Here is a 144179-nt window from a genome sequence, read left to right as displayed (position 1 = left end):
AATGCAGTGCTAGGCATGCCTCATTGATTTCAATGGCCTAAAACATGCTTAGCTCGACAATGTGTTGGGTTGTAACTCTCCCGCTGAAAGCATATTAATGGAACTTCAAAACAGCAATACATTTCTTAAAAGTGGCAATAATCTAAAACTACATGAGATGAGGCATTAGATGTACCAGTACTTTCAGAGAATCAATCTCTGGAGAACATGGGCTTTAATTGCTTAACTTGAGCTTTAATTTCTTTGCAAACCAGCAAATTTTTGCAAAATGAGAATATTAAATCCTAATGGCGATCATTTTAATTGAACTGATAATTACAATTTCCTCCCCTTTGTAATCTGCTTAATTGGATTCCTAGTTAAGGAGCTGGGATACGGTGTGACTGTTGTTGTAGAATAGGGTTTTCTTACCCCTATATTTGCCATTGGTCGTGCTGAACTGGCATGAACCCCATTATCTTTTCCATCTTGTGTAGTTTTTAAGCAATGATTGGAAGAAGGGTGCTTTTTTCTTTAAATGGGCCATAATGAACCATAGCTCTGGGTCCATGTAACTTGGCTAATTGTAAAGGCTAATTGCCCATTAACCTTTACAATATAGCACTGACATTCTGCCATTTATTTTTTTTATTTTTTAGTAACTGGTCTCTCATAGTATACTAAAATGGAACTATACAGGAAAGGAGTAATCTACAAAGGCCAACAATGTTATTGTAGTGATTAGCATGTCAGAGTAAAGGTGAGTGGATCCAGATTCAAATCCCCGCTCAGTCCAAAATGTATTCAAAATGACCCTGAAGTCTCTCTCTTGACTTCCTAGGTCATGCTGAAGATGTTTCTGAGGTCATAGTTAATGCTTGTGGTCACTCTACATTTTTTCCTGGTTTCTAATCCACACAAAGGGTGGGGATAATTATTGGGCAGCTGAAGAAACGGATCCTGCAGCAGAAATCATGATGGGTCTTTGATCTCCCTGGAACCCTCCACCTCTGCCTGGCAGTAGCATCACTGCTGTGCTTTCTTTAGTACAGTAATACCTCTTTAGTTTGTTCCTGATGCTGCTAGTATTTTCATTTTTGCAATAGATTTCATTCCTCCCGCTCAGGTACCCATAAAAATGTCATAACCTGCAAGAGCTGACATCAGTTGGCACTAACACATTCTTTTAAACATTGCACTGATGACACTACAGTGTTTTTCATGACAGCTTAGGCAATAGACATTTTTCAGCAACTGTACACTGCCATGATTCAAATGTGAAATGAAAGTTGCACAATATGGTCTCCAGAAAGTAAAGTAACTCTTATCCAGTGTATGGTGCGTACTCCACATTGCCCTCCCCTTTACTGATAGTCCTGTTTGGGAAATCTTTCTACACATAATCCTTGTAGTGCTGCTCTTGCAGTAATGTTGAAGCTGGACCACAATGACTTCACCAATCATTGTTACATTGTGACCCTTTTGCCCGTTTCTGTAAGTCATCGCCTTTATTATTTATTCATTCATTTCTAAAGCACTCTTTAACCCAAGGGTTCCTAGGGAGGTATGCAATACAACTTATGAGCAAAAAGCATTAAATATCATAAAAACATTACCAATGACCATGGTTAAAAAAGAAACCAACAGAACTCACCAGCAACAGACCCACAGCTCTCGGCTTATCAGTCTCCAAAACCTGAAGAAAAGGGGACATCTTCAGTTTGTTTATTTTTATTCATTTGCAAAAATTCCTGCTGGTTGTTGAACTGGTCATAGCCTTTCAAATTTTCCTCAGTTCAGGAAAAATTCAGGAGTAATCAACATTAAGAGAAAAAAACTTATAAGACCCAAAACCTCATAACACTGTTGAATGACTAATCAGTTTAATCAAACGATCTGCTCGTATATTCTGTGTGGCATGTTTTGCTGGACAAATGGCAAATATCTCCATCACTCTCTTAGACATACTATAAACAAAACATTTAAGATATTTGCTTACAGGAAAAACTCATAAAAGAACACATGCTTGTGTGTGAATATCAAAATAAATGAGGACCTTTTCTGGATTCAAGCTATTCATATGAATCATTTTTGATGGATAACAACTCTTGGTTATAAATTCAATTCGGCTCTGTACTGAGGAAATATCAACTCTGCTTGATTATAGTGGCATGCACTTGTCCCCTTGGAACTACAATAACTAGTGGAAAGGGTGACATAGAATTCAAGAATTTATTACCAGCTTTGTATCCTAAATGGCTCTGTGGGCCAACTAAGAGCAAGGAGCTTACTGCTGATCTGAAATATAGATAACTGAAAAGTGTTTAGACTTGGTACACTTGCTCATGGATGAACCATAAAATGGATAGTCATAGAGGGGCAAGGATATTAAATCACTATGGATAAGACTCCCTAAAGTAGTAGATATCCCAGATTTATTTTTACAGTGCAGATTGAAGGATACCACGCCTGATCCTTTTTCACCCCAATCAGCAGTATCTTTTGGGATCTTCTCACTGCAATAACCTTTGAAATGTTAAAAAATATTCATGTTCAATGAATTTGCATAGGTACATGATAGGTTGCTGGTACTGCAACATTTGTGATCATATGTTCTAAACTAAAATGCAGTAACTATGAGTTTCTCATGAAAAAATGACTGGATTCTGAACAGCTTTTTTCAAAAACAGGCATCACCATTTGAAAACAGAAGCAGACAACACCGACTGATTGCATAATTTGTTTTTTTTAAATGAAACATCTTTGGGCCAGTTCTCACAGTGACATTTTGCTCTCTGAATGGACAGTCCCAGTGATCCTGAGCAGAAGCACCATTTTCTCAAGATAATTGAAGGGGCCAATACGACGTCCTGACATTGTACACGTGTGACGTTACGTGTAGCTGGGAGCAGAGCAGAATGCCTCTGAACATTGAGGGGGCCAGCCACCTCAAAAAAATACATTGGGTGGGGTGGGGTGAAACTGCCTCATCCTGCTTTAAAATTAGTACCAGCATAGAACTACCACCTTCCCAGTCCTCATTTCCTGATCACACCTTAGCCCGTTCCCCACCCTCAATTCTGCTGATGGTCCAAAACTAGCCAACTTCTCCTTTTTCATGTCTTAATATGACAGACCCACATCCTGTCTCCTTGTCCTATCTAAAACTGCAACCTTGAGTCATGTCCTGTCAGGTACCCAATTTCCCACTAGCCTTTACCTTTTTTCCCTGAGCATTGGTGATATCAGCTCTGTGATGCTGGTCAGATATCAGTAATTTTCCATTGTCAGCTTATGCCCTCATCCTGGCAACTGATCCACAGTGTCTGCCTTTCAGAAAACTTTTCTGTTTCTTCTGCTTCCCGTTTAATTCAGTTAAATCCATCAGCAATTCTATTTAAATGTAAAACATTTTAAGCAACCTTATAAGACAACCTAAACCTTTCAGCTCATAATACTATTCAGAAGTAGTAAATTTAAAAGCCTTACATTCTCCCTCGGTAACTGGCAGTGACTAACAGCTTGGGCAAAACACATCAGCTGAGCACTTCCACCCTCTCCACTCCGCCTGCTGCTACCAGCAACAGGTCCCTTATGTCTGCAGTAGATTTGTATATAACTCCTCTGGGCTCCGTTGACATTGTTAATATTGGATCAAAACTGAGATAGGATTTGTCTCATTCATGTATGATAACAGTCATTTTCTTACTTTTTGCATAATACATTTTGCTTATGCATTATGTAAAAGGAAACCTCCTGGGTGCCTCTTCGCCTTTACTACTTAAAGCCTTGAGTCTGAGAAATTTCTGACCAAAAACAACTGGATAGTAAAACTGGCAATTGAAAGGGAGCTTCCAGATCTGATTACTGGTATATTGGAACTTAAATCCCTGGCAGAATCTTATTAGCATCCAGGTCTGTCTCAGAGCTAATTACATACAATTAATACTTTCACTGTATATTTTTGGGTGCCAGGATAATTTGTGGAAATAGTCCCATGCTGGGAATTCATAACATGGAGTGCAGTCCTTAGCTATAATTTTTGAGTGTCTGTCTCACTTCAAGCTTTGACATACCACAACAGATGTCCTGTTTTGTCTTTGAAGGTGGCTTAAAATGTATTGCATGGATTCCATTTCAAATCTGAGAGTACTGTTGGAAAGATAGAGGAGAAGGGTAAATGTTATTAGGGGCATATTAATGCATTGGTAAAAGAGGCCTTTGTGTTACAAGAAAAGCTTTGTTGGGGTTATGAGTGAGAAGATGCTCTCAAAAGACATTACAAACCGGCTCCCAAAAGGCTTGTGAAACAATACATAAAGCTGGCTTTAACTCAGACTCTGGCTGCTACCCCAAAGATAGAAAGCTATCAAAATTTAAGTGGATGATATAATTCCACTTTCCACCCTGCCTTGATTTAATTCCCCCTGTTTAGCCTGGGATGCTGGCTGCAAACTTAACTTTTGCAAAAATCACAATAAAAGAAGGGCGAGCTCCTCCTTATTCCCTGTGGAGAGGTAAGCCTGCCTGTCAGTCATTGTGACATCTGCTGTGCTAATAGCAAGTACCTTCTCAGTTGATGCACTTGATAGTGAGCAGCCCAGGAAGAAGACAGCTACAGCAGGATGCTTGAAAAAGTGCAAGACACAAAATCCCTCAAGCTGGCAGCACTGTTGATATTCTGTGCTGGCAGACACAGAGGTTGCGGTGAGATAACCTTCTGTCATCGCTGTGGTTCTCAGCAATGATTTTAACTCTCACAGTGAATAAAGAACACTGAGAACTCAATGTATTCTAGAAAGAGGGTACAAAATATTTAGGGAAGAAACAAATGCTGCTGCACATTTTGAAAATCTAAATGAGCAAATAGTTAAATTCAGCTTCCCGAACTTTATTTTATCCCATAATGCATAACTTGATGCTCCACTTCAATATTATCTACATCTGTTAGATGTAGACCTCCAGAGGTCACACAATTTTTGCTGCATAAATTTCTGATATACTAGTAACACCTATTAGATCAGTTTCATTTGCACAATTTATCAACACATTCCCAACACCCTTACCTCTCAGTCACTAGGGAAAATATTGAATGAAATAATATTGGACCATGAAGGACTCTTCTGGTTACTTCTTTCCAAAATAGCCATCAGAATTTATCTACAGATTTAAAAATTCCTAATTATCTAGTTTGTGTCCAAAGTCGATCTCAAGCGTTAGGAAGTCTCCACTGTTCCATTTTTATTTCTGAATTTTGTTAAAAATTTGGTGCATTAACCATGTTCAGTTCCTGTGTGTCACCCATGTTCGGTTCCTTTGCTTCCTTTACACCTTTCCCCCACTCTGCATTTGTGATTTGCAGGTGCTAGGAGTGGGGAAAATATGACTCAGGTTGCATTTAAAGGTGCACGTATTCAATTCTCGCTTTTGGAAACATCCTTCAAAGCCATCCTTCAAAATTTGCACATTTTTGAATTTTTCAATGCAGCTCTCCAGCCAACTAGCATATAAACACACATATTACTAAAAATAGCAGGCTAAAGTGTACTGTATTAGGGGGAAATGCCACTATTTCCTTTACAACATTGGCAAAGGCTGAATTAGACTTGCCTTTTAGCAAAATGTCTTCGATCTAGCCAGTCTTGAACATCTTATAAAATACAATTTTCCAATCTGCATATTATTTTAAGAAGTACTGTATCAAATGTCATAGCATATATACTTTGTGTATCAAAGTACCATAGATCTACACATTTTCCTTGCCCAGAAAACCAATTATCTAATATTTATAGGTGAGCTGAATTTTGCAGTGTCAACCACACCTAAACATTTCTCTCTCCATCTATCACCTAACGTTTTCAATATCTTTCCCATCTTTAGCAGGCTGCAATGGGATTGCAAACTTTCCCTACTGAGATCCATAGGCCCTTTGAACTTCTGTGAATTTATATGCCATGATGTATAGCAGCCAATGGGGTTAGGCAAAGTGTGGAATACACTTTGATGGGGAAGCCTCAAGATAATTTTGACCATTAGCACTCCTGCCCATCCACAAGATATAGCAATTCTCTGCATGTAGGAGCTCCCAGGTGCAGTCCATACATTTCACCAGGTAGGGGTGGGAAGGACTCCTCTCTGAAACCCTCAAAAGCCACTGCCAGACAGTGTTGACACAACCCTGTGGCCTCCATATGTTTCCGGATTGTTACATCCACCAGCCACAGCCACTATGGCAAATGGTCAAGAATTATCAATAGCATCTAGAATGCACCAGGTTGGGATTATACTGAGATTAAAGATGGGCCAGTGGTCTGACCTGATATAAAGCAGCTTCCCATGTTCCATACTTTCAAGTCTATATAAATTCAGCAACATGGATCCCATGCAAAGAACTTTTAGTCCCAGCTTTAATTCCACTTTCTAGTTTTGTGATCCAACTTTTGGTAGTCAACTGCAGGATTTTTATCTCTCTGCATTATTCCAAATTCTCTTCCTCTGCCCCTGTGTGTGTGTGTGTGTGTGTGTGAGAGAGAGAGAGAGAGAGAGAGAGAGAGAGAGAGAGAGAGAGAGAGAATGAGAATGAACATTACATTTTCTTCCTTTTCCTCCAGCTGTCCACAGCATGGCTGCCATCATATCACTCTGTCATCCCACCATCTAGCTATGCTTCCCGAAGTGTTTCTGTGTCTGGATTTCACCCACAGCATATCTAAAATGACATTTACTTGCCAGTCTTTGCACAGATGTATGCTACTTCTCTAGGATTACTGCATTTCTTGGCCCTGCAGTGTAAGAAGGTTTCTTTCTTTCTTTCTATTTAATCACCCGAGGACAATATTTCAAATCCCTTCCAACAGCTGCTGCACTAATTTCAATGGGCAAACAGCCTCCCTCTCAAAATGTGATGAGTCATCCTTCCTCCTAAGGAAGCCATCCGAGCGAGGCAGGGGAATGTCTGGAGCTGCACCAGCATGGAGATGCACCTTTCCCCCACAAAATATTGATGGAAATAACCATGTCACAAAATAGTTATGGAAATAACCATGCTACCTTTGACTCACATATGCAAAAACAGAAAAGAGTAAAGCATGTTTCAAATACAGCAGGACCTGCTTCTGAATACAAAAGGTGGGATCAAACCTGACATAGAAATAGTCAAGGATTCTCCCCATTCTTTGATTACTGCATTTTATCTAGCATCTCAAGATATTTTTAAAAGATTCTGCTGGTCCTTAAAATTATTTCCTCTTCTCATTTTTTGCATTGCAAAATATACAGCTATTCGGGGAAAGATTGCAACATGGACATTCCAGTATTCACAATGCAGCATCAAAAGACATCTATTACGGAATGAATAATGTTTTGAATATAGAATTCACAGAGAATACCATTAAACTGGGATGTGTTTACTTTGTATAGTGCAATCTTAAGCATGTCTACCCAGAAGTAAGTCCTGTTGTTCAACTGAGCTTATTCTCCAAGTAATAAGTATGTCTGGTGTAAGTATGTAAATGATTGCCATCTACCGGTAATCATATGCACACCCTGACCAAGGAGTAAGCTCCACTGAACTCGGTGGAACTCCTGAGGAGACATGCAGCAGATGGCCTGTCTGTAGTCTCAGTTAGTATGCATGCTTGACAAGTTATGGAAGGCCAATTTGTATTATAAAGGAAGAAATTAGTTTTGCAAATGCACCTGCAATTCTCAGTGTAATGTTGCTGAGAGGAAATTGGATTATATCATTTTCTAGAAAACTCTGTAGAACTCCAGACATGGACACAAAAAAACTGTCATAAAAGCAGTATAAAGAAACTCCTTTCAAGTCCTGAGAGCCACATTGGTAGACCACAAGGGAGGAGACCTCGCCGCCAACCCCCCCCCCCGCCACTCCTGCACCTTTCACATGTGTGCCTGGCACACAGACACTATTTAGGTGATGCCTTTCCTGGTGAAAGTATAGGTGGTGGAGAAGCTCCACCTGATACAGTTATGTTCTCATGCAACATAAAAAAACTTCCACAAAAATGAAGTCAGTGAGAACAAGATAGAAGGCAAATACAGAGGAAAACCTCTAAATCAGGCATGAGAGTCACCTTCAATTTTGGAGAACCTTCTGGTTAGTGGTGGGCAAGCCCATGGGCAAAAGTGGGCCTGGCAACAAATATATATTTTTACAGTTGTATCAGCACACTAGCTTCTACACACACTCACACAACCCTCCCTATTTTCCATCCAGACACACAATGTTACTAGGCTCAAGAACACATTCCAGCCATGCAAAACGACTCAAGGAAGGACTGGAGGAGAACGCACACCGCACAACTGTCCCATTTTAAGGAGGACATCCCGGGTTTACAAAAGCCTCCCTGGCTACCGATCCCAATCCCAGGTATCCTGCTTTGGCTCCTTTGCTCTGGCCGTGCACCTAATTTCAATGTTTTTAATTTTGCTGCCAATGTTTGGATTTTGAAACTCTGTTCAAACCACACACATATATCCTCACCTACCTATTAAAACCCACCCCACACTTTTCACCCATAGTAGAAATTGTTGCTCCACTTTTCCAAGTCAGTGCAGTGCTTAACCAGGTTTGGGTCAAGGGAGGCATAGTGGCACGTTTGTATACTTCTTTTTATTTACAGATATACAAGTTGAGCATAGATGGGGGCAAAGCTTAAACCTTCCAAGAGGTAGCTGAAATCCGCTGCTTCTACATCAGATCTCTAGGGAGATGCTTACAAGACCCCCAACTCACTTCAGTGTCTCTCTCTCTGTCTCACTCAAACTGTAGCTGCTCTTCACCCAGACATCTAGACAATATGATCTTTAGCTGAGGAATTGCCCTTTTCAGGTATTTCCTAGCCATTTCAAGACTAGCTGTTGAGATCAATAGGCCACAAAAAGGGAAGGAGTTGGCAGCATTGCTAGAACTATTAAAGTGGTGTCCATAAACCCTCTTCTGTTCATATTCCCAATCATACAATTTTGTAAAATAAAAGCCAGGAAGATCTCCCCACCCCCAATAAATAAAATCCTTTCCAGTAACTGAAATGGGCTCTGTCTTATTCCCACTTGCATTGGATTCACAGGCTGTTCTTGATTGAGTCAACGTTTTGGACCTTCCCCGATTACAGCATCCCAGCAACATCATCTTATTTCAAAGAGCTGCTTTCCCTCCAGATTCCTAGCTACTTCTCACATGCAGCCAGATATATATATAATGAAGCAAATGGCCTTAATTGAAGCATAAGGGATCCTGAGCTGTGGGGAGAGGACACGGAGAAGAACTTGAGGCTGTAATCTTGATTTTCACAGAATCAGCTAAATAAATAAATAAATGGAAATCAAGTCATTTGTATCTTTTGGGCTGATATGAACTGCAGAATTTTTGGCATATCACAGCCTCATGATGGATGAAAACACAAACAAAAATCAATGCCTTAGCTGTTGAAAGAACACATTTTCCCCAATAGTGAAAAGATTTGCTATGGGCTGGCAGCTCAATTCTCATTAGTAAATGCATCCCAGTTAATAGGAAGTTTTCTCTGTACACAAGAGGTAATTTTGAAGGCAAAAGTGTGGAAAAAGCCCAACGGCCTTTCAGCCCTCCCTTTCAGGTTTCTTACTATTTGATTATCATTTTATTAAGTTCTATTTCAAGACAGAATAATGGTCACAGAATCATAGCAAGGAAATGAGAGGAACTCAGAGCTCTGTTTTTTTTTATTAAAAAAAAAAACCTAAACTGCTACAAGTTCTACGTATTCAGAGTTGTATATCCTCTTTGAAGGATAAGGCATCATTTGTTTCATTTTGCTTTGGCACAGTGAAGTCAAAACAGACTGTGCATATCAGTCAAGTTGCCCCCAAGGTTTTCTGTGTCTCGGTTGCCATGAGGTATCATCATAGTGTGCCGATCCTGATGAAAGGTTTGTTGCTGTAAAAGTAATTTCCTATACAGGCGGCTTGAAACCACGCCTCTCACAGTTCCCTGCAATGCATCCCCCTGAAGGGCATTTCAGTGACAACACAGATCGAGGCGAATTCTTGAAATGGGAAATACCACTAGAAATTAATGTTTTCCTTTGGGGGAAAGTACACGAACCCCAACAGTTGCAGGAGAGAAACAGCAGCTGGGGCAACTACAGAGCAGCTTTTGCCATCTCCCTACTCTGTTTTTGCTGTTGCTTTCCATGTGAGGAGAGGAGAGCCTCTGGACAATCTACACACCCCAAACACACACAGATGTGCAGCAGCTTAACTTAATGACTTCTGGGTGGGGAAATTTAAAACAAAACCAGGTTGACGTGAATTATTTTGGGGATAGGGAGGAGTGGTGTTGGTGTTGGTGTTGTTTTTTATATTTTTATCTCCTGTTTAGTCAGGGAGAGCTTTGTTTTGTTTATGTGTGCTGCCAACATTTTCTATTACTGTTATGGGATGGCTGGTTCACTGCCTCCTCCCCCACACCCCACTGTGTTGTATGAAATATTAATGTTTTATATTGTTTCCCCCTCCTTCTTTGATATAATGTATTTATGTATATTTTTCAGCATAAGTCATTTGGTGACCCTTTGTGTGAGAAGTGAGTGTCTAAGAAGATATATACATTATATAGTGTTATGAGATTGTGGGGGGGCAGGGGGTAGGCTGTATGCGATACCCTTCTAACTCTTAGATCCAGCAAGTGTTAAAATATAAGCCATGCTGGGTACAAATAATAAATATTATTATTATTATTATTATTATTATAATTATTATTATTAGCTTCCTATGTTGGGGTGATCTCCTGGGTGATGAGCCATTAATGGAAGGGAGCTCTGTGTGAGAGGGCAAATGGGTGGAGGCTCTCCCTCAAGTCATAGATAGTTAGAAGGGCAAAGCTTGAGTTTAGAGTTGAACTGCAGTGATGTGACCTAGAAGTGAAGCAGCAACCTAGAGAGAGAGAGCGCCAGAGCAATAATTGAATTCTGTTTGAATCCAAGGCTGTGACTATGGGAGAAACAAAACCCTTTTCTGGTGTTGATTCTATGAACCCCTCCATCATAAGCTCAGGTTGTATATATGTGTAAAGAAACCCATCTGTCCTAAAGACACCACAGTCTCCACTGTGCTTTGTTCTTGAAGACAACACAAGCCCTGGGTCAGTGACTGGAACCTCTAGAATCTCACACTGCTCAGACATTGGGATGGTATGCAGCAATATTGTAGGCAAATGTCCCTCCTTTAAGGAGTTTTCTTACCACTCCTATAGTTCAGCAGTGTACCACCCATAACCATTTCACTATTAAAAGTTCCCACTTTCAACATTTTCTTAGAGGAGAACATTTTAAAGTTGAGTATGGGTATGGAAAGTTACCGGTAGCTTTGTTCCACCCAGCATAAAAGCCTAAGAAGAGGGCTGCTGGATCAGGCCAATGGTCCATCTAGTTCATCATCCTGTTTTCACAGTGGCCAACCAGATGCCTATGGAAAACCCACAAGTAAGAATCAAGCACAAGAGCACACTCTCCTCCTGTGATATCTAGCAACTGGTACTCAATAGCATTTTGCCATTGAAACAAGCATTTCGGCTTCCTATATTTAGTGAATAATTTTCTAGCTGTTTTGAATATTGTGTTCCATTCTTTCCACAATGGCACTTCATTCTTTTGCTCACAGCCTGTAGTAGCCTTGACCCCAAGCCACCATGCATTCAATCAGAAGCACAGAAGCACACTTCAAAAGCTTGTTGACCTGTAATGCCCCATCATTGCATAGCATGGTATTGTCAAGAGGTGAAGTAGAACTGCAGGAAACAAGTGTCTTTCCCTACTGTAAAATGTGACACACACACACACATAAATTTTATGTGATCCATGTCACCATTCTGAACCAAAACAATGCTAGTTACTTATTGCTCTTGCAATCTGCTTTGGTTACATTTATGGCAAGCTACTCCCACAACTAGAAATTATATGAGGAGCTTCACTTCATTTCAGCAGGACCTCAACTCTTCCACCCTGTGACTTCAATTCCATTATGTGCTCTCTGATCCCAGAATAGCTGCCCACCGTTTTGCAACAGCTCAAAGTCTAGTGTGGGTCACTTAACAGAAAAACTAATGGAACTTTCTGCTACCAGCACACCTGCCAAAAAGCTGAAAACAGAAAGCTGGAAGTAAAAAGGGCAGGCACAAGTACAAACAACCCTTACAAATAAAATCCATCTTTGTGATCAGGATTCATTCTGATATGCCAATAACAGAACCTCAAGTGAACTTATTTAATACCCTTAGGTATACAAAAAGCCTATGAAATGTAGATTTAGCTGGACCATTCCGGTTTTGGCTGTGAACCCTTATTTCCTGTGTGTGGTTTTAGACTGCCAAACCACATTCATTAATAGAGCTTGTGCTTCTGTTGTGTGACTCCATGAGATCGTAAATTTTTAAGGCTTTCCTGCCATTCCAGCCAAGTATCTGACCTAAGCTGCATTGGTATTTTTGGAAATAATGACTGATGCTCTTCTATAAGGGACAGGTGGCCTGGCAACAGTGATCGGAAGCCATCCTGCAGCTCAATTCATATACTGAAAAGCAAAGAAGGTGGTTGAGCTTGCTATGTTTGACAAAAATAGGGTTGCCAACTGCTCCTTAATTCTGTGCCAAATGCTTCACAGTTATTTGTGTGAATGCTGGCTTATAAACGACATTGCTGTATTAATTAATAACTGTGAATCCTGTAGAGCAGGAAAAGGACAACAGTGCAACAACAACAAAGCTGGCCATTTTCTTCTTCTTCTTCTTCTTCTTCTTCTTCTTCTTCTTCTTCTTCTTCTTCTTCTTTTTTTAAAAAGAGAGAGTACATTAAAAATAGAAGGTTCTTCAGGATGCCAGACCCCATAAGATTCCTTTCAATACATCCACAGGAAACATTTGGAATAGTTCCCTGGAAATGTATCTCTATACAAATGTTACCTTCTGTTATCTACTCAACTTTTTGAAAGACATTCACTTAAGTTGAATCTAACTAGAATCCAAGAGTCACATAACAAAATTTGACTGCAAGAAGAATACAGCTCCAACTGAGCCATTTAAGAAATGTTTTCCTTCCTTCATTCAACAAAGGACAAGTAATAGAAGGTTCCAGAAGTGATGAAGATACACAGCAGTTATAAGTAGGGGTGAATCTCAAATCCTAAACTGAACTGGGATGCCTTGGATGTATGCTAGGCTTGTCATAAACGGAGTGAGATCACTATAAGGCGGCACAAGTCAAAAAGTCCCTTTCATGGCAGCATGGTAATCCAGACATCAAAATAATGCTGCAGACAAGCATTTGCTGAAAGTAAAAGCAATGCCTTTGATCCCACCATAGCACCAAGATGGACTGAGGAGGGAAGGGAGAGCAAACACCATAGTGGGCAAAGGGGGAAGAGGAAGAGCTCCATTGACATTGACAGGTCTAGCATGTAATCAGAGAAAAAGATTCTACCAGTGCTCTCCTATCCCAGTGTTTTGCAGCTGTGCAAGAGCAAAACTAGCAAGGTATTGCTTTTATAGGATATAGAGGCTGAATATGGTGAGGATCAAGTCAGAAGCATTGGGACAGATCTCTGTCTAATCACAGAGAAATAGTTGTGAATAACCACTGGCAGCCCCAGATACAGACACAATGCAAATTCCTTTGCATCTCACAAGACATAGCTATTCAAATGAGGCTTGGGCAAGTATGTCAAAGCAATTGGCAGTGTGCATCCAGATGTGCACCTACATCTGTAATTTGATACATGAACTATAAGTTGCTTCCATGCACAAATCTCTTATTGGTTCATCATAAATTATCTTAAACTGAGGTTATAGAGTTGTATCCAAAATTCACCAGTAATGTAATTCAGAGAGAATGCCATTGTCATGGAAGAAGGGAGATAGCCTGTGAAATCACAGTGTGTCAGGTGATGTTTTAATACAAGACAGTGTTTTTGTTTATTTGTTTGTTTGTTTGTTACCCAGGTTCAAGGTTATCTTATGTACAGCGAAAATTGTCATGAAAACTGAGCTCCTTTTATCTAACTTCGCAGCCATTAGGAGAACATATTAGTCATATCTCACTTACTCTGCTACCTGTCAGAAAAATACATCATTAGAGAATACTATTGTAAAATATTTCTATGAATTATTGCAATGGCTTACTACCTTCAGGGTTATATATATTCAGTGGTTGTATGTTGTCCAGATGAATGGAAAAGAAAATGGAAAAATAAGGACCCTTCTTGCTGTTTCTGAAAACCGAAGCCAAGATTTAGAGGTCAGGGGTGTCCATCTACCCCCAGAATTCTCTACACTTGGACTAGAATAGTTCTCTCATTTTCTGTTAATAAATTGAGCATGGAAGCAGGGCAGCAGGCAATGAATGTAGAGGGGGCCCTGTACATGTGAATGGCACTTCCAGCTCATGTGTAATTAGCTCTTTGTGCATACAATCGTATGTTCAGGAGCAATCTACATTATATATAATTTCCATTATTACCACTGCCAAATTCACATTCATGTTCAAATAAACATTTCCACTATTAATATCTTTCTTTTAATAAGAACATTCAATGACTTCTCTTCTTCCCTTTGATTTTCTCGCCATTCCTGCATATTCATATATATCCATTTAGATATCACTTTCTCCCCTTATTCTTCCATTATTATATAGTATAATAAACAGTCAAACCTTGGTTGTTGAACGTAATCTGTTCCAGAAGACAGTTCAACTACCAAAACATTTGACAACCAAGGAACAGCTTCCGATTGGTTGCAAGAGCTTCCAATTTTAATGTTTGGTGGAAGCCGCCCAGAGTGACTGGGGAGACCCAGCCAGATGGGCGGGGTACAAATAATAAATTATTATTAAATTATTATTACACTCTAGCAGGTTCTGAAAAATGTTAAAAAACCAGAGCATTTACTTCTGGGTTTTTGGCATTCGGGAGCTGAAACGGACAATAACGGAGGCATTCAGGAACCAAGGTCTGACTGTACTGTTGAAGGTCAGTGGTTTGAATCCATGCAACAGGATATGCTCCTGTTGCTCTGTCCCAGCTCCTGCTAACCTAGCAGTTCGAAAGCACACCAGTGCAAGTAAATAAATAGGTACCGCTGTGGCAGGTAAGGTAAACAGCATTTCCATGCACTCTGGTTTCTGTCATGGTATTCCGGTGTGCCAGAAGCGGTTTAGTCATGCTGGCTACATGACCTGGAAAGCTGTCTGTGGACAAACGCCAGCTCCCTTGGCCTGCAAGCAAGATGAGCGCCGCAACCCCATAGTCACATTTGACTGGACTTAATCGTCCAGGGGTCCTTTACCTTACCGCAATGCTGCTAGCATTTTCACTTCTAACAATCTACAGATTTTTAAAATAAATGTGCAAAGGTCACATTAGTGATTTTATTTTTATCTACAACTCCTGTCAACTCACATCACTGGCAGTGTTGGTTGGGGCTACTAAACAGGAGACCCTCAATAAGAAGACCGATAACACTTTCCAGAGTGGCTAAATTTGGGGGTTAGCCCTTCAACACAGAATCTGCTGTCTAATAGTCCAATCATCATCTCTTATACCAACTGCCAAAACATCAAAAGAAAAAGTCCAATAGTCTGGTTGTTTTCTCCTGATCTTTTCGTACCTCTGAAAAGCGCAACTAACAATGGCTACCTATTGGCACTTGAAGAAAGTTAGGCTCCATTTTCAAATTAAACTATGCCAAACTCAAATTCAAATATCATTTTCAAATCAATTTCCCAATAAATTAAGCTCTACCATTTATTGCCTCAACTGGTATCTTCTGTCATAAAACTGTGACAATGTACAACAGCATTAAAATTCTATCAAAATTAGGGCAGCAAATGCTGAAAAAAGAGTGGTAACATTTCGGGGGGGGGGAGTTAATGTGTTATTCAATATTATGCTGTGTTCTTTACATGCCCCTTTTACCGGTTATCTGTTCCATTGAATTAGATAAGAATTTCAGTGAATTTATAGAGTCTATTCTGAAGTTTAATACTGCCATTTTGTTTTCCTCCTTGGAGAACGAATGTGATGAAGGTCTCTTTCTATCTCTACTGAAATACATCTAAATTCCAGCTTTTCGGGATGTATAGCTGTCGTGATTCTGATTTGACTGCTATGGAGACTTTGAGGGTGAGTCGCAACCCCCCCCCCCTGGAAAGATTTTAAACCATAATCAGAATTATAAAGGGGGATAAATTCTATTCAGTTTACATTTAAAGGTGAATCTATCAAATTTGCTCTTTATGAAACATGAGAACCAAAACACAGCCATCCTTTGAAATGTGCACTTAACTGAACTTTGCGAACCAACATTTACAAAAATGCATATATTAGAGAAAGTATGCAGAGAAATGAATATTTGGTTAAAATAACTGTTAAAATTGCATTATAGTCAGGAAACTATATAAATTAGTCAAAATTGTTGCAGTTATGTGGAGAACTGGATTGAAGACTGGAAAAATGAGAAACGGAAAAGAATGAAAAAGAGAGATCCTTCCATCAATCCTCAAAACTGAGAACAGGTCCAAACAAAATGGTTTCCATATGAAGGCTGGCTTCATTGATCCCTGTGGCACTTGTCTCAGTACAGCATTTGTGTACAGCAGCTTAGCCAAAACAGAGTGGAAATCTGTGAAGAAAAATCCCTTATCCACATGGCTTGAAAGCAGCCTCTGTTTGTCAGCCATTTTACCTGCTTTCTGTTGCTTCTTGTTCTGTTTTTCCATGTCTGTAAAAATACCCAGAGAAAAAGAACAACTTTTGGTTTCCAAATGCAACCACCAAGCAGATAATATGACAGCCAGTTCCACAATATGAGCACAAAACCGAACTGTAGGCCTTATGAAAATTATGCTATGTAACTGTGTTACAGTGTTAGAAGCAGGCAAAATGAGAATAAATTTTCCTTCTTTGCTTTCATATTTTTTAGGCTGACAACAATAATCAGTTCTTAAAGGTCAAGCCATTCCTTCCCGAATTCAATTGTCACGATTCTTTTTTAGCCAGGCGAAAGTGCAACTGATCATATCAGGAAATAACACCTATGATAAATTGCTTTTTAACCTTCTGTTCCTTGTCAGCTGATCACAGAGCTCTTTCACAGGGGAGAGGCGATTGCAGGGGTGTGCTTACTTGCTGTCTTACAGGTAATGTTTACTTCTTACTCTGCCTCAGTGCCATACCGATTCACAAGACCATGCTATGGCACTGCAAATGAGTTGAACCAAATGATTACTCATGGATCATTTACACTTGCACCCTTCACCAAGCAGTCGCAGGGTAGATTACAAAAATGCCACCATGAAAACAAGTCAAAATGATGTCAAAATCATAAAATGAAACCACAAAAACTAACCAATGGCAAAGGGAACAAAACAGAAGCACCGAACGGCACTACTGAAGAAGGGAAAATATCGACTCAACCAAAAGGCCTGGGTAAAGGGATACATGTGCCCAGTGCCTTTTTCTGGGGGGGACACAGGGGTACGCATACCCCTAAACATTTCGTGAATCTAAGTTTGGCCTCATTAAGGGGCAGTATTTAAATATGAGTAGGAAAATGAGAGTACTCCTAAACATATTTTTTTTGGGGGGGGAGCACTGCATGTGCCTGTGACATGAAAGTGAGTCTTTGCTGAAAGTGAGGAAGCAATAATCTGAGGATAGGGAAGACAGTAACAGAGCAGAGCCACATTCATGACACCAGCGTCACTGCAATTTAATTGGATTGACTTGTGATACAGAGGACAGTGATGCTTGGGGTTGAGCAAGATGCACCAGCAGGGCTGCCAGAGTGGTGGGTGCGCACAGCCCTGCTCTCGCCTTCACCCTGCCCCAGACCCAACCAGGTATACTGCAGCAACGCTGGTGCCAGGAAGGCAGCTCCACCCAACCACCTTGGCTGCTGTTGATGGAAGGTGCTCCACACACACTTTGGGTTTGGCCACAGAATTTGTCGATCAAAAATGAGCATTCTCTTAATTTATAGGTAGATCTCTTTGTAAACAAAAACAAAACTCTTGCCTCAATTGCTGCATGGAATTTGTAGGAATGGTTGGTGCAAGCTTTTCACACTGGGAAAAATTGTTTTTGGAATCTTGGCCTGCCTCACACTTCTGTTACAGGACAGACAAGGACATTTGGAGCATTGGTTGCAGTCTAAAAACGATTCCCAGACAAAGTCAAAATATCACTGGCATAGCTACCTCAGGACAATATGTTTAGGAGCTATTTATGTAAGGCAGCCTTAATACAACAGATAATTTACTGAATGAGGTCCAGCTAATCCAACCCACAGCATTGCCCATAATGTTTAAAGCCTTTAGGACTCCAGGAGGGAAGTATTTTCAGCAATGTTTTCATTGGGTACGGTCCAGAGAATGTTAGGCACACTTAAACCCTATTGAAATGAACAGGACTTAAGAGCTTAGCTGTGCACTCAAACTCTGTTGAGTAAAACTCGGTTGAATAGAGCATAGTTGAAGCACTGCTTCAGTATGATTTAACCATTGCTGACTTTCTCTGTGGCTTGTGTCACCTGCATAAAGCACTCCACAACTACATTTTAAACTCCCTGAGTACCAACAACTGAAGGAGATCTGATATGAAAAACAACAAACCCATTTGCATTATCTCAAGGACTCCTTTACAGTATCTTACCCCCATCTGAAATGGGGATGGAAAATTTTGGCTTTCAAGTCTAATGTTCTATTTCCCTCATTACTGCATCAGTTGGTAATCCCACTGCACCCCCAAAAAAACACAAGTGATCACAAAAATTCATCAGCATTTTAGTATATATTTCTCCTAATATGAAGATCTTGGTGTGCTATTTCCCCTAATACACATACTTTTGCAAGCAACTTCCTCAAATTTAATGCATTTTACCAGTATATGCACTTTTATTAACACATTCCCCTAATATATGCAATTTCTGAGTTGGAGAACTGCACTGCAAAATTTAGAGATGTGCAAATTTTGAAGGATAACTGCATTTTGCTTCATGTGGAGCAGAGTTTCCCAACTTGTAGTCCAAAAACAGCTGAAGACTCCTACCCTCCCTAGCTAGGACCAGTGGTCAGGGATGATGGGAATTGTAGTCCAAAAACATCTGGAGACTCAAGTTTGAGAAACCCTGCTGTAGAGTTTGGTGAAGCACTAGTTATTATTGTTTTATTATTATTATTGAATTTATATAGTTAGGTAGATCTGCATCTGAAAGCTCCCTCAGTGTTATAGCATAGTATTGCCTTACAGACCTAAATAATAAAATGCCAAATTCTGCAGTGATGGAGGAAGGTGAGGGATCATGAAGAAATATTCTCATCGTTTTGGTGCTGGAGTAACAGACAAGGGGGATGAGAACAAGAACTTTATGAGAATTGGGACCAGGGGGGTTGCACAGGAGTTGTGCCTTACGTTCAGCAGAAGAATGAAACTGGTAGATCAATGTAGATTTTCCATCACCTTTGCTGTGTGGTGAGAGGAATGTAGTGGTGGCCTCAGGCACAACTGGAATGAGAAGGGTCACATAATTGTTGTCTTCAGTAGAAATTAGAATTTTCCTATCTGTTGTGGTGGGGTGAACAGTGGATACTTGGAAAGGACCTTGCCTACCTTTGCAAATAGTTATGAACAGCAATCACTAGAACTAAGTCTTATGGGGGAAGACATCTGCATTCCTTAGAAAGGTAGAAGAGTGGGGAACAGGAGGGTATATTGGTGTGTGTAGCTATGTATAAAGAGTGCTATTTCACTCTGCAGTTTATTCCATGCTGGCTGGAACAAGCCATTTCTCAGACCTTAAAATAACTTCAGAAATTTTTCTGTGCTCTCTATACTGTACATTGATTTTCAATGGAACTATAATTGAAATTTATGAATGTGGGTGGAAATACAAAAGCCAAGACAAACTCCATTTATTTTCCCAAAGCAAGCCCAAAATAAATATGTGTGGAAATCCTATCTGTACCTTTCCCAGGATCAGATTTGATACTGGAGTTCTGGTTATGGGTGGGATTTCCTCATTAATGACTAAGGTACCTACATTTATTAAGGGTCCAAGCAACCCAGCTCCAGAGCATTTGCCTGTGGAGTTTCCCACTTCCCAGAATAAATCTGTAACAATATGGCCTGCCTAACATTATTTTATAATTAATCTATGAATTATTAAAATAGGGTTGTCATATTTCATAAAGTAAAAAACCAAGACACCCCAAAAGTTGTTGGAAACCCCCCCAAATTGCCAAAAAAGAAACCCCACAATTTTTTGATTGACTTGCCTAAGATCCAGAACAAAGCACCACATTTTCAGAAATTCCCAAGATATTTTAATACTAACGAAAATATTTAAATAATTACTATTTTGTGCTACCTTCTCTATTCTCTGTCCTACAAATTTTCAATAATCCCACAGTGGACAAAAAGTGCAGTCTGTTTTATTTTCTGGTATCAATTTGTAGCTTTAGTTGTTGTCAGTGTCATATTGTTTCTGTAATTACCTTTTAAAACCTCAGCATTCTCTCTGAACAAGACGCTACTTTTTTAGCTCTAGAACAATGTGCTTCCCCGCCCCCCCCCCCGGTGTTCTAAACAACCAGTAAATCAGTAGGCTGGATATATAGCAAAATCAATGTTCATTTTTATACTTTTCTCAGAACAACATGGGTGACTGTTGAAATACATGTAAGCTGAAAGTCTAAGTTTTTTTAATTTTTACAGACCTGTGCCTCCAGCCATTTGTGAAATCACTTCATTCCACTGGAGCAGAAGCAGGCTTCCCCATGAACTGGAGAGGGAATAGCACATGCCAAAAAGATGCTGCTAGCAAATTAATGTGCATACCCCAGCAAAAAAAAAAAAAAAAAAAAAAAAGCCAGAGCACACAACTGGTCAGGAGGGTTCTGGGGGCAAGACTCAGTCCCTGCACCCTCTTCCCCACCCAGTAGCTGATGGGTCAGATCCCAGCTTTTTTAATCACCCGGTGGACATGTTGTCTTCCTCTGTTGTACACATGCTGTTGTACTGGGGCCCTTGAGTAGGAAAGAAAGTTATACCAGATGTGGTTTCAAATACAGTGGTGCCCCGCTAGACGAATGCCTTGCTAGACGAAAAGCTCGCTAGACGAAAGGCATTCGCTAGCGGAAGGCTGTCTCGCAAGATGAAAATGTCAATGGGCTTGCCTTTTCATCAAACCGCTATTTTCCCGTTGGTGCTTCGCAAGACGAAAAATCCGCTATACGACAACACTCGCAGAACGAATTATTTTCGTCTTGCGAGGCACCACTGTACAAACAAGTGGTACTGGGGGACAGTCATGGAAAGGAGACTTCTCACTGAATGGTTGAAAACATCCTTAGTGGGGTTATATCTGTTTTTTATTATGTTTTGACTGTTATGTTTGTGTGCTGTATGTGTTTTGTCGTTCTTTGTTTTGGAAAAAAGCCAATAAAATTCTTATAAAAAAGAAAAAAAAGAAAACATCCTTAGTGATGAGCTGGTCCAACAGAACTGTCCAGAGGCACTGTTGAGATATTCCCCACATCATCTGCCATTCCATAAAACTGCTTTGCCAATAGAGAATATCAACCTGACTTTGTGAATTGGTTTCCTACAAGTTCTTAACAGGTATAACTCTGGTGAAAAAAAGTCATACTGCAGAATTCAGAACGGAGCCCAATGTTTCTTTGACATGGAGATCTGCACGAGTCATTTGGGAGCTGCATGTCAGAAAGGTGGGTGTAACATAATGATATTTGAGCTATTAAGGCTGCAGTTCTACACACATTGACTCATAAGTAATTTCCATTGTAGTCTACAAGCAGATATGCATAGGACTGGACTGTAATTGTGTTTAAGCAAATCAGCTGGAGACTTTTAGGAAAACTTAACCCTGAAATAGTATAGAAAGCTCATATTATCCTCCCTAAGCATTAACCAAAATGAGAGATTAGAGCACATTTTACAGTTTAGCAATCTTTTGTATTGCCTCCTTCACAGCTGAGGAGAAGGAAACTCCATATTTACGGGGTCTGAACTGCTAATTAAATGTGCTTTTAAAATGGGGAGCTCAGTTACTCATGGCCAGCTCCATAATTTCCCCAGCAACTAGCTAATGTGTGATCTACAAGATTAAAGCCTAAAATGAAAGATCTATGAAACAGACCGCCAACGCTCTTCTTTGTTCCCGGCAGTGGATGTTAAATTATTAAACTAACAAGGCAAGCCTGCAGTGTTAAGCCCTAGTGAAGCCTGATTTATTTGTGACAGATTAATGTAACTATTCAAACAATAAATCAAAGATTAAACTCTGCTTTGTAATATTTAATTAAGTTCTGTGTCAATTAAACTGAAACATACGTAACAGACAGCACAAGCATGTTTACTTGGAAGTAAGATCTAAGAGTTTCAATGGGATGTACTCCCAGGTAAAAGGGTATAAGTTCACAGCCATGCAAGAGAATTATTTGTATGCATGTTGGGGTTAAGCTTTACATTTATTTATTTTTAAGAAAATCACTAACAATTACAGATATTAGATAACATGAATTAGGCAACACAAAACTGGAGCAAAAATATAGGATGATTAACCAATGGGACTCAGTTCTTAAAAGTGACTTTAGTGTAATATTTTCAGATGATTCCATATTTTACATTTTCTAGAAGGATGATGCATTTCCAAGAAAGACTGACACTGATGTCCAACATGACATCTTCACCTTATACTGGAAAATAATGACAGGATTACAGATCAATTTATTATGATTTGGGTGAGACTGCAAGAGATCATGGAACATTTACTGGTATTATAACCTTCAAATGTGTTCCATGTGACAAGCATATCAGAGGGTTTCCCCATGTGTTTAAATAATGTGTGTACATAGAGGAGGGGGATAATAGAGCAACATGGACTAGCTTTGTCCCCCCACCCCACAGCTTTCATGTCTGCAGACCACTCTTCCTCAAAACTATCCACACACATTGCATGCATGAGAAGTGGCTTTACGTGTGTGGAAATATGTGCAGAGAGATGCTATGCAAGCGGGGAGGGATCCTGGCCTCATCAGACTCGATCCTTGTACCACATAGTTACACATGCAGAGCCCATTCTCACATCTACCAAAAGGCAGCATACCCTCCAACATCCTGCTGATGAAGGAAGGTAAATATTCGCACATTGAAAGTGTTCTGGAGAAAGAGAATTAAAACATTTGGGGGAAATATATCCCCACCAAACTATCCTCAGCTGATATAGCTAACTAAAAACAGGAGACTTCATCATAGCCTTAAAAAGATCTACTCTTTCTCCCACAAAATGTTACAAATAATAATTCTATTTGAGCATCCTGATTCTGTCACATGAGTAGTTTTCATAGTTATTCTTCATTTGAACATCTGATGGTATTAATTATACAACACAGCTTGGATATCAGTGCATCATCTCTGATCAAAATGCCATCCAATGTTACATCTACGATCTTCAAAGCGAGTCAAGGACATTGCACCATCTTGATGAGCAAACGACCTGAGAGCTTGTCATTTAGAAAATATTTATGACCCACAGATATGTTGTTTTCCTTCTCATTTTAGAATATTTCTACAGTTCTGATATGCTGAAGAATTTGAAGCAGAATTCTCCAGACCTATTTATTTTCAAAAGCAGGAGGCACCTTAGTGAGAGCAGATATATTTTTAAAGTGTGAAAATCAATCTGATTTTTCATTCAAAGGGACAATTCAACAAACAAAAGAGAATTTTGTTCCCATTAGATGCCCCTTAACGGGTAACCTCCTGAATAATGGATTCACAAAGTTACTGGGTAGATGTGGAAGGACTGACCCTCAGAAAAGCTGTCTGCTCACAAGACTTCTCACTGAAGCATAAGAAGCTTCAATAACAAGGGGAACCTAGCTTGATTTCTAATCTTACCTAGGCTTTGCACAAGCAACAGCATTTCAGAGAAATACAGTTCAGTTGTATGCATGGTCCCACTGGGGCTTGCGCCCAGGAAAGTGTGCATAGGACTGTAGCCTTGAAGGTGGTATTTTAGAGCTGTTATTGCCTGCAGTGCACACAGTCATTCATAGAACCATAGGTTTGGAAGGGACCCCAAGGGCCATCTAGTCCAAGCCCCTGCAGTGCATGAACCTCAGGTAAAGTATCCATGACAAATGGCCATCCAACCTCTGCTGAAAAACCTCTAAGGAAGGAGGTTTTCTACCATGATTTCTTGGCAAACTGGTTCTACAAATTTGGGGTGGGGGGAGGAGGCCTAGTTTAGCTGTAGAGCACATGGCCTGTTTTGCTTGCAAAGGGTACCAGGTTTCAGTCCTTAGCATCTTCGGGCAGGTCTGGGAAACAACCCTGTTTAATACTCTGAGAGCTGCCACCAGCCCGTGTAGCCAGTACTGAGCGATATAAATCAATTTCTGGAAGCTTTCGTAAGAACATCCGTCCCTAGCACTTCAAGCTGTAGCCTAGGAAAATTGGAACTTGCCTCAAGAAGCACGATCAGTCCTACTACAATGCACACACAGGCATTTTGCTATGTCTGTTGTGGTCTGAGTCCAATAGTCATGACATCTCACATCACAGAATCCAAACTAGTCTTTGAACCATTTTTAAAGTTTTGCATACACACACACACACACACACGTGTGTGTGTGTGTGTGTGTGTGTGTGTGTGTGTGTGTGTGTGTTATAATGAAAGGATAGGTGCTACATTACACACAAGCACACATGCTGTACACTGCCCTGAAATCAAATAATGAAGGCTGGGGTACAATAAGTGTTTTTAGAACTAAATTAAATAATGAATGCTCAAGTAGTCCTTTAAAGGGGGGGGGCAGTGGGACCTTGAAAGGCTCCTCCTCTCTTGCATCTGAAGGGTGAAATTGATTAAACCAGAACCTGCTTGCAAGCCAATCAAATAAATTTCCCATCAGCCTCAGCCAGCACACTGTAGTCCAACAGTTACTGTCTGGGTGTCCACTCTTGGGTTATAGGAAGCAGCTGCAGACAGTGTGTGTGTGTGTGTGTGTGTGTGTGTGTGAGAGAGAGAGAGAGAGAGAGAGAGAGAGAGAGAGAGAGAGAGAGTGTCAAGGTTGTACTTCCTCCATCCTAGAATAAATGAAGATCAGCCACCACCATTCAGAATAAAGAGATATACAAAAATAAAATAAAATTGGGGGTGGGGCACTGTAAAGCTACAATATTCTACTTATGCTAAAAAATCACTAAAAAAAACCTCAAATAAAATTCACAATCTTTACACAATTCTCATATAATACAACTTGGCTTGCTCTGAGGTAAATGAGAGAACAGGGTTGCAGTCTAAGGCTTCAGTTTTGTATGCATTCATGTTATATATGCTGCTGAAAGCATGGATACTTTTTCCTGAATAAATATTCATTGGTTTTCTCTGTAAAGAATTTCCACTACATGTGCTATGTCTGAAGAGAGAGCTGTGCATTGACAAATTGCCACTGAATTTTGTCTGAAGTGAAATCTGAGACAAATCTGAACCATCCCGCTCAGGAATTTTGGGGGAAGTGAAAAATATTTTCCCCAACATTAACAAAATTGAAGAGGTGAGGTGGGGAGTTCCCATCTCTAACTGAGAGTGGGCAATGCTGAATGTTGTGGAAACCCCTTTATATAGCTTTGAGAAGCTCACCATGTGGTGGTGCCACAGACAATGCAGGCCATTTTGCCACACTAGCTACCTGGAAACACCCTAAGCAAGCATCCTCTTGGCAGCATGCATGAAGTTTTCTCTTACCTTTCAAACTTTTTGATGGGCATGGAGAGTTAACCACTCAGCCATGTTCCTAGCTCTTCGAGCCGGCTGTTTCCATCAGAAATTTGCAGTTTGAGAGCCCAGATTCTGCTGCAAAACATCTTCACAGACACACCTCTTCTATCAGTTGCTTCCAAAATCCATGGAAGCATGGATTACTACTTGCTCTGTTCGTATATTGCAGCAAGGAGAGAGGAGGGGAAAGCAAACGTTTGTGTGTGCTTTTGCACTGCCAGGCTGAGCTGAGTGATGCTCTTACGCTCGTCAGTAGCTGTCCGTAGCTAGGGAAACCCCATGGTTTCCTAGCTATAATTCTAAGCTTTCAACCTGTTGCTAGGGAAACCCTGGTATTTCCTAAGCGAAGTGCTGCCTCATTGGTGCCTGGACTCCTTCGGTTCCAATCTGTCTGTGAAATCAACGTAGTGGTGTGACAGAAAGTCTTCCTATGGCTGCAGCAGGATTGAAACCGAGCATGAGACAAGCCGATTCTGTGATGCTATTCTAGGGAGAGGGTCTTAGCAGCAGCCATCTTTGGGGTGCCAAGTTTACCCCATATAGCATCCCCAAGAAGCAAAACAGTGGATGCCTGAATTATAGAGGACAATGATGAGCCTTGCTGAATGCTTTCCCCTCAGAAACAGCCACAGGTAAGGAACGAGAAAATGATTGGGGAAGGAGGGGGAGGCTAGTTTCTGTATAGAGACAGTTACAATACCAAACATTCCTGCTTCAGATCTTGCAATAGAGTTTTTCTAAATGGGTTTGTATGTTTTCTTTATTTATTACATTCCTCCCCCCACCCCAGGAGTTCAGGGTGGCAGACACTGTTCTTCCCCCCCACCCCATCCTCCAAATTTTCTCTCACAACAATCTTGTAAACTACATTAAACAGAGAGAGAGAGAGAGAGAGAGATAGTCCACTAGGTTTTAAAGCTGAGTATGGATTGAAACCCAGGTCTTCCTGGCCCTAGTCTGACACTAACCACCATGCTAGCTCTCACTGCAATCTGAAACTTTAAAACAAGCAAGAGAACAACAAAACCATGTCCAAATGGCACATACAAACTGCACAATCAGAGGAAAAACAGCAGCAGTAATAATCAGCTGCAAGAGGAAGAAAAAATCTCAGGACCAAACCACATTTTACATTCATAAAGAAATTTCCTCTTAAGTGTAGAATTTTCCTTTCGCAAAGATCAGGATCCTGGCACAGAGTGGGAAGAGGAGGCAATTAATCTTTGCTCTGCTTTGGATTCAGTCAAGAATGGGCTTGATCACAGATAATGGAAGGGGAGGGAGGTGATGGCAGGGCACAGTGGGAGAAGAGATATATGTCTCATACCCGCCAACATTTCTCTGTTAAAAATAGGGACATCCCATTCCATAATGATAACTTTGCTATTTATACCCCACACATCTTACTGGGTTGTCTCAGCCACTCTGAGCAGCTTCCAACATATCTAGAAACATAATAAAACATTAAACATTATTATTTTTTTTAAAAAAAATTCCCTATGCAGGATTGCCTTAAAATGGCTTGGGGGTGAGATAACCCCATACCCTCCAACATTTCTCCTATGAAAATAGGGACATCCTAAGAAAAAGTATGGTAGAGCACCCGAGGATCAAATCAGAAACTGGTGTGGCTTCTCTAAATCAGGGAGGTCCCTAGAAAATAGGCACACTTGGCGGGTCTGATATCTGTTCAATCCTAGTCCAGATTTGACAAAAAAATCCTTCATTTAAAGGCAAGCCATGTGATTAACACATAGTTTGGACCAGCGTTTGATTTAGGGGAAGTAAAAGGATATTTGGCACCAAAGATATATATGAGCTGGAGAGCCTCTATGGTGAGAGTATTCCATAGAGGCCCTCTCTGCAATTGTCACGCACCTAACATCAGAAACCCAAAGATCTTAATGCACAGGAAAGTAGACATGAGAAAAGATGATATTTTAGATATCCAGGAGGGTCTGATCTCCCACAAACTTTAATGATAAGCATTAGCACCCTGAACTGACTTGGGAAGCACCTCATCAGGCAGCAAAACTGTTTCAGAACAGAACCATGATTTTGAGTTTTCAATAACCGCGATTGGTCAATATTTTTGGTACCTGTGTTTTGACTTTTTAATGGGATGCAGGGAGGTTTGGAGAGGAGAGGGGCGGGTGGTTGATAGACAAGCATGGAAATAAAGCACTGTTGTTATAAACCTAATGCAACTAACTGTGCGATCGTATATGTGCCAGCTCAGTAACAGCAGAGCCCTATGCATGTCTGCTCAAAAGTAAATCCTAGGTATGTGTGAATAAGATTGCAGCCTGAAAAGCTGAATCCCTATCGGGCACCAGAAAAGCAATAAGGTAGGTGTTTTGTGAGCCTCTCTAAGGAAAGTGTTCCACAGTTACCAGTCGGTGGGAATCCCATATAGAGAGAGTGCTGTTGCACTCAGGTCTTGCCTCAGGTTGGACACTTGTAAATACAGACTGGTGGACAAGATGGGCCTTATGTTCTTTCTTGGGGTGTCATCACCAAGAAGGCCCTATCTTCTGTAGCTACCCATCTCACTTCATTTTGTGAGGGTACTTGTAGAAAGCCCTCTACAGAATTTCTTGATGTACAGACAGGAAAATATCAAAAGGTACTTAGTCCTAAATCACAAAGGGCTTTAAAGGAAAATGAGCACATTGAATTAGATTCAAAACTGAACTGGGAGTCTGGTCAGCATAATACTGTCATAGTGCTGAGTCTGAGTTAGTAACCTAGTCCCAGAAAAAAATCCTTTTTAAAAGGCTCTGATGAATCACAGGCTTGCAGTGGTATCACTGGTCATTTAGTTAAAGCCTTGATGTAGCGGTTTCCATTATTATTATTATTATTATTATTAATTATTATATTGGGTTTTATTATAATTATTACAGGCACCTGCCCCTTCCTCCAACACAAATGTAACAACTATCTACACACCCCAGCTTAGGTGCCGCACCTCCCTTGCTCAGACGGCTACAAACACCATCTACCATCCTAGCTGCTTAGGGCAAGGTAGCTAAATGGGAATCATGTTCCCTGGTTTGTTTATGGGGTTTTCTCCAACCTTGTAGGGACTACAGATAAACAGTTGTATGAAGGATTCCATTACATTTCAGATTTAGTTGTGTGAAATTTCACACCCCCAAATTTGTGGCCCATTGTTTTTCCACAATAAATAACGCTCTCCAATCAGATGTCAAACAGATAAATAACCATGCGACTTTTAAGAGACATCTGAAAGCAGCCCTGTATAGGGAAGTTTTAAATGATCTGTGATTTATTGTGTTTCTAATATTTGGTTGGGAGCTGCCCAGAGTGACGGGGTGTAAATAATAAAATCATCATCATCATCATTATAAATCATAATAATATGATGGTATCTGAAGAAGTGTGCATGCACACGAAAGCTCATACCAAGAACAAACTTAGTTGGTCTCTAAGGTGCTACTGGAAGATTTTTTTTTTCTTTTGTTATAAATAATAAAGTTGGTGTTGTTCCACCTCTCCCATTTTAAATCAGGGCAGGTGACATCACAGCTCTTAGTTATTCTCTCTGCCAACATTCCTTGGGATGTCTTGCATGGGATGTCTCTATTTTCATCATTCTTGAAAACAGCCCTATTCTCAAAAGCCAACTTCTCATAAGCAGGAGATGGAAGAGGGGAGACTATGGCTCTTCAGACTGAAGGTGGAGACTCAGGTGACTGAGTAGTCTTCCTTATTAGTTTTCTGTGGGGTGGGATGGGATCTGGCTCTCACTCCCCCCCCCCCATTCCTTCATGTAAGATGTCATGTGCCACGCAAAGTGGTACAATCCAGACCCCGTTTTATTAACTCATCTGCTCATTGTGAAAGCTAGACCATAGCTATGAGTACCTAATCCATCTACCCTGTCTATAACATCTCAATGAAATAAAATCTCCAGTAGACATTGGAAGTATGTTGGTTCAGCCATTCTGAATGTTAAACCTCATAAATTTAATACACTTGCAGAGTTATTGTGGGAATAAAACTGAGTAACTCTTTGTACATTGTCTGAAGAGATAAAAGGAGAAATTGGGAAGGTCCTTAAAGCATTTCTGGGGGAAGACTGTATGTGGAGTAGGCGTTGTCTTCTTCTGTTGGGTTCCTTCCAGCAAACTGACATGTATCTCTGCAGTCTTCACTTTTCCAATTAAAAAATTGTAGCTTATGGAGGGGGCTGTTATATGGGTTCAGTAGAGGCTGTATGTAGAAATTTATGCAGACTATTGTGGCTTTATCTCAGAAGTTCTGATCAAATGGACTTTGAAACAGCAAAGCACTATGATTATGACAACATTGATCCAGTTCAGGACCCTATTTGGCACGTCAGATCACATTCAATCCAAGTAGAACTGGGCCTGACTTCGAAACTAACTGGGGGCCTTCCATGGTGCCAAGATTAAATAGGTGTTTAAACCCTAGTTAAACATGTGATTGGTTAATGAGGGGTAAAGAAGGAGAAGTGAGAGTCTTTGCCTGCATTGCCTTCTCCCTCTCTCTGCTGTCAACTGCATGTTGAAATAGGGATTCAAATCCTGATTAAAGCTGACCACCACCGACCCCCACTTTGATATACCCATATCACTCTGGAAATCAATGGCTGCTTCAACCTGTTCCAGGCAAATTCTGGATTGACCTGGATCAGCCCAATTCAGTTCAGGATCCAGGATTTGTCCAGAGCTGGCGCACAGCTGTGTTATTTACCAACCCACACCAGAAATTTATTGGAAGCTTATTCTGCATTTGTGAAATGCTCATTCACAGGGTGCAGGGTTTTTGCTGTGCTTACCTTAATGGTTAAGGGCTTTGAGTCTTTTCTCTCATTTTGCAAATCACCCCTCTGGTGATTTGCTCTCTGCAGCCTACCCAGGTGATATCCTAGGCTGGACTTTCATGTAAGCACAAAATACTAGGAAGGCTGCCTACTTTGTGCCTGACACCTGTTTGTTGTTGAGGAGTTTGAGATGAAGCATTTCCATTAAAAGCATTTTAACTTTTGAAGAAATAAATCCAGAAAGATTTTTTAAAAAGAAAGAAAAAAGAAATAGGAAGCATTTCCATTAAAAACAAAACCAGGTCCAATTTTGGGTGTTTGAAAACCAGCCTCCCCAGCTTCCCACACATCAGTTAAATCCTACAAGCAGGTTTCATGGGACTTTTTTTCAGATGATGAAACATGGGCACCTGGGGAGGCTGAAGAGCACTGGATAAATGTTTAATGGGGGGGGGGGACACATGCACCATCCTCGACAACCTTGCAACAACAAGGTAAACTTATTCCTGTATCCAAAATGATAAATGATAAAATACAGGAAGAAGTATTTCAAAACATTGGAAAGCAGTTTTCAGTATAGCAGAAGCAGCAGCTTAATGCCTCATTACAGTTATCTGGCAGATAGGCTTAAATGGTTGCAAGCTATGTGTGTTTTGAAAGTTTAAAATAGTTCCCTCTGGGTTTTTGATGCCAACTCTCTCAATTTTCATCCGCTGACCTACTTATGACCTCTGATGCCTCACATGGTTAACAGAAAGCAAGAGATGTGATTAATTGATTAGGAGGTGAGTATATCAAAGGGACAAAGAAGATTAACACTCATGTAGGAGATTGGTGGCTGCTTTTGAAAGAAGTAAATAAAACTCCCAAAGGACAGAAGCGGTTGGCAGTTTTGCAATGTGTAATGAACAAATTACACTTTCAGCTCATATTTCCTGTAGTGTGCCCTGTTGATGAAAGGCCAAAAAAGTGACAACTTCCTAATTAGTTAACTCTAGGTGACAAATTAAAACTTTCAGAGTGAAGTCGGAGAGCATGGAAGATGAAGAGTGGACAGAATTGATGAGAGGCTTTGAGATCCAATTCCTCACACAACTCAGTGAGGAAGAATTGCTACCTGCAGTGCACAGTCTTACTGCAGCTCTTCAGCTTTCAGTTCATTGTCAATACTTAATTGTCATAACAAATACAAAGCACAAAAAATATTCTTTAAAAAATGAAAGTACTGGTAACACAATGAGGAATCAGACTTGGGGATAATATCTAAAGTTAGAGTAGACAGATTAAAATGAATGGACATTTGTCAATGGATATACTCTTAATATGAAGTGTGCTGTCATTAAATAATATGTTGTCATTAAATAATAATCTTATATTTTTATCTTTGCTTGTCCTTTCTTAAACTCTTACATAAGTTGGAAGGTCAACTGAACTCAAAGATACAAATATTTCCCAAGTTGTTATTAGTGAGCAATGGCTTGGTGTAATTTTGTTTTCTTGTGTGCAGACTTTGGATTTAAGTGGCTCTTACTAGCCTGGGTAAATATTATAAAATGGAAATAATGATTATCAGCTTTTCCTGTGTTGTTTTTCCTAGAAAAAGAGGTGCTAGAACTCACCATGAACACCTCCCTCATTTTTTAGAATGACAATGGTGCCCACTTTATACCTCAATTTTACATGTGTTAATTTATTTATTTTTTTATAAGAATTTATTGGCATTTTTCTATAACAACATATACCCACACCCACACCTACAATTAAACAAATGCAAAACAAATAAAACAAATACAAACAATGTCAAGTTTTCTTATTGCATCTTTCTAGAAAAAAAAAAAATTTCTATTTCCATATCTTGACTATTGACTTCCCCTGCCTTTTCACCTTCGAGTTTATATCCTTAATCTATTTTATAACCATTTCTCCTAAAAAAGAAAAAAGAAATTAAATTCAGTTGTATAATTACAATCAATTATATCTTCAACATTTTACTAAAAATACATCATCATAATAATACCTCGTCATAATTCTTCTTCATTTATTCTTATCGATTTCTTATCTTAATCTACATCTTGATCTCAATCCTCTTAATCCATAAACTTAATCCACTTAAATTCACTTTACTTATACTCCACCTCACAGATCTTCACAGCTCATTCGATCAAATCTATCTCTTCTATCCTTAAGATTGCTGCTAATAACATGATAACTTGAAATATCTCCTTTCATGTTCAAATAAAAAATATAACAGAAAATTGTTGACAGTATTCACCCTCCGATTTCAGTTTACCATATCAGGCTACCTTAAGTTTTACTTAATGCTTCACCCCACACCCCCTCTGTCCATTATTCTTCTCCTGGTGGCTTCAGCACTAAACTTCCATGTAGCTTCCCTCTCCAAACGTCCACAGATCCAGGCACAGTCCAAACCTCTCCTTGCCACGAGTTCAGAGGTATCCATCTCATCATCTCTCAGCTTCTTCGGTTCTTTGTAACATTCCTTTTCTTCTTGTAAATACCTTAATTCTCTGTCCCTGGCCCCCGAGCTCACACCTCGGGGACTGGATATAAGAAATCTTGACGTCGCCTTGGGGCTGCCACCCCCAGAAAGCGAATTTCTTCTCCGAAGTAGCTCACTCATTTCTCTCCAGCTTTCCATCAACCCTCTCAGCTCCTTGGCAAGGCATTCTTCCAAAGTGTCAAAAGTTTTAAAAGCCTCCTCTGTGGGCAATTGGTTCCATTTCAGACCCCCACACAAGACTTTGACTTTTCTACAAAGCAGTTCCACCTTCAAGGCAGTGAGTCTCTGTTCATCCGTTAGTCCAGAGTTCAATACCAGTTACATGTGTTAATTTAGGTCAGTTCCACCCTGCTTCTGCATTAATCTATAATAATTATCTTTAATCCATAGAATTGTAGGGTTGGAAGGGACCCCAGGGGTAATTAGTTCAACCTCATACAATGAAGGAATAAATATATATTCAAATATATATCTAAATACCAGTTTAAAACAAAATAGCATTTTATTTCGGCATACACATTTGTAAAGGTATTGCATTTTACCCTAAAATATGTATTCTTTGGCATCTTGGTATTTCCCTCCTCCTTTTAGCCGAGAACTGTACCGCAAAATTTGGAGAAGTGCAAAACTGGAAGGGTAATTTTTTTCCCAGCGTTATATTAATTGGGCAGGTGTGAATGACATCAGAGCCTCTTCAAGTGTGGACTGGGCAAAATTCCAGTCCATCCTTACTTATAGGTGACTTTTTATTCAGCCTTGACCCACCATTTGGAAATCCCTGACTGGTGCATGGTAAAAAATGAAGCACATATTTAATCTTTACATCCTTTTCACTTTGAAATTTACACTAAGACATGTTGAGCTGAAGGTAGGCTTATTTCCCCTAATCAATATCCCTGCAGCATGCTCTCCTTGCTTCAGACATTTTATGGGTTATTCCTTTAAACCCTTTCATCTTCCTCCTACAAAGAGGATTCAATTTATCAAGTTACTACAAAGTACCATGCAGAATTTTTGTCAGACCAGCTGTATGCAATAATTACATGCTTCTTCCAATGGAAACCATGGCAACTATCCAATAACTAACACGAAACAGATACTGCAACAAAATATTTCTGGGAATTGATGGGGGAGTGGGTGGGGAGGAGGAGAAAGAATTGACATCCATGGCTTAAGAACTAAGCATTACACATTCCTGGCACAAATAAATTCCTGTGGCCAAAACTGTGTACAAATATTTTATGCTTGTATATTAAATGAAAACATTGTGCTACCAGCCACCCCAATCTCTGTCAAGTGGTAGCAAGTTCCAGGGGTCTTGGCACTTAACCAGGGATTGTGTTCCTTTGCAATGAGGCATGGTGGAGACTGTAATGTCTTTAAGATATGTGGTTTATTTACACATATTTACACCTGCATTTAGTTGGTGGGAGTGCAGAACATTACACCACAAGGGTTCTCTTGTTGTTCCTCTGATAGCTTCTGCAAACAGAAGCCAGCCATGCTCCTCAATCTCTGTTTGCAGCCTCACCCAGTCAGCCCCACATGGAGTTCCTGGCTCTCTCTTCTTCCCCCAAACCCTTGCTCCAACACAACTCAAGCCTTGTTTTAAAAAGAGCATCCTTCTTCTTGTGGGGACACCCTGCCCACTGTAACCCTGGCAACTTCCCCCTCCCAACTTTGCTATGTCTTTTATTACTAACACACCAATGGGGGAGGAACTCCGCCTCACTTCTTGTCTGAGGCTGAATGTCTCACCTTTGTCAGGGTAATGACTCTGCCATCACCTGTCTTTGTTCTTTGATAGCACCTCTCTAAGTAAAACTCCTGGGGAAGCTGGCTTCTTTTTTAGGCCTTGCTCAATCCATGCATCAACCCCCACATTGACTACCAGTAATTTCAAAAATTATGGGGTACACCCTGGCACCCAGTAATTTTAGGGGATCCTTGCCCACTGCGACCCCCTAACAGCTGTTTTAGTACAGCCATCTTGTGGTTATAAACTTTGAAAGCTCAACCACTTCGGAAACGGCCAAGTCTTTCCATACAGCAAGTCTAAGATTATGAAACTTGCCGAAAGTTGAGTAGGAATCACCATCAAAATAAATGTTATACAGTACTTGTCAATAGTTCATAAAATATGGCTTAGCATGGTGGGAATGACTTTCTGCAAGCCTTGGCTTTGTGTATCCCCCCCCCCCCACCTTTTTCTGATCTAGTGGCAAAGAGAAGTTTTTGATTCTCTTTTATTCACTGAGGCTTGTCGTGTCATCCGAACCAGAAAAACTTTGGATAATCTTAACAATGGTTTGTCTAAATCAAGGCAACTTCAAATCATAACTTATAAAGCTGACTTGTTTCCACAAACAGTTAATATTAATCACAATTGCTGCAGTTTAAACTTAATTAAGTTTAAGTGAATAAAAAAATGGAAGCTCCTGAACTCGTCCTCACAGCCACACTGGTGGAGGAAAGAGAAGGCATGAGCCCAAGGTTTGCATTGTAATAGTAATAAGAAATATGAAAGGTGATGAAGTTAAAGATACTGTTCTCATTTTATAATTGTTTCATATTAATAGTATCTGTTAATATTAAGAGGATGATCATTATTGTTTTTGATCTCAACTGTAATTGCAGCAGCATTCATTGATTTTTTTAGTGTTATTGGATCACTGCCATTTGGGGGAAATTATTTTAATGCTTTTGTAAACAAGAGCACGGAGCCAAGAGAATAGCTGTATTTGTTTTACTGACACCGGCCCAACTGCCTCATTTCAGCCCTGCTCTTCAAATTTAAATTTGGATTGGGTCCAAGGTAGCCAACCTGCCAACTTAAGGCTCACTCCCACTATTGAGAACCATTCAATGCTGGTAATGCAAAGATTGTAAGCATCACTGTCAGAAGCAGGTGTGCTGTATTGTGCCAAGGGGAGTTTGTGTTTTGAAACGGAGAACAGGACTGCAAGCTCGGCAAGTAAAATTGATTGTTTCCTAGCACTTAGCTTTTGTACAGCTCATTTGTCTTCAAGTAGATCAACTGTGTAGGAAAATCAAAAGGCACCATTCGATGCCACGGTTAATTTGCAAAGGGGAAAGAAGTTGAACTTGAGCCACAAGCTTTGCAAGTTCAACATTCTGGTCTGGAAACCTGGCTCTCAGTGAAGGTGGCCACCAAATAAAAGGACAACAGAGGAGACCAATTTGCATAGAATCTGCCCAGGAGCAAATTTTAAAATAATTACTATCATTTAAATAGAACAACAAGCCTCTCACTATACTGGGCAACCTCAAGACTCCTTCTCTTCCTTCCTTCCTTCCTTCCTTCCTTCCTTCCTCTTTTTTTAAAATCAAATTGTTATTAAAAGTTTTCAACAACAAAAAAATACAGTAAAGGTCAAACTAATCTAAAGAGAAGGGAAGAATAAAGAAAGAGCAATGGGAAGGATGAAAGAAAGAAAGAAAGAAAGAAAGAAAGAAAGAAAAGAAAAGAAAAGAAAAGGGTAAAAAGGACTTGCAACTATCCCTCTCTGTTATATATACACACAATAGCTCTTCAAAATAGTCAAATGTTCAGTCCAAATTAGTATTCAGATGCTCCACCTCTGCTAGGTGATTTTCCAAACTTTAATCCAGGGTGATCCAACTCATTTAATTCTTTATGTGTAGGAAGTCCAAGGAAAGTTTTACAAATAAAATTATAATACTCTACAATAGTTATCCTCTGCTCCAGCATCACAACAATGCCTCAAGTAGCCTATTAGGAAACATTCAATCTGTCTTTTTCCTCCAATACTTCTTCACTGTGCTTATGTATTAGAGCACCAGTCCGTAATTATTATACAGTCCTTAATCCACACCCAAATCCATCTATCCCACTCCATTATCATGTCAACCATACTTCTCTGTCCTTATCTTTTCTGAAAAATTCTAATTTCCATCTTTTTCCAGCGTTGCTGGAAGAACTTGCCATCTATTTCTTTCAAATTCAATCCAACTTGTACACAGATTCCTTTCCCCACTCAATGCCTTGTTTCAATTCAGAGCATTTGTTAGTCTTTCCATCCCTATCTGCTGCTCTCACTTTCTTAACCAGACATGGACTGGACAACCCTTCAAACAGAAGCTCAAGCTCTTTGACCAGAGAATTGTCCTCTGTACTGTAGTACATATAGTCATCATATCCACAGTTGTAGTGGATGATGGGCTTAAATCCCTGCGTGTTTCCCTCTCGGTTGCTACAAATAATTCCACCTATGTAATATTCTCTGTGGACATGGCTACCATCCTACACATGTGACACCTGGAAGAACTATATAATTTTATTCACTGGAGAGAGTGCAAAACAAGTTTTTGTGCAGACTCTTGTCAGTCCCTACCTCCACAAAAGTAACGCCACTCTGTGCGGAACTGACTGTAATGGCCATTAAAGCCGAAGCCCTTATACTAGCTCTGCTTTTTTGGTTAAAAACTATTTTTAAGCATGTATCCGAAACCCTCATGACAATTTGGGAATACATGACCCCAAACTCATGGAATCACGAAATGCAATCTGCTGCCATGAGGTTGGGACTCTCTGCCTCCTTTCTTGTGACGCAGGGTTTTGAGAAAGCTAAAGAATTAATACTCCAAAGGCTTCAAGATGCCGAGATGCAATCACAAACTGCTGAGATCAAGATCTGCCGATCGAACAAATTGTATGCCGTTTTTATTCCATTGTACCCAGTGCTGTCAAGTATCCCGTTTTCCCCGGGAATCTCCCTTATTTCAAGCAGTTTCCCGCTGCTATCCCTTTCTTTATATCCCTTTAATTTCCCATTTTTTCAAAGGAAGCAGCTCCTCTCCCTCCCCCTGCTGGCCAGGGACTAGGAAGACCTCGCCTCCTTGCAGCCTCAAAGCAAGCGGGAGCCATTTCCCACGCATACAGGCGTCGTAGCCCACGGGCAGTGTTTCCAAAATACAGTAAGCCTACTGCGCGCATTCACACCAGTGTCACCCACTTTTGCTTCTGGCTCTGCCCACCACTGCCATGTGACTGTCCCCAGGATAGGTGAGGCTGCTGATCCCTTATTTTCAAATCCGAAACTTGACAGCTATGATTGTACCCATCCCTGCCTAGCAGATTTGCCAAATGTTAAAATTAGGGTAGCCTTTACTCGGGCAAGACTGAATGTCCTTCCATTAGCAGATTGGACAGAATGACATAAAGGAGTTCCCAAGGAGGATAGAGTTTGCCAGTGCAACTCACTGTCTATAGAAGACATAACTCATGTACTCCTCGAATGCCCTTTTTATCTTAGAAACAATTACATATATCCATTGTTAAGATTGCAGAAGGGAAGGACATCTCTTGCAAAGACCTGTTTTTTGCTGTCCGATGTGGAGAGGTATATATCCTTTTGAGCATCCATATTTCTTGCAAAGGCTTTACAAATTTGTGTAATAAAAGGGGGAATGGGAAATGATTTATCCTGTAAAAGTCGGGGAGTAGAAATGTCAACCACTATTGGTAGTTGAATTCTTGTTATTTTCATGTGTGTAATGGCTGTTCGCTAGAAACAATAAATTGAACTGAACTGTATAATTTTACGTATGGTCTTAGTAATAGTTGGATATTTGCTGGGGTGGTGGAATAGGGTGATATTAATGTTGGCATTGTGCATCCTAAATATTGTAATGCAGAATGATTATTCTGGCTGTAGCTCAGTGGTATAACATTTGCACTGCATGCAAAAGGTTCCAGGTTCAATCCATGGCACCTCCTGGCAGGGCTAGAAGAAAGCTCTTTCTGAAACCCTGGAAAGTCACTGCCAGTCAGTGTAAGCAATGGTAACATAGATGAACCAATGATCTGACTGAGTATAAGGCAGCTTCTGGAATGAACCTGATTTTTAAAAACAAATGTCTTATATAATGTTTACACTGAGCTATATATATAAGAAGGCCTTTAGCCAAGACACTAAAAATGCTTTTCGCATTTCCTGACACAGCAATGTGAATGATTAAAAGCCTCCTTTGGTTACAATGTATATTAATGGCACCTTTATACTCTCCGTCCCACATTTACACGCGTGCACAAATAGCAATAAGGAGTCGGAAAGTGTTTTTAGCATTATGTGTGATAACATCCTGCCCCTGCTGTGTTGTGTTTTTTTTGTGTGAGAAAAATGAACACAGCTCTAAGTTCTTGACATTTACAATTTGTCAAGAAGTTTCCTTGTTGAAATCCATTTTCTATTTTTCAATCCCAATACCGGGAAAAGCACTTGGGGGGGGGAATAAATGATGTCCTTTCCCATATCCTTTCATTGTTGTTGTAAAGACACACATACTTTCTCTTGCTCACACATGCACTAAAACATACCAACATATCTCAGTGTGTAGTCACTATGTTATGTTATCACAGATGCCCTGCTTTCCATTAGCATGGTTTCCAGAAGACCATCTGCTTGGCTTTCCAAAAAGTGATGAAAAATGTATTTCCCACCCCCGCCCACTCTTTCTAGCTAGACCCCAATGGTGTGTGAGGTAATGCAGGAGTGAAAACTGCTGCAAAAAAAGAGGAAAATGTGCCAGTTCTCTCACTTCAAATCAGAGATTAATACTCCTTCATGGGTGAGTATTTGCATTCCAGTTCCTGTTGTGCACACTGCTAGATCATGTCCCCCAAATTAAGTGTAAAATTAATATAACCAGTGAGCTTGCTTTCTGTATCATCTGATTAAATATCAGAGGGGCCTTCAGCTATGACAAAATGTTTTAAGAGGGTTATAAAATGAGTGCCACAGAGCGGTTAAAGTTACCCAAAGATGGCATTTGGCAGGTGCCAAAAGCAAGTGTGTTGCATTACTCTGTCACAGTTTATGTGCCACTTACACCTCCATTTGTCACCAACTAAATCCAACCCACTAATATTGAAGGTGATTTGGTTTTTTATCTATGTGCTGTCTCTCAGTATGGGACAGTTACCTTTCCATGTAAAAACAAAAACAAAACCCCCACACACAACGGGATAGATGTGAGTATTTGAAATACTGCACTGATCATTGTGTCAGCAAGTTTACTCCATGTATTATAAAGGAGGGTTTATTTTTTAAGGTGTTTAAAAATCAGCTCACACAGCTGACGAGATACAACAAATATTAATAGAAGGAATTTTGGCTGGTGTACCATTTCCTACCATTGTAGCTTGATGACAACCTTCTACTAAAATTTCCTAAGGAACACTGATCTCAATTGCATTAGGTCATCCATAAATCTCTTGCACAGCTTTAAAAAGGGGACAACATACCCCATCCATATGTATATGTGTGTGTGTGTGTGTGTGTGTGTGTGTGTGCGCGCGCACGCTACAAAGAGATTTAAGATGATGATGTGGCAAGCTGGCCTTGTTAACCAGTCCTTCCCATCACTACTGTTCCACCACAGAAGGCAGCCTCCCCAGGCTGTTTTTGTTTGTTTGTTTGTTTTTAAAAAAAGAAACAGCAAAAATTAACACAGCAGTGTGCAACCTGCAGTTTGACACTTATAATGTATAAATTGCACATTCCATTCTGTTTATATTGTTTCTGGTAATTCAAGATCATAATTTGCATTTCAATCAAAATCACTACCCACTTTTCACTATTCAAATCATGTTCCCTTTGAGCCATTTATGCCTAGTGACAGCAAATTTAAAAATATATATACAGATGTTATCAATGTAGTTCTGGCCCAGAAACATTTTATAAATCATATCTTGAGAAGAGAGCAGAACTTATTGATTGCTCATCTATATCACTGTGTGCACCTTGTGGCAAAATGCTGGCTTCTGAAGAACTTTGTTCACCACATGATATTATCTGTCATCCATCTTAATGCCTTGTGCCAAAGTGTCTGTGACGGAACAAAGTAAGCACCTGATCACAATTCTGCTCCACAGGTTTTGGCGTAAATATAGGAAGCAGGAACAATGCCACAATCCAGTGGTATTGCAGGCGGTCCCTATTCCAACATTACGAGCAGAAACAAATGCTTCCTCTCACAACAAATTCTCTACTTCACTGGAGCCAAGAAAATGGGATAGAAGAGCATTGTTTGAGTTCTTATTGCTGTGCTCATCAAAGAGATTGACTCTCCTCCATCAGCAAGATGAAGCACTTCTGTGGTAGGTGTACTCTTCAGACCGGCTCTTCAGCAGTTCTAGAAAATTGCAAAAGGAATATAAACGTGTATTTCTTCAAGAGCTAGTCAGACAGGGGAAATTAAACAATATCCCTCAAGAAGCCAAGAGAAAGCCAAGGGAGAAGCAGAGAAACAGAGAGCATCGCCAAGAGAAAAAAATAAGGATGCATCTAGATTGAGATCCATGATTAGCACCACTTTTCTTTAAAATATATAAATAAATAAGATTAATAGCAGCCATGGGAGGGAGCATCAGATTAGAACCACTGCATGGATAGAGCATTTATCATTGCAATGTTCATGATCAATTCAGCTAAAAACAACAGCTACAATTTCCGCTATGTATAAGAGTGACTTCAATCCAGTACCATGCATGAGGAACATTTTAAATGGGCTAAAATCTATTCAGCTTTTAGAAAGAAATGGGGAACAGGAAGTGAGCAATTTATCCCCCTGCTCCCTCTCTTGGCAAAGTAGTGGGGTTAGAGGGGTTAAGGCCCTCAAGTATGCAGCTCTAGCTTGAAATGGGGACCAGAACCATATGCACGGGGTAGCATTTATGTCACATGCATATAATAACCATTAAACAGATTGAGGAAATTGCCCTTTTGTCCCATTTGATATCAATGTTTGGTGCAACCTTCTTCTTTTCCATCTTCAACCATTACTATAAATTTAAATTCTAAGAAAGCTCCCTGACAGTAACCACAAATACCGGTACTAATTATGTCTAACATGATTCATTTCAAGACTGTCCTGGGCCAAATTCTGAGTTTTCCACTATTTGGGCTCTGGTTTTTACGACACTGACATCAGTTTACACATACCCTATTAGATTCAGTCCATTTCCACGCACATCAGTCAATTTAATATATTGCTTTTACCACATAATGTTCTTTGGTTGCTGGCAAATTGCATTTCTAAACATGTACACGAGGTCTCCTCACCTTTTGGAACTTGTCAATATGCAATGTACCGATAACTAGGCCTGTTTTAAAACATTAGAGATGATGCATAGGAGGAAATAATCCATACTAGTGTTCTCTCTTTTTTCCCTATTGACTTACCGCCAATTGGACAGTGTTATTAACCAATTTGGGATTTATTATATTATGATGAGAAAGCGATCAAGTATCCAGCCACATTCTCTTACAAGCACAATATAATCATAACTCAACAAACAAAAGAGGACTAATTAAGCAGAGGTCATTGATCTTGCATAGGAGTAGCTATTATGACATGTAATCATACAAAGCACCAATGAGTGACACAGAGCCACACTGTTAAGATTTACTATACGAAGGAGCATTAACGGGGGGGGGGGTTAAATTACTATGAGAGGAGAAAATATTTCGCCACTCTTCCAGGGACAGGAATTATCTGCTAGCAAAAGGCAGAACACATCTTTCCATTCTGATATATAATAGCCCAGCCTCCTCCCACCCCCACCCCCAAAATTAAAGACTACTAACAATAAAAGAAAATGGTAAAACAATCCAACCAAAATCATAAATCAAAGCATTAGCATAAAAACCAAAACTGCAATAAAAAGTACAAAACAGCCAGGAAGTCGGTACACTGATGGATGGAAGAAACATTGTAAAAATCAACATTCTCCATAACCCATTTGCTCAAGGTACTTTGACCACTTTCCCTGCATCCGCAATGTAACCGTTAGCTTAAAAGTGATTTAAATAGGCAGGGTAAATGTTACTCTTGGGGATCCATTGCCAAGCAGTCCTATTTGGCTGAACTGTTCTCTTCTTGATACTGCATTGAAAGGATGCTTTCAGATTGTTGCAGGAGGAAAGGTAGAATTAGGAATGTGTGAGCTCTTGCAGTGCACAAACATTCTTCTGGAGTGTTAGACCAACCTGATAAGCAGAACTGATTTAATTCCATGTGTCATTTCTCTCAAAAGAGATAATGCTCACGAGGAGGCTTAAATTTGGCTCCCAAATGACAATAAGTCATTTAAACACATTCTGGCTCAAGCAGTACAGGACGTTTAGGCAAAGATGATTAGCATGAAGTATGCCGCAGTCATATCATATTTAATCTATCAGCCTTATATATGGAAATAATCATGGCTCTTGATCACATGTCATCTGGTGATATCCAAGGGCATTTCTGGATATTGTAGTTTGTTTCCAGGAAGTGCAGCAGTCTTTCACTGCATTTCAAAAAGATCTATGGCATAGATGCTCTATAAATCTGTGTTTAATCCATTCATCATTACGTTAGACAGACTCACTCTACACATGCATAGCTTGGTATGAACCTTCCCATCGATGGTGAAATCCAAACCATACAGAGGATTAGGGTATCTGGGTCTCATGGCCATATTTTTCCATGTGTACTCTGTACTCTGCTATTGTGACAGGCATAGTGCATCTCCCAAGTTGTCATTTTCTTGATTTTGACAGTGGGTTTGGGAGACCACACCATCCCCCATCAACTGTATGGTTCTTTAACAGCTGGTTTTAAAGAGATCTGCTTCCTTCTTTTGGATCAGGGCAATTACGCTTATTTATAAAATAATTATTTGTACATGGGGGTGAAGGTGCGGTGGGAATTCAGGGCTGCAATCCTATTCACAAGGAGTGACCTGCCTGCGGCATTCCAGATGTTGTTGGACTCCAACTCCCATCAGTCCCAGAGAGCATAGCAAACAGGGATAGCAGTTGTAGTCCATAAACATCTGGATGGCCATTGGTTAATCACACCTGTTGGACTCCAACTCCCATCAGTCCCAGACAGCATAGCAAACAGGGATGATAGCAGTTGTAGTCCATAAACATCTGGATGGCCATTGGTTAATCACACCTGCTGTACACACTTGCCTGGGAATAAGTCCCTTGGAGCTCAATGGGACTTACTTCTGAGTAGGCATGTATGGGCTTGCACAGTACCCTAGTCATACTACAGTTTGCTCCAATACTTATAAAATTAAATTATATTCTAAAATCATGCTTAAGTATATGTTGCATAAGACTGTTACCTCAGAGTGCTGTTCAGTTCAGACTTCTAATGCAAGTTTATTTGGCTGGGGAATATTCAGAAGGTTGGAAGGGTCCGTGTAGTTCAAATGTCTGTAAATCAGATCTCCCTTTGTAGTGCAAAATGCTCTGGACTCTGAGATGCATCATGGTGTAATTTACCAGCTTGTGGTGTTGGCCCTGTGCCAAGTGTGAAGTGTTTTAGTGCCGTGCATGATGGGAAATCAGATTTAGCAGCAGGGAAACCATCTTCCTCTTCAGTTTTGCAGATGAATTCCCTAACTGCCAATGTGGGAATTGTCAGAAGGGCAGTCCCACATGAAGGTTTCAGTTAACAAAATGTAAATTAAATAGGTAGCGATTCACTGTGACCTTCTGCTGTTTTCCCTGAACACACAGGCAGCTGTTCATAAAAACTCAGGCTTAGGTAGGTCTCAGTTTCCTTATTTATTACAAGCACGAGGAATCAAACAGACTGACAAGAAGGTATGTGTTTTCCCAGCAGAGGGTGGAATTCCCCCTCTTTCCTCTCAGCCCTGTTCTTCTTGATAATGTTCTACGATAGCAGCATATTGCAACGTGCACGGGTGGAATCCAGCTGGTGCCACTGCAGTCATCAAAGGCCATCCTGCTCCATTAGTAGAGTTATTCTTGGATCAAACCCTCCCATGGGTGCTACAGCACCAACCCTTCAACTGGCTCCAACTAGAGCACCCACTGGCTCTCCTGATGTGTCTTCTAATCATCTCCTCAAACCTTTAGTGTGCAATCTCTTCGTTTTGGAGCTTTCATTTTTAAATATTTTTAAAATGAAAATAACCCAACTTTCCATACCTCTGGGTTTTGCCAGACATTTCACCGATTCAGCCAAAATCCGCCCGAGCACCATTTTTCTGAGCGATAAACCCGAATGTATGGCATCCCTAGAGAGGCCCTCCATGATGAGCATTCTTGAAGACCATGAGGAGTCTCTGGTCAACACTTCTGGGTTAACAAAAGGTGCAGTGCCCATTGTGGAAACAGAATGCTGCACTAGATAGGCCTTTGGCCTGACATTTCTAATGTCCAATGGCAGCTGCTGCCCGAGTACAGATAGCATAGCAAGTTTCCAGCCTGCAGTGGCCACTGAAAAACAGGCCACGGTTGAGGTGACATGATGGCTATTTCAGGAGACATAGCAATTAACTTTAGTTTTTGGCTCTCTCACCACCACCACCACCTCCATTACCACTACCTCTGATACCTCCATTGCTTGTGCATCTACTCTTCTTACCACAAGTGTCAGTAGCATTGTTTAGAAAGGTGTTCAAAGGCTTGTATCAAAGAACCAAAACACAAAGAGTCCCATGGCACCTTAAGAAGAAACCATTCTGGATGTGGCTAAAGCTTTTGTGGGGCCTGAAATCAGATCTCCCTTTCATCATGTGCATCAAGTGCTAGCATCTGCTGGCAGATGCGTAACATTTCATGAATCTGAGGTGTTTTATGAGAAGTGATTCAGAGATGGAATTAAATAAATGAATAAAAGTGGGCTTTATTCCACAAAGCTTATGCCGCAATGCATTTCGTACCCTTTAAGTGCCACAGAGCAGTTAGTCATTTGCTGTAACAGGCCATACCACCACCACCCCATTCTGGAACCAAAAGCAATTGCTGGGATCCTCTGCACCCAAAGAGGCAGAGTTGGCAAATTTGTCCATTTGTAAGTAATCAACTCTATTTTTAGGATATGTTTTCCATAAGAAGCCCGGAGAAGCTGGTATCTTGCAGAGATTATTTGTTCTTGGTAAATAAAGCATAGCACAAACAGTTCCACAGCGTTGCCTGCCAATCCTTAATTTTGGTAGCAGCAGATTTGCAAGTGATGAATCGTAGCAAAACAGGAAAGAAGCAAGACTAATCTCTCAAAGCCTGCCATTCAAGGAGACAACCAAGCAGGCGCAGTTTGTGAAACGAGACACAAGCAGGCATTCAAAATGCACTTCGTCAGAACTTAGAGGACAAATCTTTGTCCAAAAGCTACGAAATCGCAATTTGCCGATTGGCAGCATGCAAGTTTTGCAACAATCCCATGACTAAGAGATCTACTGCTTAAACAATGTTTTTGACTCTGCTTTTAATGTAAGAGCACAGCAGACAGATTTAAAGGCTGCTTTGGGGTAATTTTTTTTGGGGGGGGAAACATCTCTTCAAAGCTATCAATAATGGAAGAGCTCTGGATTAAATCCAGCCATACCTCACAATTAGGATGGGCATTGCATAACCTTCACAAGAGAGGTCTTGACTCCCAAGATTTCTCTGGATGTGTTTTGCCTCCTTTGCAGGTAAGCCACTTGGTATATTCTACCTGAATCTCAAGTTTCAGCTGACAATTTAAGTGGAGAATCCTCCCTTCTGGACAAACAGGAAAACCTGTGCATCAGTCACCGCCCTATTCCAGCAGGAGCGGCCTAAAGAAAGGGTGTCTAATTGGTCAAGGGGGTGAGCATTCACGGCCCCATCTAGGCCTCAATAGAGGGTGACACAATTAAATCATTCCAGAGCCAAATTAGATGTGACCAGGACAGACCCATGTCTTTAAATGTGTGCCTACCCCAGTTTAAAGTGGAAGGTGGGGGACATGTTATGATTTACAAAGCTCTATTTGACTTTGGACCAGGTTATATAAATATTGTATACCCTCCTAAGAGTTTGTTTGAGCTGGGAGAAGACCTTCTGTGTGTCTTCAGTAAGCTTTGCTGGAAAGGTGGGGTTGTGCCAAACCTCCTGCAGGGGAGCTCTGCTGAAATTTCCCCACACTGGCCACATTCCTCCACATTGCCACAAAGTGATTTCTTCCTATGGGACTCATTTCCCTAATTAAACAGGAACTTGGGGGCACAATGAATGGCTGAGTTAATATAGGGAACAACAACATTAGAGGATGAGGGAAATCCATAAATAGGTCCTTAGGAATATGGAATCCCTTTGTAATGGTGGTGATGGTTCTGAGCACTACAAGAACAGGATGCTGGACTAGATGGGCTGATTCAGCAGGCTCTTATGTTCTTATCAACAGAGGCTTACCAACATGTTATATATCTCACCAATACAAAGCATGCAGTAGTAAGGATCCCATGCACTAGCCACTTCAGGCAACCTTTATATATATGGAATGAATCACCTCATTAAATAATACTGTATATTCTGAAGTGGTCTAGGAGTCACTGCAGGTCATAATCCTCTAGGATTGAATCAGGAGAGTCCATTTTGGAATCAGAAAGTGTGGTGGATTCCTCCCCCATCCTTAGCCCTCACACATTCTTTTTACATGTCTGAAAATGGATTATATCTTTTTGTTACCAGCTCATAGAATGTTTTCAGGACACTTTGGGGGCATCCCTTCTAGACGTGGCCATGTCCTGCAATTTGTGACAGGCATCCTCTTTTTCTGACCTTTCGATCTTGGACAGTGCTGTACTACTCTTATCCATAAAGCACAGTTCTAGGATCAACCTTCCCCCCATTAACCTCTAAATTGAAAGAACATGTTCAATTTTGCTGCAGATGTTTAATCCTCCTTTAGAGTGTGATTCAAAGGCCACAAATACACAGGAATGATGCAACACTAACATTACAGACTAATTCATGTGGATCTCAAACTTGGTTCTAAGAAAGTTTTGATTAGAGGAGACTAGGGGTGGACATATTGTAAATTTTGTTGTTGTTGGTTTTTCCCCCAATCATAAATGTAATTCTCTATGTTTCTGCAGCAATTCATTTAAATTCATAAAAATTCATCAGTATTTTAGTGTGAATTGAAACACATTTTTGTATACAATATTGACTAATGTACACATTTTTTGCAAGCAGTAATTTATGTTTGTTATTTTTACTAATGTATTCATCTGTACACTGTCATCCCTAATGACACACTGTTTGGCTTCAGAAACACATTGCAAAATTCAGAGAAGTGAGAATTTTGACGGCTAATTTGTTTTGGTTCGTTTACTGGCTCAAGTAGCCTGAATTAGGCAGCTTCTCATTGAGGTGCAAACAGAATCAAATTTATCCCACATCCCTAGTTGAGTCAGATTTTGACTTGATCTTGTTCCGTTACTGATTCTATTTTTATTTGCTGAATTTTCCTTCAGCTGGAGCTTAGTTTGGTGTTGTTCAACAAATGAATTATTCAGCTAATGAGGTCAATAGCGATACATAATTTATTGGCATTTTTTTTCCTGGTATTTTGTCACTCCTGTTCCACTGTCTTCCCCCAGTCTAGTTAGTGGACTGGGTATCTTCTTAAAATTCCTCTCTCATTCTCTGGGATAGCTCATGAATGCCTTGTCATTTCTCTTGATGTCTTTGGCTATTCATTTTAAAATTCTCTTCCTTTCCACTTCTTTCTTCCCTTCTGTCATCATATCATTTACATCAAACCATTTCGTAGTCAAATAGGAAATTGGAGCAACTGTAGGGCTTGGCAGTTCTGTGGTATGAGTACCTCAGCCGCAGTTACACCGTAGCTTAGACAGTGCCGCACTATAACCAGCCGCAAAGCAAAATTCTACCCAGTGTACAAAGAGCATGTTCGGTTTTGCTGCAATTGCCTGATTTTTCTATGTTGCTGCTTTAGAATGCGTTTCAGAGACTACAGATACACAGGAATGATGCACAGTTTGTTTATAGGGCATTGGTGTTCCCTTCTTGGTTCTGAATGGCTTCTCGTGCTGAGCATCATTGGTTCTTGAGTTAGTTGGACTCCTACCCTCCGATACGGCAGGGAGGTTGGGAGGCAGTTAGCTTGAGATTCATTGACTCAAATGGGTGTCCTTTTATTTGTACCACCCCTAGGCTTTTTTTTCAGCCGGAACTTGGCAGAACTCAGTTCCGGCACCTCTCAGGTGGGTGCCATTGCCATTATAAGAACAAGGGAGGTGAGTTCTGGCACCTCTTTCTAGAAAAAAAATATAGCTCTGGCCATCCATTTCCTTATACCATCACCAGTGATGGGTCTGACCTCTTAAACAGAACTACTACTATACCAAAATCCTGCTTTTTGCCTCTTGTACTGGTGGCATCCTTTCAGCATACCAATGAATTTGATTTGGCGTACCCTGATATGTCGTAGGGATGCATTTTATTTATATATGTATCTGCCTTCTTGGGAGGGAATGGGTTTATTAGACAAAATGCTTCTTATGGATTTACTACCTGCATCCTCATTAATATTTCTTAGGGATATGCTGAGGATGTAATTTTGCAGGACAGCCGGGAATTAATTAGCAATGTGAGCCTACATAGAGGTGGCAAATAAAAGGAAAACACACGCAAGGGACACAGACGGAAGTGCACTTGAGAATATGAAAAACTATACATATGGCAAAAGTTCTGAAACTATTGGGGTTTAAAGGGGGCAGAAAATTGATTACCTGTAATTGTCAATTTTTGGAGTGCTTATTTTTATTCAAATATAACAATGGTGACGTACTTTTGCAAAGCTAAATCGTGCAGAGGTGACAAAAGTTTTGGAACTTTTTGATTAAAGGAAAAATAGCAAGTAACCAGGGTCAGATGGTATTCGCCAAAGTGTTCTGAAAGAGCTCAGATCTGAAGTAACTGATCTTTTGCCTAAAATACGTTCTCCTCCACTACATCACTGAACAGTAGCAATGAATCACTGCTGCATGCTGGGATGGGTGAGATGGCAGTGAGATCAACAGGGTGCAAACCCTTACCCCTCTTGTGCCCAGTAAGCAGCAGCAACTCAACAGCAAGGAAGTCTGGCCATGACTTCTTCACCCCACTACCAATGAACCTGGCTGGCTACCATAAAACACAGACCAGAGCTGCTTCTGATGCAGAAGAGCTCTTCTGACCATATTCCTGAAGCAGAAGATGAGAATAAAACTCAAAGCAGATTGTCAAGAACTGCATCGACTCCTTCCAGTTTTAAGCAAGCGACAGAGAATGAAAACGGCTGGCACCCTGCCGTCTTTTTATTTTTAGATTACCCATTTTCAAAAAATACAAACAAACAGCCCACATCATTTAGCACAATATAATTTCATTTATAATACCACAGCAGCGTAATTTAATAAGAATATTCTTAATCTCTCCTCAGCTACATTTTAAGTGGTCTCACTGTGGGCACAGTAAGGGTAATGTATAATAAATGGTTCATTGGCTTCCACAGGTAATACTTTTGCCAAGACAGCTGGAGAAAGCCGTGCAGGTTTATTCAACCTTGTATGCAAGCACGGAGCATATTTAGAGAAAATAGCCAAAGGCCAACTCAAAATTTACATCGGGATAATTAATAATTTACCCATGAAGCTCAAATTATATGGATCAATTTTACTCCATACAGAAACAGGAGCAGGTTGCTATATTAAAGCAAAGAAAGGGAGGGACATAGGGAAATGGGGGGGGAGGGTTACATGAAGTAGAGTTTGGTACAAAGCCTAGGAAAAAACCCACATGACTGGCTCAGGCCCATGGCGCTGGGTCATTTACTCATTCTCATAGCTGTGTGGGAGTTGCTCGTGGATGTATGACTCCCACAAGGCCTTGGATATTGTCTGACTCTAAGGGATCCTGAGCAATACATGGCTGGAAAGATCATGGGTCTGGAATCTCAGCAGCTGCTTAGTTTTCGAACCTAGAAATATTTCATTCCTGGATTTCTTTTCTTGCTAAATTCATATGGGTCACTGTGCTCTGCTGCAACCTCTCTTACATATATTCCTTCATTCAGGGGGTTGGGAAATGTTGCACTCATATCTATAGGTCTGCTGTTCACGACGTGGGTGGAGATAGTAGAGGTAATGATAACACAAACATGTAATGAAGGGAGCAACTCTGCAGCCTGCAGTTGGTGGCCTGCCATCCACTTTTGGTCTTTTTACCTTTGAAAAGTACCCTTCTTTCCCTGGCATGCACCATTGTCAGAAGATGGAGGAAACAGAAAGGAGCACCACCTCTTTAAGGCCTTCTGACACTCGTGCTGCACTAGACAGAGCAGTGATGCTCTTCAAAGGTAAAGAGAGCTTTGAATAATTTTTCCTTTCATCCCCATTACAGCAGTGGGAGTAGGAAAAGTGCCTCCCACTTCAGCACTCCCATAGGGAGGGAAAGCACTTTGTATACCTTCCCAAACACAGTGCTGGGGTGAAATGTGTGTTATTGGTAGGGTTGCCAGTAAAAACCCAGACACGCCAAAATTGTTGAGCTTTCTTTCCTTCTGGAAATTGCCCCTGGACGTCACTTCTGCCTTTGAAATCCTGGACGTATAGCAGCCCTCATAATGAGATGGTGTACCAGTGATGTCGAGTAACTTGCCACTATCCAAACTTGAGTTTGATCAGGGGTGGAGTCTGGCAATCTTTGGTAGTATGGCAAAAATTTGGAGCCCCCAAATAGATCTCAGTTATGGATCTTCTCAATTTTGTGCCCTTTTAGCTCAGCACGCTGTGTGAGGGAACCACCTTCCTGAAATCTGGTGCCGAGTTTGATGTAGAGTGCAGCCAATGACTTTGATCCACCAGCCTGCTCGGGATAATATCCCTGCAGCACTACATTGTCAGCAAGCTATCTGAGAGTTAGCCACCAGGAACACAGTTGAACTAGTGGATGAGCAAGTGTCTTCAACACGTTTAACGTTTTATAAATGTAGGAGCTACAAATTAAGATACTACTGGTTTGCTGGGACTTGTAAGAAGAGGTAGCCAGTTGCATCATGCCATATTTGTGGGCTCCCCAAGCAGGATGTGAGGGAGATATCAGACCAGCCATTGAAATAATGATGGACTGGACAGGCCTTTTGTCTGATCCAAAAAGAGACTTCTTACATTTTTTGACTTTTTGTGGTGCATGTTGGCGGGGGCAAAGACAGTGTGGTATCTGTGCATTTGTCAATCGAATTTGAATGCAGTCAATTAAATCTGCAGGATTTTTCAGACAAAGCAAAATAGTATTCAGAAGAGGTGCTTTCCCTCTGGAGCTCACACAGAAGGAGGGCTGAACTGTAACAGCAACATTTGGATCTCGGCAAGGGGCTTTAAAAGACAAACAGATGAGTCGTGCTTTGCCTGTAATGGAAAACATTACGTTGCCCATAGCCTTCTGAAAACGTTCCCATTCCAATCTGTTATTCTAACTACTGTGACCTAATCAGTGAAAGCATTAACATCCCATGAAGGCATTTTTGTTAAGCCACAGGCTGCTATGCAGGAAGAAGCTCATCTGACTTAGTAAAATCAGTGGCAAAGTACCCGACTTCATTTGAGACTACAATTGGCCCACGAAGATTGCTGTGACAATCAGGTAATATATTCAAGTCTTCCGTGTGCAGCAGCACTCTCACGGTCAAACCTCACATTACATTAGCATTTTTTTTTTCTTTTCTGGCTGGTTTCTACTTACTTATAGCAGCAACAGGGCCTAAAGAGGATTGGGACTGTGGCATACCCGGGAGGAGTTTCTCTAGCATTTGCTTGCACACCATGATCCTGATGAAAAATCACTTCACCATTAAAGCTAGCTGGTATTTGAACTGGGGGGGGGGGGAGCAGCTACTGCAACCCAAAACTGCTTTCTTCCTGGAGCAAATAGCTTCAGAGGCAAGCAATTTTCATTGACATTTGATCAGGGGCTCTTGCAGGTGGTGTTTCAAATAGAAGACTTAAAGGATGGGGAGTGTGTGCAGCATAACATGCAATTTGAGCTGTGTAACATTCAAGCTAGAGGTGTTAGGACAGGGTGCCCTCCAGATGTCAAGAACTAAAATTATCAGCATCCCTGACCATTAGCCATGCTGACTGGGGAGATGAAAATGATGGACTTTGCAGAACTGCCGAAACTGACAGGAAGAATTCGGAACCAGCGAGATCAAGTATTCCAAAAAGACTGGAACAAGTTTATATTATATTTGAAAGACCACTGTAAGCAATTAACATCATTAGCAGAGTTATCTAAAGATTTGTAAAATGAATTAGTTACCTATTCAGGTTGAGTAATATAATCTCTTAAGTAATGATATAACAAGGAAGTGAAATGAAAAAAATGCAAAATTAAATTTTGTAAACCATTAGGCGGGAGGGAGGAAGTCGTTTAGGCTTGGTTGAGCCAAGACAGTTAATAAGAGGATACGATGTTACATATTGTGATTATATGTAAAATAAAAATTGTTTAAAAAAGAAAAAAGGCAGAGTCAAAATGGCAATAAGTCTGCCTGTAGGCATAGCAGAGGTAGAGGTAAAGGGACCCTGACCGCTAGGTCCAGTTGTGGATGATTCTGGGGTTGCAGCGCTCATCTCACTTTACTGGCTGAGGGAGCTGGCGTTTGTCCACAGACAGCTTCCGGATCACATGGCCAGCATGACAAAGCCGCTTCTGGAGAACCAGAGCAGTGCACGGAAACACCATTTACCTTCCTGCCAGAGAGGTGCCTATTTATCTACCTGCACTTTGACGTGCTTTCGAACTGCTAGGTTGGCAGGAGCTGGGACCGAACAACAGGAGCCCACCCTGTCGCAGAGATTCGAACCACCGACCTCCTGATCAGCAAGCCCTAGGCTCTGTGGTTTAGATCACAGCACCACCTGCGTCCCACTGGTAGGCATAGCAAGATTACCTTTTTATGTTGTTTAATGGATTTTGTGTAGTTGGTTTTATTATATGCATATGTTACAGTTGGAAGCTGCTTTTAGTTTCTTGGGGGATGGGTAGAGGCCTTGGCAGAAAGGCAATATAGAAATGCTATACGCACACACAAGGGGGTTCATTTTTTCCAGTGATATCAAAGGATGAAACATCTAACTGTTGCTTGTGTGCTGGACTGTTATATATTTATCTCACATACCACACACTCTTCCTCCCAAAGTGCATAAGTTAATCACACCTCGCACTCACAACAACCTGCAACATAACTTAGACTGGGGAGGGATGGTGCTTTGCCCAAGAACACTCAATGAGAAAGGGTTTGAACTTGGATCCCTTTGATCTAGTAGTCTATCTACTTCAGGCATCCCCAACCTGTGGCCCTCCAGATGTTTTGGCCTAAAACTCCCATGATCCCTAGCTAACAGGACCAGTGGTCAGGGATGATGGGAATTGTAGTCCAAAACATCTAGAGGGCTGAAGGTTGGGGATGCCTGATCTACTTCAACAGTTTAAGGGTGGATTTGAACTCTTAACCCAAAGCACTGAATGCTAGCCTCCTAACACCTGAAGCAACAGTTTCCATTTTATACTAAAAACATACAAAACTGAAAACTTTTTTTTAAAAAAAGATGAAGAGCTGAATGACCCTTTTATATTTCAAAATAAACCTTTTCTCTTCTGCCAAACAATAAAAACAAGACTTACTTTCCCACATATTAACCATATTATTCCTTTATGTGACAGGGATTAATTGTGAGAGTCTGTCTATATAAAAATTACAGGCGAGTCTTCGTTGTCTATGCTCTCATGCCTTGGAACCACACTTTGAAACGAGAGTCTTGCCAGAATTGCTGGAACTGAACTAAATCATCAGTCCAATTACAAAGAGCTAAGATTCTTTAGAGAATCATTGGTTCCAAATTGCAATCATAACTCTGAACTAGATTACTGGGGAGAATTAAAAGGCATTTCCAGAATCATTATACCCAGAAAATATCAGCAGGAATACAAAGAGTCCCTTTCTAGTTCAGCACAATGCCCTTAGAATTGTTCCGTGGCCATTACAGCCACTTTCAGCATCCTATAGAGGTGTGAGGATAGATTTTAAAGAACCCTCCCAACCCATGACTGTGGCTGGTGTATATGTTTGTTTCAAGGACACAGCTTTGGAAGAGACAGCACCAGTTTTCTCCACTTATGCTGTGTTAAGGCTGCCATAGGCACAGTGCCCAGGAATTTTCCTGGGCATTTTAGTCTGTAGATAAGCTCTTGTGGCACTGTGGGTTAAACCACAGAGCCTAGGGCTTGCTGATCAGAAGGTCGGCAGTACGAATCCCCGCGATGGGGTGAGCTCCCGTTGCTCGGTGCCAGCTCCTGCCCACCTAGCAGTTCGAAAGCACGTCAAAGTGCAGGTAGATAAATAGGTACCGCTTCAGCAGGAAGGTAAACGGCGTTTCCGTGCGCTGCTCTGGTTCACCAGAAGCAGCTTTGTCATGCTGGCCACATGACCCGGAAGCTGTACGGCGGCTCCCTCGGCCAGTAACGCGAGATGAGCGCCGCAACCCCAGAGTCAGACACGACTGAGCCTAATGGTCAGGGGTCCCTTTACCTTTAAGCTCTTGTGAGGAATAGGAGCTCTCTCCCAGTCATTGCAAGAGGGAGTCAATTTGCACACAAGTATCATATTGAACAGGACATGGTGCCCTGGATTAGCCATTCTACACACACTGCAATATCATGCATATGATGGGTATATTTCAAGTTTCAGGCTAATAGTATTTCACCCCACTTTAGCACCGGATTGCTTTCGGAAACTGAAATAGGGTGCTCACCCTGCCAGAACCAATTTTCCCCTGTAGATCATATGAATGTGAACATTACTGCTCCAAACCATTGCTCACTCAAATTGCCATTTTAAATCAAACTTTAGTATAAAAGCAGCACTCCCACTGAATTGATCTGCCCATAATACTTTTTTTCATGTAGCAAATGCTAAAACTTGCTCCAACTTATTCCCTCCAAGATTTTCCACCCAAGTGTTACCTGCTTTAAAGAGGCAGAATAACACAGTATCATTGTCCAGCTTTCGTGTGTGTGTGTGTGTGTGTGTGTGAAACAGAAATATCTATTCAGTCCTAGCCAATTGAAATATATTGATCTGAGAGGGGTGGGTCAGATATTTTATGTTTGAAGCAGTCCTTTGATAAATACACTAGAGAAAAATTCCATATTCAAGGAGTTCATGATTCATTAATTACTGCAAGTAATGGATTTAGAAATGCATTTAATTTCACTGATATATAATTTTAAAATAACTGAAAGAAGCAAATGCTGTGCAGTACCTTGACTGGAAACTTTGCCAGAGTTTTCTAATATTAATTGGCTTGGTAAATGCTTTGCATTATAGAAAGCCAGAGCTCCTGGATAGCAAGTGCTAGATCAAAATTCAACATGACAACAGAAGGCTTTTCAAATTGCATTTATCCATTTTTATGAACAAATTTTGTTGTGCCAGTCCAAACACAGACATACATCATCATATTGACATCTCATATTCACTTATCAATTGTAAAAATTATTCAAGACTCCAAGTATGGTACACATTCATTATATAAAAATATGTATTTGAAAAGTCAACAGTTAAAGATAGCTGGATAGACTGACCTTACCCAACCTCATTAAAGCAGGCAGGGCCAACCTCATCTTGCAAGGAGGCATTAATCACCTCCCTGGCCCAGCCAACTCTCCCCTCCCTGCTAGTTTTTATCAGCCAAGGTGGACAAGTGTCCAGAGAGCAAGTGGTCGACTTGACCTATCCAAGCACCTTGTCCACATCCACATATAATTTATTCTTAGGCTTTCACCAGACCATTTCCTCAGAAAGTTCCAGAATCTCTGGAAACCACCTGACAAATGGATTTCAAGGTTGCTTTACTTGAAGTCACATGGGAGTAGGTAGGGAGTTACTCTCAAAATATAAAGTGATTCCTTAGATCCATTTACCATTCAGCTACAATCTTAATCTACATTAGTTTGTAAATAAAACAGCCCTTGACTCGGAGAGGTGCATGTGAGCCAGATGAAATGCCATTTGATGTGCTTATTATATTGTGTTCTGTCTAATTTTAGGTTTATTTCTACATATTCAGAGTTCAAGTGTCCTGTGTAGACAGATATTCTGAATGCACTCAGGGATCTATGCAAACTTATTTTTCATCAGATTAGAAAGCACCGTCTCCCATAACTTTTTGTTTAGCAAGATAGGAAGGAGGTATTCATGCAAATTCTCCTCAAGGATCTTAATTAATAAAAAGCTATTAGTTAGATCACAGCTTGGTAATTGTTTTAGCCCAGGAGTATAGACCATTAACATCATTTTTTAAAAGCTTTCTTAATAAGCAGCTATTCTTGTACTGCAATTGCTTTTAAATCTCCTGAGAGTGGGGTGTAATATTCAACTGTTCCAGTTCAAAGCTTTCAGCGCTCAGAGGACATACATCCGTTTTCAAGTTGCTAATTTGCTATGGTAGTCCATACCCTATTCTTTTTCAACCGGAGAGACAAGCTCATTTACTATTTTCAGACTGATCATGGATTATGTGTGACTTACATACACAAATGTTATAAATGCCACACAATGCCGTGGATTTGTAATTTGTACCTCAATGGGTTCTGTGCTGAATATGCCGCTACTGTCCCCTTCCAGGTTATTAAGTGGCATAGATGGAATGCCAGTGGTTGATTTGACAGCTAGAACTCCAGCTCAAGAGACTAGCTGTTGAACATGAAAAATTCATCGCAAAGCACCTTGTACAAAATCTCTCATTCATCTGGGCTTAAGCAAGCTAGCATGTCATCCGTGATTTTTTACAGCTTGGGCTGGCCCTTTGAAGATGGTCGGAGATTACATTTATCAGCATCAGTAGCTGAATCTTTTGGTTTAACAAGTACATAAATAAACATGGCAGCTTTTTAAAGAGACATATTTGATACATATTCAGCTTGGGCTTGCAGAACAGGGGAAAGAGTTGTGAGGTTGGAAAGCATTTTGAAGATCTTTTGACCTAGTTCCTACCATGACAGGAGCCCATTTCAGGTGCTCAGTTGTCACATAATTCCACTTGTTGGCATCAGCCCCACTGTTTAGATTCCCTGCTGGCTCTGGCTCCCACCAACCACATGATGGGGAAGCAATCTGAAGGAGCCTGCTCTGTGCACATAGGCTGCATAGTCCATAGCTGTCAACCTTTCCCTTTTTTGCGGAAAATTCCCTTATAGCATTGGGAAACAGCAGGGAGGGTTGACACCTATGTATATAGCAGTGGGGAACAGCAGGGAGGGTTGACATCTATGTCATAGTCACATGACTGCAAGATCCCAAAAACAGGATGTCCCAATTTAAACAGGGCAGTTGAGGGGTGTGAACTTTTAGATGTAGCTCCAAAGCTACATTTTTAGCTTGTTTTAATTACTGGGCCCCACTACTGTAATATCCATGTACAGGATTATAGCACATTGTGACTATAAGGCCTTGATCAGTGAATTCATTTATTACCCCATATAATTTATGAAAATATATTTCTTCCTTTAATTACTTGTCAGACCTTTCTCCAATTCCTTAGACTGTTAATTGCATCTTACATGTTAGGTATTACTTTCTCCTCTGCACTATAGCCTTTCCCTACACACACCCATCACAAATTTCTACCCCCACCCCACCCAGCCATTAGTTTACAGTGGTTTCCTCAGGTTACAAACACCTCAGGTTACAAACACTTCGGGTTACAGACTCCACTAACCCGGAAGTAGTACCTCGGGTTAAGAACTTTACCTCAGGATGAGAACAGAAATTGTACTGTGGCAGCATGGCGGCAGCGGGAGGTCCCATTAGCTAAAGTGGTACCTCAGGTTAAGAACAGTTTCAGGTTAAGAACAGACCTCTGGAACGAATTAAGTTCTTAACCAGAAGTACCACTGTATTGCTAAATGCCATGGTCACACTTTGGTATTTCATCTGGGTGGTACAAAGATGAAGTGGTGTAGTTTATAGGCCATGAAATTTTGATGAGTCGTAGTTAATTCTGCATGAAGATCAAAAAGCCAGGGCAGTTAAACTCCTTCTGAGAAACAGCTTCCCTGGTGAAAGAATACCCTCAAGTTGAACTTGTTTGAGGCTATTTTTTAATTACATTAAGCTTATATTTTCTCCTGCCCTCTCCCTTTATTAATTTCTTTTCAATAATATAGTCATACGCACATGTACTACCCAGACAAAAAAGTTGTGTTTTAATAATGATTAGCATAATAAATTACTTTATTCAAAGATCAGTTTCTGTCTGCTAGGATATCCTGTGATAAATGATTTCTGGCAAAGATGTGTTTTGTTATCAATTTTAGGCTTTCCATCTTGGGAATCTCTGGGCCGCCTGATGTTGTTGGACTCCATTTCCCATCAACGCCAGCCATCACCACCAATGATCAGGGTGATGGGAGTTGTAGCTTAACATCTGGAGGTCAAAAGGGTCCCCAGCCCAAATATGGTACTCAGTTGCCTATTGCAAGTACACTGGCTTTCTGCATTAAATGCAATACAGTCATACAAATTAAGATGTGCTTTCCACTCCATCTGCTCCATCCAGCCTACGGGAATTGTAGTGATTTGCAATCACCCTCAGAGTGCAAAACGTTGCTGTATCTTGGAAAGCAACTCTTAGCATAGTGATACCATGAAAAATTCAGTAGCTGAATATTACGCTTCGCTCCTCAAAATCTAAAAATCTGAGGAAATCTTATTCTTTGGTGGCAATTTCATAGTTGTATTTCAGAAACAAAAGTGTTATTCAAAAACACTTTTAAAATTGCATTGTTAAAACACAGTCAAACCACAACCTGAAAGTAGGCATCGTTAAAGTTGGTTCACAAAAGGAGGAAGCACATAGTTTCACCACACAGTTATCTGGGTACATGACTGCGCAGAAAAACTTTGGTATGGTAAACTTATCACAAGGCTAGTCACAGCTGTTTTGCCATTTTGATGAAGAGCAACCACAATCAATGAAATGGCTACAGGAATTATTATGCAAGTAGTTAATTGATACCAAACTTACCCCATGCAGTGCTGAACCAGAGTACATAATAGCAAAGGTGAAATAAATACCACTGTTTGTGCCCACCCATCGTAAGACATAAGGGAAGAGGAACGTCAGAGGAATCCATTAAAAATGGACTATCAAACAAATTTCCTTCCACCTACCCATTTGACCCCTACTGTTTTGAAGCATAGACCCTTGCTGTGAAAGCCATTCACCTTAACTCTCTACAACAGTTTTTTTTAACATGCACACATTATACAAAAAAATATATAAATTGTTTTGTAATATATGTTATTTACATATTCATTGAAGTATGCAGCTGGCTATTTGCTTTTCCTATTTCTGAAGTGTTGCTTGTTGCCAAAGGAATCCTATAAGCACTAAGATTTCAATCCTAATATCTACTCAGAAGTAAGTCCCATTGAATTCCTTGAGGTTTACTTCCAGGTAAGTGCGGTTAGGATTTTATCACTGCTCTTCAGTTAAAGTCTTAGCCTCTTTCTCAAAATGGGAAGAACCCACTTCAACTGCCCATTTTTCATCACCCTAGATCTTCATTTTAAAAGCAATACTAAATTTAAAATGCCTTTCCTTTCCTCTCTGAAGTTTTCTTCAATGTCCCTCCATGATACCTCAGGAAATTAGCTAGAATGAGAAGTTTATACTGAACTGTGAAAGCAAGGTTGTGAGAGTTGCTGCAATCCTAATGTTGTGAACCATGGGCCTACCTGGCAGCAAGTCAGTATGCCAAGTCCAAGGGTCAGGAAACACAGTCCAGGATCAATCCAAGTAGCCAAGTCTGAAGTCCAGCAGTCAGGAGACAGTCCAGAGTCAAACCCAAAGCACAGTCCCATAGAGGTTCAGCAGTATCCAAATCAAAGTCCATTAACATAGGCAGTTGAACAGACAAGGCACCTCAGCTCTGCTTCCCTTTTGTACTTTGCATGCTGTCTGCAACATCTGGGCTTGATGAGGCAGGTGACCCTCATCTATTCCAAGCCTACTCCAGCTGAGAAATCACACTCCTTCTCCCAGAGCTAACGAGCCCCACCTGGCCAGATAGTGAGCTGGGCTGTGGACCCTTGCCTGCCTCAGCCTCCTAGGATACCTCTCCTGCTGCTCCCTATGCCTCAGAGCCTGCTGTGGAGACAGGAGCCCCTCTGGCTCTGGTGATGGGTCTTGCTGCTCCAGCTCCTATGCACTGTTCCCCATCCCTTCACCATCATGTCACCCCGTGAGTACTTCCTTCCCTTTCCCCTGCTTGCCCCCGTGTGTCCCAGTCCCGGCTACACCCCTTGTTGGGATCCTCTTCCTCCTCTTCCTCCTCCCTGTTGTCCTGCCAGTTCATGACACCCACCTTTGCTTACCAGGAAGGAAGGAAGACTGTATTCAATGGAACTTATTTCTAAGTAGACATGAACAGGTAGACATCCAGCCATAGATGGTTTGGTAATGGGGCATTAGCCACTTCATTAACTTTGTCTTTAAGGGTCTTTATTCTTTTTGCTTCAAAGGACTAACAGGGCTACCCCTCTGGAAAGTCATTAACTTTGAAAGAGAACATGCAGGGAAGGTAATTGATTTGCAAATATCTGTTGATGGTTGAGATATAGGTGCCTATTTTGTGCTGTGTAAAAATACATTAAAATACATGTATTTCTGCATCAATGGACACAAAATGAAACACAGCAGAATGGAAAATGTCACATGACGGTGAAAATGAATATTGTAATAGATTGAGGCATGTTCACACATCCCTACCTGTGGTCTTCCAGATTTTGTGTGACTCCTCCCAATCATAGCATAGCTGTTAACTTTTACCTTTTCTTGCGAGGAATCCTATTCGGAATAAGGGAATTTGCCTTTAAAAAAGGGAAAAGTTGACAGCTATGCTCTCAGTTCTCCTCAGACTCGGCCTACATGGCTAACAGTCATTTGACAGGGGTGGCATTAGATGTAGTCCAGCAAGTGGAAGGCATAGGTTCCCCATCTCCATTTTGAATCTTATCTACAACAAGCTCCCCCCCCCCATGCTTAGGCCAAGTATTTTGCATTGTACAAAATTCTGTAGCTGGCAGCTGCAACTCCAGCCATTGATTTCTTTGTGCAGTAACTTCTCATGATTGAGAACTTGATGGAAAGGTGACAATGTAAACATTTGTGGCAGGGGCCATTTAGCCAAAGGCACTTTGGAGAATCCCCCAGAAGGAACTAATGGTGCTAATAAAATTGTAATTGTTTCTAACCTTAGCAATGGCCCAGGCAAATCAACAGCACTTCGTATCCAATCATAAACAAAGTTCTTCTCCTTTTCCTTCAAGTTGCTCTTGAGAAGCTCATGAAAGTGAGCAGAGCACAATGAAGAAGCCCCCAACGATCATGTGTTCTTCTGACAAATAAAGATTTGCCTTTTTTAACCCCTGACCTTTCTTTATACTTTCTCTCTTCTAGCCACAGATAGGGACCAATGAAGCTTGAGATGAGAAGGTGACTGCAGTGAAAGAGATTGGTCCGATGATCCCTGTGGTAAGTGGAATTAGCAGCTGTGGAAATGTTTGATATTCTGTGCCTTCTGGCCATGTGGCTACTTTGACAAAGCATGGAATGCTCAGGGCACAGGAATCTGTCCCATTGGACACAATAGGACTCAGAACTGCTCTGACTCTCCTGTTAGGAGGAGGGGTGTGGTTTTGGTACCATTTTCTATTCTTTGTGCATCTACGTAATGGCATCTCCAAAGTATTAAATAGTAACAGAAAAACAGTAGCAGAAAAAAACCTGCTTCCTCATCCCTAGCTCAATACACCAGTACAAGAACACAATGCAAAAATGATGGGCATTAGCCATCCGTTTGCCCTGCTATCCATGCAAGAGCAAATCAGCATAGGACTCATTGCAGTGCACTTTCCCAGCAATAGAATTGATGCTGCTTACCAGGAGGAAGAGTAGGAGAGACAAGGAGGCAGGTAGGTCAATACTGCACAAATGCACAGGCAGAGGTCCAGCACTGCCCTGCCCCATTACCTTCCACCGCTGGAAAGGACTGATATCAAGATGAATATAATACTGAAATATTGGAAATATTAATCACTCCGTTGATATGTAAACTGTTTTATCTGATAGCTGCTTTGGGAGAGTTAAAATGTACAAACTGCTTTGAAAGACATGTCTTAGTGTATTTTGTCATGGTTGCTGCTGTTTTAAACATGTTGGTGGTCTCCTAACCACTACTTGAGGATGGATAGATTTCAAAGTATTTTCACTAAAAGGCATAGAGCAAAATATTCTAATAATATCTGCCATTACTCTGTGCTATGATGTCTGCTTGTTTTCTGGCTTTTCGCCTAATCCACAGTGCGGAAAAGTTCCTTGCATTTGCCTATGTGTTCCAACAAGTCTTGAACATAGAGGCAGCAGCCAGATTATTTCTGTATAGACCCACGGAGCAGGAAATGCCAGATGAATATGGTTGGTGGTAAAGCTTGATGGAAGTTTGTTCCTACAAAATGGATGAGATGGGGTGGGGGAGGAAACTGAGGCTTACCTGCCCTAATAAATTTCCCTTCTGGCTCTCAGTGTTGATCTCCATGTAGCAACTGCTCTGATGGTATTCCCTGCTGTGTGCTATATGCAGACATCAGGTACTGCATAGGCATTGCTCCAACATATACAGAAAAGAGGGGGAGAGTTAACAGATGATCTGCAGTGCACCAAAGCAAGTTGAATGTACAAACCAAAGCTGTTTCAGCCAACACTCTGTGCATAGACTTTAAGTTCCTAAATACTGAAATTGGGCAAGTGAGAAGCAGTGGTTTTGGTTTTGGTTTTGATTTTTAATTCAGCTAACCCAGATACACCTAGCCATGTAAGCTCTCTGTTTGTGGAAATTGGTACCCCCCTTTTTACAGTTAAGCTTTACTTCTGTGAGAAGGCCCAGAGAGTTTATTTATCTTGCTGCAAGGAAAGCTTTGCCACAAAACCTACAGGGGGAAAGGGTTGCAGAAGAAAGCACAAAGACAGCAGATAAGAAGGGGTGGCCATGGCTTACAGATATGATGAGGTGGAAAGTGCTATGGTGGCTGGGGAGATGTACTAAGGATTGGAAGTATGCACCAACCACAAGATTTGGTTTTGACTACAGGCGACTGCCCACTTTCACAGGGGCAATGTTCTGGTCTCCCATGAGCATAAACAAAATGTACTTAAAGGGGGGAGCCCTCTGCAATACATCTTCCCTCCAAACAGCTGCTTAGCAGGGTTGTGTGGCAGCAGTAAGAGCTCCCATGCAAAGAACTAAAAGGGATTCACTTTACAGGCAAAATCCCTCTCTGGTTATAAAGTGGAATGACCCATTATCATGGAGCTTCCCTCAGCCATTTGCCCTTTCCATCCTGGCATCTTCATTGAGTTTAGATATGTAAGTTTCACTCTTACAAAGTTGTTCCTTCCCCAGTAGGGAGCTCCCCCTCCTGATCCCGGACTTTTTCTTAAACTAGGGAGCTAAGTTTCAATTTTGCAAAGAAGCTCCCTCTCCCCTTGCTCTTCCTCAACACCCTGGCATTTTCCTTATACTTAGCTTAGAGCCATAGTTTCACTTTTAGTAGACACTCATCTGCAGCATTTTAAAAATTGTCTGGATCACTGAGGCACCACTAAGTGCTTCAGGGATCGCTGCTTCAATTCATGCAGTTTTGTAACAATCTTGCTTCACCTTGGACAGGCTCCAAATTCCTCCAAGACACTCAACCTTGGATTCAGGATTTGTCCAAATCTGATGCACACCCCTGCTAAGGATCTACTGAGGGGCAGGAGTTCCAGGAGCCAGCCAGTGTCAGTGTTGGAATTACTGGGCACCTCTGAAGACCACGTGTTGCTAGAGGCCCTGAACTAGTCATCCTCCTTGCTGTCACTGCCTCTTACATTGTCTCCTCCAAACAAGTGAGTCCTGACTGAAGAAAGAGCAACAACCTGCTCCCCTTCTTCTCCCCACTGAGCAGAGAGGGCATGTGAAGTGGCAGTGATGGCACCAGGAGGAAGAGGTGAGCACTGAGGATATAGAGTGATATATATAAAAAGAAAACTTTGAAAAGTTTAAAATTAACTAATCAGAGGGGGAAATTGATTAAAAATTGGCTAAAACAAATTGGTTTGTAGCTAACAAAGATGATAGAACCAAGAATGTGTTGAAAGATTTCTAATTTCAGAGCTTTCTGTTGGGAATCCCTCTCCCCTTCTTTGCATGATTCAACTAGGCCCCTGCTGGGAAATATCATTAAAGTTTCATTACCCACAGAGAGAAAACAACACTACTCCCTGAACTGAGATCATTGGAAGAGTAGCAGGTATTTCTAAAATTGTTTTTGAAATTCCTGAGAGATGACTGTAAATAATTGTTCAGCTATCCAAAGACTACACTGCAGTTGAAAAAGAAAAATCACAGCTATGTTTTGGGTTTTCAGACTCATATCCTTCTTGGTGTAAAGGTCTTGGAAATATTTCCATGGGGCTCAAAGGTTGCTTAAGATTTTTGTTTGTTGCTGGATCTGTGTCTTGGTTTCCCTATTAAATATTATTCCTTTCACTTCTAGTAACTTTCAGTTCTCTCAAGGAAATCAAAGTTTAATGATATATTTGTATGCTTCGAAGAAACTTGCAGAGGCTTGATTGCAAGTTAAATATGCCAGTGAGTTTACAATTAAATTATACTTTGTTGTTGGTGCTGGATTCTGTGAATCCAGTGTCAAAGGAGAAGGTTCAGATCAGAGTCCTGATCCTATAAAGCCCAAGTGCAATCCAAAATGTGTCTAGACCAGGCTTTCCCAACCTGATCACTTCCAGATGAGTTAGACCACAAGTCCTCTTATCTCTGGCCATTGGCCATCCTAACTGGGACAGATGGGAGCTGGAGTCCAGCAACATCCAGAGGATACCAGGGTGGAGAAAGGCTGGTCTAGATCAAGGCTAGAGATTTGTAGGCTCTGACAAACAGCAGTGATGAAATTACATGGCATCTCACACCCTACTGGTCTTGTGCATAAAATTACACAGGGTGTGGATATAGAGTTTTTCTTTCTCTCATAATGAAGCTGATTGGCAGAAGAGTCAGGACAGGCAAAAAGTAACTTGCACAGTGCACAATTAATGTATAGAATTTGCAACCACAAGATGGGGTGATCAAGATTAGTTTAGATAGCCTTATCCTCTATGATTCTGTCTTATTCCCCCTCCCCACTTTTTAAGCTATCAATGGCTCCTAATCACGATTGCTATATGCAACTTCCATGGTCAGAAGGAATATGCCTTTGAGCACCATTTGTTGGGAGAGCTCTATTGACTTCATGTCCTGCTTACAGCTTTCCCATTAGCCACTGTATTGAGCAGGATGCTGGAGTAGATAAACCTCTGGTTTGATACAGCAGGACTTTTCACGTGGGCAAAGGAAACATGAAACCAAGGGCAGAAGGGGACTGAATACAACACGGGTAGCAATAAGACACATGGCAGCAGAATGGGATTAAACAGGCCAAACCATGTCCACAGACTGTCATGCAATTGACTGTACAATCCATGGGTGAGTTCCAGGAGCCAGCGCAACTGACAAAGGAGGAGGGACCCTCACTAGCCTATGTTGCCCATCCACCATGGCCACACCAAGCCACAAACACCACTTCCCCAGCGTTCATGTAAGTGTACCTTCTGTTCTGATTGCCCACCACAACTGGATGGTCCTGACTGACTACTGTCTACACACACAGTTGCAAACTAGAGCTAGATGGGAAGGTTGTGGGTTCTCACCATAAATAACACTGCTAAGTAGTCAGTTCTAGATTAATTCCACTGCTACCTATCAGCCATATTAGAAGATGACTGCTTTTTGTTATTGTCAGTCAATCATTCACCATAAGACTGCTGAATATACACAGCAGGTATAAAGTCACTTTGGCCAGTGAGGAGAATTTTGGATTTAATTGTTTTAACTGTTTTATTGTTTTATTGTATTTTATGTTGTAAGCTGCTGTAAGAATTATTTTCCAGGGTAAAGCCAGGAAATAAATATTAAGTAGTGGAGAGCCGGTGTGGTGTAGGGGTTAGAGTATCAGACTAGGACATGGGAAACCAGGGTTCAAATCCCCACTTGACCATCACTGGGTGATCCTAGACCACTCACTGTCTCTCAGCCTAACCTACCTCACAGTGTTGTTGTGGGGATTAAATGAGGAGGGGAAGAACAATGTGTGCCACCAGGAGCTCCTGGAGAAAAAGATGAGATATAAATGCAACAAATAATCAAACATTGGTACTGTTAGTATTATCTTGGAGGGAGAAGGTTGACCATGCAATGGAAGAAATCCAGATTTCCATGGAGCTGATTTTTGGAATGGGCTATACCTGGGCAGAGCAGGAGATGTTATTCTTTAAAACAAGCAGGGCTTCTAAAATGACTTATCAACTTTCCCATACTTCCATTTTACTGTTATGTATTCTGATGGGTAGAGATTTGCAGACCTACATATTGTATACTCTGGAGTCCCATCGAAAGAGAACTTGTGTGCCCTGAAGCTGAACTGTAATTTGTAACTCACCTAGATTTCTATAAAGTTTCTTCATGGCCCCAGAGCGTATTAAACTCATGGCTAGGAAATCTGGAAGTGACAGTTGGTTTCTTAGAAATGGGGAAAAATAGAGTGATTTGAAATTCGGCACTAAAATAACTGGATTGGTTAGGGAGGTTCAAAATATGTGGATTTCGAAATAAATGAAATTTAAAAGTAGCTATGCATCAGACTTCTTTTCTTTCCTTGTACCTGGAACCCTGGAATACATCCGTATTGTTCCATCCATTCTAGCTCTAAATCCATTCTGAAAAGATAACTTAGAGGAAGGGAATACAGATTGTTCCTCCTTATGGGCTTTTAAATAATGGTCTTTAAGGTTTCACTTGATGCAGTTAAGAAGCCTTCTGAATTTACACATATTGCAGCCCAATAGAAACACAGAACCCCACATGTGATCTTGTCCATGCTGGCTGCCACATACACTTCAATGGAGGAAGCAAATCTAAATCTATAAGTAAGTGAAGAAGAATATAGTTTCTATCCCTGAATTGAATAGGATAAGCCTATAGAGTTACTATAGAAGAAGAAGAAGAAGAAGAAGAAGAAGAAGAAGAAGAAGAAGAAGAAGAAGAAGAAGAAGAAGAAGAAGAAGCTGGATCAGCACAAATATAGACAAAAGAAGCTGGATAAGCACAAATATAGACAAATGTTACCCTGTTACCCTTTGCCCCACTTTGCTCATCCTTTTGAGCCTACTGGGACACAAACTGTTTGTTTTTGTGTAATGGATAACACCTGGCCGATTGCAGGTGTTTTATAAATATGATATAAATAAATAATATTAACTCTGCAATCTTAAGTACACTTGCTGGGAAGGAAGCAGTGCGATGCTCAAGGGCACTTACTTTCAAGGAGAGGGTGTTATTAATGTATTCAATTTTCAAAGTCTGAAGGAGGCAAAGTCAGACCACTGGGCCATCCAGCTCAGTATTTTCTGCACTAAGTGGCACCAGCTCTCTAGGGTTGCAAGGAGAGTCTTTTCCAGCCTCAAGATGCTAAGACTGCACCTGGGACCTTTTGCATGCAATGTCCATCCCTGAGCTTTGCCTCTTCTTAGCCACCAGAAGAGAAGGTATCATTCTACATCAACAAAGCCTTTAAAAAAAAAAAACAACACCTGCCCAGTCTGTTAAATGTTTAAGGAAGTGCAGCACTCTTATAGATTGAATCTGCAGCAAGCCCATTTGTGACGAGGTGGGACAGAAGCACTGATTGTATCAGAGTCAAAGCATGAGCTAAACAGGTAAGTGATGCTGATGTTTGTATTTAACAGCGGGCCACAAACATGAGAGGAGGAAAGGTTGCATGGATGATATTGACTTGACAGCATTTTCAGAAAGAAGTTCATCCTCACAAATGTACTGGTCTCCTGTAATAATATCCCACATGTCTGCAAGTCTCTGTTTTTCTGTCCACCTCCTGAACTGCTTTGCCAGCATAGGCGGGAAAAGTGCTGTCAGAAAACTGAGAGGGAGGTGAAGCTATTAGACTGAACTGGGAGACCTGTTGCAGCCGTTTGTTTAGTTTTATTTGGGTGGGAGCCTTCACTCAAATTCCTTCCACCTAGGGGCTGCATAGGGGATTCACATGGTTCTCCCTTGACTCCTAGGGAGTTTTCAGGGCCTTTCTTAATATAGGCAATCATTATACAAATGCCCACAATAATATCAGGCATATTTGCATGCCTGCACCAGATTGCTTTCCTGATACAGTGAATGCCACTCCAGCGTCCTTATGTCAGACAGGTTGTTTGTTGTGTGTATGATTGGCTGGTGCCACATCATGGGATGTTACCCTGTCCCCGTGCTTTGATTGACTCCTTCCTTGCATGGCTGATGTGGGGGCATCATTCACATGCTGCTCCCTGATTAGTTGGTGTATGCAACATTGCCATGGTTGCTGGGAGAGCAGCTGTTTGTGCTGCTTTGCATTCTCTGCTTTGATGTCCTGTGATCTTCATGTCCACTAGGAGTGCATAGGATACAAACTAAGCTCTGTTGATGTTATGCTGGTACATGCTGGTCTAGCGGGACTATTAGATTGCTCTCCTCTCAAGCATGGAGTACTTTCCTAAACATGAATAGATGTGCACTAGAGCTGGGAATTGAAGCCTTTGGCCTCTCCTGCTATTTTCCCCCAACAAGTGATATTCAGAAGCATACTGCCCCCCAGTCTGGAGGTTCTATATATAGTGGACCCTCGGGTTACATTACCTTTGGGTAACGTAACTTTCAGGTTGCGAACACAGCATACTTCTGGGTTTCGCCCCATGTGCATGCACAGAAGCACTCTATCGTGCCATGCGCATGCACAGAAGTGGCGCCTCATGTTGCGGACTTTTGGGGGTACATAAGGACCCCTGGAACGAATTAAGTTCATATCCAGAGCATCAACTGTACTTTTCATGACTAGCCACCATTGATAGGCATATCTGAATTTGTCTAATTCCCTTATAATGCTGCATTCTGTAAAAAAAATAGCTGTATTGTGTAGGGAATGGCTACTTAAGCATTGTTCCCCCCCCCCCCCGCAAAGGAGCAAATGGGTCACTGAAAAGAGCATACAGATTTGTAGAAAAGTTGCATATAATAATGTATAAGCATAGATGCAAGGTTAGAACTACAATACATTTCACCCTAGTGGGAAATACTTTGTGTGCTCTGTCTGTTGTCCTGGTTCTGACTGTTAATGTGCAGCCTTAAGGCTCCTGCTCTTCCATCTTATGCATTGCTATCTTTAAACCGGACTTGGACCAGCCAGCCATTGAAATAAAGGACTGTCCTCTATGTATGGCCCATGGCCACCCTAATTCATTAGCTGCTACCAAATTCTTTAGTAGATGTCATGTTTTGCAATCTTTGGCCGCCATTTTCAGCCCCTGCCACCACTCCAGCAAAACCAGCATCCCACGGCTACCCAACCCCCTCCTCCGTATGCCTTTTCAGGTGCTGGATTTGTGCGCTGTGGTTGGTGATTAATATTTAAGGAGGTTGTTTGGCACTGGACATGCAGTCCATGCTTTGCAAGGACTTGGCAGAAAGGAGTGAGTAATCAGAGACGTGCCACCGACTCATCAAGAGAGATACCTCTGCTCAATACTAATCAAGCCCTGCTCTGTGCCAGTCCTCCTGCTCATCCCTTAGACCGAGAGCCTTTCCAAGGAGCTCTCCACCCCCTCTCCCAAATTGTAGCCCCGGGTGCCAAAATACCTTGTTATTTTCATCCATTTCAAATGAATGCCTGGAAAGCTGAAGTGAGAAGAAAATAGATCCTGCCTCCTGTTTTCTGTTTCCTATTATTCTCATATGCATCAAAGCCAGAGTACTGTACTTGGGTGGGGGGCTGCTGTTCATAGCAATAGGTGTCATTTGTGTATCTATGATACTGGAAAATTGCATTGAGAAATGTGTTTCCATCTTGAGATTCTGCACAAATCCCTATTAGCCTATTAAAGAAAGTAGTTCTAGCTCCATTATGCAGTTCTTTTCCAACATGGCCAAATTCAGACTGCAACATGCAGTAACTAGCAACAGGATCCTAATCATGTCTACAGAGAAGTTTTATTGAATTGAATGGGGCCTACTCCCTGGTAAGTGTGGTTAGGATTGTAGCCAAAGCAGTGATCCAAAGTGCATGTGCACCCCTCCCCTTATCCAGAAGTCGGCTTGACTTGTATGGGACTTATTCCCAAGTAAGTGTGAAGCTGCAGTCCTAGGCACTTGGCAGTAAAGCTGATGTAAAACAGTGTTGCTTACTTCTGATTACCGGTAAATAGGTTTAAGATTGGAATGCAAGCATGTACTATCTGTCCTATAAGTTTTATCCATTCAAGAAAGAGCTTATTCACCTAAAATATTCTAAAACTATCATAACATGGCCAACAAATGTGTGATTGGTTGAGACAACTGCAGTCCCAGCCCAAACCGTATTATGTTTCAACCATGCTGCAGAGACATCATGCTGGAGCATATCCTTGGGAATAGCTAAATATGATGGCCGAAACTCGATCTGAGCTACAAGAATCTACAGCGGTTGTTATCAACAGAAGTTAGACATCTGTAGCTAGTCTCTAGTCCAGGCATAGGCAACCTTCGGCTCTCCAGATGTTTTGGCCTACAACTCCCATGATCCCTAGCTAACAGGACCAGTGGTCAGGGATGATGGGAATTGTAGTCCGAAACATCTGGAGAGCCAAAGGTTGCCTATGCCTGCTCTAGTCATTGACACTTTCATGCAGGCATAGGCAAACTCAGCACTCCAAAGTTCTTTGGTGTGTTTCAGTTTCCATTTCTCCCTAGGTTAGCAACATAAGGAAAACAGCAGGATGGGGAGAGGGGGAAGAACTCTCTTTTGACTGGCAGGTCAAGCTTCTAATCAGAGAGGTGATTTTACCAGAGTTCTCCAATCACAGTGCACTACTGAAGGGGCGTTGAAACAATCTATCAGATTGTTGTTGTCCATTCTGTACTCTTTGCTGATTCTGCTAGTGGTACTTGCTTGGAAAATCCTGAACATTTAAGTCCTTCTGTCTCTGTGCCGTATACCTACACATCATGGTCAAATCAGATTTACTTTTGTGTGATGTTTGCTACCAACTGAGCAGAAAAGAAGCCTGAAGCTGTTTTTTCCCCATTCATCATAACTCTAGCCCATGCACCCATCAAATTGTGAAGGTTACTTTCCTAGGAGTACCTCTATAATATTTGGCATTTTCATAATAAAGTATTTGCCCACAAAACCAAAGGGAAGGAAACAATTTATTTGTAGTTCTCCCCACTTATCTCCCAAAAAACTTTAAAGTTACAAAACACACACAAAAAACCCTTGGCCTATTTTTCTGTAATTTTACAGGTTTTTTACCTAGGGGTCATTGTGTAGTTTTCACACAAATTGCCCATAACCCAATAGCAAGATTGTGAATCCTTTTTGACCACCACAAAACTGTTAAGGCTGCCCATGTAGAAAAAATGCTTTAGCCACCTTTCTGAGAATTGGCAAGATTAATCCTCTCAGAATTCCCATGCTTGGAAATTTCATCCAATTCTTCCGAAGCACCAATAAATTAGACAAGTTATTTTCTAAATATTTTTAAAGGTGTCCAGCACAAAAACTCCTCCATCCATTTGTCTGAAATTTGGCAGATTTCTTACCCAAGGGCATTTCTCTCATATATAATGTTTTCATACAAATTGCACACAAAACAATAGAGAAGATTAAGTGAATCCTTTTGTAATCACCCCAAATGATAGCGGTTGTTCCTGCAGGGAAACCACTGTACCTACCTTCTGAAATTTTTCAGAATTCATCCCTTCAGGAGGGGCTACCATGCTTGTAAATTTCATTGAATCCTGCCAAAACATTAAAAAGCTATGTTCAGGGATAAGAAGCATGTTTTGAAAATGCCCAGTAGAAACTCCTGGACCTATTGGTCTGCAATTTGGCAGATTTTATCAACTCAGGAGGAGATAATCAACCTTCAAATTTCAGGAGGGAAAGTTACAGATTTTCTCCTGTTCCCAATAAAAGTGGGAGGCACAAAACTTTGTTTTTACAAATTGCGATTTATATTCAAACCATAGCTGTCAACTTTCCCTTTTTTTGTGGGAAATTCCCTTATTCCAGCGCCATTTCCCAATGCAAGAAAAAGGAAGGTTGACAGCTATGATTCAAACCCGTAGCACAGGGGTGGCCAATTTCCAAGAGACTGCCATCTACTCACAGAGTTAATAACTGGCAGTGATCTATCCCCTTTTGGGGGGCTCAGGTCAAGGTTGTTGAGCTTTTTTTAGGAAGGAAAGCCATCCATGTTTGGGGGGGTTCAGGGCAAGGATGTAGAGCTTTTTTTAGGGGAGCTTCTTTGTGGAGAGCCAGTGATCTACCACAGATGTCCAGTGATCTACCAGTAGATCGTGATCTACCTGTTGGACATGCCTGCCGTAGCAGAACTGGACAGCATCCAAAATACTTTGGGCTGAACCTCAATCTTTTCTGGAAGCCAAATGGACTCCCAAACAACTCTTGCACACCCCTAATGCACACCCTTGTGTGTGTTGGCTTTCCTAGCAAATGTAAAACTGTGCGATCGAGGTTCCAGCTCCTGGGGAATTCTATGTGTGCAGAGGTCTATGTACACAGTTTTTCCCTTTGCAAATGCTTCTGAGCATTAGGGGTGGTTTAAGGGGTGGTATATATGGCCTTGTGGGCGAGACCAGAAGTGCAGCCTTTCTGCTCCTTGATCATAGTAATGGAATACCTTTCACATAAATGATGTTTGAAGGCCTCTGCTTTTTTTTTTTTTACGGAACCCAAGCTGATACTGTTAGAACTTCCACAGATGAAATACCAGAGGCAAGGATTTTGTATCTCCTGACATCATCTCAAACGTAGAACTTTTCAAAGAAAGCACTGTTCACCTATGTTATCAAGTGATGAGATGACCTCTGGAGGTAGAATAAACGCATATCTGGTGGGAATGTGGTCGCAGTAGTGGTTCCTGCCCTGACCTATGTGTGTTCGTTCTATACTTAAATGTCACCTGGAAAGGGATGCTCAATGAAGTACAGGGATGTTTAAATCAGCCGTAAACCTGTCCAAGAAATGGAGCTATGTTGGGTGGAGGGGGGCAAACAATATGATAAATCTAACCAAACTGTTAACAACCAGTTTCTTCCTTTTGTCTGTGTGGAAACAGGGAGAAATGAATGGCTTTTCAGATCCGCCTTGAGCAAGAAGGATACTGTGACATCATGTTAACATTTTTCAAACTTTTTAGAAACAATGTGCTGTTACTTAGAGCTGAGGGTTGTTTTTTTTACACAAATGGGTGTGTGTGTGTGTGTGTGTGTGTGTGAGAGAGAGAGAGAGAGAGAGAGAGAGAGAGAGAGAGAGAGAGAGAGAGAGAGATGGAATGTTAGCACAGGAGTACAGGACGCTTTATATTGTGACCTGCCATGCCAGTAATTTGCATAAGGAAACAGGCTCACATTTAATTAAGTGAGAGCTTTTTTCCCTGTGGAAGTTTCTAGCATGCAGGGAATCACAATTGAGACCAGATTGGGGGCAACAAAAGGTTAAAGCCCTCTGAACCCCTCACTAATGTTCCAATTTGGATTCTCCCCATCCTCAACCACTGGCAATCTGGGTTAAGAAATCCCTGTACTTAAGGACACTGACAGAACTCGTGTATTATCTAGATAGAGCCTTAAAGCTATTGTGCAAGAAAGTTTGATCTACTTTTCTCCTCCACCTTCCACCTAATCTCTTTGCAAATATTAATGAAGTGGGGTCCCACAACAATCCTGCAAGGAAGGGAATTTATCATTAGGCTAGCATTATAGAAGCTGAGAAACTCAGCAGAGGTAAGTTAATTGGCTTGCCTCAGGCCATGCAGCAAAGTCATGGTAACATGTATTGCTGTTATATTTATTAGTATCATATCTACTGTTTTTCCTAGGTCTTCTAGCATCAGGGATGGAGGCAAACTTACTTTATCAATCTAAAAAGATGGGGACACCCAGATGGCAGCTCCAAATGCTCCCAATTGTTCACTCTCAGACAAACGGCTTGCCAGGAGGAGCAGTCAGTCTCCATGCAGTTACATTTTCAAATGGCTACAATGCCACTGATTGTTTTTGTGATTTGACACTGAGTCATCAATGCCCTACATAGCTCACTGGTCTTTCTTCTCCCTTGGCTAAGAATTTTGCCCCTCCCTCTGTCCATAATATCCCTGCACTTCCTTTCTTCCAGACAACATCCTCAACATCTAACACCAGACATGTTCACAATGTTGTTTTGTTTTTAAAGTTGGCTCCCTTCCCACCCTGAGGAGGTTCTGCAGTGGTGGAGACAACAGCCATGTAGCAAGGGAGGAATATGACCTTTTTCCATTGCACATGAGCCCTTTCCAGTTGTTCAAGGAAAGAGAATGTGCATGCATAGGCCAAACGGCATCAAGCTTTGCCCCATAGCTAAGTGCAATCATTTTAACATCTGAACCAAATGCACACAAGAAGTGCAGCCTGACACCTAACTCTGCGCGCACGCACGCACACACACACACACACCTTCCTACTCACTGGAAATGTCTAAGATGATATGCAAAAAAGAACTTGAGGGAAATGCTATTGCCTTCCTCATCATTCAAGCTACGCCCTGGAAATCTTTGGAAGGTTCCTCAAGAGACAGGCGCCTTTAAACACAATGGGAGGTGGAGGAAGGTGGTGGCAGTGAAACTATGCCTCTAATGCAAACTTGACTGGCTCATAATACACTAGGAGGCCCACCCAAGCAGGATGGATAAACTGTCATCTCCCAAAATGTTCTTGAGCTCTCCATCTGCACCAGCCAGCAGGGCCCAATGGTGAGAGATGATGGGAGCTTTATCCCAACAACTTCTAAAAGGTCACAGGCTGCCCATCCCTGCTCTTGAAAAATTCATATCCTGCTATTCTTTTAAGAAATTTCCTTCACAACACAACTTAAGTCTTCAATAAAATCAATTCCACCCAAACACCACGGGTAGCCAACAAAGTACTCCCCAGATGTTGCTGGACTCCAGCTGCCATCTGCCCCAGTCAGCATTACCAATGGCCAGGACAGATGGGACCTACAGTCCAGGAATATTTGGAAGGCACCACATTGGCTACCCTTGTTCTAAAGTATATAATCGCCAAGTTGGCTTGGAGTACCAGCACCCCTATTGTCTGCTCCTCCTGCCCTGAAGCAAGTCCCTTGTATTTAGGAGACTGACGACAAGAAATAATCTGGAAGATCTGGCACTGTTCCTGATTGACTACCACATGCAGTAAGAGCATTGGATTGAACATTTATTCCACGCAGAGCAAAGTTTTGACTTATGAGAACCATTACAAGTGTCCTCCTTCTTTATGTAGCCTATGCAGAGTTCTTTCAAACTCTACGGCTGCTCATTCCCTTAGTCCCTGCTAGTGAGTCACAACAAATGCTGCTCAGAAACCAGACGACACAGCTCAGGAGGAGGGCGGGTGGGTAGTGATATAATCTGTGAGCATGAAAGGGCACAGTCCATAACCATTTTATTTACAGTGAGGTGGCTCAGCTTAACAATTCTCATAGTGGCTGTCCTGCTCTGTGCAGGAATAGAAGTGTATTCCTTTGTATTGGAATGCCTGTTGCAATTAACATTCTTCGCAGTTTAAGAGCATTTGTGGCAAAAGATACAGCACTCTTCGGCTGCAGAAATGAATGCTCACTTAACCCTGATGCTTTTGCCTGTGTGCCAATAGCAAAACAGAACTTTGGCATCCTGAGCCTCTATCGGACAGCAGCTCCTCTGACTCTTAAAGTGAAAATCTTGCTTACATACTTCACTGGATCGGGAGAGTACATTTGGCAGTAGGCAAAATCAAGCCCAAGGCCAAGTTCATGACTGTTAACTTCAACTCACATCAATCCCAATTTGTCCTAATCACTGCAGCATTTCTTGCTTCTTCCGTGTGCTGTAGTAGAAATAATAACTGAACATTGATCTCCTAGGAGATAAAACTTACATTCTACCAGTGTCTACATGTTATAGCCATTTATTTCTTCACTTAAGGGACCCTGGAAAAGGTTTTTTATTTTTAAAAAAGTGAGGGGCTTATTTTGCTTCTACAGGGTGTAATGATGGCTCCCAAGTTGGACAGCTTTAAAGGAGGATTAGACAAATAGGGTTATATTGGAATCACAAGTAAGGAAAGTGCTGTTATGCTCAGGTCCTCCTTTCAGGTTTCTCATAGGTATCTGGTTGACCACTATGAGAACAGGATGCAGGGTTAGATGGTCCTTTGGCCTGATGCAGCAGAGCTCTTCTTATATACGTGGTCAAGAAGACATGAAGGCTGTTGCCTACTTTTCAGGTGCATTTTTATGTCCCCTTATTTAGTGGGCAAAAATTATGAAAGTGTGCAATATCCCTTTCAGTGTTGTATAATTAGTTGATCACCGTCATTGTTTCATAAAGAAGAAACAATGACTAAGAACTGGTGAGCAGTCAAATTAAGAATTATAGAACACTCATAAAACCCCAATCCACCTTGACTCCAATAGTCTTTCTTGCTTGACAATCTCAACCTCCTGCCAATCTTCGGAGAGGTTCTGGGTCTCTCTGCCTTCAAACACATTTGTTCCTCCTAGTGGTGGAATCAGAAAAGAAACCTGGTGGGGAACAAAGAAGGGGCATATTTGAACTTTCTCAAAGAGAAACGTATTTATATTTCACATTAATGCTATGATACAAAGCGTATTTGCCAAGCACTGTGATATATTACATTGATTTCCATAAGTTTTATGTCCAAGTTAGTATGTTTATGATTGCAGCCTTAATTAAAATTTTAATTTAAGATGCTATTTGTTTTTGGACTTAGTTGTAATCTCTAGGTGCTGCTAAAAATCAAACCCTTAAAAAAATGAATAGAATGCATCAATGGGATCTGTCCTGGCAAAATAGCTCTGTACAGCATTCCAACAGCAAAAGCAGGTCACCTGCTGAATTTCTTGCTTGTAATTCAGCTTTCAGCTTTTTAAAAAGTGCCCAGCCCTGCCTGATAAAAGACTGCAGTCCTGGATACCAAGTAGTATTAAACCTCCTTTATAAACCCACATCCACCTCTTATGGGGGTCACTTCTCTGGGCACTCCAGGGGAGCTGGAACCTCAATCACTTTGGAGGGGGGCCAGATCACAGCCGTGTAGGACAGCACCTGCTTCCATATGTTAAAGTGTGTACCTCAATGTGTAGTTTGTACCAAACACTTATTGATAGAGCATATTAGGAAACACGCTTTTATGGATTGTATGCTAATTACATCTATATATTTCTTCTTCCTACAATCTTCTGTGGATTTCGATCTACAAAATCACTTTTTTTAGGACTGAACCTACTTATGAACTGAGTTGCATGTTATTTCAGACCCGCTATTGCTTAGGGCATACTTAGGGAAGTACTTGAAATCATCCATACAGATAGATTATAAACAGAAATATGCTGTTGTCCACTGAGGGTCTTCTTCATAGCAGAATAAATTTTATTAGTCCATTAGCCGACCTGTCAGGCTCAGCTGATAATCACCAATCTGCTTGGGGGGAAACACTAGTTGCTCCTCATTAAATTTATTGGAACACTAACCAGAGAACTCAGCTTTTAATGTTTAATGGGAATGTATACGACCTTAGTAGATTGGCTGCTTTTTCCCTTGTTTATCATTGAGGAAAGCAAAAAGCAGATCTTTGTCCAGTGCAACGCTTCTATTGTTTATGTGGCTACAGCACTGCATGGAAAAGAGGAATGTGGTGATAAATTGTGGCTAGCTCACACTGCATATGGCTCACTCCATATGTTCCCCCCAGTTTCATACTAACCTTCATGATTCGGAAGTTTCATATTAACCTTCATGAAACCATTCCAACCAGTGCACCTCCTGCTAGGCTCCACATATCTTCTTGGCTCCATCTCACCATTCTGGAAGCTACCAACCAGCACTGAAGTCTCTGGTGCTTATCAGTCTTCCCCAAGTGCTTGTGGAGCTTGCAATGATATGTCCACCTCCATTTCAGCTGGCATTCAGCTAGCATCTGAAGAGATCAGGAAGCTTTGTGGCCAAGTCCAGCCCATGGGTTTCCCTGTCTTGGGACACAGCTAGACTGGTAAAGAAAAAGTGATTTATATGTGTTGTATGTGCGATATAACATTGTGCCACCAGATCTCTTAGGATGCATTGCTCCATCCCTGATGCTTCCTCATGCATTTCAACCCATCAAATATTCCTGATTTCAATATAGCCATCCAATAGTGACTCTCATAGATTGTTGATGTTTTATTTAATCTTTCTTTTAATGTTAATTTAATTGTTTTCTTGTGTACCAGTAATTGTTTGTGACTATATATAGTCACAAACAATTACTGGTACACAAGAAAATATATATATATATATATATTATATATATATATATATACACTAATTGGTTTTATGTTTGTAAATCGCTCCTTTCCAGAATGGCTTCTGAGTGGTATATAAATTTAGTAATCAGAATAAGAATATATTTTGACCAGGACTCAGTATAGTTTATATTGCTCCAACCCATCCTGAGTCCTTATGGAAGGGTGGGCAAGAAATCCATTAAAAACATCATCATCATCATCATCATCTCCACAATGTTCAATTTAAAAAAAAATAAAAAATTACACATTCTCCCAAGGGCACAAACCCTTTGGAGAGCGCTGATCATGAGTGATTTTGCTTGTTAACCCATGATCCAGACATAATTTACTGATTTTGTACAAAGGATTACTTACTAAAAATGCTATTTATTCATTTAAACTTGCCCCTTATGCAGACAGATCAGTGACCTTTCCTCAAATCTATCTAGGCATATTTTTAAAAGGAGACTAAGATTAATGTTGGGTAATGCTACTATGCAAGGAGTACAACATGATCGGGTCTGGGTGCTCTACCTTCTCTGTATCGTTGATGAGGTCAGAAAGGAGAAAAAATTACATGGCAAGAAGGCCACAGGGATAAAAGAGATGAAGACCGAGGGACAATCACGATGGCATTTAGCATGACAGGGTTATGTCTCTCAAGTGTTTCCGAGCCAGTTGAAGCTCGCCACGCATTGACTGCACACACAGAAAGCCTCCCCAAGTGGCTGCTTATGATTGCTCACTAAATAGACACTCAGACTACATTTGCAACAATGTTAGAACTACGAGTTACAGGTGGAGACACTGCAACAAAATAAAATATTTCAGTGTGGAGTACACCCAGTTCAGGATTCCAGCCACTCCATTCCCATCTCTCCATCTCTCTCTCTCTCTCTCTCTCTCTCACACACACACACACACACACACACACACACACACACACACCAGTTTTCTTTCTCTCCAATCAGCACACTGTGGTCACTGAGCATGCTCAGTCTTTCTTGGACTCTTTTTTTTAAAGGTTCACTCCCTTAGGGCTCCCCCCCCCCCCATGGCTGCTGCTGTTCAAGCCTTCTGATACCTCACTTGTGTATATGAGCAGTGCCATGAATTGACCATAGGTACAATCTTCTTCAGGCACCGGCCAGACCTAAACCTCCCTTGCTTTAGCAAGGTTGCTTTATCCCATGCCTTCAGATCATACCTCATGACCTGGATGTGATGACAGAAATCTCATCTGCAATTGTTGACTCTGAATATTATATATTTGCATTTGATGCCCAATTATATCTGATTCCAAACTTTGTTACTGGACAGTGCTTTATGGCATTTGACATGTCATAATGTTTATGATTTTTATTTGAAAGCTGACACACACTGATAACAATTGACAGTTGGCCACTTCAGAGATTTCATATCTGACAGCTGGCAAAATCAAAACTTTCAGGAGATGCAACAACAAATCAGACAAAGGAAAACCCATCACATTTTTGAAGTAAAGGTTCACTTGCAAAAGATGAGTAGTAAAGGGGCGAAAGTGTGCCAAATTTCAAAGGCTTGCTAAATGTTTTGAGCTCTAATACTACAGGCCTGGGCACATCTACTCAGAAATAAGTGCCTCTGGTTTCAATGGAGAATACTCCCAGGCAAGAAGGTATAAGATTGCAGCTTAAATAATTATTGGTATCTGAAGAAGTGTGCATGCACATGAAAGCTTATACCCAGAACAAACTTAGTTGGTCTCTAAGGGGCTACTGGACAATTTTTTTAAAAAAAAAATTATATATTTCAACTGCGTCAGACCAACACGGCTACCACCTGAATCTAGAATCGTGCAAGGCACCACATTGAGCTGCATAAAATGGAAGTCCATCAACCTTATCTGAACAAGTGTGCATGCACACAAAAGCCTATACCCAGAACAAACTTAGTTGGTCTCTAAGGTGCTACTGGACAATTTTTTAATTTGTTAATTTATTTCGTCAGACCAACACAGCTACCTATCTGAATCTTAAATAACTATGTAAATCTATCTAGACAAATTCCTTATAAGCATGAAAATAGGCAACTATTGTCTAGTGAACTGCAATCATTTAGAGCAGACTAGGAAAATACAGTATCTTATCCTAAACCCTATGATAGTTGTTCCAAAATAACTATTTCTATTGTGAATTTTTTGTTGAACTTTTCTGCAGAAATAGACATGCAAGGAAAACTCATTAACTTTTCCATTTATTGTCGCTCTTTTGTCTGAGATTTCTAGTTTCCAGGTGACATGACATATATTTTTGTCCCTAACGACAAGGGGAAAGGGGGAATCAATGATGTAGGCTTGATATTGTTGTTGTTGCTATTTTTTTAATTGCCTTCAACACAATCATCTCAAGGGGATGTACAATAAAACAACAGAAAAGCACAAAGAACAGGCAATGCATTTAAAACAAAACAAAAACCAGACACCCACGGCAAAGACTTATTTATCCACCTGGGGAATCCTATCAGTGAGATAGGAGTGTCCCAGGTATTCTCTTGCTTTTAATTCTGCATTAAAAGGTGTGTTGTTTCATGCTGGGGGGGGGAATAACTTACAGCAGTGTGTCATTATAGCATTCTAACTTTACTTATTCTTTGCCACAGCCTCCGAACTCACCCTTAGGCTATACAAAATGATGAAAGATGGTGCATAATATGATGTCTTCAGTGTGAGGAGTTGTACCGGTATATTAGATACCTTTACTTATTTAAGCATTTCTTTAACTATTATGTTCTTGTGCCAGCCCCTGAAATTCATCTTTGAAACTGTTGGCATCCATCTGTCTTGGGAGACAATGGAAGAGTGTGCCTTCAGGAGTAAAGTCAAAGTGTTGGAGAGTTACAGCACCTGCTGTGGCTGTAGAGACTGAAATGGGAGAGACATGTTTTGTTGCAGGTTGGGAAGATGAAGGCATCCAGTTGTGCTGATACAGGTGTTTCTTCTCTCTGCTCCTCCCAGCTGTCATTCCTCCCCTGGTCACTGCTGTGGATACACTACCTGGATATACAAACATAGGAAGGTGCCTTATACTGAGTCAGACCATTGGTCTACCTAGGTCAGTACTGTCTACAATGGCTGGCAGGAACTCTCTAGGATTTCAGGCAAAGGTCTCTTTCCCAGCCCTACCTGCTGTCAGGGCCTGGTTGGTTGAGGAGGAAAGCTGGGAGCCACCAGCCCAAGAGCCCCCCAAGGAAAGCTCAGACCAGCTGGATGAAGAAGACTGATGGGAACCTCTCTCCCAAGAGCCCCCCAGGGAGGGCTCCAAAGGTTGTCCCATTAATTTTAATGGGTTTTTTACTAAATATGACTAAATCTGGGTTCATCCCTAAATAAATAATGTTATCAAAATATCTGTTTCGATTTCTATTTAATTTTTGTGTTGTGAAGTACTATGTGACAACTGATAATGGAGCCAATTACATTTGTAAGAAGCAAGAAGAAGCCTGAATTAAGATTAGGAAATGTGTCTTTTGGTTTCAGACAACAGCAAGACACACTTAAAGTCTGTGAGAAATCTCCAGCTGAAGAGAGTTCAGCACATCATGAGGTCTGAATTCCAGCTTTCAGTCTGAATATCTGAGTTCTTGTTGTTCTGAATATGAAAAACTACTTGACAGCATCTTGCCGCTATGTACAAGGTAACCCACTTGTCCCACACCGCAGGATGGGTATTGAAGTCAAAGTGAATTTTATAATAGAGAGCTGAAACTTGCCTTGCATTCACATTAAAAAAAATGCTACTCAAACAGGCAACATCAATCAAGACAGCTTCTGAAATCACCTAAATGAAGAGGACAACTGTTTCACAGATTGCAGGCTGTGCTATGCTTTGAAATGCACAGAGTTTTTATCTATATTCTATTGATAATAATTTATTATTATGTACACCTCTTAGAGTTTTTTCTGATTAAGCTGTCTATATATATTTTTCTTGAATGAATATATTTTCACTCTCCTGTGTGTGCTTCCTTGAGATCTGAAAGATGCTCGGGCTTTGGTGAGGAAGACATTTCAGTCATAGAAGAAGCAGCCATGAGACCTTATCTGCATATCATACTCAGACTCTGGTGGACAGCAATGGGAAAGATGTTCCCTAACAGAAAAACAGCCACAAAGAAGACCCTTCTGCATCTTCTGTAACCTGATCATTGGAATATCATTGGTCCTGACCTGGACACATACATTTTTCCCTTATTCTTATTTATAATATTTGTTTGTTTGTTTGTTTGTCTGTCTGTCACTCGCTGCAAAAGATTTGTCTTAAACCTAAAAGGTGAACTTCTATTAGGAGTGAAATGCCTTGGTGTCTAAAGCAGTGTTTTTCAACCACTGTTCCGCGGCACACTAGTGTGCCGCGAGATGTTGCCTGGTGTGCCGTGGGAAAAATTGAAAAATTCAAGAGAATTACTTTATATATAGTCAATATAGGCACAGAGTTAATTTTTTAAACATTTTCTAATGGTGGTGTGCCTCGTGATTTTTTTCATGAAACAAGTGTGCCTTTGCCCAAAAAAGGTTGAAAAACACTGGTCTAAAGGATGGTTGTGATGCTGCTAAGTGCATTTCTCTCAGGATAGTGTTCCACCCCTTTCCTCTACAGTGAACTTAGTTGCGCTGCCAATCCAACCGCCACTCTAACTGACTAACACTTGACATCACATATGCTGTCAGGCATGAGCCACAGTGGCCGTGGTTTATGGGACAAACTGCGACCTGTGTCAAGGAAAGTGTTTAATGGGTTAATTCCACATGAGTTGTTAATGCTGACTCATTCCCTGCAATGCAATGGTCTGACTCTGCTGACTCTCTTATCGCTGCTGCTAGGCAGAAGTTGCACATAGTCCCTATGTAGATAAGGAGCAGAAGTTATAGCATTCAGTAGTCTGCTGGCTGGAAAAGTATGAGAGATCTAAGCAACAGAGACTGACTGGAATCATGGAAGGAACTGGAACACTTTGCACAGAGCTGCAAGCAGGTAACAAAGGACTTGCTGTGAACTTTGGAACAGCAAGAACTTTTGAAGCAAAGAATTCTCTCTGGAATCAGAGAGAGATGTCTATGGGCAACACACACACACACACACACATATATGTATAGTGCGTGTGTGTGCGCACACACACATGCACGCGTGCCAAGTAAAAGCAAACTCTGCTAAACATCTGTTTCCTGTGGTGAGCTTAACTGAAGCTACCATGGTGAATGCACACAGAAATATACCCCAACAACCTGTGGCAGGCCAAATTTGGCCCTGGGGCCAGAGGTATTCCACTCCTGCACAAACGCAAAGCCACCACTTCATACAATCCACTGAGATTGGATTAGGGAAAGAAAGTGGTTTACATAGGGTGGAATTTAGTGTTGCGCTATTGCAAACATTTGATCTACATACGTAAGCATTTCAGCTTGCCAGATAGAATGACTCCCCTCCCCTCCCCCATGAGTGGTTTTGGGGGCATTCTCCCAATCCCCTCATGTCATTTTTGGGGAAGCACAGGGAAGGAGATGGGGGGGGGAAGGCTCCTTGTGCAAGCAGAAGCTCTTGTGCAGAGCCTCCAGTGATGGGGTTCATAGCTGAAAACATGCCACCTTTTTTCCTACTTCTGTTGAGTTTCAAAAGCTTTGAATGACTATAGTCCAAAATTTTGTGTTAACATTTCACATATAGTCTAGTTGACTTTGCAGTCATTGTGCCAAAAACCGTCTTGAGCTATGTGTAATTGTGTTTATAAACCAGTGCTTTGTGAAGCTCAATCAACATATAAATGAAAGCCAATGTTTACTGTAATAATCTTGTCCAGTATATTCAGCAAGCATGTAGACTTCCTTTTCAATCACTGAGATTGGAGAGGACAGCTCCTTATTTAATTATGTTTCCTTTAAAAGGACACCCAATTTAGTCAAAGCTTAGCTTCGTGTTGAAGTCAGGTTGTTATAAAGTAATGTAAACTGATAAGCAAGCAACTGGGTGAGGTCATAAAGAACATACTAGAATATGGAGAGAGCACTTGCAATTTACAGAGTGATGTTATTGTAAATCTGTTGAAAGGCTTGAGCTACAAATAAGAAAAATCTGGAGATGTGCTGTGGAAATCACCTAGACCAACCCCCTGCTTCTTGCAGAAACCTTGCAACAACAGCATCCCTGTCTAGGGATAGGGGACAAATATGATTCAGTTTGCATTCAAAGCTGACCCAACATAATCCATATTTTCTGAAGCAATACATGAACTGAAACACATTCAGCCTTCTAAATTTGCACCTCTCTGAATTTTGTGGTGCAATTCTCCAGCCAGGTAATGTGTACAAAACTGCATATACTTAGGTAAAGTGTGCATAGGAATGCACATATTATAGGAAATAATATATAAAAATGCATGATATTGTGGGAAATTGCTTTGCCAAAGTGTGTGTATTGGGAGAAATTTACACTAAAATACTGGTGAATTTTCATGAGATATAGATAGATGATAGATAGATGATAGATAGATGATAGATAGATAGATAGATAGATAGATAGATAGATAGATAGATAGACACATACCCACACACACACACACACCCGGGGTGTGTGTGTGTATCAAACTGATGAGGAAATCTGGAGAAGTGAGCTTAAGAATATAGAAAATTCTCATTGTCAGATTTGCCCATTGCTCTCCCTGACAGATGGCAGCCCAGGCTCTGCTGAAATACCTTCAGAGTGCCCACCACCCACTGAGGCAGTTTGGACCTGGGACCTTCTACATGTGAGGGAACATGATATATGACTGGGCTATGGCCCTTCCCCAAATCTTTTATCCCAAGTACCAGAACTAGGTAGCCATTGAGTGTGCATAGCAGCATAAGAAAAATGCTCTGTTAGTATTCATATACTATGGTGTGTGCATGCTTTCAACTCCCCCCCCCCCCACTGGCACAGAGATTAATTCCTTGTTAGGAAAGGTAATGTGTGAAATGACCCTGAAAAGGTCAATTTCTGAAGGGAGAAAAACAATCATAAGAATCTGTCTTAACAGCATTTATTAATCCACCTGAGAACAGAACCATGCCTTCATTAACCTAATGGCAAATTCCTGACCAACTGTAGGGAGTTTAGGATGATGTCCCCAAGCATTTCCCTCTATTTAATCACACAAGGCCTGATTCAACACCACTTTCTGCTGGAAACTAATTTCCTTTACTGGATGTTCACGTGAGTAAAAGCTGCAGAATCTAGCCCATAAGTCTGCACCTGTCATTGCTCAAGCTTCATTACGCTGAATAAGATCCAAAGAAGCATCTCAATTAATCACTCTCATGTATTAGTAATTAATTCATTAATTCAGTAAATTGCTCCAGGCCTTAGCATAATCAGTCATGTCAGAGTCTTCAAAATCATAAACCAAAGTGTTAAACACAAGCCGCCTGTCTTGGACTGATTTGTCATCTGCGGAAATTACTCATGACTGGACAGGTAATACTTCATATACGTTTTTTAAGAAAGCTGGCATGGAAAATTTGTCAAGTTAATTGTCCAGATTTCCTCCTTAAATGTACTGCTCCATCATCGAGGCTGATCAAGATCCAAATCACATCACATTCAGAACAGTCAGAGCCTCAGAGTAAATACCTCTCAGGAAAGTCAAAGATCAGCATTTAAATTCATTAAATGTCCTGCACCAACTATATGTAAGCAAAAATCCTATTTATCAAACTTCAAATTATTCAAATGTAGCAGATATCAGAGCATATATCCCAGACCAGTCAAGTGGATAAGTTTAATAGCACATGAGCTGGCATGCAGCTCTGCTTGTATTCTCCATAATTTCAGGGTTAGCAGGATGAAATAGCCCTCTGGAAGCTAAGCACAGGTCTGATCAACACCATGCAATAATTGAATAGATTTAAATCAGTTCAGTCTCATTGAAAGAAAATGAGCTAAAGTAGTGATGAGGAATTGAATCTTTGCAAATTCTTATGCAAAAGGACCTGATCTGCACTGCTTGGAATTAATGTGCAGAATTTAGTGAACCACCAAATTTCACACTTCTCTGAATGTTGCATTTTTGAAAGCTTACAGATGTATAAATGTTGTAATGCATTTGGGACAGAGGGAGTAGGTTTTATGGCAATACTCTTGTGATTCCTGCATCCAACACAGATTCAATTCCTGGAATAGCAAGGCTAGCTTCCTGGTGTGGTAATGGACCATTAAGGAAACAAAGGGAGTAGCTCTGGGTGGGTTCCCTTCCCTCAACTGACTGGTCATTAGAATGACAAAGGCCGGAGTTGAGAGTTATGCAAGCTAGAAGCTGGAAGCTGGAAGCAAGGCAGCAGGTTGGGAAAGCAGAGTGTCAGAGCCATGCCTGATTTCTGCTTGAGTCCTAGGTTGTGGCTATGGGAGAATCAAGACCCAAGAGAATTCAAAAACTTGTCCATAATCCCAGGCGGCAAACACAATGGATACAATGGCCAGGTATGTACATTACTCTAAGCAAAACACAAATAGTGGGCTTCTGGTTACTTCACTCCTCCCAAGTTGTTTTGCTACTGCACCACACTGAGCTAAGCCACAGTTCATCTTACAATGTTGACCACACCTGGACTCATGGTTTTTCTGTCCTGGGCAAACTGTGAGTAATAAACCATAGGACAAAGCTTGGTGGTTAGTTTGGAGAGAGCTAGACCAGGAGCCCAGGTTCAGACAACAGACTAAACCAAACTGTTGATTAATTCTGTATGGCACAGCAGGAAAACACGTAGGCCAATATACTGAGACACCCCACCTTGCCCATATGACTTCATCATTGACCAGGAAAAGCAGTTTGAGATATGGCTGTTATGAGGGTCACACAAAAAAAGCAAATATATATGCACCCATTGTACTGCACTGTTACATGGTCTGATCCCCTATGAAAAGATACCACACAGGTACTAATTGTGTACAGGGCTGTATATATGGTATACAGTGGTACCGCCATTTTCAAAGGTAATCCGTTCCGGAAGACTGTTCAAGTTCTGAAAAGTTCGAAAACCGAAAATTCAATAGCCGACAGCTAGGCCTCAGTATCTTGCACTCAACAGAAGCCATATGGCATGTTTGACTTCCGAGGCGTGTTTGAAAACTGAAGCATTTACTTCTGGGTTTATGGCATTTGAAAACCGTAATGCTCGAAAACTGAGGTACCACCATATATTGAAAAGACACTCATGCAGGTGGAAAACTACTAGCTGCTACAGCTTTTGGAGTCTAAAGGACAATAGCTTTCGAGAGAGAAAAGGCATATTTATAGATCTCATGTTGTAAAAACAACTATTGTACCTTGAAAGGCTATGAAACTGACAGGGGAACTGAGCATTTCCCCTCCCACATTGTTCCTGACCAATGTGGGGGTTCAGAAGACCTAGCATGGAGCATTTGGCCAGGTTATACTCAGAAGGGCCCCTCACTGGCCTGACCTGCCTTGCCAATGGACCCAGGTGGGGGGGGGTGCAGAGTTGCTTCAGAGCCAAACTCAGGTCCTATTCATAGTGGCCACCTGCTCCCACTTTAGGGATGTTTTGAAAATGGATTATCAAACAGATTTCCTTCCATCCACCCATTTAACACTCATCACGACACAGACTCTTGCTATTGATGCTTTTTGGCTTAATTCTCAACAACAAAAGTGTTCTGTTTTTTTAACATGTATACATTATGCATATATGATATGCTCATTTATTTACAATGTATATGATTTATAAAGGTTAGGGTAAAAAGGTAAATCCAGTCAATTTTGACTATGGGGTACAGATCTCATCTCTGCTTTCAGGCCGAGGAAGCTGGCATTTGTCCACAGGCAGCTTTCCGGGTCATATGACCAGCATGACTAAACCACTTTTGGGGCAACGGAACACTGTGATTGAAGCCAGAGTGCACAGAAATACCATTTACCTTTCTGCCACAGCGGTACCTATTTATCTACTTGCACTGGTGTACTTTCAAACTGCTAGGTTGGCAGAGGCTCGGACAGAGCAATGGGAGCTCACCCCAATGTGGGGATTCAAACCGCCACCCTTCTGATCAGCAAGCCCAAGGGGCTCGGTGGTTTAGACCACAGCGCCACCCACGTCCTACCCATATGATTTATATATCCAGTAATATACAATTGTCTTCTCGCTTTTCCTTTTTCTGAAGCATTGTTTGTTGACTATGTGATGCTCATTGTTGTTATTGACTGCTAGAGGCAGCCTGTATCTACTAAAGCTGCAATCCTAGCCATGTCTACTCAGATGTAAGTACCACTGACTTCAACATGGCTTGCTCCCAGGTTAAATGGGGTTAAATTTGCTGCTTTAATCTGATAATCCATTTCATCCAGGAATCCCTGGATCTGATATACAAAAAAGTGATATATAAATTTTGTTAAATAAAATTAAAATACATGATTGTTTATTACAAACACTTAAAATATAAATAATGGAGGAATGATAGGCTTCAGCAGAAACATGCATGTCTAAAACTTGCATTTATGAAGTAAGATGTTGCAATTAAAAAAAACTTACATATGGCTAAGTGAGAAAGAGGGGCTAAAAGGTTGCAATCCTAATCCCACCCACCTAGGAGTAAGATCCACTGAATTCAATGAGATTTACTTCCAAGTAGACATCACTATAATTTCAAACATAGATTACTTCATTAACTTTGTTTTCAAGGTGCCACAAGACTCTTGTTTTTTAATGCAGAAGATTAACAGGGCTATCCCTCTAGAAAGTCATTAACTTGGAAGGGAACACACAGGGAAGATAATTGATTGTTGATGGCTGAGATATGCATGACTATTGTGTGCTGTGAGATATGTGAAAACATGTATATTTCCGCAGCAGGGGACAACAAAACAAAACACAGACTTGTTCAAAATTAACCAACTGCAGTGGAATAGAAAAGTGTTAATGGATGTTGGAAAAAACTGAGGCACATTTGTTCATCCCAGCTCCATCTCCATGCCCACTGCAAACACACACAAACACGGTGGCTCCTCTCAAAAATACAAAATTAATTTTAGCCAGTGGAAGTCAGGATCAATCCTAGGATGAGAAATATAGTACTGGTACCCTACACCTTAATATCCAGTTGAGCTTATAAATCCCTATACTAGCAGAGATGCTCATTCACAACATGACAACATAACAGCTTGTGTTTCCCCAGCAAAGTTGTCTAATAAGTAACACAGTAAAATAAGGATAACTTGAGAAGAAACAGCAGGCAAACACACAGCTTCTGCATGTTTCCAACATTTAAGAACATAACATAAGAAGAGCTTGCAGGATTGGGCCAGTGGTCCACCTAGTTCTTACAGTGGCCAGCTAGATGCCTATGGGAAAAACTGCAAGCAGGATCTGAGCACATCTGCCCTCTCCCCTCCTGTGGTTTCCAGAAACTGCCTCCAACTGTGGAGATAAGGCATAACATAGCATCATGACTAGTAGCCCTTGGTAGCCGTATCCTCCATGAATTTGTCTAAGTCTCTTTAAATTTAGTCCATCCAAGCTGGTGGCCATCAGTGCTTCCTGTGGGAGCAAGTTCCAGTCTTCAACATTCAGCTTCATTGGAAGTCCATGAGTTCTAGTGTTATTGGAGGGGGAGAATATATATCCATGCCATGCATTATTTTATAAACTTCCATGATATCACCCCTGACTCGTCTTTTCTCTTCCACACAAGCTGATCATTCCCAACATGCCAATCCCATATCACTCCAGGTAAACAGAAATCAACAGAGTTAGTACAGCACTTGGCAGAAAACAAAATGCCACCATTGCCTTATGAACCAAGGGGGGGGGGGGAAATGTTGCCACATTTCATCAGTGAGTCCCCCTTTGCCAGCCTCACTGAAGGACATAGTAATTCTCTTGCTCTGCTCCTATTTATATCAATGAGAGTTGCATAAAGGAAATTCCTGATGGGTTGTGTCTTATATTTTTTTAAAGGTACAGGTGGGGGGAGCTTAGAAATTCCTATGAAACTGCTTTTTGCAAAGTTTTGAAAGATCATTTTTCTTAGTCTGAACTTGTAAAGTGGCAAATTTGGAACTAACCCAGCCAGGTCCCTCTTTGAATAAACCGAATTTAGGTAATTAAAAGAACAGAAACAAGCTTTACCCAGCGTAATTAGGCTAAGCTCAAACTAATGGACTAAGGAATTCACAAAGTCTCAGATGCCCTCTTAATTGCAGCTGAGTAAAAGGCAGTTTCGGCTAACTAAGGGCTGGAGGGTAAACAAGCTGGAAGATTCATTCTTTGCAGAAAAACTGCCAAGGCCAAACACAGAGGGTGACAGCTGTGTTCGACATCATTTCCCCCATCTGCCATAAACATGACAAATTAACTGACATTTAAAGCTAGGGATAAGGGGGGGAAACTGCCTTCAATAGCTGTGCAAAAATAAGTCATTCGCACTCTGGGTGAAAGATTCCAACAGATATACAAGTAATGTGCAATTCAAATGAAAATCCCATCTTTAAATGCCAAGAGAAATCACCTTTTCTGCCCATGACTCTCTAATTCTCATTCGCATTGAAGCTAAGTGACCAAAATTCAGCAAGCAGTTCTATTGATTTGTGGCTTAAATTAGCAGTGTAAAACAGAAAGTGGGTCTTGTTTAAGGTCAAGCTATGTTAAAATGGGTCCAGTCCTATGAGCTGCTGCACTGACTAGAGCAGATCCCAATGGTGGTAGCGAGGCACAAGTTGTTGCTTATTCCAATATGGGGTTCAACCTTGGATGCACGTTCCCTTCTCCCCAGCTCCCACATTGTACATCAAATTCCTTGTGCCATGCAATGAACTTTACATGGCTCAGGAATCTGGAGAGTGCCTGGTCCCTTCTTCTTCCTTTGTTTGATATCTACTAGGCCCTTTGGCGCATTGCAGCTACTGAGGATAACACGCTTCTGCTTTCTCCATTGGAATAACTGGGACACCATTTATGAGAACTTCTAAGGTCATAAGACACCACTGGAACTGTGAGGGTAAGAAGGAGTTCTTTTGAAAAGGTGAGGCAGAGCATTTCTTCCTGAGATGCACCACCTTCTGTTACAAGTCAGGCACATGTTTCCAACTGGTCAGTAGGTCAGCTAATGAGACCTGGCAGAGGTCCATCTTGCAACATCTAGGTAGGAGAAGGGCCTTTTCTGCTGTGGCCCATCTCTGTGGAACCCCCTCCTCTCTGATGGCATTCTGATACCTGCCAAAAGCTCACTTATTCTCCCACACCTTGATGGTAATTAATTGGCTGGATGAAGAGGAGTGGTGGGAGGCACCAGTCAGGGAACCCCTGAGGGAAACTCCAGAGGAGGAAGGTTCATAGCCAGGGGATTGCTGGTGGGACACCAATGAGAGGTCAGAGGGAGAAGATGGCTGGGAGGAGGTGTTGGAAGCTGAAGGGGCAACGGGGTTTAGTAAGCAAGAAGAGCCTGTGACAGGGAGCAGTTCAGACTCTTGAGGCTGAAGCAGAGGAGGGGGGAATCAAGATACTGCTGAAGAAGCCAGGGAGTCTCCCCCTCTTGCTGAAACAAGCTCCCCTCCCCTCAGTTTTCAAGAGCACACAGAGTAATGAGAAGAGCAGAACAGAGGTGAGCAGACACAGTTTGAGACTGCTTGGGAAACATCCAGGAAAGGAGGAGACTTAGAGAGGGTGGAAGGCAGGGACCTTCAGTCCTGGCAAGTGCTCCATAGGGGCAAGACATACTGGGATGGGTTGCTGAGAGATAGGCAGAATTGTATTGTTTTGTTTCCTTGAATAAAGTGTTAACTTCACTGGCATCAGAGATTTGCTTCCTTTCTTGCTGACCTATGTCTGACTCAGTGCTGACCTTAATGCCAGTCTGTTCTTAATTTCTGGATTTACTATAGGTGCTGGGGGAGGGGTTATAATTGTTACATCATGCTGTACACCGCTTTGTGAGTTTTAAATAAAAAATGGTATTCAGATATTTTAAAATAAAAATAAATGAACAAATGCTCATTCATACATCTTATAAGCTTTGAGAACATAGAGCCTGAAATGCTTTTAACCAATGTTTTAAAGGCTAAAGTGGCTCAATGTAATCAGATGCCCAAATGGAGAAAAGGTCGGAACAACTACTGTTGTTCTGGAGCAATTGATGGATTGCCATTTTTCAAAAACATGTACCTCAAACACAGGACACTGGGCAAAATTTAGCTATGTGCATATAAAGGAAGAACCCCACATTGTGTCCCATGGTGATAGACCATATGCAGCGGTATGACCTGCCCATGGGGGCGGGACGAGTTGGGCAGGGCACTTCTGGGCGGAGCCTGCATGGAGTCTGCCGCCACCTCTCCCTCAGCCACCCTCCAGCTGAGGGCCTCCAGCCAGAGCCACTGTGTCACTCCCAGGAGAGACGGATGACTCTTGTGCACTGCAGGCCCTGCGTAAATGCTACCCCCGGGTAAGTGGCACCCAGTGCGCCCCCCCCCCCGCTATGCTGCTGCCATATGCCTTCATGGAGAATCATAGTTTTGGATTACAGACATGATGATTAAAAGTGTGACAGAGTAAGATTTCCAAAAGTTAGTGATATAGTTTTAACTCAAGTGCAAAAAAGGATGTTGAGATTATGGGTTATATCCAATGCCAGCCCTACTCAGAGTATACCCATTGAAATTAATAAACATGACTAATATAGCTCCATTAATTTCAGTGGATCTACTCTGAGTAGAACTTAGTTGGATATAACTCTATGGTTGAAATATTTTGGTAAATGGTCTCAAATTCATCTTACATCTATCAATATTTCATACTTGCCTATACATTTACAGTGATTGAACATCCTGTTCCCTGAAAAATGTCTCTGATTCAAATATTGTCTCCTTGCTATCTACCTTCCTGGCAACAAAGCCAACCCTCTGTCATTATCTTAGAGTGGTCTACAACTTTCTGTTCCTGTCAGGTGCAATAATTTATTGTTGTCACAAAACAATAAGCTCTTCCTCGGTGTCTCTCAAGTTTCATCTGCAGGAACTGGATGAAGCCAGTATCCCAGTCCAAACGATGTCTGTCTAAAACTGGGTATGGGCATGGCAGGAATCATTTTTAAAAGTGCGATCAAATTCCGATCTGCTGCATCATGAGCTGACTATTTTCTTTATAATATTTTAATCTACATTAATTCCAGGGGCTCGTGATTAACAACAGTAAAGAGTAAAGAACTGAAGTGTAAAGAAATGTAACAGGGAGTTGGCTCTAGTCATGGAGGCTGTCCCTGCAATTTAGAACCCAAATCATATAGGTGTCTAAATCGCACTGGGAAACTCCATAAAAAGAGCCTTCTCCTTGCAGTAGAAGATGCTCCACCCCAAAGTGTGAAGGCCAAGGGGAAGGTGGGAACATCAGGAATACAACAGAGGAGGCAGAGGTGTCAAGCACATCCCTTCTCCCCTCGCCCTCAGGTGATTGGAATCACTTGAGGGGAAACACATGACTAGAGATAGATAGATAGATATTTATTATTACGGCCATTGGCCCATCACGCACGATTTTTCAAACAACATATGTATACTTAGCCTTTCTACTTAGAACTTCGAAAGGACTTTAAAGTAACAGACTAAGCAGTAAATTTACAACATAAAACATCACCCCTATTTATAAAATTATAAAAACTATAAAAACTATAAAAAATTATAAAAACTTCAATTAAGGTAACACATAATTACATCCTGAGTCATGATTTAAAAGGAATGTCCAATCCGCCCAGAAGTCCGTTTTTCTTCTTTTGGGATAGGACGGTGATCAGAAATCTGGCAACCGTAAGTGATCTTGGAGGGTCTTCATCATTCAGTAGGTATCTCAGTTTGGCTTCGTTCGAGTCATCGGCAATTCCCTTTAAATATGGAGCAAGAAACTTACTCCTGGACGATGAGTGAAGAGCACAATCAAAGATTATGTGATACAACGATTCTGGTGCTCTGCAATTACAGTCACATAAGAGCGATATTTGTCCATTGGAGAATCTATTTCCCAACACGTTGGATGGGAAGGTGTTAAATCTTGCCTTTATAAAGGCATATCTATGAGCTGAGGAAGTTAAGGAATTCAAATAATTTGGGAGTTTTAGGGGGGGTAGTAAACCAAGGTTTAGAGGTGAACAGGTACCATTATTACCCAACACCATTTTCTGCTGCAAATCCATCTCCTCTAATCTACCCATTACTGTTCTTTTAGCAGGAACTATATCCTGCTCCAGTAGTTTAAAAGGGGAGATTCCCATTGCCATGATTTTCAGTTGTAATGTTTTTACCCACGGGCTCTGGAAATCATCCCTCCACATACATTGTATCAAGTACAGGTTTGGGAGATTGTGCCATAGTGATAACCAGTGGCAAAGAATAAACTTCCACAGGGCATTTTCTAGGGATATGGTGTTAAGTTCCATGCATATCGCAGTATTACTTACACAGTTGGGTAATTTCAGTAACCTCCTTAAAAATTGATTTTGAATAACCTCTAGGTAAGATAGGTTAACAAAAGTCCCCCAAATTGAGATGGCATAAACAATTGTCGGGATCACCTTGGCCTTGAACACTTTCAGCGCTGATGGAATGTGAAGGGCCCCATCAGTGAAAAAGAATCGCAAAATTGCCCAGGAAATAGCTTTGGCTCTGTTTGTAACATAAGCTACATGGGCCTTCCACCCCAGATTGTGTTGCAACCAGACTCCCAAATATTGAAATCTGTAAACTTGTTCAATGGCCCTCCCATCAATTCTCCAGTTATAAAGTTTCCAGCTCTTCGAAAAAATTAGAATCTTTGATTTTGCGTAGTTAATTGTGAGAGAGTTTGCATTGCAGTACATGACTAGAGATTATATCACTTTTAAATACCTAATATTTTGCTTTGACTCTTCTCCTTGCTAGGTGTAATAGATAATATTATCTGCAGCAACAAAGCATATCAGTAATAGCACCACTGAAAATATAAAGCATGCCTTGGCAACTGCATTGTGTGTTGGTATCTTTGGCGAGAGGTATTAGTCTCAAGCAGAATCTGGAACAGCAGTTACACTGTGTCTGGTGGGGTAACTAAGGCCTGTTGCACCTAAAGTATTGTCTCCTGAGCTTAGGTGCACAAATGGTAGTTTTGCAGGCCAAAAAGTTAAAGTGACACATGTACATCACACCAGGGACAGGCAAACTGGTACCCTCCAGATATTGTGGATTCCCACTTCCCTCATCTCTTATGTTGTAGTTTGGTATGGGCAAATACATCAGTATTGGTTTCTCTCAGTTTATCATTTTTCCAATCTTAACTTCATTTAAGAAATTTGTCTATTGCCTACCTTTGCTGCAGTCTAAGGGATAAGCCAGAATTTGCTACTGTCTCTTAAAGCAAAGAATCAATCAAGTACCATTTTTAAAACTATATGCTTGAAGCTGGAAGGCAGAGTTAATGTTCTAGGAAGGGCCAGGAGAGAAGCAAGGGATTTAATTTACTTCACCCATGTAATCTATTCCTTGCACTTAAATTATGTTGACAGAGTGGGACATGTGCTTAATAAGGAGCAGCAGGGTGAATCCCATATCTGTCAGATGCAACTTGACTAGAATGGTAGCATAAGACTACTTAGGCCTTATTTGAAAGAGACTTATGGAAAAGAAATCAACAACAGTAAACGGTTGCAGGGAGGGGGCAGGCCGTCTTGTCATATATCAAGACTGGCTTGATGCTCCTTTTAGGAACCAGGACAAGGGAAATGAACTCACATCAATTGATAGGCAAAACCATCCTGGAGTATGGAAATCTGACCGTTGAAGCTGATGTAAAATGACTGCAAAGTCTAACGACCTTGTGCATCATGGAAGCCAAAACCTATAAGCACATAAATAAAGCATAGGTAATTGCTCTGCATGTGAAATAATTGAAGTTGTCTTTATTCGCTGAAGGAAGTAAAAATACACAAGCAAAGGGAAATGGCATAATATCTGTTAAACCCTTGTAACCATGTGTAGTATGATAATGTCAACACAAAAATATTTCATATGAATTGAGCCAATTGACTCCCTCCAAAGGAAGTCTACTTGTGTCCTTTGTTCTGCTAAATTTCTGTCCTGTTCCCATACTCTAAAGCAGTGTTTTTCAACCTTTTTTGGGCAAAGGCACACTTGTTTCATGAAAAAAATCACGAGGCACACCACCATTAGAAAATGTTAAAAAAATTAACTCTGTGCCTATATTGACTATATATAAAGTAATTTTCCCACGGCACACCAGGCAACATCTCGCGGCACACTAGTGTGCCGCGGAACAGTGATTGAAAAACACTGCTCTAAAGCAGGCTTCCTCATCCTCGGCCCTCCAGATGTTTTGGGACTACAATTCCCATCATCCCTGACCACTGGTCCTGCTAGCTAGGGATCATGGGAGTTGTAGGCCAAAAACATATGGAGGGCTGAGGTTGAGGAAGCCTGCTCTAAAGCATTTTCTCTGTCAGACTCTGCATTTACTTAGAGACAATTTGTCAGGGGCTGCAGGCCAGCTATGACTGGATCCAGAGCCAGTGGTGGGCAGAGCCAGAGACAAAAGTCTTCTGGATTAAATTCTCCAGAATAAAGAAACACAAACCCGCTTCAATTTTTCCATGGCTACCTCAGACTAGAATTCCATATTTTACACGAGTATACTCAGTGGGGACATGTGTGGAGCTATGGTCCACAGAGCCTAGGGCCTGCTGATCAGAAGGTCGGCAGTTCGAATCCCTGTGACGGGGTGAGCTCCCGTTGCTCTGTCCCAGCTCCTGCCAACCTAGCAGTTTGAAAGCACGTCAAAGTGCAAGTAGATAAATAGGGACCGCTCCAGCGGGAAGGTAAATGGCATTTCCGTGCGCTGCTCTGGTTCGCCAGAAGCAGCTTAGTCATGCTGGCCACATGACCCGGAAGCTGTATGCCGGCTCCCTCGGCCAGTAAAGCGGGATGAGCGCCACAAGCCCAGAGTCATCTGTGACTGGACCTAATGGTCCGGGGTCCCTTTACCTTTATTCAGTGGGTGGCACTGTGGTCTAAACCACTGAGCCTCTTGGGCTTGCCAGTCAGAAGGTCTGCAGTTCAAATCCCTGTGACGGAGTAAGCTCCCGTTGCTCTGTCCCAGCCCCTGCCAACCTAGCAGTTTGAAAGCATGCCTGTGCAAGTTAATAATAGGTACCGTTGTGGCAGGAAGGTAAATGGCATTTCCATGCACCCTGGCACTCGTCACAGTCCTCCATGTGCCAGTAGCAGTTTAGTCATGACCCGGAAAGCTGTCTGTGGACAAACACCAGCTCCCTTTTGACTGGACTTAACTGTCCAGGGGTCCTTTCCCTTTTACCTTTTTTTAGTCAGAAGTAAGTCACAATGTGTTTGTTGTGGGACTGATACACTGTTGATTCCCAGTACTTTCATGATGCAGTTCAACTGGCAAATCCATTAAGTCAGGTATAAATCTGGTTTATGTTTAAAGTACTGTACATATTTTGTCATGAATGCATTGTTTGGCAACCTCAACCTGCTTATCCTAGAAGCTCCCACCAGGAATATTTCAGCAGGAGTGAAGCAAAAACATTTATTGGGAACCACATGGAGCATGGCACATGGATGTGCACAGATTAAGCTCCCCTTCTCCCACTTGTTTGCATCAGAGCCTGGGCCCCATCTCTTCCCAACTGGATGAAGAGGCTGTCCCAGCATGCTTAGTGGAAGGTTGGACCTACACCCAGTGAATCCTCTACATTTTGCAATACAATAGCTTTTTAGATTTTGGTGACCCAGACACTCAGGTTTTCCATTGATGTTAGTTTCAATAACTGTATCTCTGGACCCATGGGAGCAAAATTGCCTCACCCTCTTTGTTTCCATTAAGTCAGATGATATATTCTTTTCCTTAAAATGCAGTCTCTACCACTATTTTCTGTGACAGAGTTGACAGCCCTAAAATACAAGTGGATTTTCAAATATGTGTGAGAGGAGGATGCAGCAGTGTTGCCGTTTCTGTGCAAGTATTTGCTTGAGGTCCACCAGCAATAGATCAGGCTGGGCTGGAGAGAAGGCCTCTCCTATCAGCATGTGGAGATAAAGCAGAAATGTGGAGTGGGAGGTGTGAGCCCGACAAGGAACCAGAAACAGGGAAACTGAGGGAAGCAAGAGAGACAGAGAGGAGTTTTCAAGAGACACATCCCATCCCACTCACAGAGCAAACAGTTTGGGGGAACAGAGATAAGAACTTGGGGCTAAAAACCCTAGTGGTGAGTTTATAACAGGAGATTGGTGGGACAGGATAAAGGACAAGCCGATGTGATGAAAGGGAATCAAAGCACTTGTAGCAACAACAACCCCCCCCCCCAGTAAAACCTGGAATGTGAGTATATTACAGCCTTGAGGAGCCTCTGGGGTGCATAGATAAACACAGAGCAAGTATAGCAATGTGCCACAAGTCCATTTTTACCTCTAAACTATTTCCATTTAATCTCCCACATTCACTGCAGGGATTTCACTCTGTCTCCTATAAAATATGGCTCTGATTTTCAGTGGAAAAGACAGTTACCACTTAGCAAAGAGAATGTCACTGTCTGTTGATTCCTCTCTTTCTTGGAAGGCCCAGTGACTTAGATCATTCTCCTAATATGAAATCACATCCATGGGAAATGAGATTTCAGCTACACTCCCTCATGCATTCTTTTTAATGTGTAGTTTTCATTAAATGCAATACAACGGACAGACAATCTAACAAAATAATACATTATCTTTGTCACGTCTCTCTCTCTCTCTCTCTCTCTCTCTCTCCCTCTCTCTCTCTCTCTCTTCTATTCTTCAAACCTACAGTGTTAGTTTTCACATTTAGCTGTGCTGTAGGGCTTCATATAAATTATATTGCCCCATGTACTGTACTCTATGAATTCCCTTCCTATTGACGTTACCTTCACTGTATTGTTATGAGTCTGTGGGTGCTAGACCACTATGATTGTGTCAGGATTTAATTTATGCTTGGTGTGTTAAAACTGGGGAATAGCTAGACCCATGTATATTAGATTCATGTGCATTAAGCCAGACCCATGCATATTGAGCTGTGTGCTATACAGTGCTAATCCTCTGGAATCAGCATGTGTTAAGGGCTAATTCAGCTAGGCTGATCTCCTGTGTGAGGTGATAGCCTGGGGATGGGCCATTAAGAAGAACACAAAGCATCAAAGGTAACTCTGTGTGAGATGGCAAAGGGTGGGGACCCTTTCAGCTAAAGATAAAACCTAAGATTAGAGAAGCAGGGTGAAGAAGTGATGTGAGGCAGAAGTTTAGAGTAGGAGTTGTGACCAGGAGAAGCAAAGCAGTAGGCAGAGCATGATGCTGATATCTGTTTGAAACCATGATGCACTTACTGGGAGAGGCAAAACTCCTCCATTGTAGGCTCAGGTTGTAGATATATGTAAATAAACCATATATCATGAAGACACCACAGTCTCTGCAGAGCCTCCACTGTGAGGAATTTGAGTGGAAATTCCTTCCTAAAAACACATTTTTATATGAAATTTTGACTAATACGCACATTTTTGAAAGTGACTTTCCCTAAGGCAAACATTATTTTTATTAATAAATGCATTTTTACGTACATTCTTCCCTAATATATGCATCTTCTTGCCCATTGGTTGGAGAACTGCATCACAAGATTTAGAGAAGTGCAAATGTTGAAGTATAGCTTTGTTACAGCTCACCTGTGTTTGAGAAATGTGAATCAGGTAGAGCTTATCATTAAGTGCAAACAAAATTGAATTTCTTCCCCCATCTCTTCTCGGGATAAGGCAGCTTCGTACGTCCCTAGAGCCCCAAGGTAGTTCCTCCCTCTTTTGCACCCCTTGGGAAATGAAGACATTTTTTAAAAAAACGCATGCTTTTCTGGAAAGGATTCGACATAATCCTATCTGACCTCTGCAACAGCAAGATAAACTCTTATAGTTTTTTGGTATAGGAGAGCTAATGCTGCAGTACCTTATGTAAGCATCTGTTTTTGTTTTTTCCACAGAGCACATGGGGAGTAGGCAGTGTGGGTGTGAGTAAAAAAAAGCAAGGATTCCAACTTTTATCAGAATTCCAAGGCCTTTGTCAGTTTAAGCAGGGTCTCTGCCATCACTTTAACATAGTGGGGTTTTAGAGCTAGAAGTGGCACCCTGCAGAGAACAGAAACGACTTGCTTAGGCGTTCCACAGGAATGCATCTATAAACCTGACAGCAATCGGCAACCAGAGACCTCTCAGACTCCTGTCTGCAGTCTTTAAAGTTTTCAGCCAAACCTGGGAAGGGGAGGGCGGATCTGTAGTGCTGCATTCTAACCAGAAAACATAAGTGATGCTGTTGCTCCTCAGCCAGAATGCCTCTGCAGAAATCATGTTTTCATTCCGAGAGGACAGCTCTTTCCCCACTTGCTCCAGGACCAAGTGGCAGGGCAGGGACACTTTGTCACTGCCACTTGCCAGCACAGTGCAGGGGTGCTGCAGGACAGCAGTGAGGTTGGAGTAGCGCAGAGGCACTGGCAGGAATGCCAAATCCGCATTGCCTGCACCGCACCGCCAGCTTGCCCCACTGCTGCACAGCGATGCCGCTGCCAGGACGCCAGCTCCATGGGGGTGCCCCACCAGCTGCTTCTGATTTGCTTGGAATAACTGAAGAATCTGTAAAGAGTGGGCAGCACTCTTTGGCGGCAGCAGTGCCACTGTTGCCACACCAGTCTGAGACCTTGTTATTCACTTCACATAGTAGAGGCATCCAGAAAAGGCTGGCAGGGGGCACATGCTGGCAATGATGAAGTTAAGAAGAAGGAAGGGCTGGTCCGGCTAGTTTGCCAGCCTCCCAACCCTCTCACAGTGCAGGCTGCAGCTTATACCATCACATACGGCCTTCCAATAAAATATCTGAAATCCCCAATACCAAAGGAACATTTTGCGTGACTGGAGGGCAGAAATGAGGGTTATATATGGTGTTTTTCTATTTTTATTCGTTTCTACCAAGAAATTTATATCATCATGTAATCTATTTTTTCCAATAAATGATTTTATGCATGAAACACTAATGCTAAGTACAATTATTTTGTAAAAGAAAAAAGGCAATTGAATGTCAAATACACTAGATCAAGTGAGCAATTTAAATATTATTTTATGGCAATTTATTTTAAAAAATTCTGAAGTGTGAAAGATGATATAGAACCTTTAATCAGAGCCAAGAACTATAAGTGAGTAATACATGACACCTTATAAATTAAGGCCAGAATGATCATACATAAAAAAGGAATGAGACATTTCAGTTACAGAAAGGATAAGAAGTACTTTATTACAGAAAGTTCTTTTCAAAAGCTTCCAGACATGAATAAAGCTGTAGGCATAGTAATGCCAAGAAACAAATGGCCCCATCCTGTAAACTAGGGGGAGCAGAAAGTGGATCAGGATCTACTGGTAGATCTCTTGGTGATTTCGATCAGCAAAGGTTCCTGACTCCTGGCTGTTTCTAAATTATGCTGCTAAGACTTACAGCAAGGAATCAGTAGTGGGGGGGGGGTTAATAAGAAGGGGCAGGCAGTAAGCTCGGATCCAGTGCTTGAAATAAAAATCAAATTCCTGGATTGAACACGTGTTGAGAAGAACCCTGTTCCTAAATCTTATGTATGTCCACACCCCGAGGTCCTGTTTTGCACCTGGCTCTGGCAGGTGGACCTTGACATTCTATTAAAAATACAAAGCAGTGTTGGAAGTTCAACAGCCATTTGTAACATAAGGATTAATTCAGTCTAGTTTGGAGTGGGTGGAGGTGTTGCTTAGCAATCAGAGTAGCATGATCTTTCCTGAGGTAATACATGATCTGATTGGTTGTGTAGTTCTAGAGGATTTCCCCCACCCCCTGCATGTTAGGTAGAATGTCTCTCTGCTTTGCATAAGGTCTGGACCAAGAAAGACAAGACTTCTCTATTCCTTTCTCCTCAAAATACACACTGTTTTGTTCAGCTTTCTCACTAAAGTGTTATGAAGACTTTTCTCTTTTCACTCAAATCTGCATTGACATCAAGGCCTTGGGAGGGAGGGACCCAGCTAAAGAAACCGTGACAGAATCTCTAAGACTAGATCCCACAGCAACAGATCTCACCTTTATACTCTACTCTGTGCTGTTCAACCCATGCATTGCTGCAGTCGTAAGGACTGGATGATAGAAGGAGAAGCATCTCTTGTTACCCCTTGGCTAGGGTCCTACAAGTCTTAGTATGCACCAGCCATTTCTTACAGTAAGAAGAGGCATAAGTATCTCCTGGGAATGGTCAATCCTGATTGGAGCGCAGATGTTGTTATCAGGTCTGTCGACCAGACTGGAAATTCCTTCCTGTTCTTCAGAATTTGAAGATGAAACTTGACCTGACATTAATTGGATGTGTGCAATTCATGTGCACATTTTTTGTTATGTAAACAACAGCTGAAGCGAAGCCTTAGTATCCTCTAGACCAGTGGAGAAGGAGGGAAGCATTACTGTTTTGTATTTTTTATATATATATATAAAGAGCTAGAAAAGGAATACTGTACCCAAAAAAGCTGAGTCCAAAGATCGTGTCTTCAGCAGGCTGAGGCTAGCAGTCTTTCTAATCTCAACTACTGTATTAGTGACTTCCCATGGTATTAAAATTCAAGCAGGGTAACCATTAAAATAAAGATGTTTTCTTGCCAGCACTATATAGATGTTTGGGAAAGAAGGGATGCCTATTTAATTACTCAACAAATGATGTTCTTTTGGTTACTCAGCATAAGGAACGGCTGGACGTAATAGACTTTGGGCTTTAATGGTGTTTAAAATTGCTTTTCCAAATCACCTTATAAAGTATAGGTTCATTCTCATTTCTTATATTCATAGGATACACTAAGGTGTAGTTGACTTTCCATCTCTGGATCGCTCCTTCCTTCCAAGGACTCCAAATCTCCAAATGGCTATTATTTCAAAGTGCCAAAAAGATTATTGCGTTGCCCATCAGCATTCTGTGCTTAGTTGTTCATTTGGTTCTTTCCTTTGAAATAATTAATTGTGTTTCATTTTGTCCCCTTGCTGTTCTTTGCAGTTAATACATAGGGACAGAATTCAGGAAGATTTTGTTAAAGCAAGATGTATATGACCCAGTGACCCAGGGCTTATTGCTTTTCCTACAGAACGGCAGATACTTTGCACCCCATTTTCGCAGTGGATGTACTTGAATATACTTAAATCATCAGAATGGTGTGTTCCCCGCCCTGAACAAACTCAACCACCCATCTCCATAATGGATGTTGTTTTGCATAATTATTTCTTCTATTTTTATATTTGCTGGTTTCACAAAGGCCCAGAACCCTTTATATTGAACTGATGATATGAGACCCATTTTGAGGCCTGTGAAAAACACAATTATCATGGTGTTAGGAAATTGTCCTGCAGTTCTCATACTGTACAAATAAATTGAACAGCAGCATGTGTTACATACTTCATTAGGCTAATGGGTGGGAGATTTTGGACCAATTAAAATATTTTCCCAATACCAAGACTGAAAACTTTGTTTGCTACTGGCCAAAAATATTTTTGTCATTTTTTATTATTTCTGTACTGAAAAAGAATCATACCAGCAATCCAGAAATCTGTGGATAGACTTTGCTTAAGCAACTCATAGAACACCTAGGGATGGGCAAACCTGTCCATTTTGGTTTCTCTCATTTTTCCAGTCTTCGGTACTCTACATGTTGATATCCATTTGCATTTTTTAAAAAAGTCCTCATGAATATTCATCATAACTTGGGTGTTAATTTCTCCTGGCATATGCATGTTTGCATGCAATTTTACCCAATATGACACATTTTTGTATGTTATCTTCATGATATATGCAACTTTATATACATTTTACTCTAGTTATATGCAGGGCCGTTTTTAGCATATGCGCCGCCAGGGTGCAAAGATCCACCCAGTGCCCCCAAATTTAGTTAATTTCGCATGCATGGTGCCGTTGAGAATGACAAGTGCCGTCGTTGAGTCTGAAAAGCACCACTGTTGTGAATGACAAGTGCCTCCGCTGGCATGGCGCATCTTTGATAAATGAGCACACAAAGTCGAAAGTCCTTTAGTGAAACAGTAGGTATACATTTCGGTAATACCTAGGTATATATGTATTTTGTTTTTCTAGCTTGATCAAAAGTATTTATTATTTCATAACAGGTATATAGTTAAGAGCTTAGGTGGCTCTTAACGGCGGACGGCGGACGCCCCCCAGACTTCAGCACCCAGGTGCCCCGCACCCCTTGCACCCCCGGGTATAGACGGCCCTGGTTATATGCATTTGTGTACATTACATGGCTGGAGAAGCTGCATTGCAAAATTGAGAGAAGTGCAAATATCAAAGAAAGGTTCTGTTCCAGTTTGGTTTTGGAAGGCGTGAATTAGATAGATTCTTTAGCTGTGAATCGAGTATAATTTCTCCCCCATCCTTAGTACCCTTTGACAATGACTGTTGTCCCTGGCAAGCAATTGCATAGAAATTGGCCACAGTAATCCCAAACTACATTCGATTTTGATGAGAACAGAGGAAAATGCAAGCAGAAGTTCAGCATTCCATTGAAGTCATCGCCATTGTGCTCAGGATCTTTCTCTGGCTCTTCCGAGCAAAAGTGTGCTGGCCCCAAGGGTTTGTCCATGAAGCGAGGTCCAAATCCAGTCCTGGGTCTAGGGGTCCAAAGGAGGTCAATCCGGCAGGGAGCGAGGCAGGGAGCAGATCAAGGTCCAAGGCAGGTTCAGGCACAAGGTTGCAGGTTGAGCACACGCTTGCAACTAAGTTGCTCACGCAACTTGGGCTGGGTCTGGCTGGCTTTTATCTGGCCCTATGCTTAGGGCGGTCCCGATCCTCCGGAGACTCGCCTCTCCTCCGGGCCTGGAGGCGAGCACTCCTCCTGCAGACACTTAACTCCCTTCGCCTCTCTGCCCTGAGCCTCTGTAGCTCAGGAGAGGATGGTGGGTTACTGGACCCAGGGGATGCCTCAGCTTCCTCTGAAGAGGCTGGGAGTGGAGCACCTGCAGGCAATGGGTCCTCCCTCCCATCAGGAGCCAGAGCAGACTCTGCTGATGCCTGCACCTGGGGATCCAGCACAGGTGGGGATCCTTCAGGCTCAAGCCCTGGCCCCGGCTCAGCTGGTTCTGGAGGCGGGGAATCCCGTGCAGGCTGGGATCCCTCAGGTTCAGCATCAGAGTCTGACTCCCAGGCCATCACACCATCCCCCCTCCCAGGCCCCCCCCTCAACCGAGGGGCCGGACCAGGCTTGCTGGGGTAAGCTGCATGGAAATCACGGAGGCAGGCAGGTGCGTGGACGTTTTCCGCTGGTTCCCATGAACGATCCTCAGGCCCATACCCCTTCCAGTCGATGAGGTATTGGAGCTTCCCCCTGCGGTATCGTGAGTCGAGAATGCGCTCCACCTCGTACTCAGGCTCCCCCTCAACCAAAACTGGCTGCGGTCGTGGATTGTCTGGGTGGAACTCGTCGGGCAGGGCGACTGGACTAAGTAGGGACCGGTGGAACACTGGGTGAACCTTGAGCGATGGAGGTAACTGGAGGCGAAACGCCACCGGCGACACCTGCGCAGTGATGGTGAATGGGCCAGCAAACCGTGCATCCAGCTTTCGTGAGGGCCGAGAAGGATGCAGGTGACGGGTAGAGAGCCACACCCGATCGCCAACATGGAGTTCTGGCCCCTCCTGACGATGTCGGTCAGCCTGGGCCTTGTATGCGTCCTTGGCCTGGCGCAGTTGCTCCATCAATAATTGTTGCTGGGACTGAAGCTCCTGAAGCCAGTCTGTCACTGCGGGGACCGCGGAAGCTGGCAGCACGTCCGGGAACAAACGAGGATGGTAGCCGTAGGAGGCCTGGAACGGGGTCTGCTGGGTGGAGGCGTTCACTGCATTGTTGTAGGCGAACTCCGCCAATGGCAAGTGATCGACCCAGTCATCCTGCTGGAAACTGCAGTAACACCGGAGGTACTGCTCCAGCACCGCATTTGCCCGTTCCGTCTGGCCATCAGTCTGCGGGTGGTGGGCCGAAGATAGACAGACCTCCGTCCCAAGGGTCTGGTGCAGGGCTCGCCAGAAGTGGGATGTGAACTGGACGCCGCGGTCAGAGACCACACGCTCGGGCAGGCCATGCAGGCGGAAGATGTGCTGCAAGTACAGTTGAGCCGTTTCCTTAGCTGTGGGTATGGACGGGCAGGGGGCACAGTGCACCATCTTAGTGAAATGGTCCGTGAAAACCAGGAGGCAGGTACAGTGACGAGATGGGGGCAAGTCCACCACAAAGTCCAGCGAGACCGTGTGCCAGGGACGCGGTGGGACTGGTAATGGCTGGAGCAGACCGGGGGGTCGCCCGGTAGGACCCTTGGCCCTCCGGCAGACATCGCAACCAGCAACATAGCGTGCCACATCAGCCTTCAGGCGGGGCCACCAGAACTCCCGGCTTACCAGATGGGTGGTCCGGTACCGCCCAAAGTGCCCTGCTGCTGGGGCATCGTGGGACATCTGGAGAACCTCAGCCCGCAATGGTCCTGGTGGGATGTATAGACGACCCTGGTGCAGCAGTAGGCCCTGGTGCAGGGCCAGCCCCGGATATCGAGGGCATGACCCGTCAGACAGTTCCCGGAGCCGTTCCTGTGCCCAAGCGTCGACCCGTTGCTGTTCTCGCACCCGAGCCTGCAGCGGCTTGGCCTCCTGAGTGGCCAGGAATGCGGCTGGTGGTAAGATAGTCGTCGGTACTGCCTGCTGTACAGTGTCTGCGACGTCCTCAGGTTTCCGGGACAGGGCATCCGCTTTCCGGTTTTGGGAGCTAGGGATGTAGCGGATCCGGAACTGGAACCGGGAGAAAAACAGCGCCCACCGGATCTGCCTTTGGTTCAACTTGCGGGTGGTCTGGAGGTACTCCAGATTCCGGTGGTCCGTTCTCACTTCCACCGGGTGTCGTGCCCCCTCAAGATGATGGCGCCAGACCTCAAAGGCCACCTTGATGGCCAGTAGTTCCCGCTCCCACACGGTATAGTTACGCTCCGCCGGAAGGAGCTGCCGGGAGTAATAAGCGCAGGGTAACAGTGGCGCATCGGGTCCTTGTTGCTGAGACAGGATGGCACCGAGAGCCGTACTGGAGGCATCAGTCTCCACCACGAAGGGACGAGAGGGATCAGGATGCTGTAAAATCGGCGCCCTCTGGAAACAGGCTTTCAACCCCTGAAATGCCACTTCAGCCTCCTCATCCCAGGAGAAGGGCGTCTTGGGGCGCAGCAGTCGGGTTAATGGGGTGGTGCGATGAGCATAATCTGCAATGAAGGTCCGGTAATAGTTGGCGAACCCTAGGAACCGCTGTAAGTCCTTGCGGTTCCGGGGCGCTGCCCACTCTCGAACCGCAGCCACCTTCCCAGGGTCCATCTGCACCCCGTCAGGGGAGAGTCGGTGTCCAAGGAAGTCTACTGACCGCTGGTGGAACTCGCACTTGCTGAGCTTGGCGTACAGTCGGTGCTCCCGCAAGCGCTGCAACACGGACCGAACATGACTCTCGTGACGGGCTGGGTCACGGGAATAAACCAGAATATCATCTAGGTACACCACCACGTATTTGTCTAGCAAGTCCTGGAACACGTGGTTGATGTACCGTTGAAACACGGCGGGCGCGTTGCATAATCCGAACGGCATAACCAGGTATTCAAACTGCCCATACCGGGTCCCGAATGCAGTCTTCCACTCGTCCCCGGCACGGATCCGAATCAGGTTGTAGGCCCCTCGGAGGTCCAGTTTGGTGAACATCTGCGCCCCCTGCACCCGCTCCAGCAATTCTGCAATAAGGGGCAAGGGGTACCGGTCTGGGATGGTGATCTTATTCAGGGCCCGGTAGTCATGGCAGAGGCGAAGCTCCCCACACTTCTTCTTAACGAAGAGTACAGGAGCGGCAGTGGGTGAGGTAGAGGGCCTAATGAACCCGCGTTCCAGGTTCTTGCGAAGGAAGTCCTGCAAGGCTTCACGCTCTGGCTCCGAAAGAGAATATAAGCGGCTCACAGGCAGGGGCGCCCCAGGCTGTAGGTCTATGCCGCAGTCGAAGGACCGATGAGGCGGCAGCTTGTCTGCTCCCTGTTCCTCGAACACGTCTAAATAGTCCTGGTACACAGCAGGGAGCGTTGACAAAGCCTGACCCATGGGGGCAGCTGCTACTAACTCGGACTGAGCATGGGAACCCGGGTCTGGGAAGCGTACCGTCCGATTGACCCAGTCGATCTGAACATTGTGCGACTCCAGCCAGTCCATCCCAAGCACCAGGGGAAACCGGGGCATGGTGGCAATGTCCAGGGTTCGCACCTCCCGGTGCTGCTGGTAGCACAGGACCAAGGGCTGGGTCTCCCGAGTAACAGCGCCCGAGCGTAGGAGCCGTCCGTCAATTGCCTCCACCTGTACTGGTTCCGGCTTGTTCTGAAGCGGCACCTGATGCTGAGTGGCGAAGGCAGAGTCCATATAGGAGCGGGTTGCCCCCGAATCCACCAGAGCGTGGGTGAGAATCCAGGGCCCACCGGGGGGGTATAGACGCACCGGTATCATGAGGTGTTGCAATTCCACTGGTGAGGGCCCATCATGCGATGCTTGGGACCCCAGGTAGCCTGGGCCATCGGCTACTGGGGTTGGCCGTTTCCCCTGCGGCTGGCGTTTCTCAGGGCAGGTTTGGGCGTAGTGTCCACTCCCACCGCAGTAGAGACACAGGTTCCCCTCCCGACGCCGAGTCTTTTCCGAGGGGGAGAGGCGAGGCCGCGCTGCCCCGAGCTGCATCGGCTCCTCCAATGACTCAGCTCTGGCCACGGAACTGCAGGGAAGCACCGGCGCCGGGAGGCCGGAGTGCCGGCGGCCCCGGGCCTGGCGACGGTCCTCCAACCGATCGTCTATCTGCAGACTCCGTTGGATGAGGGCATCCAGTGTGGCAGGGCGATCCAACGTGGCCAGCTGATCCAGTATCTCGTCTGAAAGTCCCTCGAGATACTGGTCCCGCAGGGCAGAGTCGTTCCAGGTCAAGTCCTGCGCCAGCAGCCGAAATTCCGTGGCATAGGTGGCCACTGTGGACTTGCCCTGTTTCAACCGCCGAATTGCCCGATTGGCTTGACTCCCCTTCTGAGGGTTGGCGAACGTGGTTTCCAGATGATTGCAAAACCCCGTATAGTCTGTCAGCAAGGGGGAGTCTTGCCGGAGCAGCGGCAACGCCCACTTGGCCGCCTGGTCCTTCAGCAAGCTGATCAGGAAGTGCACCTTAGTGCGATCGTCAGGGAAATCCCGAGCTCGCCCCTGAATATACAGCTTGGCCTGGGCGAGAAACATGGGAAAGCTGGCTGGGGACCCATCAAATTTCTCTGGCAGGGCCACTGGGTACTTGCCAGGAGCTGGGGCGGCGGCCCCAGGAGCCAGTAAGGCATCCAAACGCTGCTGAAGCGCCGTAACCACATTGCTTAGCTGCTGCACGGTGTGGGTCAAGGCCTGGTTCTCCTGGGCCAATGCCACCAGCGCAGCCGCCTGGTCAGCCATGGCTACTAGTTCCTCCCGAACGCACCCCAGCGAAGGGGGAGTGCGGGTGTGGCGTGAGCAAACTGTGCTGGCCCCAAGGGTTTGTCCATGAAGCGAGGTCCAAATCCAGTCCTGGGTCTAGGGGTCCAAAGGAGGTCAATCCGGCAGGGAGCGAGGCAGGGAGCAGATCAAGGTCCAAGGCAGGTTCAGGCACAAGGTTGCAGGTTGAGCACACGCTTGCAACTAAGTTGCTCACGCAACTTGGGCTGGGTCTGGCTGGCTTTTATCTGGCCCTATGCTTAGGGCGGTCCCGATCCTCCGGAGACTCGCCTCTCCTCCGGGCCTGGAGGCGAGCACTCCTCCTGCAGACACTTAACTCCCTTCGCCTCTCTGCCCTGAGCCTCTGTAGCTCAGGAGAGGATGGTGGGTTACTGGACCCAGGGGATGCCTCAGCTTCCTCTGAAGAGGCTGGGAGTGGAGCACCTGCAGGCAATGGGTCCTCCCTCCCATCAGGAGCCAGAGCAGACTCTGCTGATGCCTGCACCTGGGGATCCAGCACAGGTGGGGATCCTTCAGGCTCAAGCCCTGGCCCCGGCTCAGCTGGTTCTGGAGGCGGGGAATCCCGTGCAGGCTGGGATCCCTCAGGTTCAGCATCAGAGTCTGACTCCCAGGCCATCACAAAAAGTGAGAAAGTGATAATCTTCTCACAGCGTTTTATTTAACACCTACAATTTAGTGCTGAAATAATTTTACTGTCTTCCATGCACACTACTGTCAAGAAAAATAAGGAATGATCTCGCGTAGGAAGGTAGAAAAACCCTACTGCATATTCCATCTAATCCAGTTCTCTTGTTTGGATATCTGAGCAATGGTGAGTTCTCGCTGACTTGAAACAAGCAAACAAAAAAGGACACAAACCACACACACACACTCACAAAGTATGGATTTATTTCAGTGTTATTGAAACTCATTTATTAGTACTCAAAAGTCCATTTCCAACTGAATACGATTGGCTAGTACAAAGCAATTCATCCTTTGTAGCAGAGGTGCACAATATAAAGCCACTCATGATTCAGGCAGCATCCCTGGGTAATGGATATAGATAAACTGAATCGAAGAACATGACAAGAACATGGGATACTGCACTGAATTAGGCAAACTGGAGGTAATGAAAATGAGGGGCAGGGTGACGTTTGCAAGGGAGGCTGAGGGACAAACTAAAAGTGCCATTAAATGCCTTTTAGCAAAATGCAAATATCATCATGCAGTGGGGGCTGATAATTATGTGAGTTGCAGCAGGTGCAGGTGACGCACTGTAACTTTCCTCCCCTGGCGTGATTCTGAGGGAAATCCTTTCTCCGCAGCTGCTATTTGCATTGGGAGGAAATTCCCTCATTGATCCCCAGAAATACTTCTGGTCTCAGAGTCTGGCTGGTAGGGGGAAATAGAAATTTGGGATATGTTCAAGAAATGGTAAACACCTTTCCTACCCACCCACCAATTCTCCCCTGTAGCAAAAGTCTTCTCTGCATTAGCATTATAGGAAAAAGCAGAGGGTAGGGTCGCATGCTTTTCTCACAATGTGCAGTTCTCTCCTTATAGAGCTGGGGGAATCTACCCTCGTAAGCTTTGAGGGCAATATAACCATTTTTTAAGGAAGAAAATGCTACAACTATCCCCTTAATGCAGCTTTGTTTCTTGCATCTCTGCACCCCAATTCCTTTTAGCAATTGCACTGCCTTAAGAATATCAGAATATAGATCAAGAATATAGATCAAACCTATCCATTCTCAAAGAAATCAGCCCTGAGTACTCACTAGAAGGACAGATCCTGAAGTTGAGGCTCCAGTACTTTGGCCACCTCATGAGAAGAGAAGAATCCCTAGAAAAGACCCTGATGTTGGGAAAGATGGAGGGCACAAGGAGAAGGGGACGACAGAGGATGAGATGGTTGGACAGTGTTCTCGAAGCTACTAGCATGAGTTTGGCCAAACTGCGAGAGGCAGTGAAGGATAGGCGTGCCTGGCGTGCTCTGGTCCATGGGGTCACGAAGAGTCGGACACGACTGAACGACTGAACAACAACAACAAAGAATATCAGAAGAGCCCTGCCGGATCCAGCCCAGCATTCTGATCTCCCTGTAGCTAACCAGATGCCTATGGGAAGCTCACAAGATTAACATTCTTCCCATTCTGAACCCCAGCAACTGGCATATAGCCTCTAATACTGAGCTGATCTTTAGCCTTATCCTCCATGTGGTTAAAGCCATCCAAGTTGGTGGCTGTTACTTGGTTGGTTGGCATCCGTCTGTCTAGGGAGATAATGGAGGAATGCACCTTTGACGATGAAGTAAAACTGTTGAAGGTTACAGTGCCTGCTGTAGCTGTAGAGAATGATATGGGAGAGACATGTTTTGTTGCAGCTGGGGAAGATGTAGGCATCCAGTTGTGCTGCTACAGAAGCACAATGGCTTCTCCTCTCTCCGCGTTCCTCCCAGCTGTCACTTCTCCTCTGGTCACTGCCGCCGGGACCACATAACACCGGTCCTGAGAGATCTACATTGGCTCCCAGTACGTTTCCGAGCACAATTCAAAGTGTTGGTGCTGACCTTTAAAGCCCTAAACGGCCTCGGTCCTGTATACCTGAAGGAGCGTCTCCACCCCCATCATTCAGCCCGGACACTGAGATCCAGTGCCGAGGGCCTTCTGGCGGTTCCCTCACTGCGAGAAGCAAAGCTACAGGGAACCAGGCAGAGGGCCTTCTCGGTAGTGGCGCCTGCCCTGTGGAACGCCCTCCCATCACAGGTCAAGGAGATAAACAACTATCTGACATTCAGAAAAAAACTGAAGGCAGCCCTTTTTAGGGAAGTTTTTAATGTGTGATATTTTTGTATCTGATTTTTGTTGGAAGCCGCCCAGAGTGGCTGGGGAAATCCAGCCAGGTGGGCGGGGTATAAATAATAATAATAATTATTATTATTATTATTATTATTATTATTATTATTATTATTACTGCTATGCACAACCTGACTGAGTGTCTCCAGGCATAGTTTAATTATGTGCTGCTTGAAGAAATACTGAATGTTTTGCCATCCTAAAGCTTCCAATATTCAGCTTCATTGGGTGGGCCAAAATGAAGTATCATGAGAAAGGGAGGGGAAAAAAATTTCTCTCCAATTTGGTCCCCATGTTATCCTAAATTGACAGGGGGGGGGGGAATGTATCAACAGCAATGATAATTTCTGTGTGGAAACATTCCAGATCGCCCATGCATCTCAGGGCAAAGACCATGTACAATAATTACGCCGGGGCATTGTAGTCCTCTGTATCCTGGATACACATGTGGGTAGGCAGTCTAGTGCAACACTGAGCTTTTAAAAGGGACATTTCATTTCATTGTATAGAGAGAGACAGCCCTGAGGGCACATATTTCTTCTCTGTTGCAGTGAATTTCTAAAGCCCTTATCTTATTCAGCAGGTTAATATTGGTCCAATGCGTTCCATTTTTGTGTGGGCGGTTAGCTGGCTTAGTTGCCAAAGAAAATATTATATACTTGGTCCCACCCATGCATAATACTACTAGTACAAGAAATGTTTTGAAAAGGATGGTTGTCATGGGGGGGGGAGGTGGACTCTAACTGCACTGCAGAGATGTACGAACCAATTAATAGCTTCAGAGAAATTTTGCTGGAAATGCCACAGCCTCTGCCACAAAAAAATGCTCTCTCTTTCTCATCTCCCTCCTTCCCTCTTTCTGTCTCTTCTCTCACACACATTCAAGCCAAACAAGCTTTTTTCCTCCAGGTGCAAATATTTGGAAACTGGACCTTGCCTGCTGTAACAATGCACCACCACACTGCCTCCACAATGTGTTTTCTGCGTAAATGAAAGGAAAGTTGCAGGCATCTTATACTGTTGCCAAGGATGCTCTGACACTTGCTCCCAAACACTCTATTCTATTGCTGCAGGGTTTTTGGGGGGTGGGGGTTCTGCCAAAGCTTCAAGCTCTCTTGAGCTTTTTAATGTTTTATATATTACTTTCACACAGGATTTGGATCGGCAGCTCTCACTCTGCATGTAGATTGAGTTGCCTAGGCCTTTGCCTGCTGTAAAAATTCTGACACAAGGGACCTGGGTGTGTTTCCCTTAAGCCTGGAGATGCATCTAGGGAACTGATAGTGTTTTATTTTTTAAAAAAATTGGGGAACACAGGTTTTGTGTTTCTTCACCCCACAATCCCTATCTATAACTTGAAAGTTGCACAGTACCTAATGAGAACCTGATCTATTACCTTTGCTACCTCTCCCTGCACTCCATATTAAGCCTGAGACCAGTGCTACCATTTCCTGCATCCCAAATCAGCGATCTGCTCTGGCCAGGATGGCTAGCAGTTGGGGATGAGGTTTTCCAGATATTTCTGGACTGCATCTCCCATCATCCTTGACCATTGAACTTTCTGGCTGAGGATGCTGGAAGTTGAAGTTCAACAACTTTATAATGTCAACCCCCTTGTGATTTTTTGATGCAGGATGGTATAACGATGATAATGATGATGATGATGATATCTCTTGCTATATATACATACTTCCCCTTAAGGTCACGTCCTGTTTTTTTCCTAGGCACAATTCAAAGTGCTGTGTTTGGCCTTTACAGCTCTAAATGGTTTGGGACCACATTCTCTGAAGGAGTGCCTACATCTGAGCCAGCCCAAGCAGCATCTAAGACCCTGCTCTCTGGCCTGCCAGCAGCAGCCATTAGGCTGACAGCTACTATGGATAGAGCTTTCTCAGTGGTGGCCCCACACCTTTGAAACTCTCTTCCCAGGGACCTCATCACTGTCAGTGTTTAAAAAACTGTGAAGATGCATTTATGCATTTATTCCTAGGAATGTAGGAAGCTGCCTTACACAATTGGTCCATCCAGTTTTGTACCGTCTACCCACTGACCCTCCAGAATTTCAGACAGGCGTACCTCCCAGCTCTGACTAGAGATGCCACAGACTGCATGGGGGACAGTTTGCCACAGAGCTTCCCTTTAAGTCTGCATTTCAAGGCTGCGTTCAGCTCAATTGCACTGCATTCAAAATTTCTTTAGCTGCTGCGGTTTTGTGTGTGTTGCGTAATGGTAATTCCATGTGTCTTATAGTCTTGTAAATTGCCTTGTGAGGGCAGTATGGCCTGAAAGGCTGATTAAAAATATTTTAATGCAAACCTTTTGATTTTAATAGCCAGCTCCCCACCCCATCCCCACTTTCTTTAACATATAAATAATGAACTGAATAACTCTCTGTTTTGTGGCATTTTGGTTTGAATAATAAAGGTATTGCCTTACTGTGGATTTTCAAATAAATTATGCATATCTTTCCAAGGTTGTTATGCTAGATCAATAACATCTCACATCTCATTTTTTCAGTAGGCCAGCACTGAAGGGTGGTAAATACAATTTTGTCCTTTTGAATCATTTGTGTGATGAAGAATTCTGTATGGAAACTCAATCCAGAAATACTGTGGTCACTTCCCAATGACCTGTTTATTGACCATTGATCCTGATTGATGGGAGGGACAATGTCACATCAATGAACTACTATCCCACACTTTTGAGCGGATTTCCCCATCACTTTCCTTACCACAAAAGTCCATTTTAAATTTTTTAAAAAGCAGCTTTGTTGCACAAGATCACAAAATTCACTTCAATTGCTCAATCTGAATTTCCCGGCATGTGACATTCCCACCCACAAAATAGTGACAGTCTGGAAGCAACCCAAGCCAAATCAAGCCCAAATCACCTAGCACATTAATTGGAAAGGAACAGGTAAGGACTGAGTCTGGGCACCTAGATCACGATTTAGTGTACCATGGTTCAGCTCCTAGAAAATTTATATTGGCATATTGAGTCTCAATCTGGATGTATTGTGAAGTAATGATGACCGTTCCACTGTTGACTACGTGAACAGGGTCGTGTGAGTCAGCCTTAAGTAATATATATCATAGATCAGCAAATGCAACTCAGGAACTTTCACATAGCTGGGAATGTCCATTTATGGATTCAACATGAGGTCAATCTAGGTTAGGGTTGCAATATTCCAAAATGTGAAAATCTAGACACTAAAGTTGTTGAGCTCCCCCCCCCCTTCTTCTTTTTTGCCCAAAGTTGTTGAGCTTTTCTGGCAAAATTGCAAAAAAAAAGAAAAGACATTTTTGAGCTATTTTTAAGGGAAACCGGCATTTAAGCATTTTGTCTACAATAATAGCAACTGTTCTATATTATGTGCATGTCTATGCCACAACTTTTGATTCTCTGGATGTTGTTTTTAAAGAATTCACCAAAATATGTTATTAATAAATCATTTTATCTTCTTCCTCTAAAAACAGAAAAGCAATGTGACTCTAAGCATGTGTCTCTATGAACAGGAGTGTGAAATAACTCATGGGAGTTTTTGAACCCATCTTTACCCAAATGTTAAAAGAGGCTTTGTTTAGGCACCATTGCAGTACTTTCTAATTAGCATCCCTTTCAGCTTACATAAAAGCAGATATATAAGGATCTTTCTATATTTGGTTGGTAATCTAAGAGGCTCAGAGTGGTGTTCTCAGCTGGAGACATTTTGGAAATACACATAATAGCAAATTATTTTGCAGGTAGATTACGTTAGCTTTCTCCCCTCTAATAGCAAAACAAAGAGCAACAGGGAGAACTCACACATTGCAGAATTACCATAGCATTGATTGTCATTAGATGCCAGTAAGGCCACAGATTTCACAAGATGCAAAGGCAGATATTCATGAAGAGAACAGGAACAATTTCCAGAGTTCCAGTAATCACTGCTAGCTACAAAGATTGGAAAGGACCTAACCCCACATAATGGGAAGTCTAAACCAGCAGCTGACATTAAAGATTAAGAAATTTTAGGGGAGGCAGAAGTGGAAGTTTTTGCATCTGTTTCCTGTAAGAATATTGGCACCTGCCTTTTATGTATCTGGCATAATTGTTTGGTGGACCTAGCAGCCCATGTTTAGATGGGCTCTGAACTGTACCTAAAGGCATGGCTCTAATCCACTTTAGAAATAATCCCTGAGATTCACTTTCTTCCTGATTAAAATAGCTGGTAAGCCAACAGTGACAGCTGGGGCAACAGCCATTGTTTGCTAACAGAAGTGATAGCAGGGAGAACACCTGATTTTCTGCTGTTTCCCGGAAGGTTCCCCATATTGGAAAGACATAAAAAAGGAGGAGACACACTGTTTGATTCACACATTTATTTTAAAATTGTATGTCAGGTGACAGCCTACAGTAGCTAACCATATACAATATACACACCTATGTAGACATTCCATAAATAGCAGGATGAGGGACTTCGATACATTATAATTTGGACTGGACTGAACGGGACCAACATCAGATTTGTAGCACTTCCTCACGTGGGAAACTCATGTAGCCTTTCTACTTTATAGACTATGTTAATTCATTTGAGCAGCTTCTTTTTGAAAGGGGGAAAGACATAGTTTTCTCCTCCTTTTGTCTAAACGCTCCTCAAGAGAAAATAATTATCAGTATTTCGTACTGTTGTAGCTCCAGTGAAAGCCTTCTAGCGGGCTTTGGAGCCCTACCTAGAAATCTATGTTTCTAAGTGCAATCCTATGGTCCCTGGGTTGATGTTCCAGCAGGGACCGTACGGCAGAGCAAATCTCCTCTCTTCACCTGCAGAGAAGGAAGTACTGTATGTGGGCAGAGGGGGAGATTCATAGCTCAGTGCCAGTGCATACGATTTGCATGCTAGGTTTAATCCCTGAGATCTCCAAGTAGGACTGGCAACAGATGCAATTTTAGGATAGCATGACCAGTTTGGCCACACTGGGCACCAGCACCACAATGATGTAGAATGGACCATGAGAGGTAGGGGGTGCCAAATTTTAGTATCGCACCGACTGCTGCTAAGATTTGAGAACCCAAAGTCTGCCACTGCTGGGAATATTCCCCTTGATTATGCATTGCAATAATCTAACCTAGAGGGTACCAGAGCATAAACAGAGGAAGATGCTATGGAGGGGCACTGATGAAATTTGGCTTTTTCAAGCAGTCCCACCATTGCATTGTTGTTGTTATATTCAAATAGCCATTCTCATACAGTTTTAAGATACCCTTTCTTTGATGGCTAATTCCATTAAATGGTTTCCCCTCCCCATATTTTTCCATTTCTGTAGGATCATGTATGTGATGGCCATTTATCCCTTAAAACCAAACTATTATCTGCAATATTTAATCTAAGCTTACAGGAAAATAGCCCATAGGACAGTTTTCAGCAGCAGTATGAGTATGAAGATAAAAAAATAATTTTAACTCTCTCCTGCCCCAGCTGTCTTAAAATTGTTCTTTTGATTTCATATAGATATACACATTGAATTGTCTTTATATTATTACCAGCCCAGCTGATGCTTAAAGGATAAGGCCTTTGTTTCATGTAGTTTCTCTGCCAACCGATATCCAACAATACATCGTCTTGGATTTATTGCCTCCTTTGCATTCTGTGACACATGAAGTACTGTAAAATAATCTGTTAATTAAACTCCAGACGTGCCCACAAGGCATGTAAGTAAACAATATTATTCTAGGTTTACAAAAGGAAGCAAATAAGAGGTCTCAAGAGACTTACATAAGATAACTTGGGCAGCTTTGCACCTTATGAGACATAGCAAAAATTAGGAGCATGAGTGCGCTCCTTTCTTCTGAGTATTGTAAAGTGTGGCAAGGGAGCTCATATATAAGCTCACACAGCTGCATCTATGCTGATATACTCATCCGGGTCATGGATTAACATTTATAATTTACATCTTGAGTGGACTTGCTCATTGTCCATGAAAGACATAAAAACCTGAAATGTCATTTGGTACAGGCAGAATGCTGCCACTAAAATCTTTATTGGGACCAAGTGTTAGGATCATTTATTATAACATCAATAGGGGGAGGCCTGTAGCTCAGCAGCGGAGCATCCACTTTGTCTACAGAAGGTCCTAGGTTCCATTCCTGGCATCTCCAGGTAGGACAGGAAATGTGCCCCATCTAAAATCCTGAAGAGCCACTGCCAGGAGGTGTGGACAATACTAAGCGACCAATGACCAGACTGGGTAGAAGGCAGCTTCCTGTGTTCCTATGCAGAACCTTTGGTTCTGTTATTGTTTAATTATATTAATTGTTCACTCTGGCCTGCTTGGTTCCATTTTTCAATGCTACTTTTAGACTTGAAGTGTACTGATATATAATTCTTTCCATGATTGGATTATTGCTAATTTCATTCATGATTTTACATTGTGTTCAGAGAGAAAGAATGCATCTTTTCCCCCAACAAAGACACACACACACTCCAGTGTGGTGTAGTGGTTAAGAGCGGTGGACTTGTAATCTGGTGAACCAGGTTCGATTCCCCGCTCCTCCACATGCTGGGTGACCTTGGGGCTAGTCACACTTCTCTGAAGTCTCTCAGCCTCCCTCACCTCACAGAGTGTTTGTTGTGGGGGAGGAAGGGAAAGGAGATTGTTAGTCGCTTTGAGACTCCTTAGGGTAGTGATAAAGCGGGATATCAAATCCAAACTCTTCTTTGTCATCGTCTTCTTCCTCCACCCAACTCAACCCCCACACATATGGAGCCCATGCAACTCCCCACTGGATGTTTGGTGCTGGGAGGTCATATCCAATCTGTGCTTTGAGAAAGATACAAGGAAATCAGATAACTATAAAATAGCTTTGAATACATATGACATGAGGAAAGGGTAGCAAAGGAACAAAAGATTTTATATATCTAGAAATGCCTTAAAGAACAAACTGATCAACAGAGGGAACAAACTGTTCAGCAAGGATTCAGAGGCAATGACAGAGCAGACTTAGGAGACACATCAGAAAAACCCATGCAAGTTCTAGATGAGCAAGTGTTTACAGCTGATAAACTCATACGTCCAGTTTATTAGATATATTTTTACATGTGCCAAACCTAGAGCTTTGTTCTTCAGGAGACTTCCTATTTTGTCAAGTACATTATTGTGAAAGGAAACATTTCTCATATATAGGACAGCCTACAAACTGCTTGGCTCAGCTACCTGCACTAGAGACAAGATTCACTATAGCAAAGATAGCCAATGTGGTGCCCTCCCTATGTTTTTGAAATACAACTCCCATCAGTCCAAGCAAGCATGGCCAAATAGTCAAGGATGATGGGAGCTGTGGACCAACAACCTTTGGAGGGTACCACAATGGCTACCACTGCACTATATACCCTATATATAGTAAGAGTTTTTTTAGTGTACTGGTCCAGTAAACGCTTCTGCTGCGCAGACCGGCAACACTTCTCTTTGCAGAGCATTAAACAAGTCCAGCTGTGGGATTCTTGTTGCAGCAACAAAATGATGACACACGGAAGCCCGTCTTTCTAAAGACAGGTTTATTGCAGACAGATAACAAACACTCCTCCGGAGCTTTCAGACATGACTGCTCCACACCCCAGAGGCAAACAAAGCAAACACTCTATATATACTGAGCAATGCATCTTAACAACTTAACAAGCTTAACAACTTAAATCATGTGACCTTACTAATTTGCCAGCATCTCAGGTTTCAAACCCTAACATATACTCTCTAGATAGATAGATAGATAGATAGATGGATAGATAGATAATATATACCTATCTTGGGGCCCTGTGAATACACACACACATACCCAATATGCACTTCAAGGACTGAAGAATACTTTCAACAAGGCCATTTGAAAGCAAACTCCATAACAACTAAATTTACATTATTATATCATCTGCCTGAAAGAACTAAAGTGTGATGGTGCTGAGCCAAAAATAAATTCTGTACATCTGTTATTTACATTCAGAGAACAGTAAAACCAAATGCATTTTAGGTATATGGCAGTGTAAGGGTGTAGATATTTATTTACTTGTTATTTAACTGTTAACCAAAGAGTCTCTCTGCGTGATTTACAAAGGTCAGTAGTAAGACAATAGTCAAAAATCAGACTTGTCATTCCCAAAGGGTGTAAAGGATGTAATATATTTCTCTTCCACTCCCACCTCCAATTTCTTCCCCACCCCGCCAGGCAAAACTGACAATCTGTAAATAGCAAGTGAGGCAGCATTTGTTTTTCATTTGTTTATCCCACACCTCCAGCATAAACTTATGTTAACAGAGTGGCTAGGAGTATAGTTAAAATATAATTTAATTTAAAAAGACAAAATATAAAACAGCAGCTGAATAACAACAGTCCAGTAAAATAACCAATTAGTCATATTTCATATGGTTGAGCAACTTGTGGTTTTTCTGGCAAACTCACAGTCTACAAAATTAATTGCTAGCCCTATGAACTTGAATCAGATCTGCTTTGTGGATTGCTGGCTCAGTGCTGGCATCCCAGATAAGTTTTCTTTCGCAAGAAGTGTGCATGCACACGAAAGCTCATACCAAGAACAAACTTAGTTGGTCTCTACTGGAAGGAATTTATTATTATTTTTTATTTTGTTTTGACTTTCGCAAGAACTCTACTACCCTACGTGCAGAACTATCCATGGTACTGAAAAAAATAAATGTCTATATTTGTTCCATTTGTGCCTCAACTTTCCACAGAAGTCTTGTTCTATAACCACATTGTGAGATAGGCTGAACTGTAAGATTGTGGTTTTCCTAGCAGGAATGAATAGCCTGTGACCCTCCATTCTGATCATTAACCAAGCTGGCTAGGGCTGATGGGAGCTTGAGTCAATCAACATCTGGAGAGTCACAGGTTTTCCACCTCTACCCTAACTGAGACTTCCGTGACCCAGTGCCTTTCAGGTGTTATTAGATGAAGCTCCCACCTTGTCTGACCATTGGCCATGTTGGTGGGGATTGAAAACTAACAAAGTCTGGAGGGAGCACAGCTTAGGGCAGTGGTGGGCTTCCGATATTTGAACCCAAGTTTCCCATAACCAAACTAAATCCCCTACTACTCACTGTAACACACTAGCTCTAGTGCTATACAGCCAACTATATATTCAATCAATTAATACTGACTTTTTTCTGTTGTTGGTTTTTTTAAATCCACATTCCAGTTCAGTTATATTTGTTTTCTTTTTCTTTCTTTTTCATGGTCACTGAAATGGCAGCAAACTGAGAGGTGGACAAACAAGGGGGGAAGAAACTTGTCAATTTCCTTGCAGCAAGTTATTTGTTTCCCACCAAAACTATTGATTGCAGGTTGTGGTCTGAGGTTAAGTGTTCTTTTCTTTGAAGAATAGCATTTTGACTTAAATTACATTGTTGACTTTGTGCAGGTAGGAAAGAACAAGCTGTCATGCCATTTTGCCAAGTAGCTGCTTTAAATCTCGCTGCGTGGAAGCCACTCAACATCGTGAAAGCCCAATATTTGTATGCATACAGGGCTCCCCCCTTTCCTTTTGTGATGCTGCAGTGTGAGCCGTTCATGCACAGCTGCTCACCATGCAGAAAATCTGGTTTCCACTCTGCCACACACACACACACACACACACATTTAGAGATGGATTTGCAGTGACATGTCAAAAGGCTGAGGTTCCACGTGGTGAACAAGGACATCATACCATCCTTGCCAATGAGTCTGCAAAACATTTGTTTGTTTTACTAGCCCAGTAAACAAATTGCTAGGGAAACAAGATTGCCAGAAAATGGAGTGAGTCTATCAATGGTTATTAGCTAAACCAGGGGTCAGCAAAGTTTTTTAGCAGGGGGCTGGTCCACTGTCCCTCAGACCTTGTGGGGGGCCGGACTATATTTGGAGGGGGGAGAACAAATTCCTATGCCCCACAAATAACCCAGAGATGCATTTTAAATAAAAGGACACATTCTACTCATGTAAAAACATGCTGATTCCTGGACTGTCTGCGGGCTGGATTTAGAAGGCAGATCCGGCCCCTGGGCCTTAGTTTGCCTACCCATGAGCTAAACAGATTTTCCCCAGCCAATTCAGAGGCAGCCTACCAAGGGACCACGAGAGAGGTATGCTGCCTGCTTAGGCCCTCCCCAAGGTTGGTGGTTGCTAAGGACTTCTTGTGGACCCCTGATTTAATCCAGCTTTGCTGTTGTTCACTACTAAGGGAATCTGGTAGACAGCAATGGAACTGGGAGCACATAAATGCCAAGGTGTTTGATGGATAACATGGATTAGTCTTCCTGGCTTCTCTAAAACCACCAGGAGGCATGTGGGTTTGTCATTTTCATTCATTCTCTTCAAGCAGCAGGTAGTCTGGACATAAGGGGAAATCATTTCTGTCTGGAGGGGAAGTAGGAAGGAGTAGGGAAGCAAGGTGAGCAGTAAAAACAATGATATCACCCAATATCACCTGAAATCTGAGCTGGAAGTTCTAAGGCAACAGTGCTCATCAACACAGAAATGCGAGCAAAGACCCCCAGAATACATCAGATGCTGTCACAACCACTCCCCAACTTCACCCAACAGCTGCCGTTCCCAAAAGCAAAACCGGTGGATGATCTGGGAGATCAAAATAAAATGATTGGGAGCCTGGGCTCAGCACAGGAACAAGCAGTTCACCACTCCTGATTTAGAATTTTGGTAACTGGAGCCTTCCTAGTCCTTTCATGGGAGAAGGGTCATGATATAAATTGAATAACAGCTTTTCGAAGCTTCCTCAAAATGTTTTTCCATGTAAGGTAAAGGTAAAGGTACCCCTGACCGTTAGGTCCAGTCTCGGATGACTCTGGGGTTGTGCACCCATCTTGCTCTATAGGCCAAGGGAGCTTCTGGGTCATGTGGCCAGCATGACTAAGCCGCTTCTGGCAAACCAGAGCAGCGCACAGAAACGCCGTTTATCTTCCCGCCGGAGCAGTACCTATTTATCTACTTGCACTTTGACGTGCTTTCGAACTGCTAGGTAGGTAGGAGCTGGGACTGAACAACAGGAGCTCACCCCATCATGGGGATTCGAACAGCCGACCTTTTGATCCGAAAGCCCTAGGCTCTGTGGTTTAGACCACAGCGCTACCTGCATCCCCTCTTTTTCCATGTAGGATGGGGGTAATGTTTGTGGAAACGCAGAGCTCGCTTGGGTGCATGCAATGGCTTGCACAATCCTTTGGCATCAGCATTAATTTTGAGGAGATGATGAAAGATTAAAAGGAAATGTACTTTTCATGATTATTCACAGATTTAATAGGTTATTTGTTTTGTTAACTATCTCAGTGGTTTTGGTTTATCACTACTGTGCGAGTTTTTGGATATGTGTTTCAACTACCGTCTAGAAAGAATTGTACTTTTCTTGAAGGCATGATGCCTCTATTTTAGATTAATTAGTCTCTCTAAATATATGAGCAGCTGTTTGATACAAATTCATGCCCTTGACAAAATATTTGCAGTTATCACTTTCTATAAGCCCCTTTCCTTCAGCTTTCTCTCTCTTTCTCTCTCCTATTTAACTCTATTTAATTAACATCAGCCAGAATGGGCCTGCCTTCGAGGCGAACCTGTTATGTTATCTGGTCTGCTCCTTTCCTGCCTTTCAAAATATAGCATGAAAGCTCTAAATTGACTTGTCTTTTTGGATTAGCTGTTACTTTTCAGTGCATTGGGACCATTTAGGCACATGTTGGAGTAGGGAAAAGCACATACCACAAGCCTCTTGTTTGTTTATTGTTATTTCCATGAGTTTTCTTTAATTTGTTTTTATTGCTATTCATATTGTTGAATATTCAGGAAAATGCCTTTTTGACACAAATCATTATGCATCTGTTAGCAATTGGGTGCAAATGGCCAACTCACATGCAAAATAAGAAATAATATGAAGAGGGAAATACAGCTTCAGGGGTAAATCCATATTAATATGATGATAAAAGCTGGAGCCTAAGGAGCTCTGAATGCATTTACTCTTTTTTTGTCCTTGACTGTTTTGCATAAGGCTAATTGATGTGTTTACACCTGATTTACTGCAAGCCTACTTTGTCACTAGGTGTCAGGGGCAACTGTCAGAGCAAGAATTCTTATGCCATGTTCCAAGGATCATCCTAGCAGCTAGCAAAGCTCACTTTATCCCTACAAATGGGAGGCATGTCCACAAAGTAGCTCCTAGGTCAAGGAACATAAGAAGCTGCAAGTCAAGGCCACCAGCCCATCTAATTGGCAGGGCGGTGACTCTCTAGGTTTTCAGACAGGGTGTCTTTCTCTGCTCTACTTTGAGACACTGGAGCAGAGTGAATCTGGGACTTCTGGGTTTGTATTCAACATAGTGGTAAAATTTACATTTCATCAGGGTAAGGATTTCTCTCTGCACAATGGCACATTCTCCCCCATTTTTTGTCCTGCCCACCCCTTAAATCTGTTAACCCTCTGCAGCAGATTTGGGAATGTCACAGGGTTCCAGTGGAGGGAGGAGAGGAAGTGGTGCTGGCCACTATTCAGGTAAAATGTGCCATTGCGTCAGTTAGGATTGGGTGTAAAGGTGAGAAGGAATGAAAGCGTTCATGCCATCCTTTTCCAACTTTTCAAAGTTCCATAAGATCAGCAGCTCGCATTTCAAGAACCCTGAGACTTAGTAAGTAATGATCAGGGTACCAGAAGCTTCTTTCTATATTGACATGGTGGCAGGTGCGTAAAAACCACTAAAAAATAATCCACACGTAAGCCCAAGTGTGCTTTCTATGCCGGCATGTTAGCAAATGTAATCACTTGCGTCCAATGCACTGAAGTCCCATTACAATGGTCTGCTTCTGGTCTGCTTTTCCAATCCGCCTGTGTTAGTGGAGCAATCAAAGGATCTCCAATCCAATTTTAGCATGGTTGCTGTCAGAGAAGCAGCTAATGGACTGTCTCGGAGACAGACCGTGAAACTGCATTTCTCACCACCTAGGGCATTCTTTGCCAACAAACACACACCACACACCTGTATTCCATAACAGATAAGTCACAGCTACTTTCCCTTAGTAATCACCCTGAATCATTAAAGAGCTGCCAATGAATGACTACCAGCCGTACCCAATAAAGAAGCAGATGCTGGCTGTCTTTTTATATACTTATTTAAATGGGAAAAGGGAAGAAACCACAGTGGGTCAGCTAAGGTTTTGTATATTACAGAACCACCTGCAGGATGGAAAGCCTTTTTCAGAGGATCATCTTTATTTTAGTGTGTGGGGTGTGTGACAGGAGGTCTTTCATTTCTCCTACCCAAATAAAAGGTTGCAAGTCTAATTTTTAATTTGCCTGTTGCAGGGTTGGGGTTGCAGGGGAGGCATGGAAGAACCAGATAAACTCAAACTGTGAAAACAGGACTGCTAACATCAGAGTAAAAGGGGTCTGTAATTTGGGTAGCCTTGTGTCCTATGTGGTGGAAACAGCTCTCTCAGTGAGGGGGGGCCTTGTATTGGAAGAGATGTCCAGTCCTTGTCCTTGTCTACTTCAAAAATAATGAAAGATGAGGATGGTGAGCAGGAGGGGCCTTGAAGTGGCCCAGCGTACATCTGGATAGCATTCTGAACAGGCATACAGGTCCCCAGGCCAGAGGCTTACCTAACACAATGTGATACACTATATGTCTGTTAAAAATATGGGGTGTTCCTTCTGAGGGCTTTTCAATGCAGGTGTCTACCCAATTGACAGAGACTGACCTGCTGGGAGCACTGGCAGAGGAAGAGGAGTGCAGGGGGAGCGCACCACCCCCAGCAGCGCTATCCCAGCAGGGTGCCATTGTGGCTGCCCCTCCCGTGCTGGCCGCCACACCCCTGTAGGCGGCGTGCCCCGCCCCCAGGACGTGCGCCCTGACCCTGCGGGCGGCACGCCCCGCCCCGCCTGCTCTCCACCCCCCCGGTGCCGGAGCATGAAGCTCCGCCACTGGCTGGGAGCCTGAAGGGCCCTGCCATCCTTCTCTCCACCTGGCTTGAGGCGGGGCTTGACAGGCTCCATAAAGGACTGGTGCTGCTGCTGGGCAGAGAGGGGCCCATTTTTTGTTTAGTTTTTAAATTGCTGTTATTTTTTTACCTATGTCATTTAAAACTGTGATATTAATGCTCTATTCTTAGTTTCAGGTTTTGATTTATGTGGAAATTGTTTTCCATTTGGTTGTGTACTTTTGATGTGTTTTATTTATTATTTATGACTTCTGTTATATTTGTAATTATGTAAATCTTGTCATGTTTTAAGCTGCCTTGAGCACTGTTTTAACTATGGAAAGGTGGCATACAAATAAAATGATGATGATGATGATGATAGAAAGTGTGTAAGGCCTAACACAGTCATTAAGCCGGGGATAGGAAACCTCAGGCCTGGAGGGCCAAATACATAACTTCCAGTATGAAGCGAACTCAAACTAGGACACCATCTTCTGTGGCTGCACTCCCATGTGAGTCATGCGCAAGAGCATGGCCCCCAAAATATTATTATTATTATTATTATTATTATTATTATTATTATTATTATTATTTATTATTATTATTATTATTATTATTAATTGAGTTTATATACTGCCCTATACCTGGAGGTCTCATGTGTTTTTGGGTGCCATGCCCGAAAACGTGCAGCCCAAAATTGCGCAAGGCTGAGGCAGCCATTTTGGCTGTTGTCCTCTTGTGAGAAAAAAATGGGATGTCCCTTTTTCCCAGGGTGGTTGCAAATGCAGCCCCCCCCCCCCCAATCTCTCTATCTGGTCCTCAGAGTTCTCCCCAGTGGCCCTTCTTCACACACAGAGTGTTTTTGTCTGCCTGGAATATGCCCTTGAACTCTTATAATGGACCCCTCCACACTGGTGTTTTATTGCAGATGTATTTTGCAACATGTTCTTGACACAGTAACAGTGCATTAGTGGTGGATTCATTCTCCTTCAGTTTGTTCTGAGATGCTTCCCTAGTGCTACCACATTATTGCTGCCCAGAGGAGCTATATAGCACAACAAAAGTGGAACAAAAATAAACCAGAGGATTGGGGTGGTTAAAAAAAAAAGTTGTAGGAATTAATCAGGAAGTTATAATATATACACTGAATAGAAATGAAACAGAATGATGGCCCAAAAGCTTCTGCAAGCTCAGGTTTGCAGGTGACCACCCTGATAGCATCACGAGCACAAGTCACCATGAATGTGCAACAGAAAGGACATCAGGAAGGGCCCAAGGTCTCTTGCCTGTCTGGATGGAGGATAGAGTGTGAGTGCGTGTAGAAACGAGCTTTCTATACAAATATGAGATTTACATCATTACTCCGCCCATTTTTGTGTCCCTACAAAGGTTTCCCAGAAAGGAATGCAGACCTCTCATCAGAGCCAGCCAGCAAGGCCAACTAAGTTAGAGTCTCGAATGGTGTATGATCCCAAAGGAATTGTAGTAGGAGCAGATGGCAAAACAAGGGTGGAAAGATACAAAACTAAAGTGATGAGCAGTGGTTAGATTCTTCTCTTATGGGACCTTCATAAATGTATAGTGTGTACATTTTTGGTGAACATTTGTTTGCAGACAGCACTTTCTTCTCAGAACCTCAGCTTTCCACCCGGAAAAAAAAAAAATCTCTAGCCATCGTGACATCAGCTATAAAGATTAAAAAATGTGATGCCATTGTGTCTGAAAGGTTGAGAAACAAGGTAAATGGAAAGATAACTTGATTATCTTGATTCTAAATCCAATAATTTCTAACATGATCTCAGAAGCTTACTTCTGAACACGCAGAAAGATTGATTTGAGAGATATCAGTACTGCACCCTCTTTTGGATGACTTTCAGGAAAACACATTCAACCCTGGAGTAGGTGAAGTAAAAGAATGCAGCATGTTAAATGCTGCAGTTTCCCTGCATTCATCCACCACCCTCATAGTATGTATGGTATGCATCCCCATACAGAGGCTTGATTTCACTGTTTAGGAATCAGCATCTGCATACAGGAATGGAGATAGGCTTAAATAGCAAATTTCTGAAAAATGAAATGCCCACACAATACATGGTAACATTTCCAAGCTTCAGAAGTCATTAAAGTAGTACAACAAACCAATGGAGGTGTGAAAGGTTGAGTAAAATCTACTGGGCACATGCAAATTTTATGCAAATTGAATTTCACTCATGGAAAAGTGCCAATGTTCTCAGTTTGGGACATACTGTCCAACTTTGCAGTCAGATCAGTGTTCAGTTTCAGACATCCACATCGTCTTCCTTCCAAATATCTCATTCTAGAAAGAACATCTGTGATTGAAGCCACAAGGGAGCATGGGAATTTCCACAGTAACAAGAAACTTCTAGTTAGCATTTACAGAACTACATCTGAGGAAGCTGTCTGTGGACAAATGTTGGCTCCCTCGGCCAGTAAAGCGCGATGAGCGCCGCAACCCCAGAGGCGTCTGCGACTGGACTTAAAGGTCAGGGGTCCCTTTACCTTTACCTTTTTATCTGAGGACAAATCCTTTCCTCATCATAGGTACTTGCCCTTCACTGCTGCACTTGTAAATGTGAATATAATTACTCTGTTTCAGAGTGCGAACTATGAACTGGAATTTCCTGAATGCACAGCGGGTAGCCCAGGACACTTGCTGGTGGCCCAAGATTGATTTGTGCTACCCGCATTCCTGAAACAATAGAGATGTAGAGGGAAAGGAGTCTTTGATTACTTTTATTTATTGGGTTATTTCCAACACAGGGCCATATTAAGTAAATCCGGCGCCCTGGCACGAAGATCCCTCCAGCGCCCCTCATGCTCCGCTGGGCAGGGCCAGGCACGGCGGGCAGCTGGAGGGCGCGGAGGGGTAGGTGGGGATGCTGCCAGCTGTGCTCCACCTCCACCTCCACCTGCTCGGCCGAAGCGGCGTCGCGGTGCTGCCTCCCCACGTCCGCAGCTCAAGAAGAGGTGGGCGAGAGCGGTGCTGCCGGTGGGGCTGGAAGGCGCAGGCACCCTCCTCAGGCCGTGGCGCCTTGCGCCAGTAGCCTCAACGGCTAAGACGTCCCTGTTCCAACAAAATCATTGTACTCATGCAAGAACTTCCACTTGTGCAATGAAACCAAATTCACCTTTCCTATCCCCACCCTGCTCCAATTCTGCTATAGAACAGATATAGGGGTGCACAGGGTAAGGAGACAGAGGGGAAATTGTACAAGCGGAAGTCCTGGCATGAGTGGTATGGTTTGGTTGCATACATCTGTCTATAACCATAACCCTTCCACCCAAAGGATCCCAGGTGTTTTGCAACATTTCATTAAAAAACAACATATCAAACAATGCTTAGAAACCTGTATGAAATCAAAACACACCATTGTATTTTTAAACAGCATTGGAAACTTTTTAAGATCCCATTTTGCTTTTGGGTGTTTTAACCGTACTGTGTTTTCTTCATAATTTTATGCATTGCTGTGATTTTAAAGTTACTTAATATTGCTTTATGTTATTGTTTTAATGACTTGATATCTTATCAGTTTGTCATTTTCCTGAATACTTTGTAAGCTGCCTTGGGAGGGTATGAACCCTAAAGGTGGATTTTAATACATATATAAAATAAATCCAGAAACTAGAAATCAGGATAATTATCCCATGTTCAAAAAAAGCAGCATTTACTGCATCAAAGTGAAGGATAGGCGTGCCTGGCGTGCTATGGTCCATGGGGTCATGAAGAGTCGGACACGACTGAACGACTGAACAACAACACTGCATCAAATGCAGCCCTTTTAAAAATAAAAGAAAGATAAAAATGAAAATCTATGGTGTTTGCACATATTTATAATAGTCACTCACCTCAGGAGTGCCACAAGATCACAAATGAGTGCTGAAACAACTGAGTGATAACCTGCCTATTGAGGCATGATCCACTTCACAAAGAGGTATAAGAGCCCTCTTTCCTTTTATGTGTTAATTGCATGCTGAATAAGACAAAAAGGTGTGAATGCTCCACATTCATCATCCATGGGTGTTAACTTTATAGCTTTTGCTCTGCTATCAGCATCTCAATTGCCTTTTAAAAACACTGGTCTGGAACATCTTCTACTGCAGAAAAACCTCAAACAAAACAAAACCCTTCACATAGCCTAGCTGAGCAAAAAAAATTGGAGGGGGGGTGGTCTGGCATGGCCACATAAGTTCTGTATATATGATTATAGGCTCGAGTTTCCTCAGGGAAAAGAAAAGATGGGGTATAAATAAATATATTATCATTGTAATAGAGAGATATTCCAAGAGGGTCATCTCTACTTCACCTGCCAATATGCATGGTAATATGCATGTAAGCATGGGAAAACCAAATGCAGATCCTTGATCAGCTTTTGCTTTGCTTTATTTATTTTTGTATATATTCAACAGATTTATATGCTGCTTTCTTCTGCTTGAGAGGTGGCAAGAATACACAGAGGAATTATAGCAGAAAGATATGGAGGTCTCATACACCCTAGGTAGTGTGGTTGCTGACCTTGAGCCAGACATCCTGGAAAGTGAAGTCAAATGGGCCTTAGAAAGCACTGCTAATAACAAGGCCAGTGGAAGTGATGATATTCCAGCTGAATTATTTAAAATTTTAAAGGATGGTGCTGTTAAGGTGCTACACTCAATATGCCAGCAAGTTTGGAAAACTCAGCAGTGGCCAGAGGATTAGAGAAGATCAGTCTACATCCCAATCCCAAAAAAGGGCAGTGCCAAAGAATGCTCCAACTACCGCACAATTGCGCTCATTTCACACGCTAGCTAGGTTATGCTTAAAATTCTACAAGGCAGGCTTAAGCAGTATGTGGACCGAGAACTCGAAGGGGCAGAGGAACCAGAGATCAAATTGCGAACATGCGCTGGATTATGGAGAAAGCTAGAGAGTTCCAGAAAAACATCTACTTCTGCTTCATTGACTACGCAAAAGCATTTGACTGTGTCGACCACAGCAAACTACAAGGCAGGCTTAAGCAGAATGTGGACTGAGAACTCCCAGAAGTGCAAGCTGGATTTCAAAGGGGCAGAGGAACCAGAGACCAAATTGTGAACATGCTCTGCATTATGGAGAAAGCTAGAGAGTTCCAGAAAAACATCTACTTCTGCTTCATTGACTACGCAAAAGCATTTGATCACAACAAACTATGGCAAGTTCTTAAAGAAATGGGAGTGCTGGATCACCTCATTTGTCTCCTGAGAAATCTCTATGTGGGACAAGAAGCTACAGTTAGAACTGGATATGGAGCAACTGATTGGTTCGAAATTGGGAAAGGAGTACGACAAGGCTGTATATTGTCTCCCTGCTTATTTAACTTATATGCAGAATTCATCATGCAAAAGGCTGGACTGGATGAATCCCAAGCCGGAATTAAGATAGCCGGAAGAAATATCAACAACCTCAGATATGCTGATGACACAACCTTGATGGCAGAAAGTGAGGAGGAATTAAAGAACCTTTTAATGAGGGTGAAAGAGGACAGCGCAAAATATGGTCTGAAGCTCAACATAAAAAAAAAAATAAGATCATGACCACTGGTCCCATCACCTCCTGGCAAATAGAAGGGGAAGAAATGGAGGCAGTGAGAGATTTTACTTTCTTGGGCTCCATGATCACTGCAGATGGTGACAGCAGTCATGAAATTAAAAGACGCCTGCTTCTTGGGAAGAAAGCAATGACAAACCTAGACAGCATCTTAAAAAGTAGAGACATCACCTTGCTGACAAAGGTCCGTATAGTTAAAGCTATGGTTTCCCCAGTAGTAATGTATGGAAGTGAGAGCTGGACCATAAAGAAGACTCAAAACAAAACAAAATAAAAAATTCCTTCCAGTAGCACCTTAGAGACCAACTAAGTTTGTTCTTGGTATGAGCTTTCGTGTGCATGCACGCTTCTTCCGAAGAATTGATGCTTTTGAATTATGGTGCTGGAGGAGACTCTTGAGAGTCCCATGGACTGCAAAAAGATCAAACTTATCCATCCTTAAAGAAATCAGCCCTGAGTGCTCACTGGAAGGACAGATCCTGAAGTTGAGGCTCCAGTACTTTGGCCACCTCATGAGAAGAGAAGACTCCCTAGAAAAGACCCTGATGTTGGGAAAGATGGAGGGCACAAGGAGAAGGGGACGACAGAGGATGAGATGGTTGGACAGTGTTCTTGAAGCGACTAGCATGAGTTTGGCCAAACTGCGGGGGGCAGTGAAAGATGGGCGTGCCTGGCGTGGTCTGGTCCATGGGGTCACGAAGAGTCGGACACGACTGAACGACTGAACAACAACAACATGCTGCCTTCCTTCCCACTAAGAAAAACTAGTCCCAAGCAGCTAACAATATCGCTGTTGTTGTTGGCTATGAAGCTTGTTGGGTGACCCTGGGTGACCCTAATCAACCTCCTAAAACTATTGGGAGAATAGAGCAAGTTAATCTCACCGATGCTGCTTTGAGGGAGGGCAAGGTCCCTCAAAAATCTATCAGCCCTTGGAAACAAGTGGGAAGGGGAGCTGAACACAGCAGAACTGGCAGGCTCCTGGGAATCTGTTACAGCTTCAGCCTCCACACCTTCTCCTCAGCTTCCTCTTCTTCTTCTCATTCAAGCCTGTTGCTTGTTCAGCATCCAACAATACTGCTTGCCCTTCAATCTCTGACCTGTCTTCTGTGTCCCACCGCCAGTCTCCCCTGGTTCCGAGGCTTCCCTAGGGGGTTCTCCAGCAAGAGCCTCCCACCATTCCTCATCGTCCCTGACATCTCCTGACGACAGTCAGACGTTTGCTAAAGCTCAAACCAGTTTTTCAGTCAATTGTGATAAAGTAGAAATCCAGCCCTACCAACTGGCCTAATATCCACCAAAGGTTTATCAAGCTGGAGTGTCTGGCCCTACTTGAATGTGTGCCAAGTTTACAAAATGGAAGGTAGTCATAGGCCTTTTGTCTGAGCAGACAATGCTTTCTAGTCAGCAGCAGGAAAAGCCAGACATGGTGTATTTTCTGCAAGCTGCTGCACTATGCATTCTAACCTCTTTTCTCTGATCTCTTAGCAATCCTGATGGCAGAGCTGAAGATACGGGGGAATTTCAATGCCCAAAAAACTTCTTAACAGTCCTGAGATCTCAAAAGTATTCAGCTTCCTAAACTAGAGCTGAACCAAAATTTCTCAGGTGGCTTTTTTTCCCCCTGAGAAAAATTGTGAAGTTTTTCTTTTGCTCATCACCCCCAGAAAAATAAAGGTACTTTGCAGAATTTTCTCCAAATATTTTCCATCACTTTTTGTTGCAGCTGCCATTTTCTCCTGCATAATGCCCTAGAACAATGCTAAATCTGACACGTTGCAAAATGGTGGTGAAGCTTCCCCCAGAGTTGCTGGTGCTCAGTGGCATAGCAAGGTAAATTGGTACCCGGGTGCGAATTTTTTTTGTCAACCCCCCCCCCCACACACACATTGAAATTATTAAAAGAAGGAAAAATAAGATCCTCCAAGCGTGGCTTTTTTACCAGGTGGCTGCAGGGCTCAGTTTGGGCATCGCGGGAGGGGGGCACCCAGGGTGTCACCCCCCTCCAGGGTGCCTCCAGGGTGGCACCTGGGGCGTACCGCCCCCAATGCCCCCACCTTGCTACGCCCCGGCTGCTGCTGCTGCATGTAGCAGAAAAACGAAATAAAATTGGGGCGGGGAGGAGAGGAAATGAAAGAGGTTGTGCTACTAATGCTGCTGCTGGTGGGCCCCACCCTCAAGAAACTGATGGAGAAATTGTCCTTCAGCAAAATGGTCCCCTCAATTTCTCTGCCCACAAATAAGGGCCATTTTCAAGAGGCCGTTTTTGCACAGCCCAGTCGTAACATTATTCTCTTCAAGGTATGCATCATCACACTTACTTATCTACACTTCCTTATTGTGTTACTTCTCCTAATACAATGGGGGTGGGGTATTTTGTTGCTGCTGTTGTTATGTTCTGTATTTTGTGTTTTTATACTGTAAACTGCCCTGTGATCTGTGGATGAAAGGCAATGTATAAATAAATAAAAATCAATCAATCAATCAATTAATAAATATAAAAAATACAAAGAGTTATGCCACTCAAGCCATTCCCATAAGGGAAACAGTAACATAAGAAGGCCTTATACACGATTCAACTCACATGCCTGGATTCCTGACTTTTCAACACCAAGGGAATACCTTATTATTTCCCCAGGCCTTTTAATTATATGTTTTTAGTGCAATTAAGATATGACCACTAATTGCTTACTGGTTTTTAATATTGATCTTGCTAGCCTGTTTTTCTGCTGATCTTGTGCTGCTTTTATTCTGCTTTCTAGGTTTTCTGTTATTTGCACTGTGATAGTTTTAATAAGATTGGATTGCTATTTCTATACCTTATTGATCATTTCAAATCACCCAGAAGACTTGGTTGAGGAACAGTCTGGAAATGAAATAATATAAATTAAATAACATCTGGTGATGCTTCACTTGTGGCAAAACCATTTCAGCTTCCCTTATTTTGCATTATTTAGTGCTTCCTTTCCATCCTTTACCACGTTTCACATTGTCAGTCTTCTTCTTCCCATTCCCCTCATCTCACTGCACTGCCATCTCTGCATGTTCTTAATTAGGTTTGTAAGGTTTCTAGGTACAGGAGATGTCATTATGTGTTTTGTAAAACATTGTGTGCATCTGCTAAGCAATACAATGAATAAGTAATAAGTAATAGGAATCTTTTTCTTTCTTTCTGGAAGTTAAAAACTCCATTGCCATTTAAAGACTTTCTGTTTATTAACCATCTTGCTTTTGAGTAATTTAAATCTATTCTCCAAATACGAGTACCTTTCTTGGTATCTGCTACTTGTTATATGAAGGACCTGGCAGGGTCCAAGATTTGACAGGTAACAAGAAGTAATATTGACAGAAGGGAACCAAGTTTGAGAAAGTTCATATTAATGTCACTTTCTGTTTCCTGTTACTGCCATTACGTCCCCATGTTACTTATAGGACTCAAGAATCCACAAATAAACCATGAATAGGCTAGCTATTTTGTTGCAAAATGTAAAGTAGATTTTCCCTCATATATTTTCTTTCCCTAGCCCACCTCATAAGACTAGTTCACAAAGGAAGGAACTAGATTTTTCTCCCTCAGGCGCTGAGTCTCTTGCCTGTGCAGTTGGCAAGCGCCATGCATCAAACACCTGTAAGCCTCCTACAAGATCCCACCACATGCAGAAAAAGAAGGGCAGATCCATTGCCCTGCTGTGTGCCTACCTAGACATGGGCAAAGAAGGAATCCTGTAGAATTATCCACACAGGAGTTTTGCTTCCTCACGGGCAACATGCTAAGCACAATGAAGACAAACAAGTCTCTTTCTATGATTCTTTTCGTATACATGCTATCCTCATCTTAATACAAGGGTTCACACTGAAGCAGCACTGGATTTAGGATGGTGCGGGTGGATTTCCCACACAGTGTGCTGAGGTGAGGAGTTGCAAAATTGAGAAGATCCATAATTGAGAAGATACATTTTGGGGGGCACCAACTTTTGGTCTTGCACAGGGTGCCATATAACAATAGATTACCAAAGTCCACCCCTTGTGATTTGCAGCAGTTGGTATTCATACTCCCTCCAACAGCAGAGGAAGAAGATAGCCATCATGGCCATCATTGATAGCCTTATCCTCTATGACAGCCTTATGCTAGTTGGATGCCGCTGAACCCTGTTTGAACCTGTACATAGGAATGTGTTAGGAGGACAGATCGTGGCTGAGTGATAGAGCACATGCTTTGCATGCCACAGAGGTCTCGGGTTCAAGTCCTACTGTCTGTCTGGCTCAAATAGCAGATGATGGTAAAGATCTTTGCCTCAGAACCCAGAGAGCTGCTGCCAGCAGAGCAGACAATATTGGGCTTTATCAGGGTTTCCCAAACTTGGGTCTCTAGCTGTTTTGGGACTACTGGTCCTGCTAGCTAGGGATGATGGGAGTTGTAGTCCAAAAACATCTGGAGACCCAAGTTTGGGAACCTGTGGGCTAGATGGACTACTAGTTTGACCTTCCCATTAACTGCTAGCCAAAACCTTTAATTTCTTGAATTCACTGGAACGACAACTGGAGCAATTGCTTTTGTTCCTAAAAACATAGCAATTCCCCTCAAACATAGTCATATGTGCTATGTTAATTAACAGCTGCATATTCAGCAATGTGTCATTTTTATTTAAGCACAATATTAATTTAACCCATAAACTGTATAGAGTGACAAATGCTAAATGCATTCTAAGACAATGATCCTGCCACTTGCATTTCTGAAAAGGAAAACAAAGACATATACCCTTGACTTCCATGACTGCATCTTTCCACATCTTGCTCATTAGCATCCAAGCCTGTGAATGTTAATTGGAAATTTATTGAGAGGAATTAGCATATTGATACAGTGGTAATGAGAATTAACTATGAATTAATTATGATAATTGATACACTGAGATTATCTAACGCTGAACATCAGAACCTGGCAACTGAGAAACTGATTGGCTATTAGACCTCTGTTCAATAGGTGCAAAGAATCGTCTAATGAGGAAACAATTTTTTCTCATATCAGGGCAAAAGCTGTGCCACTCAAATCACTGGATATTTTGTGAATGGCTTTAATGGGCACTGGATCTGACATGCAATATGTTGCGCTTTAATTTGCTGAGACAATTCTATGTTAGCGTACTTGGTAATAATAATGGTTTCATTTGTTTACAACAGTGGCTCTCAGTGTCGTATTGTTGGAAGAACCCTGGGGAAGGAATGACAGATGGATCCACCATGTCCATAGGAACAATTATGGAACAGACCTGCTGCCGTCTCTCCGTTTTTCCTCCCTTACCTGTCTCCACATAAGCTTTGTTTTCTTTATTTTCTATTATTCCCTCTCCTGTCTCCCCACCCCCACATCCTATTCTCCTTCTTGTCATATATCCTTAGTGAAGTAATATTTCCTTATTATAGGCCCCGCGGAATTCAAATCTCTATATGCTTTCTAAGGCGTATCACCCATTGAACTCAATGGGACTTATTTCCAAGTAAACATGCCAAGGGTTGTGCTGCACGTTAGGTTGCTTACATTGAAAATGCAGCAGAGCAAATGCTTTCTGCCGTGTCTCCCATCACATTTTGAACAACCACGGTTAGCTATACATGTTTCATAGATTCTTGGGCTTTGCTGATATAATATTCTGTGGAGTGAGCCTCTGAAGCATGTGACACTTAAGATGTGATTACATTAGCACACTTTGCCTTTCTCAGAGATGATAAACGTGAAGTATGATAGAGGGGTTGGAGCCCAATCATACTAATAATACATTCACACAACCACTTCAGCACACCCAGGTTGTCATTCAGCACACAGAAATGGTCATGTGATGGTTCAGGAAACTATACAGAAACAGGATTTCAGTCAGTGTCATCAGTCATGCTGCTTTGGGCTTTTGTATTTTTTCTTCAAATGATTCCACAGAGCACATGGGTCAGCACTCTAAAATGTACCAAATTCCTTCTCTGTGATTCGTAATGATGCTGTGTTTGTTTATAATAAAGTTAAAGGGACCCCTGGCCATTAGGTCCAGTCGCGAACGACTCTGGGGTTGCGGCGCTCATCTCGCTTTATTGGCCGAGGAAGCCAGCGTACAGCTTCCAGGTCATGTGGCCAGCATGACTAAGCCGCTTCTGGCGAACCAGAGCAGTGCACGGAAACGCTGTTTACCTTCCCGCCGGAGCGGTAACCTATTTATCTACTTGCACTTTGACATGCTTTCAAACTGCTAGGTTGGCAGGAGCAGGGACCGAGCAATGGGAGCTCACCCCGTCGCAGGGATTCGAACCACCAACCTTCTGATCGGCAAGCCCTAGGCTCTGTGGTTTAAGCCACAGCGCCACCTGCATCCCATCTTGTTTATACTAGTCAATACTTATAACTTAAACATTGGGTTTTTGATGGTGTGTTGATCTCATTTTAGTTTATGCATGAACAGATTGGGTAATGGGCAAGTTCTTTCCACATGTTCCCTGAAACACATATTCTGCTGGTCATGTGCTCAGCAGCCATATGTGAGTACATGTGTATGGCCTCTTCACTTGGCCATCAGACACATCTGCAGAAAGTAGGACTTACCAGTATCAATGTGTGAAGTTAGAATGTACACACACACACACACACACACACAGCATTCACTGTGCTGTTTCCACTAATATGCACAATTTTCTCTTTAGGGAAGCTTTTAATGTTTAATATATGTTTAATATATTATTGCATTTAATATTCTGTGGGAAGCCGCCCAGAGTGGCTGGGAAAACCCAGCCAGATGGGTGGGGTATAAATTATTATTATTATTATTATTATTATTATTATTATTAACACATTTTTGTAACTTGTTTAGGTTGGAGAACTGCATTACAAAATGTGGAGAACTGCAGATTTTCCAGGACAGCTGTATTGGGGGGCATGTATTGTTTCTCAAAATGTAAATAAAGTAGGTTCACGTTACAATGTGAACCGAACTGAATTTCTCTTCATTCCCCATTGCTTGTCAGGTCCAAAGGTTTCCTTCCTCCAACAGAAAGACTTTCATCCATCAGAAGAATGAAACCTTTGGATCCAAATTATTATTAGACAAACTAAGGAGTGTGAAATTTGTAACTGAAACCGTCAAAGTTTACTTATTTAGTATCATAGGTACGCAAAAAGTTTCCCTGAGACAAGCAAAACAGATTAAACTTGGGGAAAGGGGAGAATGTAAAAGTAATGGGCACTTAAGACTGTTTTCATGAAATGTATGATACTTCTGATACTGATACTTCCACTTTTATTAAGAATAAGGGGGCTTACAATCCAGAAAGTTACAAATTAACAATAAAACAAAAAACCTGCAAATGTAGAAATGCAGTCAAATTTTCATTAAGAGCTACATACTTGTAGGGTCTATTGGAATATTTTTATTTTTTTGCTGCCTGTCAAAAAGTAGGAAGAAAGGGGGCTGGTACACCTCTCATGGGACTGTTTCTGGTGCCATAGTAAAAAAAAAATATGATTACGCATCCTAAGAAAAGACCTAATGCCACCTTTGCCAACCTGATGCCTTCCAGATATTATGAACTACAATACCCACCAGCCCCAGTCAGCACTTTGCTGCCTGTGTTTCATAAGAACTGTAGTCCAAAACATCTAGAGGGTACCAGGTTGGTGAAGACTAGGCTAGTGAAAGAAATAGAGAAAGATACCCACCAGCCCCAGTCAGCACTTTGCTGCCTGTGTTTCATAAGAACTGTAGTCCAAAACATCTAGAGGGTACCAGGTTGGTGAAGACTAGGCTAGTGAAAGAAATAGAGAAAGATAGCTAATCATATTTTATTTATTTATTATTATTTTAAATGTGTGCTACAAGTTAGATTCCACATATGAGACAGTGGCACTCCAGTGTCACATAGGCTGTCTTCAATGAAAGCATCTTACAAATATTATAATTATCATATATTAGTATATTCCTATTTTATTTGTATGTATATTAAACTGAAATCACCATTGCTATTTTCTGTGCAATTTTCATACTTCTCAGTTTCAAGTTAATTTTCTTACTTTAGCCTTATCTTATATTTATCAAATCTAAATTAATCTATTTCTCGTCAGTTATTTGAATACTGATAATTCTGCTAGTTAACTTTTTCAAATTCATCTTCAGTTCTTATATCATGCTCTTTGAGCTACCAACTACATCCATCATTTGCAAGCAAGCAATCTGGAGATAGATCTGGAATTAACAGAAATCTCTAAAATATTTAATTACTTTGAAAGATCTTCCATACAAAAGTCTTTCTATTTCCTTAAGTAAAAAAAATAGCAATCCTATAAAGCCATGGAGCCTATTTAAAAATTATTTACTAATGAAATCCATTATGTTCTCAGAGTACAATAATTGAATTCTGTGGGATTTACTCCCTATTAAGTATATTTACGATTGTACCTTAATTTTAAGATTAAACCTTATTTGACATATTAGCCCACAGAAAGTGTATACACACACACACAAATACTGATATAGTCCAATAAATATTGGATGACATACCCCAAGACTGGAACACTTCTACACATGTGGTGATCCTGTTCCCTATAAGATAATTGTGGAATTTAGTATTTTCTGAAATTGATAAAATGAAAAGACAAGATGTACTTGCATGTTTGGTCATGTTCCACTAGATCAACAAGACAGCTTGAACAAAGACTTTATTTTTTTTTAGTTGTACACTAATAACAGCAAGCAAAGTACAGGAAAGGGCCAACGAAATCCCAGTATTGCCATGTAGAAATTGCCATAATGGAAAACATGAAAGAAGTGAAGCTAAGCCAGAAATATTGTATGTTATCTGGCCTCCTTTCCTAAGTTATATGTCAAGTATGAGCAGACTTTAGGCTTGTAGGATATACTCTATTTCTTTTAGTAGAACCCAGAAGTTCAACAAGAACCAGGTACAAAAGGGCAGAACTACATACTGAGAGGAATCACTGATGCTAGTGGGGTTTAGCTTATGCATCAAGGCTTAGAAGTATCAGGCAGTAGTGAAGGCCCCAATCACTCAGGAAATGCAGCAGCACCTGAGAAGTCAAGGCACAATTGAGTAGGGAAAGCCTGCTCTCTGTTTGTTCCTTCCCACCTCTGTGCCATGCATAATAATAATAATAATAATAATAATAATAATAATAATAAAATAATTTATTAAAATGGTCTCAGACCAGCTCCAACATGCACAGCAATAGCCACACCTCTGTCTCTCAGTCGGAGGGCAAAGTTTTGCAAGATAGCTGGTGCTCAGATGTCCACAAAAGTGGTTGGTTGCAAGGAATAGGTGCCATTGTTTCTGGTCGCTCACCTGATCTCTGACTCTCAGAGGTACAACAGGTTGGGTATGCCCAGGACACAGAGGGGAAGAGTGCGTGGAATCCAAGCAGGGAGAGTTGGCTGCTTGTGCGAGAAGGTGCCACCTCTTATTCTTCTCATGTGCTCCCGCTTTCCAGAAGGTGCCACGGTAAGAATTTGGGAAAGGGCCACAGCTGAGTAGGCCTGCTGCTCAGATTACACCCACTTTCACTGTCTCTTTCTCTCAATGTAGCAAAGGCTGGAAGACCTAAGAGAGCAGTCATTACAAGGAATGGCTGCCATGGCTTCTGACATATACCATGCCCGCCCCTCTTTCTGAGTTGAATCTGCTTTGCTCATTCACTCTTTGCCAAGGACACCTGAGCCCAGCAAGTGAGCAGATAGAGTGGACAGAAGCAGTGATGACCACTGCTAGACATGCTAGGCCCAAACCCCACTGCCCAGAGGGAGGACCTTGAATGAACAGCTGCATCTGTCCACTTGCACATCCGACTTCTCCCAATCCTAGGATTTGGGCCCAATCCTAACTGCTGTACCACCCAGACAAAGGACAATGTGCACAACTGGATGACAGCAAATTTACACTCTGAGCAAAGTGCCACAGGGAGGTAGGGTGGACATGTTTTAGAAATATGTATTAGCCATCTCCTTGGTTGCCTTCTTTCACTTGTTGGGGAGGACTGGGTCAACCCAGAGCCCACTAAAGGCATATTGCTAAGAGTTCCCTTTAACCTAAAATTGGGCACAAGATTCAATATCTGGGGTTAAGCCCAGTTCCCCATTACAATCCCAGACACATCAAGATTGGACTGGGAATGTGAATCTGAATCCCTGGAGTGCTGCTGCCAGTCAGTGCATACAACACTAAGATAGATGGACCAATGGCCTTGCTTGGTCTATAAGGCAACTCCCTTTGCTTGTGTGGGGAGAACTGGCTGTCATTGAAACTAGGTGGCCTTTAATTCACATCCTTTCCCGGGAGAACTGCCCTTTCGTCACCGCTTCTGCCCCCCCCCTGTTTTGGGGGCATTTCCACTCATCCCAGTGACCCCACGGCACGGTTCCTTTTCCCTGGCGGGATTCCAGGAGGCTGAGTTGCTCCTTCCGCCCACCTACCCAGGCGCGCGCGCCCGCGCAAGCACTCCTAGACCGCGGCTGCCCCCACGAGCCCGCCAGCCTCGTCGCGCCCCCTTCGAAGGAGAGGGGGAGTCTGAGACAAGCTCCGGG

At 42.2% G+C, this 144179-nt stretch overlaps 2 long non-coding RNA genes across 2 annotated transcripts; one reads left to right on the top strand and one right to left on the bottom strand.

Moving 5' to 3' along the window:
• The first annotated feature begins 25796 nt into the window (after nt 1–25796).
• LOC117045822 lies at nt 25797–139609 on the top strand. The gene is made up of 3 exons (XR_004426478.1): nt 25797–26466; nt 62516–62590; nt 138790–139609. It is a non-coding gene; the product is annotated as an uncharacterized LOC117045822 (long non-coding RNA).
• On the bottom strand, nt 138161–143063 carry LOC117045823. Its single transcript, XR_004426479.1, has 3 exons — nt 142945–143063; nt 142143–142184; nt 138161–138422 (listed from the first exon to the last, which is right to left on the bottom strand). It is a non-coding gene; the product is annotated as an uncharacterized LOC117045823 (long non-coding RNA).
• Between the last annotated feature and the right edge of the window lie 1116 nt (nt 143064–144179).

The sequence above is a fragment of the Lacerta agilis genome, chromosome 4 (genome assembly GCF_009819535.1).
Source record: "Lacerta agilis isolate rLacAgi1 chromosome 4, rLacAgi1.pri, whole genome shotgun sequence".
NCBI lineage: Eukaryota > Metazoa > Chordata > Lepidosauria > Squamata > Lacertidae > Lacerta > Lacerta agilis.
This window is presented reverse-complemented; position numbering and strand designations above follow the sequence as displayed.